The sequence below is a fragment of the Rutilus rutilus genome (assembly GCF_951802725.1).
Source record: "Rutilus rutilus genome assembly, chromosome: 4".
Taxonomy (NCBI): domain Eukaryota; kingdom Metazoa; phylum Chordata; class Actinopteri; order Cypriniformes; family Leuciscidae; genus Rutilus; species Rutilus rutilus.
Genome location: NC_140212.1, coordinates 18713978 through 18858156, shown reverse-complemented (window position 1 = coordinate 18858156; position 144179 = coordinate 18713978). Strand labels below are relative to the sequence as shown.

General features: G+C 37.3%; 8 protein-coding genes across 10 annotated transcripts in view; 5 read left to right on the top strand and 3 right to left on the bottom strand.

The window, feature by feature from the left end:
- sfmbt2 (Scm like with four mbt domains 2) overlaps positions 1-12016 on the bottom strand; it is a 47074-nt gene extending 35058 nt beyond the window's left edge. For both annotated transcript variants that reach the window (XM_084406461.1, XM_084406462.1), the window contains exons 1-3: positions 11893-12016; positions 3975-4069; positions 1945-2185 (exon numbers count right to left, since the gene is read on the bottom strand). In XM_084406461.1, the coding sequence (XP_084262587.1) occupies positions 1945-2185; positions 3975-4067 (334 nt within the window). In that variant the 5' untranslated portion in view covers positions 4068-4069; positions 11893-12016. The remainder of the gene's footprint in view (positions 1-1944; positions 2186-3974; positions 4070-11892) is intronic.
- Positions 12017-17913: 5897 nt separating this feature from the next.
- On the top strand, positions 17914-32298 carry tmem110l (transmembrane protein 110, like). Its single transcript, XM_084407163.1, has 8 exons — positions 17914-18346; positions 22375-22423; positions 22499-22594; positions 22679-22800; positions 23934-24046; positions 27431-27514; positions 28989-29117; positions 30947-32298. The coding sequence occupies exons 1-8, from the start codon at positions 18202-18204 to the stop codon at positions 31046-31048; spliced, it is 840 nt and encodes a 279-aa protein (XP_084263289.1). The 5' UTR covers positions 17914-18201; the 3' UTR covers positions 31049-32298.
- Positions 32299-33525: 1227 nt separating this feature from the next.
- On the bottom strand, positions 33526-46610 carry itih5 (inter-alpha-trypsin inhibitor heavy chain 5). The gene is made up of 14 exons (XM_084407162.1): positions 46398-46610; positions 46244-46288; positions 44732-44895; positions 44193-44300; positions 43424-43683; positions 43020-43189; positions 41803-41919; positions 41380-41551; positions 40802-41114; positions 37775-38397; positions 37575-37625; positions 36641-36757; positions 35210-35587; positions 33526-34089 (listed from the first exon to the last, which is right to left on the bottom strand). Exons 1-14 carry the CDS (start codon positions 46521-46523, stop codon positions 33782-33784), a joined length of 2952 nt encoding a protein of 983 aa, XP_084263288.1. The 5' UTR covers positions 46524-46610; the 3' UTR covers positions 33526-33781.
- A 3001-nt stretch (positions 46611-49611) lies between these two features.
- On the top strand, positions 49612-65027 carry itih2 (inter-alpha-trypsin inhibitor heavy chain 2). Its single transcript, XM_084406675.1, has 20 exons — positions 49612-49817; positions 49923-49955; positions 50671-50706; positions 52278-52450; positions 52526-52630; positions 53932-54094; positions 54167-54406; positions 54945-55061; positions 55930-56098; positions 56251-56376; positions 56496-56677; positions 57786-57971; positions 58059-58198; positions 59550-59728; positions 59858-59998; positions 60412-60525; positions 60615-60813; positions 62949-63121; positions 63210-63321; positions 64543-65027. The coding sequence occupies exons 1-20, from the start codon at positions 49728-49730 to the stop codon at positions 64688-64690; spliced, it is 2826 nt and encodes a 941-aa protein (XP_084262801.1). The 5' UTR covers positions 49612-49727; the 3' UTR covers positions 64691-65027.
- Positions 64797-69092, bottom strand: kin (Kin17 DNA and RNA binding protein). The gene is made up of 11 exons (XM_084406676.1): positions 68829-69092; positions 68017-68111; positions 67894-67937; positions 67661-67783; positions 66873-67057; positions 66704-66798; positions 66495-66612; positions 65833-65952; positions 65639-65738; positions 65425-65525; positions 64797-65222 (listed from the first exon to the last, which is right to left on the bottom strand). Exons 1-11 carry the CDS (start codon positions 68940-68942, stop codon positions 65160-65162), a joined length of 1158 nt encoding a protein of 385 aa, XP_084262802.1. The 5' UTR covers positions 68943-69092; the 3' UTR covers positions 64797-65159.
- Positions 69072-72918, top strand: atp5f1c (ATP synthase F1 subunit gamma; the record flags this gene model as incomplete). Of its 2 annotated transcripts, XM_084406677.1 has the most annotated exons (9): positions 69072-69221; positions 69656-69690; positions 69876-70007; positions 70125-70329; positions 70432-70575; positions 70662-70726; positions 70903-71058; positions 71197-71293; positions 72778-72918. In XM_084406677.1, the coding sequence occupies exons 1-9, from the start codon at positions 69181-69183 to the stop codon at positions 72779-72781; spliced, it is 879 nt and encodes a 292-aa protein (XP_084262803.1). In that variant the 5' UTR covers positions 69072-69180. The 2 variants fall into 2 exon arrangements, with proteins under 2 accessions (XP_084262803.1, XP_084262804.1); XM_084406678.1 differs by lacking the exon at positions 72778-72918 and having other exon boundaries at positions 69127-69221; positions 71197-71297.
- A 2271-nt stretch (positions 72919-75189) lies between these two features.
- Positions 75190-123410, top strand: taf3 (TAF3 RNA polymerase II, TATA box binding protein (TBP)-associated facto). Its single transcript, XM_084406566.1, has 7 exons — positions 75190-75558; positions 78095-78355; positions 110944-112658; positions 119646-119725; positions 121091-121346; positions 122032-122138; positions 122822-123410. The coding sequence occupies exons 1-7, from the start codon at positions 75393-75395 to the stop codon at positions 122934-122936; spliced, it is 2700 nt and encodes an 899-aa protein (XP_084262692.1). The 5' UTR covers positions 75190-75392; the 3' UTR covers positions 122937-123410.
- A 15945-nt stretch (positions 123411-139355) lies between these two features.
- gata3 (GATA binding protein 3) overlaps positions 139356-144179 on the top strand; it is a 16468-nt gene continuing 11644 nt past the window's right edge. Inside the window, exon 1 of the mRNA XM_084406215.1 lies at positions 139356-139509. The gene's annotated coding sequence lies outside the window, so the exon portion shown is untranslated. The remainder of the gene's footprint in view (positions 139510-144179) is intronic.

The following is a 144179-nucleotide window of genomic DNA, read 5'->3' as shown; positions in this document are numbered from 1 at the left end:
CAGCAAAGTTCCGCATTACCACAGTACCTCAATGAATGTCTAAAATCCTGAAATGGTCATGACGGGCCAATGGCCTTAGAACAGTTACACTTGTGTTAAGGTCCCCCCCCCACCTTTGACCTATCAATGGAATTTTTTCCACTCTTTTGTGATATTTGAAAATGATTTTCTAGAAAGAGCTGAGCTGGTCACGTGTTTTTACATTCCACTGAGATACTTTTCCTTTGTTTTTCAATGTAAACACGCTAGTCAGACAAGTTTGACCATTGTTCTTGCGTCTTGCGCATGGTACTGCGTCTTTTAGAGCAAGTGCTACTTTTAGAAAACGCGTCTCAAAGCAAAAACACATTCTGTGTATTCAGGCCCTTAACTAGAAAGAAATGATATGGAAATTTCCTTGACTTTTTTATTTATTTATTTATTTTATAATTCATTTATATGACTTCTACAAACATGAAAATCACAATTTTAAAGTTCTGATCCAAATCTCCATTCAATTATCAGTTTTTTTTTTTGTTTTTTTTTTAATATTTAACATTATACATAAATATTTTTCATTTCTTACATTATTACTACTATTACCTGTGGTAGAAAACCAAACATATTATTCTTTATAGCAACTGCATTTATAGCAATTGAACAATATTTAAAAAACGAAAACTTTTATTTTTATAATTAATTTCTCCCCCTTGTAGATATTTATTCCAATACACCCATACCTGTCCTGTAAAAACAAGTTGCTGCCTTAAATGTTTAAGTACAAGCAACTTGGATGTTTAAGTAATTTCAACTTAAATTACATTAAACTGACTTAAAAAATGAGTTGAATCTTGAATAACTTTTAAAGTTATGAAAATTGCTTATTTTGATGAGTTAAAGCAATGTAAAAACACGTTGTCATAACATATTGGTCATATCATTTTTTACAGTATACTACTTATCGCACAGCATATTAACTCCACAGACAGACATTTCCAAGAATTTCAATTCTAATTCTATTTTATTCTACTGTTCCTGTTCAGGATGGTGAACGTCTTCAACAAATGAGTAACTTGTCCGTGTGTTCTTAACTAAACATTTACCTGACCAGTTTCGATTTGAAAAGAACATTTTGCGTACCTTAACCCTTCTCTAACTAAATTTGGGCCTCTATCCTGCCATGGACTGTCTATAGCAAGGGTGCCCAATCCTGTTCCTGCAGATCCAACCCTGATCAAACACACCTTAAGCAGCTAATTAAGATCTTCAGGAGCACTTGATAATTGCAGACAGGTGAGTTTGATCAGGGTTGGATCTGAACCTCTCCAGGAACAGGATTGGGTATCCCTGGTCTATAGCAAACAAACAATTTCACGACAAAATAAACATTGTGTGAAGCATTCAACTATACTTCCGAGACTACAGTAAGAACTTCACCAAAAGCAGCAAGTGACACACATATAAACGCGCGTATAATAGCAAGCGCTGCATTAATATAAAGAATTGTGACTGATCACCAGTGCTGTGTTTGCATGAACATTGATATCAGGGTTAAAGTTCATGAAGAAATTATATGGTCCAATGGATAACATTGATAACCAGAATCCAGTTCCAAAGAATCAATCCAACCGTTGGGAGAAGATAATCCATTTAAACCTAAATACTTTCCAGCTGTTACAGAAGCTACAGTACATGAAATCTCATGGTGCTCACAATGGAGGACAATGCGTGTATTTTCATACAACTTTGCATTGTTTGTTTATTAGTATTTAAACCCTTTCTGCCGTTGATTACCAGAATAAACAAGGTGGGCCGCTCTAGTGCCAGAAATGCGTGTGTGTGTGTGTGTTTGAATGTCATTTGTTTAGACGGGAGGGACTGTTTTAAATGAACTTAATCTGTGTTTAAATAGACAAGTATCTCTGAATGCCTGTTGGACTTAGTTTGAGTGCATTTGCGCCTTACCTTCAGGTGGCTGAAGCGTTTTGTTGTTCAGAGCGCACCAGCCGACAGGATGAAGTTCGGCTGTCATGACGTCACACCAGAAATCAGCCTTGCGGTCGTCTCCATAGCCACAGTAGCGTAACAATAGCAACTGACCACATGTGGTTATGATGGTGGCCACCCAATATGTATCCAGACTGCCCTTATTAGCTACTTCAAGCTTCATTCCAGGCTGAAAACTGCTCTGAAGACTGAGCTCCACCTGTGAGGTTCAATCAGAATGGGTATGACGAATAAGTATTCCTCCATGAAAAAAAGTATGGGTTTATTGACGGCTTTAAAAAGTAAAAAACAAATCTAAGTCAAGTCAAGTATATTTGTATAGCGCTTTTCACAATACAGATTGCATCAAAGCAGCTTCACAGTATTAAATTAAAATAATACAACAAGGTTTGTTTCTAGTGGAATTTATTGATTGATCAAATTAAATTAAATATCCCCAAAATAACCCCAACTGAGCAAGCCAAAGGCAACAGTGGCAAGGAACCGGAAAATAACCGTTGTAATGGGTGTGATTCTCAACTGGTTTTGCTTCAGGGCTCAAATTTGGCATCAAGTAGCAACCCAACACAGCACCAAATCTAACCTGTATTTCATGTTGTCTGGGTTGTATTTGTAAAGTTGCTCACTTTTTAAAGTGAAAAAATGTTCTACGTCAACTCATGTATAGTATATATATATACAGTAGTCAACATTTGAAGTGGATCAAAACCTTGCATTTAAGTTATACATGAATTTTGAACAATACACGTTCTTGTCTTAGGACAACTTTGATGAACTTGTTTGATCCACGTCAAATGTTGACTACTGTATACACTACCCAACCAAAAAAAGTTGATGTTTGGATTTAAATAGGGAAATGCTTAAGAATCTATGATTGGATCGTTATTGCAGTGATTATTATGTTTCTAGCAGGTTAATATGTTTGGCCACAGTTCTTCTAACCCTAATTAATGGAGTGTGTAGCTTTTCAAGTAGGAAGACACATCATGGCCATATTCTAGGATGACAAAGCCAAGATGCATCAGGCTCAAATTGTGAAAGAATGATTGGGAGGGAGCATGAAGAATCATTTTCACACATGAATTAGCACCTCTGAGTCCAGACCTTAAATGCATTGAAAGTCTTTGGGATGTCCTGGAAGAGACTTTACAGAGTGCTCGACTCTTGCATTGCCAATACAAGATCTTGACCAAAAATCCTTTAAAAAAATAACCTCACAACCATTAGCGGAGGGTGAACCAACTCTAGGGTAAGGCTAGATGTGATTCCTCCTTAAAAACACATTTAAACAGAATGTCATGAAATAGATACGTGTCGCCTTTCAACAACCTATACATCTCAGCATAAACGCTCTTGTTATTTAAGTGGTTATGTTCACAAACTGCTATAATTTCAACAGGCAAGCATATGCATGATTTGGCATGACAACCAGTTCGAACAATAAATAGCCTAACCATTGCCTTAACTAATGCAGCAAAACATAGTCTACGTTTTCTTCAAATTCTGAATGGATTATCGCCTGGAAAGCGCACAGAAAAGCGCTCCCTTTAATCACTAAGCTGTCACTCATCTCAATTCATTGCAATCTCACAAAGTTCTGCTAATCAATTAAGCTGACTGTACAATGGATATCTTATTTAGCCTACATAATGTCATAATGCCTTGGCCATTGCATTCCTAATCTCAACACACTAGATTTTATTACTAGATTTAGTTTAAATGTGCAGGTGCATATTTGGCCCAAGCCCCCGTTAATTTCTTACCCATGGCATGCTCCGCTTATGATCACATCATTTATTTTCATCAAGAGGTGCATCAATTTTTGGTATAATTTATGCATCAATGCTAGAAATAAACAATAATCACTGCAATAATGATCCAATCATTGACTCTAAAGCATTTAATGCCATATTTAATGCGTCCTTGCTGACTTAAAAATTTAGTTCAATGAATAAATATATTGAGACATTCTCTCTGTGTGTTCTCACATGTCTGAATGAAGTGTGAGGTGCGGCAGTGGCTCCAGTCTCTTCGAGGAACTCCTCCCAGTTAAAATCCACCTCCTCCTCTGCACAATCCATGCCTGTTAGGAGACAAAGAAAGAGAGTTTGTATATGCATGCATGTTAGAGTTTGTTGTTGGTACTGTTGGTATTGGTGTGGTATGGCTGGAAATAGGACAAAACATATTATATAATATGCACGAATTACATGAACGCAAACGTTTCTAACTAGCTCAATTTCATGTGTTATTGTGTTCCAAAACGTCCCAATGCAATTCTTAAAATACCCAGCAGTCATTAATTGTATCCCTTCAAACCCAAAATGACATATTGAAACGGTTTTTCCTTGAAAAACAAAAAAACGTCATGCCTTAAAATAGCTTGAATTGAACTCTACAACCTTGCTTCATTTAGTATACGCGATTCTATGAATATGCAAAATAGCCCCGCCTCCACTCACTCACACCAGCTCAGAGATCCACTTGATCACACATTGTCGTAATTGGTTACAAGGTAGTTTGTGACGTCAGAAACACCAGCGATTTCAGTCTTTGGTTCACTGCAGTTTTAAGGAGAAAATCCTCAGCAATGGTGTCGACTTATGATTTTGCACATGGTTTGTCTTAAAGCATATTAAAAACACCACATAGACATATAAACCACATTAAAATCTTGATTTTCACCACAGGGGGACTTTAACTCATTGCAAGAGGTTGATGAGGTTTGTTGTTTGATAATTCACATTTGCGTACAAGTTTGCATATCATTTTTTTCTGGTCTTAAAGAAAATGGTCAGTGATCCACTATCACTAATCTTACAAGATTGTAGAATGATGTAAATGCAATGATGCGTTTTGTTGAGAAAATGCGAAAATTTGCAAGTGTGGCATTCCTATCACTGCCACATCTCTTCTGCTAACTATAGCTTGACCAAAGGGGTAATCTCATAACATAATTATAATAAATACACAAAACAAATGACTTAAGGTTTTAAATTAAGCCATTTATGAGTCATCACATGTTTCAAAAAATAAAACAAGTGGGATAGTCTAGTGTTTTCCCAGCAGTCAATGCTGAGCATGCATTGTTCATTAAAAATCCTCTAAAAGATTCAACATAAACCCCTCATTCATCTAATACAAAGGATACAATATGGTAAACTTCCATATTGCAATACTTTTCTAGCATTCTGACTAACAATTTTCACCTGGCAGACAATAAAAGTAAAAAAAAAAAAATCTCATAGATTTACATTGACAAATGTTTTTTTCTCTCAGATATTTATAGATGGCAAACTGTTTTTAATTCTTTCATTTGGAAAGATCAGATCTATTTTTATATACTGCTTACTCCCAAAACAAATGGACGTTTCATTGCTCAACAGGTGTTAAGACATCCACTCATAATATTTTATCATGCTAACTAAGACTAGCCACAAAGGTTAGAAAGCAGTGAAGCATATCTAGCAAGATAAATGATTGTGCAGCATAGTTAAACATAAATAAACATAAAATAAATGTTAGATTAAACCTAAAATAAGATCACAATTCAACATCAATACTAAACCTTCTCAAAAAGACAAACTTATAACACAAGTTACACCTTGTTGCCTTCATATATCAAATCTTACATATTGTTCACTCCATTGTTCATACACATTAAATATACAGTTTCTATCCTGACTATAACCTATAGAAATGCTGGATTATTAACTATGTTAACAAAGATCATTTCATATCTTACAATCTTGCAGTTATTTCAGATCATCTATAAGCACTGTTGGTGAGACAGTCTATGGTTTAGATCTCCTGCACTGATGATGTCATTACAATCTCTAGTATGTGAAAAGCTGATGATTGCATCCTTCAAACATACTGAAGTCTACAAAAAAATAGCAAGTTGTGATTGCTTCCACTTTTATTGGCTCTAAAACTGAAACATGATTGAGGTAATGCTACTTTGACACTTTTAACCCATTTATTATTTCTTTTAATTCAGACTCTCTTAACAAAATAATGACCAAACACGCCTTGTTTGCAGATTTTTTTGCTTTGCTTATGCTAGGGCCTACACTTGGATTCAATTCCCAATACACCATTCTTTAAAGTAAAGCTTCCAATTGGGGCTGAAAAAACAAAAAGGTTTTATGATGTCAAAGAACGTTTTATTCTCTAGTTCTTTAGAAAACCATCTGTACTGGTGCCCAAAACCAGTGCAAAAAACACATGCAAAAAAAGCAGAAACGAGATAAAAACATTGCTTCTGTAGTCTGTAAAAAAAACCAGACAACTTCCGGCAAATTTAGATTTGCTCTGCAAGTAGTCTGGCAAAGAGCTCATTCAAGCCCATTTCTAATCTGTCGAAATCGAGGCACCAATCAGAAACGTTGGGGCGGGCTTTACACAATGACGATCGCTCTGATTGGTTTTAGGTCTATCCAATTGCGCCCAGAGGCATTTGCGCGACGTCCGTTGGTGAAGCGCACCAACTTTTAAATGCATTATTATATTCAAATTGCAAACACATGAGGACAGTCTCCATGAAAGACCCACTGGCAGATGAACGTGCTACTACATTTCTCTCCGAAACGGTGGGAAATTAAATTAGATTTAATAGAGGATTTTAACTGTGACAAGATGATTGACAGGGCAGTTTACGTGACAGGATGCACGCGACAGATCCGTCCGATAAAGGTGAGTAGTATGTTCCAAAGCTTGCCTACTTTTTTGCTACACATTCAAAAGTAAATACCTTTTCTTCACAAAAAGAGTACATACTTTTATGGCGTAGTGTAACTTAGGCGAATTGGGACGCAGCATATGGCTTTACACGATGACGATCGCTCTGATTGGTTTCAGGTCTATCCAATTGCGCCCAGAGGCATTTGAGCGACATCCGTTGGTGACGCCCCTTTGGAAATGAGTTATTAATGAAGCTTTGCCAGACCATAACTCAGTTACTACTGAGAATGGTCTGGTTTTAACCAGGCTATGATTTCCTTAGCTTTTTGTTCAAAATGTTGCTTTTTTATTAAACTTACCCACTTTCAAGTAAAAATGTTTAGTTTGTTTGTTTTGTTTTGTTTAAAAGAAGAGGCTCTGTTTCTTTCTTCTGATATATTGCAAGTTTAGATATCCATACAACAAAATATTCTGGGGGCCATGAAATTTTTGTGAAAATGATAAAAAATGCTGCTTTTTTTTTTTTTTTTTTTTTTTCGCAGGTGGGGAAAGAGTTAAAGAACCCAGAAACCAATATGCTGATCTGAAGAACCTATAATGTAACATCAAGAACTTTTCGCACTTTAAGAACACCTTTGGTTCATCATAAGAAAAAAAGTAAACCTAAGGTGCTCCAAATAACCATTAAGGAACCTTTATTTTTAGTGAAAAGCAATGAATAATGCATACATTGTGACACTAATGTATTTTTCTTCTATTGAAGTCCTGGTTTCAGATGGAACTATGAACAAGAAGTGCACTTTAACACCGAAACCACTTCCTTGCAAATGACTCACTCAATATTTGCCATGATGACAGTGTATCGTTATGTGTGTGTGTGTATGTGTGTATGTGTGTGTGTTGTGTTATAAACACAGCAGATGAAAAATATTATGGTTCTGTCACTCATTTCTGAGATATTTCTGGCGGTGTTCTGCACAACCCCGGTCGAGAAAAACGAGAATCAAAGAGGAAATTGACATGACAAGGATTCACTGTGACTTGAGTGGGCTTTAAATGAGGAAAAAAAGTGTTTTGTTCCAGTTGACCAGAATCCGCATCCAAAATTCTGTCATAAAGAAATGCGATCCGTTTCTAATAAACTGGGCAAACAAAAAATCTACAGGGGTAAATATAATACTATGACCATAATAAATATAAGCAAAAATTTACATTATTAGTATCAAAAAGAAGGTTTGCTTTTTGGCGATGAGTAGGCTAATTTTCAAATGACGAACAAATATATTCATTGCTGCTGTCATTTGGATGTCTTGATTTGTGTGGGTTCTTTGTGGTTCAGCCAGCACAGTTGGGCCTGTGGGTGGAAAGACACCTCCGGATTGAAGATGCGGGATTAAAGTGAATTATCAACCCTAATCTATGATGTGGGCTGTTTCAGAATAAATCCAGATTTTAGGCAAGGCCGTGCTATCGATTAGCTCATATTGAGCCAGATGCCCCCTCTCGCTCTAATCCAGGACTTGTTCAATTGTGGAAGGGGGAATTAAAGGATTATTGGAACACAATGTAGTGCTGCGTTTCTTATTAAAATAAACGTCTCTGGCCTTTTTCAGTCTCAGACGCATTTAATAATCCATTTTAATCATGCAACTCGGAGAGAGGAATTGTTAAGTTTTGCTGGGTGTTCATCTGTCTATTGTTTAGTTTAGCAGGTTATAATACTTTTTTTTCCTGGTTATATTACACATCAACTTGAAACCTTGAGGTCTCAGCACACAAATTGCTTTTATTCACGATTTGACTATGTGCCTCATTTGCCTGATGTTTTCCAGGAAGTTCCATGCAATTAGGAATGTAGGAAAATGCGTATGGCAAGAGCCCTGAAATAGCCCTATTAAAATGATTTGAACGGACCAAGAAATCTATAAATTACAGTATTCAATTACACATGTATATCAGAACTTAAAAGCACAAACTTCAATAATAAAAAAGAGCTCTGCACTACTACAAAAGCTGTCACTGGGACAGAACCCTTTAAAAAGGTTGAATATGTACCTTTAAGGTACTAATATGTATGCTTTTGGTACCAATATGTTCCTTTTAAGGTAGTAAAATGCACTCTTTAGGCACAAAGGTGTACATTTTGAAAGGGTACCATATTTTGTACACATTTTCTAAGAGTGTGCACATAACTGAGAGTGACAACAACAGCACAAATAAAAGCAGCAAACAATAAAACAAACAGTAATCTGTATAATAATTAAAGCTGCAGTGCATGTTGGGAACTCAAGCAGGCATCTATCACAGCTATATGGTCAGTCCTCTGTTGGTGCTTTCTTATAGGCTATATTAAATGCAAGTCTTCAATCGTTGCCATCTTTAAAATGTGGAAATGAGTGTAAAATAGCAAGTTTTATTTCTCTCTTTTTACACAATGTGCCACACTCTGTGTTAAGTTCATTATATCTTTCTTTCTTCCAATCCAATCCAATCCAATCCAATCACTCTGAATTTACTTCAGTCAAGTTGAAAAAATCAAGTTGAAACTCATAGCATCAAGTGTGAATGTCAAAAATGATTGTGATAAGTCAAATAGATAACAAGTTGGTATAATAACATACTACGATTCTACAAAAGCATTAGAGCATCTTAAAGGCCACTGAAATATGATGGCATCACTTCTCAAAAACACAACATGATGGCATCACCAGGTTATTCAGTTATTTATGCTTTACCGCACAAAGAAAAATACCCATGACATCATTCTCTGTAAAAACACCTTTTTGACCTTATAAAGGGAAATTCATGCTGTTGGCCTATACACTGAGAAGTGATGCTAATGCTATAAAATGTAGGATGTAGGATAGTACACATAACTATATTTCCCAAATAAACATTAATTCATTCCTGCAAGTCAATGTGTTTACCTCGCAACATAAAGTTCCCTTTAAAGTTTAAAGTTTCCCCAAACCTACTTAAATGTGTAATTCTGTCTAATTAGTATTGGAGGCCACGTATATTTGTTTTCATGCTCACGTCGTGACGTCCAATGACATTACGTCACAACGGCGTGAATGTAAATGACATTATTCAATCCACAACGAACGGTCACCCGATCTCTGCGACCCGAGGCTAAACTATCTGATTACCTTATGACATAGGCTATCGCATATCTCAACTAACTCACACTGCACATCTAGAAGTGTTTTTGCGTTAACGATGCTTTAATATGGATTACCAGTCATTTACAAGTTACATAATTCACGACGTATGCGAATTATATAGCCTAGCCTGCAATGACTTCCAGAGACCTGAAAGCAATTCAGCCTATTCACTGCAACCCAAAAATCCTCCACTGCTACATTTGTGTGGTATGTAAATCCATATTGTCACATATTTTGTAATAAATCAGCCTATAGGTAGGCAGGTTACTTACTGTCCGATACTGAACGTACTCAAGCTGCGTACTGTTGCTATGGTTACCTCCTCAGAGGAGAGCAACTTCTGTTTACTAGCTTCTATTTGGCCGCAACGATCTATATTACTCGTATAGCCTAAACTTTTGTGGCCCCTAAAAAAGTTGTAGCCTATATAACGCTGGTATACTTGTTTACTTGTCTAAATATATAATATTTGGACCACCCATCCATCTGTTTTGACTTACTTTTGGGGGTTCATGCCCTCATTAGCGGCTCAACCTCTTCTCCTCAGGTGTAGTAGTAACGTTAGCCTATATGAACTCGTATTGTTCTTCTGCACTTATTTTTACCTTCATGAAAAGATGTGTTCGGTCTCAACTATGAAGGCACAATCTATGTCAAGCTTTATTGAAGCGTACGTCAGACTGCTTCAACACATCGAAGATTTGATGAATTTCATGAAGGCTATTGTTGAATTGTCTTATAGGTTACTAGCCATACGCTTTTATTAAACAAATGCTTCTTTAATGGGCCTGTTATCTATATATGATGATTTATATGTCTAAAAAAAGGCTATAAAGAGACTTATTCGAGCTCATCTTTTCCAGGTCAGACAGAGAATTAACGGGAAAAATAATTTCATATCAATTCATCTCGTCGTCATCAAATGCGTGACTCCATTTCCCCTTTATTACTGCTGCGAGTTTAATCCGCCCGTATGAATTCACGGATAAAACCCTCAAGGATTTAAGGAGACATCCACTAACGTAAAGGCTAATCAAATAAATAACTCGTATTTTGAAGAATATTGATCGCCTTTAATTCAAATTCACCATAATCGATTTTATACATTAAAAAATATGGTTTAGGCTATTCATTCGTCACGTAAATAGCTTATTGAAACTGTGTGGCTCATGCACTGTTTGATTAAGGAATAATATGCGAATAAAATGTTATCTCCCGCATTCAGCACAGCACAAAGCGAAACAGGAAATATTGTATGAGCATGTGAGATACTACTGTACTTTACACACTCTAAAAGTATTGCAGCGGAAAAAAATGACACCGACGTCGGCAAACGACAACTTTAAATTTAATTCATTAAACCACGTCCAGGTGCAGCGAAAGAAACGAAAACTGGATGCGTAAACAACGCGGTTTTATTTTTTCCTTCTTCAAAGATTTTGCATGGCAGTTTTAACACACCTTAACCCGCCATGTTGAAAGTGGATTTGACACATGAGGAACGAGGATTTCGGACCATATTCCGCGCACCTGAATCGCACGTACACCGACCGGTTCGTGACGTTCAAAAACATTTCTATGAACACCACCCGAATGTGTAAACTTAAGTGTTGATATTCACGCGTGAACATTGTGTCCTTTGAAATCGAAAGGAGGTCAAATGGCAGTTAGAAAATAAAGTCAATAGTAACAGGGCGAGAGTATCTTTGAGGAAGAACGCGACACGAAAATATCGCTTGTTACATAAACGTTATTTTTCAACGACATTTTCAGCGCGCGTCTCTTCAGATCGTAAATATTAATATCGACATAATCGAAAGTGCGGTCGCTCGACATTCGTGTTATATATAAATAAGGTTACTTTATTGTTCGGACCGTTTTATCAACTCTTGCGCAGAAGCTTGTGTAGCCTATATTTCTGACTGTTACAAACAACCTCCAAATGTTTTTAACGAGGAAAAAGCGTCTGTACGCGGAAATTCGCGCATAGAAGCACGAGTCCGTGTCAGACAAGATTACTATTACAGAATGAAGTTCATGCGGATAATGTAGTTTTTACCTTATGCGAGTTTTTTTCCGTCTATCCGAATTGAGTGATCCGGTGTTCTGGTTGAAGCAGGAGCGGTGTCGGTGTGTGTGTGTGTATGTGTGTCCAATATGGCATCATCCCGCATCTGCGCATGTCTCAACATCTACAGATTATTTTCAAGCCGACTCCTTCATTGACCTTTACAGTTGCAAAATTTGTTCTGCCCATTATAAATAGAAATAGGCCCGAGCCCCCGCCTCCCTCGTGTGGGGAAACTCATGGCTGTGTCTAAAATCTTGCGAGCCGTCTGAGTGGACAGCATTTGGGCATTCATAGGCGCGTGCAGCACTTTTGGGCATCAGTGACGCATGCATCGTTTTTTGGAGCTATTGTAAATTTGATGGCCAAAAAGAGGCTGTCCAAGTACGTGCAAATAAGGCTGATAAAATGCTTTCTATGTAGGTAACACAATAGGTTTTGAGACACTGACAGTGTAAACAAGAGGGGGCTGCTGTTGCAATCTCACTTGTTTTTACTTAACGCAAAAACAATTTGACAGCTTTACATTTTCAAGCGTCTTACTGACATATTTTAACGTATGGTTCAAAGTGATATTTTATGCTGAAACCACTCAAAAAAAAGAAAAAAAAAGGAAGAAATAACAATACTCTTCTGTTTCCATAGCCTATAAGACAATAAAAATAAAAATAAAAAAAAAACTTCACAAATAAAAGTAGAAAAATGATTTAAAGTCATGTGTTCAGTTCATTAGAGTCATGTTAAGTAATTAAAACAAAATAAGTTTTGTCATTAGAAAAAAAAAAAGAAAAAAAAAAACTGAAGTAAGTTTCACAGAAAATGAAATGGTTATCATCATTCATCACTTCACTTTTAAAAATAAAGGTGCCAATTTTTCTATTTGAATGCCATTTTCCAAGAACCATTTTTGGTTCCCCAAAGATCCTTTCAGTGGAACTTTTTTTTTTTTAAGTGTAAAAAACCAAATCTTTCCCACTAAAAATAACTTTTTTGTGCAAAGGAGAGGTTCCATGGAGGTTCCTCATGGAACCATCAATGCCTAAAGAACCTTTGTTTTTAAGATAGGAATATGACAATAATATTATGTAGACTACACTGTAAAAAAGCTATAACATGCAATCCTATATGGTTTAAAAGTTTGTTGTGTAACCAATGAGGTTTAATATAACATGATTGATGTTTTTACTTTAATGAAAGCTTTTAATTTAGATGTTACGACATGCAGGTTTTTTTAGGGTTAACTAGTTAACACAGCTTATTCTAATAAACATTACAGTATATCTTTAAAAATGTAAATTAACCCATGTATAAATAATAACATATTATTTTTATTAATACATAAAGCATTCATTTATTATTGCAATAATTCTGTTTAGAAATGACCTATCTCAGGCATATAAATTCAGTTCTCATATTGTCCTCCGTTGCCCTCCTGTGGTAACCATATTTATTGCTGTACTAAATTTAAAGTCACATCAATATAGTTGACACTATAAATAAGTGCACTTTAATGACTTTCAATAGGACTGGTGCAGAAGTAGGGGGTTAGTTTATCAGGCAAAACCATCAACACTCACTCACACATATAAACACTCTCCTGTACACATTCTGTACAAGATGAAATTCCTTGTTCAGTAAAAAAAAAAACTGATCTGATCTAATAAGCACCTCTTAGTGATGTTACAGTAACAGATGGTTCATGCCTTGAGCTTAATCTACAAGAGGAGACTTTGACAAGCTCGTCCAGGGACAGATTACCATGAGACCTTGTGAGAGGAGATAGACAATGTGGGTCAATGCTTTATCCTCTCCATGCTGTGGTGTAGTACTAAAAAGTTTTGACTAGGAAATTAGCTCTGGATATTATCTGGTTAGCCCAGTTGTTACCTTAAAGAGCTAATTCTACACTCTTAAAGAAACAGGGTTCATTTGGGGTTATGACCTCTTGACTGAATTTTAAAGAATCATTTATGCCAAAAATGTCTTAATGATTGTATAATACTTTCATGTTTAATGAGTTATTAATTTTTTTTCTAGTGATAAAGTATGTTCACAAGCTATTTAATTCAGAAAATTCGATCAAAATAAATTAAATGAATTGAAACAAAAAATAATTCATTCATTAAAGCTAAATCCATAAAATGATCCCATGGGAATATACTGTATGAAGTGGCTGACAGAACTGTTAGAACCTTTTCTTCTGAGTGATACCTGATAAAACCCTTAAAATGACTTCCATCTGTGTAACCTAATCAGTTTGATTGTTATATTACAGTAAATCATTTTTGGCTTGAATAAAACAGTTAATTTAGATGTTAACACATGAAACAAATGAACAAATATTTTTACTGTGTATATTTGCAGCCACTTTTCTTTTATGATCACCTCCATCAAAATCTCTAGTTTTACTTTGCATGTTTCATGTCCAGTCTACAAAATGTTCAAAAATTGGGTCATTAAGATAAAAAAAAAAAATAGTTAAATTGATCAAAATTTACAGTAAATACCTGTACTATTATAATGTTACAAATGATTAGCGTATCAAATAAGCAGCACGACTGTTTTCAACATTGATAACAATAAGAAATGTTTCTTGACCACCAAATCAGCATATTAAAATGATTTCTGAAGGATAATGTGCTGTTTTGGGGTAATGCGAGTTACGTAATCAGATTACTTTTTCAAGTAACTGGTAAAGTAAACGCATTACTTTTAAGTTTACAACAAGGTACTTTTTCAAATTATTAATGCAAGTTACTTTGTTTTCCCATTAATTGACTGACAGGTCTTCTGACCCCTTGTTGAAAGAAAGTTAAGTGCCCTGTGTGCGCTGTGTGTCAACATGATGGTTATTGTAGTTTTAGACTAAATGTGAGCACGCATTTACTCATCTCACTTGTACAAAAACAGATTCAGAATAAAAACAGTAAAATGCCAACTCTGAATATTACGTAATCCTGCCATGATGTTAAAGCACCCCTATTATTCTATTTTAAAGGGTCATACTTTTTTTTTTTTTGAGGCCGCATCAAAGGTCAAAAAACACTTCAATCTTCTCATAATATACATTGCACGTCACCTAATTTCTTAGGGTCTAAAAATGGTTAGTTTGAAGATTCAGTCTTTCTCAACCCCTCCTTTCCGCGATCCTACTCTGCTCGGATTGGTCAAATGACCCGATCTGTTCACTGTAAAAAATATATAAAATAAAAAATAAGATCAATAAGTTATGACAACATATGTTTTTACATTACTTCAGTTTAATGTAATTTAAGTTGAAATTACTTATACAGCTTAGTCGGTTGCATTTAAAAATTCTTGTCATAATCTTCAGTTAATCATAATTTTCAGTTGGATCCCGCTCTTCCTCATCTCTGAGTCACCAAACGTTACAGGATACCTGACCAATACCCATGGATCCAGCAGATTAGCTTGTGTGCCTTCAGTGGAGGAGGGACACCACTGAAGGCTATACAGAGCTCTTTTGTGCTCTTGCCAGCTGTGTGGACTGGGAAGATAAAGTCCTTCAGGGCTTGTATCCCTTTGGACTCAACAAGCCTGTTAAATCATGTCTGCCAAAAGGCAGATGTGACTTAACATTGGAAAAGTTAATTAATTATGCTCTAAGACTCTGCCTCTCTTCCTACAGTGTGGGATACATTGCTTCTCCCACATTAGGCCTCAGCACTTCCCAGCCTGTGGTGGCATCCTGTGCTACCTCATGCTCAAAGAGGAGAGGGAGAAAGCTCCCTAGCCCGGTGGTCTCAGTTTTCCCAAGTCCTGTGGTCCCAGCACACCCTAGCCCAGTGGTCCAAGCATTCCCTAGCCCAGTGGTCCCAAGACCGGTGGTCCCAGCACTCCCTAGCCTGTTGGTCCCAATTTAGGTGGTCCCAGCACTCCCTAGCCTGTTGGTCGCAATTTAGGTGGTCCCAGCATTCCCTAGCCTGTTGGTCCCAATGCTCCCTAGTCTGGTGGTACCAGCACTCCCTTGCCCAGTGGTCCCAATTCAGATGGTCCCAGCACTTTCTAGCCCAGTGGTCCCAAGTCCGGTGGTCCCAGTGCTCCCTAGCCTGGTGGTCCCAAGCCTGATGGTCCCAGCCCCCTAACTCCAGTGGAACCAGTGCTACCAAGCCTGGTGGTCCCAGCACTCCCTAGCCCAGTGGCCACATAGGTCTCAAGCCCTGCAGACTTTGCTTCAGTGGTCCCAGAGTTCCCAAGTCTGGCGGTCCCTGCTTCGGTGGTCCCAAAGAGCCCAAACCCAGTGGTCCCTGCTCCAGTGGTCCTAAAAGTGCTACCCCGGTCATTACTGATTCATGTGATGGCTACTATCATTTTGTTTGTCTGCGCCGCACACACCTCCTCATGTGAAGTGGCTGACTCCGCTGCAGCTCCCCCAGAGCTCACTTCAGCCCTGGAGCCACACAAGCACAGTTCTGTCATGGCCATGAGTACCATCTCTGAGTTCCCTGTATTGCCTGCTTGTACTGCCATGGACAGGAATGCAGTCTCCAAGTTCCCTGTGTTCCCTGCCTGTATTGCCATGGCCAGGAGTACCATCCCTGAGTTTCGTGAGTTCCCTATTATGGCCATGAAGGCTGTCTCCGAGTTCACCCTTGAGTGGTCTTCAGCTACACCATGGCCTTCAGTTTTTCCTTCCTGCTCCAGCTCGGTTTTCTGCTCTGTCGGCTCTGCCCTGGCCTCCTGATTCCCTGTGGTCTTCTGATCCGCCATGGCACCCGTTTCTGCCGAATCCATCTTGGTCTCCATCTCCGCAGGCTTCACCATGGAAGGCAAAAAACAGTATGCAAAAGAATATGTCCAGTATTCATGAAACAGTTAGCAAAAAGTAACCAGATGACTTACTACACTTCTGTCGAGATTCTGAGGTGCAGCTGATCTATGAGGCCATGAAGCGACACAACTGGCACTGGTACGTCACTTGACAATGACAACATGTAGATTTCATTCATACTACACATTCATACTATATATAGAACATTCTTTTTTAACAGTCACAAAGTAATTATTCAAAACAAGAGAGTATGCGATTTCAGACACGGCAAAAGACTATGAACTTGATTAAATAATCAAAATAAAATGTTTATGATTAAACTTCAAAATAAAAGATATGAACTCAGAACATCAAACATAATTTAACAAAATCTACACAGACATGACAACAGCTCCTAAAATGCACATGGTCTTCTACGCCACATTGTAAATAAAGTCAACCTTAGTGAAAAATATGCCACACAACTGATTACACCTCATTGTCCTAAACTGTCCTATGAAACGGTTTAATGTCTTTTAAGTGAAATCTATTTATCTGATTTTGAACCATATGTATTTTTTTCTGTTTATTTACATGCTTCAGTTGTACTCCTATGCTCATTTATCATGTTGCATGACTTAATATCTTTAGAGTTACGGATCAGTGAAGCTGAAACAACCAAGCAGTCCCACCCCATTACACTCCTTTTACTGTGCGTCACGGCTGAGAAGAGGCTTTATAAAAAAGAAAAGAAAAAAGGAACATTGAATTTATATACCTGACATGCAGAAAATGTTTTTATGAGAGGTTAGTTGGCATGATAACTTCTGATAAACAACTATTTTCCAGTGTTTCATGAATGGTTTACTCATGAAGATGGATTTTTATAAGGTTCAAGAGTTGACCTGAACTGATGCGTCACACAGGTATGCTAACATACAGTGGATTTGATTAGAACAACTGACTCTCTATTTCCTCCTATTATGTCCAATATACTTCCGTCAATAACTTTTATTTGTAGCTATGGATAAATATACAATATTCATAAGTAGGCGATATGATGAAACTGTCAATTCCATTTAAATTCCATTCCAAACATTCATATGACTAATATCAATTTATATTGTCTACAGTCAATCAATTGTGAAGGCAAATTATCTAAAATAAAAGTAACTTGTCCTGCAATATGCATTCACATCAGCACATGTGTGTTAGGGGGACAAAGGGCTCCAGGAAATTTCAGCTGCAGGAGGTGACGTCAGCAGAGCCGCTTTCCCCGTTGTTGACTCAATAACAAGAAAGAAACTGACCTGAGTGAAATGCTTTATGTTATGCCACATCGCTCAACTTCAATACGACTTTAACAGCTCGAGCGGTGTATATGCGATCTTTGTTCATCAGTCTGCCGTGCGAATTTCTTTGTCTTCTGGCTAGTGAAGTTATATGGAAAACCCGTTTAAGTCGAATTCCCGAGGATTTCGGTTCCACAAAGGATCCCATGACTCTTGTTCTGGTTTTAAAACGCAAACATGTTAGTTTTTATGAAGAGCAGAAGAAATATGAGTGCTTTGGTGAACCCGGAGTATCAGGGCTGTGTGGACGGATCTCTGATGGACGGATTCAGTGTTTTTATTCAGGGTCTGTTGGCTGTTCTGGCTTTCAGCACTTTAATGTGTAAGTTTTCCGCATTTTAAATTAAACTAATGTTTCCGCGTGATGACGTTTTCTATTGTTTCCTTTTAAGAATATGATGCAGCGCGTGGCTATAGTGGTTGGTTTGTTTACAGTTATGTTGTAGCTATTATATAGGCTACTATATCGCGGTATGGGGTAAAGTGATGTGTGAAGTGGTACTTATAGTAATTCAGACCTTTTTTTACTGTAGACCTACTGTCTAGTGTATATTGTAAAATAAATAACTGCATGTAGTTACCTTAAGCACTTGATTTGACTTTTAAAATGACGTTCGTTGATTTGAACAAAACAAAAATATTTACCAAAAAAATACTGTGCAGAGAAATTTTGGGTTTAGTTATTCTGGTTCAATAGCTTATGTCTGTAGGCTATTATCTTTTTTTTATCTTCATGGTAATCTTTTGATCCGTTTACTCTTCTCATTGTGTGCTAATTCAGGGTCTGAAGTGTTTAATCCTCGAGCAATAAAGAAACGTCATGACATTTAATCAATAGCGCTGCGCGTTACAATATCATTCACCATATTTCAGTTCTTTTCTCATAGCCTACACATCATTATTTTCAACATGACTCATGTTCCTTTAAAATGAGGAACATGAGTTATGCAATTTAAGATTTAATCTATAATCTGTGCTGTCAGGATGATGGTGACCAGCATCTAATATTACAGTCACCTGGCAACAAATTGTATTTGCAGCTCAAACAATAATGGAAAACGTGCAAATATTTTAATGAATTAAATATAGTTAATGAAGACTTGAAAAAGTATAAATATTTCATTAAAAAAGTAGTTTTATATCTATTGAATCTTTAATATCTATTATGTCTGTACAATATTATCTATTAATCACAAACTACTGGAAAAGTCATGGAAATTAGTTGGTAAAAAAACATTTTATTTCATAAAATGTAGTTTCTAGTGCATCTAGTCCAACAGAAATAATTGCCTAGACTTTGTCACTCAAGGTAAACATGAATTTTGACATGAATAAAAACTTTAGTATGAGTGCAACAGGACATTCAATGAAAAAATATGCAGGGAAGGAGTTGATTTTATCAACTGGGAATTGATTGGATCATGAACAAACCAGAGTTTGCTGGTAAAGAGCTGTTTGATTATTGATTGATATTATCCAATAGTTAAGAGACATCAGCAGAAAAGGAGGAAGATTAGGAGGAAGTTGTTACAACCTTTTTTTTGTTAAATAACATTCACCAATCATTCATTCAGAATAAGACCAGAAATGTGAATTAAAGGTGTGTTCACATTAGAGAAATTTTGTGGGCAAAAAAAACAAAAAACGGATCCGTTGCCTATTGACAATAGTTTAGCGAATCACAGATTACACTTTCAAACCAAGCAGCTTTCTAGTTCAGCTTGACCCTGTTGTGAAATCTGTGTGAGGAAATATTTCACACATCATTCCCGATGTACTCGAGCATTCGCCAAACAACAGTAAATGAATGCACCTTAAAAAGAAAGCATGCATTTCACTTTCCACACACAAACAAAATCTGTTCTTCTGAGGTATACAAGCTTTATTCAAAGATAAGATTCCTCAGCTGTGTGATAGCACATGATAACAGCACTCACTTCTGTAGCTCATGTGATGGCCCCAAACCTCATATATTTTCCATTTCAGCTGGAGGGCCCGAGTCATGTGACCTGCCTTACTAATTTGAACCCTAAGGTCCAGTTCAGAGTTGTTTCTTTCCCAATATTTAACTTTGTCATGTGCTCATGCAGTCCAAAGATACAGTATAGGTTAATAGTTGGTAATTGTGAGCTAAGCTGCTATGCTAATCAGTGAATGTGGTGGTTGTAAACAAAGCCTTTTTGCGAAGAATGTTATTTACAAAGGTGCTAATTTGTGGTGATGCTGTTGCTGTAAGATGTGAATAAAACCTTAAACTTTAGCAAGTAACTTGTCCCGCATTTGTAGTATGGACATGAATGATAATTCAATGCGACAGTGTAGCATTGACTACACAGTGTATTCAGAGACCAAAATGTAATAAAGACGTGCTCTTTTGACTTAGACCACCTAGCAACATACTAAATACCATAGTGGTGATGAGTTTGGTATCGTTCACATTTTCGTTAGAGGATGTAAAAATTAACGTTTTCTAATTATACTTCCCAAAAGCAGTTTGTTTGTTTTGTGGTCATGCACTGAATAACCCCAAAAACATGGTAAATTACCTTTCTAGAGTTACACATTACAATGAATCTGTGCTGTTCTTGTTTATTATTAAACTTTTTGCAGTGTACAGAGAAAAATACCCTGATCATGAGTTAGCCTATTATCAGAGGAAAATACCCTTGAGCGTGAGTTATTATCACGGGACTGATTTGCATTCATTTGTTTATTGAATAGCGAAGTTACGTTTTATTTGTGTTTTCAGGAAAGGCGAAGAGAAAACGGTCTTAAAAACAAAGGGAGAATTTGTGACATTTGTACTTTTTCAACTCTTGGCCTGTGCTTATGCTTGTGTTTTTACTGTATGCACTTCCTCTTTGTTATTCTGGGCATTTCCTGGCTTCTTTTCTTTTCTTTTTTCTTTTTGGCTGCTTATCTTTGCTGACGTCATCGCTGTTAGTTTCCTCAGACGTTCAATAATCATCCTGCTTCTGTTTGGCTGTTGATTACAGACTAACCGTTTGCATATGTGAAAACGTCCCTTAGATATGTCGTTCAGCTTCGGGTGTGTAGGTTTGTGAGCTGGTTTGAGACGGAATTTGTGTTAAACACAATTATCCACTCCCTTGAAAGTCATTTAATGACTAATTTTGTGTCTATTTAGTTCAATTTCTTTGATTCGCGTGTTGGCATGTGTGCTAGACTATTACAAAGGCAGTGATGGAGTTAGTCTCAACAGAACTTTATCCTGAGTTCGCCCAAAGTGTTGGCATTTCCATTTTTGATATTCAGCATATGTGACCCAGGATTTTTGAGCCCGATCTCACGGGAAAACGCACAAATTCTACGAGGTGGCTTATTCGTACGAATTCATACGACCTGACTCGTACTAATTAGTACGTTTTTTGCAAAATCGTACATATTTTACGAATTGGCCAATTCGTATGAATTCATACGAATGACCTACCCCTGACCCCGCCCCTAAACCTACCCATCACGTGGGTTTAGACAAATCGTACAAATTCGTACGAGTGAGGTCGTACGAATTAGCCAACTTTTTATCATTCGTACGAATTGGTCGTGAGATAGCGTTGAATTTTTTCTGAACGCTTAATAAATAAGCTTTCCATTGATGTATGGTTTGTTAGGATAGGACAATATTTGGCCGAGATACAATTTGAAAATCTGGAATCTGAGGGTGCAAAAAAATCTAAATATTGAGAAAATCGCCTTTAAAGTTATCCATTTATGTTCACGACTGTGCTGCATCCACTCACAAAAATACATTTTTTATATATTTAAGGTAGGAAATGTACAAAATGTCGTCATGGATCATGATCTTTACTTAATATCCTAATGATTTTTGGCATAAAAGGAAAATCGATAATTTTGACCCATACAATGGCTATTGCCACAAATATACCCGTGCGACTTATGACTGGTTTTGTGATCCAGGGTCACATATATATTCAAATGAGCACAATTGAATCATGTGACACTGAAGACTGAAGCAATGATGCTGAAAATTCAGCTTTGATCACAGGAATCAAATAGGCCTACATTTTAAAATATATTCACATAGAAAACAGTTTCACAATATTACTGTTTTACTGCATGCAGCCTTGGTGAGCATAAGAGACTTCTTTCAAAAACATCCATGTTAGTTTCACTCTAAATATGGTTTAATATAGCATGATAACTTAAATCAAAACAAAAATGTGAATATCATTGCATCATCAGTGATTGCACCATTCAAACGTTTGCGGTTAAGTTATCATGCTATATGAAACCATATTTAGAGTGAAACTCACATGGATGTTTATAACTTAAACATTATTCATGCTAACAATATCTTTGTCTTCACAGTGAAGAGGTTTCGTGAACCTGTTGGAATTAGAAGACCTTGGAGGATCTGGTAATTAACATTAAACAATAGTAAAGAATTATGATATTATGATAATATAATCTCATTCTTTCGTTTTGCCTGCAGGATCTTTGATACGTCTAAGCAAGCCATTGGTGCTCTTTTCATGCATTTTGCCAACATATTCCTGTCCACACTCACCAATGAAGATCCCTGCTCTCTGTGAGTCGGTTATTACTTGTTTGTCAAGTTTTATTGCTTTAGCCCGCAATTACACTAACCGTATTACCCTTTTCTGTTTTACAGGTATCTTTTGAACTTCCTGTTGGATGCCACATTGGGAATGCTGGTGATCTGGGTGGGGGTGAAGGTTGTTTCCAAGATAGTGGAACATAAACACCTAACACTGCTAATGTTCGGAGAATATGGTGAGATGGTTAGATTAATTGAAGCTAGTCGTACACTTTAAAAAAAAAAGTTCTTTACTGATATCTATGGTTCCATTCCCCTTTCGATTGCACAAGAGGGTCTTAATAGCGGAAAAAGGTCCTTCAAAATGTCCTTCACACTAGAAAAAAATGGCTCTTTAAAGAACTGTTCGTTTAAACGGTCTTTGGGAAATCAATTGCTGCAGAAAATAACAAACATTTGTAACCTTTATTTTTTGAGTGTTTTGGTTGAACTGAAGTTTAAAGGGGTCTTTTTAAAGTTCAAGTCTGACCAGAAAACATAAACCTCATGTCATGTCACCACCAGAGGGCGCTGTATGTTATATTTTTCAAATGTGTTTTGGTAGTTTCCCCACACTTGCTTTTTTCCCTCTCTGGGATTTCCTTGGCAAAAACACCATAGAAAAAGAAAATTACACACACACACACACACACACACATATATATATATATATATTCACATGCACATTCTGTGCACATGCACATAAAGCAGATGGAATACGCCCATCGTTTCACATGATTTTGGACAAACAATTGTTCATGAATGCTTTTCTGCTTAGGTCAGCTTTTGAATCCCTGTTTTGACACTTTGCCATTTTTAAATTGACCAGAACTTTTGGAAGCTGACCACTTAAAAGGGCTTGCATGCTAAAAGAAATACTGCGTGGATAAAAATACCAACATTGTTACATTCATTAATGTTAAATAAAATTACTTTTTACATATGGAAGAAAAGGAGTTCCTTATAAATAATAATTCATTAAAAGCATCAATATATTTGCCAATCTATCTTTCAATTAATAATCATTATAATTTGTCAATAAATAAATATATATATAGCCTATATATATACATGTTAATAGTGTTAATTAAAATGCAGCTTGCGATCTTCTACTTTGTTTACATTTGCATTGTTTACCGTGCTATGGTGTTCTTTTATTTTTTTGATGTTTTTTTCTTGTATTGTTATTTGATGTCTTTTTTTTTATGTGCTTTTGCTATTGATGCCTTAGCAACTACATAGCAATGGTGTCCATTTTTGCAAAGACAAGCACTTTAGAAAACGTAAATGAATCATAATTCACTTTTGAATGTCTCTTTCATTGGTTTAGGTGATCCTCCTCGGGTAGCGGCTTGGTTGTCACAGTGCTCAGTGTATTTACTCATCGTTGCTCTGGAGAAAAGTGTGGTCACTCTGGTGCTGCTCGTTCCCGGGTGGACCAATGTAAGATAAACATTCACACACTCAAAGTTTCTATTATTGTTACACAGACTCACCCCATGGGCATCATTTCCCTCTACAGTATTTAGTAATACCAGGATGGACAGAACTAAAATCTGTTTTTGTTTTATTTTGAAATATATACACTGAACAAAATTATAAACGCAACACTTTTGTGTTTGCCCCCATTTTTCATGAGCTGAATTCAAAGATCTGAGACTTTTTCTATGTACACAAAAGGCCTATTTCTCTCAAATATTGTTCACAAATCTGTCTAAATCTGTGTTAGTGAGCACTTCTCCTTTGCCGAGATAATCCATCCACCTCACAGGTGTGGCATATCAAGATGCTGATTAGACAGCATGATTATTGCACAGGTGTGCCTTAGGCTGGCCACAATAAAAGGCCACTCTAAAATGTGCAGTTTTATCACACAATGCCACAGATGTCGCAAGTTTTGAGGGAGCGTGCAATTGGCATGCTGACTGCAGGAATGTCCACCAGAGCTGTTGCCCGTGAATTGAATGTTCATTTCTCTACCATAAGCCGTCTAGTACAGTATATAGTACTGGTGAAAAGTTTGGAAACATTGCTATTTTTTATGTTTTTGAAAAAAAGTCTCTTATGCTCATCAAGCTTACATTTACAGTGCTATGCATAAGTTTAGACACCCATGCTAAAGTTGACTAAAAAGAGGAATAAAAAATCATCTTTTGGAAATTGAACTTAATGCCTTAATTAAAAAAATTAGGAAAAATCCAACATTTAAGGACACCAATTTTCTTTGTGAATGAATAATGTATCGTAAATAAATAAATGTTCTTCCTTAAAATACAGGGTGCATAAGTGTGTACACCCCTATGTTAAATTCCCATAGAGGCAGGCAGATTTTTATTTTTAAGTATTTTTAAGTATTTTTTTTTTAGGATACTATGCATCCTGATAAAGTTCCCTTGGCCTTTGGAATTAAAATAGCCCCACATCATCACATAGCCTTCACCATACCTAGAGATTGGCATGGTTTTATTTCAGTTAGCCTAATAGCTAGTTTGATTTGCATTGAAAGATGATCTTATGGAAAGTACCCCATGCCAATCTCTAGGTATGGTGAAGGCTATGTGATGATGTGGGGCTATTTTAATTCCAAAGGCCAAGGGAACTTTATCAGGATGCATAGTATCCTAAAAAAAATTTTTTTTTAAATACTTAAAAATAAAAATCTGCCTGCCTCTATGGGAATTTAACATAGGGGTGTACACACTTATGCACCCTGTATTTTAAGGAAGAACATTTATTTATTTACGATACATTATTCATTCACAAAGAAAATTGGTGTCCTTAAAGGTTGGATTTTTCCTAATTTTTTTAATTAAGGCATTAAGTTCAATTTCCAAAAGATGATTTTTTATTCCTCTTTTTAGTCAACTTTAGCATGGGTGTCTAAACTTATGCATAGCACTGTATTTGATCAAAAATACAGAAAAAAATAGTAATATTGTGAAATATTATTACAATTTAAAATAATGGTTTTCTATTTGAATATAAAATATTATTTATTTCTGTGATGCAAAGCTTCATTTTTAGGATCATTAATCCAGTCTTCAGTGTCACATGACCTGTGACATTTTTTTCATTGATGAATAAAAAGTTAAAAAGAACAGCATTGATTAAAAATAAAACAATTCTAACAATATAAATCTTTACTATCACTTTTTTTTTTTCAGATTAACACATCCTTGCTGAATAAAAGTATTAGTTTCTTTAAAAAAAAAAAAAAAAAAAATACAGACCCTAAACCTTTGAACGGGAGTGTATATTGTTACAAAAGATTTCTATTTTAAATAAATGCTGTTCTTTTTTAAACTTTTTATTCATCAATAAATTCTGAAATTTAATGTGTTTCCAACATTGATAACAAATCAGCATATTAGAATGATTTCTGAAGGATCATGTTGAAAATTCAGCTTTGCATTACAGAAATGAATTATATTTGAAAGTATATTCAAATAGAAAACCATTATTTTAAATTGTAATAATATTTCACAATATTACTGTTTTTTCTGTATTTTTGATCAAATAAATGCAGGCTTGATGAGCATAAGACTTCTTTCAAAAACATAAAAAATAGTAATGTTTCCAAACTACATTTCTTGATACATTTGACGAACAGAAATGGTATGGATATATTCCTGTCTAATACAATGACATTCGTAAGCATGACTTAAGTGCCAAATATTGTGTGACCATCGAATGTTTCAGTGCTTGTGCTTTTCCTGCTAAGACAGAACACGAGGTCAAACACCCTGCAATAAAACAATAAAACTCACAAATCTGAAGTGGAGATCTCAAAGAAAGAGCATAGGCCTTGCCCAAACTTCTCTCCTTGCGTATCTATGCATACCCCTCTTCCCACTCCGTCACCTTTCGCCCTGACTCAGGTCACTGAAAGTTCACGAAGAATGTCTACATACCACATATTATGCGTCTTGTGACACTATTGTTTTATCCCTTTCATGTTTGGTATCATTTTAAATGTCTCAGTGGACCAATGAAGGGAGCATCATCTGGGACCTTTTGTTAACCGTCTATCACTGACTAAGAATGCTGTATAAACGTGACTATGAAAATTACACTTTTTTGTGTGAGCATGCATATAGTCGCTGACTTAATGGAAATAGTTAACCCTGCACCCTCTGACTAAGATAAGAACTGGCGAGTTTGTGTCCGTGAGAGCCGTCCCGGCTGGTTTGAGACGAATAATTGAAAAGTATTGGATACCCAGAATAATCAAATATCTAAATGAATACAAAATTGATGATTAGTTCCTAATTAGAAACACAGTCTAAGTTTAATAATCTTTTGAAATCAGAGTCAGCACAGAGTTAAGCACAGAGCTTGAGTCAAATTGAAACTAAACTTTAACAAATTAAGAGGTCTTTGCAGAAATGCAAGTAAAAGTAAAAGTAAAATGCCATTGGATTCTGTCGTTGGGCCTATGGGTGGCCCTTTAACGTGTGTGAAAAAATAAGTCATTAAGAGACAGTCCCATCTGTCTCTTTTGTTCCCTCTCTTTGTTTATGAATGAAAGCAAATAGACAAATTACATACTGTTTTGACGTCCTAGTGTGGAAGGGTGAAATAAGGACAGTGTGGGAATAATGAATAGATAATCTGTGTTCTATTTCTTCTATAGAATTGTTTTAATTTCAGTGAAAAAAATTATTTACTTGCTTCCTTAATACATGCAACTTCAGACTTTTATAAATTATAAATATAAAGTGTGTATATGTAAACCAGATTTCATATTATTATTATTATTATTATTTATTTATTAGATGGCTATGCATGTTTCTAAGTGCTGACCACTGGTGTTTGTGTGTGTTGTAGCTGGAGGAGGTGGTGCTGGACTACATCCCAAACCCACAGCTGGAGTTAGCCATCGTCATGCTGATCGTGCCTTTCATTGTGAATGTGAGTCATTCAAGAATAATGTATGACATCTGTCCATCCATCCATCTGTCCATCAGTCCATCCATCCATCCATCCACTTATCCATCCATCCATCCATCCATCCAGCCACTTATCCATCCATCCACTTATCCATCCATCCATCCATCCATCCATCCATCCATCCACCATTCATCCATCCATCCATCCATCCATCCATCCATCCATCCATCCATCCATCCATCCATCCATCCATCCATCCACCATTCATCCACTTATCCATCCATCCACTTATCCACCCATCTATCCACTTATCCATCCATCCATCCACTTATCCATCCATCCATCCACTTATCCATCCATCCACTTATCCACCCATCCACCATTCATCCACTTATCCATCCATCCACTTATCCACCCATCCATCCATCCACCAGTCCATCCATCCACCCATCCATCCATCCACCAGTCCATCCATCCACCCACCCATTCATCCACCCATCCATCCATCCATCCACCCATTCATCCACTTATCCACCCATTCATCCACTTATCCATCCATCCATCCACCAGTCCATCCATCAATCCACCCATTCATCCACTTATCCATCTATCTATCCACCCATCCATTCATCCACTTATCCATCCATCCATCCATCCATCCATCCATCCATCCACCAGTCCATCCATCTGTCCACCCACCCACCCATCCATTCATCCACCCATCCATCCATCTATCCACCCAACCACTCATCCATCCATCCACTCACCCACCCACCCATCCATCCACCCATTCATCCACTTATCCACTTATCCACCCATTCATCTACTTATCCATCCATCCATCCATCCACCAGTCCATCCACCCATTCATCCACTTATCCATCTATCTATCCACCCATCCATTCATCCACTTATCCATCCATCCACCAGTCCATCCATCCATCCACCCACTTATCCATCTGTCCACCCACCCATCCATTCATCCACCCACCCATCCATTCATCCACCCACCCATTCATCCACTTATCCACCCACCCATCCATCCATCCATCCATCCATCCATCCATTCACCTATTCATCCACTTATCCATCCACCAGTCCATCCATCCACCCACCCATCCATCCATCCATCTATCCACCCACCCATCCATCCATCCATCTATCCATCTATCCACCCACACATCCATCCATCCACCCATTCATCCACTTATCCACCCATCCATCCATCCACCCATCCATCCATCCATCCACCCATCCATCCATCCATCCACTTATCCATCCATCCATCTATCCACCCACCCACCCATCCACCCACCCATCCATCCACCCACCCACCCACCCATCCATCCACCCACCCACCCACCCATCCATCCACCCATCCATCCACCCGCCCACCCATCCATCCATCCATCCATCCATCCAGTCATCCATCCCTCCCTCCCTCCCTCCCTCCCTATATATTTCTTTATATAATATATTGCAACTTGTGTTTCAGTCTATTATGTTCTGGTTGGTGGACAGTTTAACAATGCGGAAATATAAGAAGATGACATCTCTGGAAAGCTCACATGACTGTCCAAAGCAAGTAGAGGTGTTGCCACATGAAAGCAATGATGAAGCTGAGGTGAGAATATTCATATGACGTCTCAATAAATGCACATAAAAAAATCGGTCTCATTCACTAATAATTGTGTGGATACTTAGTATTTATAAGCACAGGAGAGTGCTCACAATAGCATGATGTAAAAAAAAAAGTTGAATTTACTCATTTGATTGAAGCTGAAAATGTTTTTTAATTTGACAGATTCAACCTGGAAACTGTACATTACATTACACCAATGAAAGTTGTTTTTAATGGTAAGACTAAGATCAGGTATAAATAGTTCTTTAAGGTAACAAATGCACATTGTCAGCCCCTCACGGGCAACTGCCACTTAAACTAAAACAAAACAACAACATCAATTTAATTTAATTGAAAATGCTGTCATAATATCATCACTCATGTGCATTTTTTTTATGCTGGGTTTAGCAATCAGTATGGAGATCCAGGAAAAAATGAGTCAGTAACAATTCCTCATGACCTTGTTCCCCATATCTGTCCCTCTGGACATTTCATCCAAGTTAAGTTTAATTCAGTGGTTCTCAGCTGGTTTGTTTTTGGTCTGTTTTGACTGCATAAAACAGGAAAAAACTAAGCTAAATGCAAATAATAAAAAGCAACCATCCATACAACATAATAAATTGATTTACCTACTTTTAAAAGGGAGGAGAGTCAAATCTAAGGTTATTGACCTGAAAGAGCATGCGTTCAGTCAAACTCCTATGGTATTTTTGTGCAAATTCATCATGGATTGGTAAAAACTGTCCAAATTAGACCGATGACAAATTTGGAACATGCACTTATGCTCAAAAATCATTAAAAATAAATAAATACACAAAACAAAAGGAAACATGACTACATTAAATACAGATTAAAAATTATTAAATAAAATAATAAATAAAAAATATATTGTTTTCTGCAGTGAAATGTTTTCTGTGGAGATTTCTAATTCATACATTTTCCAATTCCAAATTCAGCCTATTTTAGAATAATAATTTTGCATATTGCAGTTTTATGGTAATATTAGTCAATCAAAATGTTTTATTTTACAGATATTATTGTTTCTTTTTTACAATAAACCATTTTGGTTATTGTGTTGGTCACCACTTGATGTCCAATTTAAAATCTGTGTCCCGAGCAAAACAATTTGAGAACCACTGGAAAATTTTTGTTTGTTTGGTTTCTTGTATTAGTTTGGCTTTATTCTTGCGTTTAATTTAAAATGAAGTCGCTCAGCTGAAATGAATGTTTTGTTTATGGGGCTGTATATGAATAGTTTGATTGTGTGTTGTATTCTTCTTCTTGAATGGTGGGATTGTGCTATATGAATGTGATTACAGGACAACCTTTTTTTCCTTTTTTTCGCCGTTCGACCAAAGACCTTTCCAAAGGCCGCTAGCCTCTAGGGTCAAATTATCTCCATTTGTTGAGCAATATGGGGTCTTTCCAATCTCTTTTACTTTGTTTTTCTCCTCTCAGCTTTTCTTTTTTTCTCATCCCTTTTTCCTTCACTCCTCCAGTACTGGTAGAGTGCCAGCTGCTCACAAATCATTCATTTGTTCAGCGATAGCAGTGACATTTGGAACATGTTTCCATAAGCTCATGCTATAGAGAATGAATTCAAATCTGTGGAAAAGTATGTTTGATGAGTCCCAATATGAACGAGAATGTATAAAACTGGTCTACTGTCAATCTTCTGCTGTATTCTTCCATCTGTGCTTATGGTTTTATAGTCAGTAGATTTATGCTATACCTATAAAATGATCCAACTCACATGAACGGGAAAACAATCATTTGTAAGATCTGGCCAGGCTGTTCAGTTGACCTCAAACTGTGTTTATATGTTTGTGTAGGTGCTGCTAAAGGAAGATGAAGATGATAAAACAGTATGTTCTGAAGAGGAAGAACACGACTCAACAGAAGAAGCATTAATACGAGTCTGTATGGAAGTTTAAAAAACACAATATACCCAATACCCTATATCTCTGTTCCTAAACCTAGAGAGCTGCCTTGGTGTTTACTACCTACCTTCTAAGGCAGCTTCCTAATTGAAATGGAACTCAAGTGACTGATTTGGAACCTTCTAATAGGTAGAAACTCCACAATAGAACTTTTCACGTGAAGTACACTGGAGACTGGACTCAAATGATTCCAATAAAGTGTGGCGTTAGCATGGTGCTAAGCTAGCAACACAACACTCAATACTTGACACAAGACTAAGTATGAAAATTCACGGCACACATAAAATGTTGAGTAAAATTCTCTTGTTGAGAGAGTGCCTTAAGAGCTTTTCATAAGAAGTACACTTAGAAGAGAGGAGTATTACAATTGATCCCAATAGAATGTGACATTAGCATGTTGCTAAGCTAACAACACAATGCTTTAATAAGTATACAAATTCCTTTAGTTTTAGTTAGATTTAACTTTTAAATTGGTATTGAATGAAATATAAGTATATATATTGTCAACATTTCTCTCAGATCATTTGCCATCTTAAACATTAATTTAAAAAAATTAAGGAAGTCTTTGTTTTAGGGCGCGTATCTATGATACCTTAACCCAGCAAATACATGGTATGGTTCCTAATTGGTTAAGATAATTAATAGCATATGAGTTATTAAAGGGTAACATTATCCTCCCTCCACGTCCTTTAGAGTTCACACTTCTAAGTTAATTAAAAGTAGAGAAACAGAGACAGATGAGAGAGGAGGTCTAGTGTTTCTTCTGATTACAGACATTCAGACTTTTAATTTGAAGTCGAAACAGCTCATGTCAGTACCTGTGATGAACACCTCACTGTAAGCACACTGTCTACAACCACTTTCCAGCTCTTGACACACATGCTAGAATGTTTCAAATCTGCAAGACTAAGTCTTAAAACCATTTGTAAATAAGTGAAAGACCAGGTGATCTTTGTGTTTTAACCCTGTAAAGGTTAAACAATGTACAGTATTCATTTTTTTTTTAATTGTGTTTTTGTACTTTTACGCATGCAACATCATGCATTAGTTCTGATTATCAATTTTGTACAAAATAATGATGTACAGACTAGTAACTGTAAATTTTTAGCTGTTAAATTATATTGATTCTTCAAAATATTTGCAATGTCAATATGCACATGCAGTCAAGTCTTTTATTACGAGCTTGAAACTAAGTTGTGAAATGCAAAGAAATACTGCTTGTAATAAAAAGAAAATCTAGTACAAAATTTTTAGCAGATGTATGTCACTTGAAGTAGATTAATGATTTTTTTTTAAAGTAAGATTTGTGTTTTTTTTTTATGTACTAATTGTTTAATTTAAAAAATAAGGCACTTAATGCCATTCTTTTTTGCTTAATTTGACCTGTGGGGTCAGTGATTGGTAATTTTAAGGTTTGCACATATCTTTTTGTATTGTGTGTGGATGCATTTGCAAATTTTTTCGTTATCAGTAAGTTAGTCACGTCTCCAGAGCACTTTTAAGAGCAACTACTTTGCACCTGCCAACAAAGTCCTGTGTGACAAAAGGGCTCTAAGAGTTAAGCAAACTTAGGGAAGAACACCTGGAAGGGGTGGGTCCAGCAACCATTTGACCCCAGTCTGATGACAGGGGCGAAACAGGTCATACTCAACCAGAAATTAGAAAAAAAGGTTTCTCAGCTGTTATGGGTAAGCACCACTTGGGCTATTGTGGTTTGTTTAACATTTCTTTCTCTTTAATAGAGTGGCACAATTACCCACTTTTTATGTAGTCATGGTTCTGGAAGTATTCATCCCATTAGTTTTCTCTACACTGTAAAACAAAAGTTGCTGCCTTAACTTTTTAAGTACAATCAACTTGGATGTTTAAGTCATTTCAACTTAAATTACATTAAACTTACTTTAATGAAAGAAAGTTGAATTTAAATTAAAATTTGAAAATTGCATTACTTATTTTGATGAGTTAAAGCAATGTAAAACATATGTTGTCATAACTGATGATGTAATTTTCACAGTGTAGGCAACATATTTCAAGAGATTTAATATACAGTATATCGAGAGAGAGAGAGAGTAGAATTAAAACAATTATTTATGAAGAAGTTTTAAGAATGTATTATTGAACTTTCGTTTATTTTTCATTAATAAGGATGTACTTTTTTTTTTATAACATCAGTAAATCAAAAGACAAAAGTTGACCTAAGTTTCCTTACTTTTTTTGTTGTTGTTGTTGCTGTGATTGCCGCTTTTATAACAGTGTTGTCTCTGATTGGTGGATCTCACTTAAGGATTATGGGTAGTGTAGTACTTCAAAGAGAATTCAACAATAAAATGCTTTGTTATATGACGTTAAAATTAGAAACATATTTCATAATCTCAGAGGTAGTTTTTTCTTGTCAGTAAAAATCAGTTTCTCTATAGAGATTCTCACTTCTGCAACCTAGCTCTTTACCTAAAAGAAGACAGTCTATTGTTAAAATTGTATTTATTAGTACAAAATTAACTGTCTTATTATATTAACTAAAAATATACAGTATATATTTGTAGATGACTACAATATAAATAGTGAAGTAGTATGCCCACACATCACTGAATATAAATCATGTACTTAAAATACTGCTTTTGGATCTTTGTGATGGTTTTTAAAGTGTTTGTGTAAGTATATTCCAGTCATATATATCATATTCTTTCTTTCTCTCTCTCTCTCTCTCTCTCTTTGTGTGTGTGTGTCTCAGTGTGTGTTGGTTCCATTAACCCAGTCTCCTATGTCAAACAGATGTGACACAACATAATCGGCGTATTGTCCATCGATCAGTTTGGCCGCATTGTTTTTGGCAAACCAGCAGTCTACGGTCTGCTTTCCAGAGTAGATTCGTCTGCTCTTCTTTATGACGGCAACAGTACGATCCTTCACCTTTAGTGCCGGGTAATTGTGTAGAGTGATATTTTCCCCTAGTGTTTCCCGTGTGATGTTTTCTCCGGCCATGCTGACATTTCCAGGAAGCTGTGTCAATCCAATCTCTTCATACAGGAACTGGCCTGTAAGTACAGAAATATTTCTCTCTTTTAGTATGTATACAATCTCTTTGCATTTGTAGCTCTGTTCCAAAACCTAGTGTCACATTAGCAAAATTTCAGCGAGAAAGTTTTGCAGGCAAACAAGGTCCATCATCAATAGTGTAGCAATGTTTGAAACTCAGCTCACACAGAAGTCACTTTCAAGCCAAGTAGCTTTCACATGACCAACTTGAACGTAGCGAAATCTGACGTTCACCCTCATGCAAAACTTCAGATCGCAAGGTTTCCTATTGAAATGACTGGATTTCGGCCACAAGATTTTGCCGAGCAACGGTAAACATGAGCGCACCTTAAGGCAGCAACACATGTTACTGCTACAAACTCAATGAGAAAGTTAATCCAAGATGGCCGACAAAGTGAGAGAAATGTGGCCTGTAAATATACTTTTTTTTAATTCAGTGCTAAAAAGTAGCAATTAAAAAGGTTGACTCATTCCAATTGACTATTTTATTTGGTATACTATGTCTTTAGAGTATATCAATGTTAGCTTAGCAACAAGCTAACACCAAACTTTAATGGAATCAATAGTGCAACAGAAGTAAAAATCCCATCAATTTTCTCCCTAGAGAAGACTTAAAGACAGACCTATTGTGAGCTACGAGGTTAATTGATGGTATATGCTTTTGTTGAATCCATCAGCCTGCATTATTGCAAATAATTCGTTTTAAATAATCATATAACAGCAGAATTGCCCATGATCCTGCAAAGAAATCTTCAACAATTAGAGAATCAAAGCAAAATGTGGCAAAATCACACTTTAGCGCTCGCCCACTCCCATGAAGCACTGCAAATTTAAAATCCCAATGGGAAAAATACTTCCAGCTCCAAGGCCACTGAAAACTACACAGTGAATCGAGTCTCCGTTATGCTGGTCTTAACTGTTTTAGCTGGTTTCTCAAATTATCAAACTGGCGTTTAGCTGATTGAGCTAACTGGTCTTCAAGTCTGATCAGTTGACAAGTCCTAAAACCCCCTTTAAAACCAGTTTAACAGCATGGCCAGGCTGAGACACCAGTTAACCACCTTGCCTAGGCAGAAAGATAGCTCACTAAGTTTGACAACAATGTGTATTCGTGCTTACCTAACAACCCGTGTGTATCCTTGCTCAATCCTTTGCTGTTAGCGATGTAAAATCCCAGGTGATCTCGCTGATAGGGCGCTGGATTTTTGTAATGATGGAATAAGATGACAAACTGGATATTTCCTTGGATGGTTACAGTCAGGTTTGCGTTGGCAATAAGGACCACAGCCAGGTTGGTGGTTTCAACTGAAATGCTGGAGCTGGATGGAAGGATCATCCGGTCACGGTCGTCCAGTATGACCTTTTGTGGGGTCACTTCAATATAGGAGCGCCTCGGCTTATTGGCTACTATAGTTATGCTGTTGAAATATGTCCTCTGTTCTTTATGACTGCCGGCTGGGGCTGGAGCACCAATCAGCGCACCGTTCACAGTCACGCCTATTAGAGACAAAATATGTAAATTTTTATGGATATGTAAATTTTAAACTTCATAAGCACTAAATAAGAAACACTGGCTTTGGTGAGTGAGTAAGCTAGATAGTTAATGAGCAATAATTTATAAAATAATACATGTTTTAAGGGTAGCCTACGTTTACACAACGACAATGTAATAAAAACTGAACGTTTTTCCTTTGTCTTTTTCGCATACAGACGACAATGTTGTCAAAACAATCCCTGTTCACACAGATCCATGTAAACGACTAAAAGCGCTGTAGTATTCATGCCAGGCCAGTAGTTGGCGATGTCACTTTGTAATGAAACTACGCGCCTATAGATTGAACACGTAATACACACATGTGCATGACGTCACCATTTTCACAAATTCTTGTTTTTGTAGTTTACATGGAGACCATAATGGTATTGTTTCCAAAACCCGCTTTCAAAAGTTTGCTTTTCAGGCCCCCAAAAGCCATTGTCGTGCAAATGAACGGCCAAAATGCATAAAAAGTTCTAAGTTGAAAACAGTGTAGTGTAAATCATCCCTGAATCTTTATAAAATATATATTTTTGTTTAAATCTAACACAAGCAACATGAACAAATCAAATCACAGTGATATATGGCCCACTGAAGTAATTAAGCGAAATTAAATAATTGAATTGGATATTGTTATTGTACTGAAGCCAAAGAAAATTATTAATAATAACAATTATTATTTCTACCCTAGCCAATTTAATTTATTTTATAAAAATATTTTTATTTTTATCTATTTTTATGCATGTATGGGTTACACCATTTTTAAACAATAACTATAATTATTACATATAAATAAAAATAATAACTATAATTATTACATATTAATACATATAAAATATAAATTACATTTATAAAATCTGCAGTTTATAAAATGTTTTAATTATAACTATAGATATTAAATATTGAATCTTTATTTGGCCAAGAATTGGCAATAATGCAAAGCTCACATAAACAAATACTTGCAATACTTAAAAAAAAAAAAAAGAAACAACTCTTTGTATAGTTTTGTTGTTTACCTGAGTGTTTATGGTCAGTCACCAGTCGCAGGATGTGTCCTGGCTCCCCATTAATGTTGAAACACACAGTCAGTTTACTTTGAGGAATCTCCACCACAAAATGAGGGTCGCCATCAGCTAAAGACAGATAAGAAGATGATGTAGGAGGGTCACCGTAATTTTCACCGTAACATGTTTTGTTGATCCTGGAACAACATTCCTGTCTGACAATGTAGTCCTAACCCTATCCCTAAACCTAACCCTACCCATAAGTTATCCCTAAAATCAGAGAGGAATGATATGTGAATAACACTGATGTAGAAGAACCTCACCCTGGTTCTAACCCTAATCTTGATATAAACAGTAAACTTGTCCCTCAAATTTGATTGGTTACTGAAATGCTGTTCCAGGATCAACAAAGATGTTTATCCAGGAACATTAATCATGTTTACAAGAAAACATTTTGACTTGAATATGGACCATTTGTAAATAAATGAAAATAAATCAAATTATGCAAGCTTGTTGGTAATGTGCAACCCAAACAACCCCTGTGAATTCTCTCATTTAAGTATGCAATATTTTATATGAGATCACAAATCATGGCAATAAAAAAAAAGTGGCTTTTCAAAGCTTTCAGATTTAACTGGAATGGAGGGCAGTTTTACTCATCTTATAAATGCATGTATCCATAGTACAAAGAGTGAAGAACGAGTTACACCCTAATACTTAGGGGTTTGTTGAGGTATTGCATTTTTTCCCATCAGCCCCTCAAACACAGGCATGTGAATTAGAGCCCGTACACAACTCTCAGTAGCAATTAAATGCGCTTTGATGAGGCCACTTTACCTGAACGCAACAAATTACAAGCCGCACAGTCCATGTGAAGAGACTTTCAACTACACTCACACACATTCACCCTGAAATGCAAAGCAGATGTAGAAAAATGGAGAAATACCGGATGTTTTGGATAAGGTGACAGACTTTTTGGCGGGTTTGCTGACGCCACCTGGAGATAAATGGAAAACATTGAAATCGTCATGGAGTGTTTGAGTCACCTTAATATTTGCAAGACCGATTGTGTAATGGCAATCATAATGACCCTAAATCTGATCTAAAACAAATGTTTTGCTTGCGGTCCAATTTAAATAAACACACTTGTTGCTTTGGCGACTGCAGGAGTCGACTTGGGCGGTTCATTCCTGTGCAGGCTCTGAGGTGTTAGACTGTTGTCGTCGTCTGACAGCTGATTGGATGACTCAGGAGGGGGCGGAGCCTCTGTGGCCTCTGGCTCTGTCTGTGCTAAAGTTCCATCGGCCAGCACTTGTGGTTTCTCCACTATCATTTGCGTGAGTGGCGTGAGGAAATTATACGTTAACGAAAGATTTGTAGCATGTTGCGTGTAGTTTTCACGCTCTCCGCTCGTCTGGCTTCGCAGTCGTCCTTTTAGCCCGTCTTTAACACTCAGATATCCCCACAGTCGCTCCACGTAACCTTCCGCGTTCGGACCCACCTCTGCTTCCGCTAGCCGCCGTTCGGTTTCCTGTTCTCGCTCGTGTAGTGACACGTCTTTCTCCAGCACGATGCTCTTCTCGCTGTTGCTGGCGGTCACCTGAACGTGCAGCGAGTCTGCGCTGCGATTGGCCAGTCTTCCGGCTACAACGAGCTCAGAGCCGTTGAAGTAGTTTGTGAAAAGGTTCTGGGTGATGTATTCCACAGCATCCTCGGAATATTCCACCCGGATGTCGGATAACAGCGGAGTGCCAATCTCATCGTAGAAGCTATAGAGAGTTAGTAGATGAAAGAAAGGAGAGGAGGAAAGGAATAATAGGGTCAAAATGCCATAGTGTTGCTTCAGATTGTGGGTTAATAAGTCACGCATTCTTTACGTTAAACTTGTTAAGCTTTTAGAGTGGGGCCCATTGTTAAGCCTTGTGTAAAGATTTCTGACTCCTAATGGCATCTCATGTAACTTTTGACCTTTAACCTGGACTTTAAGTGGGGCTTTTTGTCACAAAACACCACACAACATACTTGACCCATAATATTAATGGTTGCAAGCAGGGCCTAAAACTAACTTCACATGCCAATGGCAAGAGGCCAATGCGCCCATAAATATTTTTTACCAGCCATGAAACTGTAATGGCAGTTATGAAAACAAAATGTTCAATTACAGAAATGTAATAAAGTAATCCGATGTAAAATAACACTGTATAAATTAAACTTAGATTCATCTTTATTAAGTAACATCTTTAAAAGTTCAGTCAAGAGCAGTGAGTGTTTTTCTTTGTCTTTAGCTGTTTAATTAACATTATGGACAGACGGCAGCAGGCTTATATTAGGCTGCTGTCACTTTAAGACCTAATGTATGGGTCCAATATACTGATACACGTGTTTTCTCTCACAACTTTTTGTTCACTTAAAGGGTTAGTTCACCCAAAAATGAAAATTCTGTCATTAATTTCTCACCCTCATGTTGTTCCAAACCCTTAAGACATTCGTTCATTTTCATTTTTATTTTCGGAACACAAATGAAGATTTTTTTAATGAAATCTGAGAGCTCTCTGTCCCTCCATTGACAGTCTACGCAACTACCACTTTCAAGCCCCAGAAAGGTAGTAAAGACATCATTAAATAATCCATGTGACTCCAGTGGTTTAACTTCAATTTCATGAAACGACGCAAGTACTTTGTTTGCGGAAAAAAAACACACTTTACCACGTTATTTACAAGATATTAATCTCCAACGCACATTCCCGAAAGCACCACGACGGATGCGCGTTGTGTTGGCACGAAAGCAGACGTTGTGTGAATGCCCGTTGGAGATTAATATTTTGTAAATAAAGTGGTAAATGGTTTTTTTTTTTTTTTTTTTTTTTTTAACGACATGAGGTTGAGTAATTGATGACAGAATTTTCATTCTTGGGTGAACTATCCCTTTAAGACATAACTGACTATGCTTACGAGGATACTTGCCAATACGGGGATTTTCAAGCACAAGAAGATGTGAAAGATAGTTCAATTCAGTATTCGCACTGTCTTAGACACAGAAAACGTCCCACTCAGCGAGTAACGAATTGAGTTCCCTTTTGCGTCTTCTTGCACTAAAATATTTCAATTGGCAAGGCTTAAACTTTCATAATAATGCAGCGCTGGCCCGTCAACTATCCCACGCGGCGTTATTCATGTTTGTTCACATTCATGTTCTCACAACACTGCATTGCTAGAATTCATAAAAATATTACCGGCCAGTTGGCGATTGACACCTTTTCATATACACGCCAACGCTTGTAATAATATATATAATAATTTACTCGCATTTGGCGCTTGGCGAGAGTGATCATTTTAAAGTTGTTTTGAGTTTTTTCGTTTTGTTCTGAGAGGTTGATAGGGTGTTGCTAGATGGTTTCTAGGGTGGTTATTTACTTGCCCATGTTAAAAAAAAGTTTTGTTTTATTTTATTTTGTTAGCATTACTGGCACTTTTTACTTCTATGCACCATTGTGTTGAACTATGTACCGTTGTATTGCCTTGTGCATAGCAAAGATTTTAAGATTCCTTTAGGCTTTAATCAAATCATCTGTTATTAACACTTTAAAATAAGGTTGAATTTTTACCAACAGTTAATGCATTAGGAATTAACAAAAGCATTCACAGCATTTATAAATCGTCTATGTTAATAATGTTAATGAAATAGATTGTTCATTGTTTAATCATGTTCATTCATAATCCATTAACTTATAAGTTAAACCAATTGAAATGTGCATTAATGTAGTAATTAACATGAACCAAGATTTATAAATGCTGTAAAAGTTTTGTTTACTGTTTGTTCATGTTAGCTACTGCAAAGTAAGGGATGATGTGAAGTCAGCTGGTCATTATCACAAAATAAATCTGGATCCTGATGCGGAGGGGGTTATTTTACATGCATTTTTATTTCTCAAATCTCATTTGCGCTTGCGCAATGAGAATTGCGTATGTATTCAAATAGGGTGCGCCAAGTTTGATGTCATGGGTGGAATCAATTGTTGTGTGTCACAACTGATCCTAACAGTCGTATGGGTTTAGAACAACATGAGGGTGAGTAGTGATGACATTTGTATTTTTGCCTGAACTTACGCTTTAATTAGATTAGTTCACAAACACACAAAAATATGTTGTTAATGGTGACCACATGTTCCTCACCCTTTGAGCATGACGCTGGCGTCTGCGTCCTCTGGGATTCTCCTCATGGTTCCACAGTTCTCCAGGGACATCCTCTCCAGGAGCCTGTAGTCCACATCATCCCCCATCCCAATAGTGAAGAGGCAGAACTTCTCCTGCACTGCTGCTTTGGTGTTGCCAATGATGGTTGGACTCTGAACTATGCCCACTGTGGGCCGCCCATCAGTCAGGAAGATGATGAGCGACACGCTGTTGTGATGGGACTCTTCTTTGCTGGACAAGTAGTCCCTGAGCAATGCAGAGCCTGTCTGAATTCCACCATTGATGTCAGTGCCTGAGGAGTTTTAAATAAAAGAGAAAGTTTTATCTTTAATTTATTTGTAAGTTTGAGTCATTTTAGTATTTCAACTTAAACATATTCATATCAACATTTTCCTTTAGTTTAAGTTTTTAATTGAAATTTATATTCTAGTTAACAAAAACAACATAATGATAATGTCAGATTTTTTAGGTGGACTGTTCCTTTAAATTATTTAAATGAGATCAGTGTTTTTGAAATGTGTAACAGGGAGTGTTTAGGAGTGTGTAAGGTTTTCTACCTCCAGTGGGTGAGATCATGTAGATGAACTTCTTGGCATCACGTATATTGTTGGGTGTGACGGGCACCAGTTTGCCCGGCTGCCACACACGGATGCGATTGGAAAAAGTGACAAAATTGAAGTGATCGTTGGGCCGCAACTCGCGTAGGATGGTGAACAGAGCTTCTTTGGTCTGCGTGAGAGATATTAAAAAGAGAACTGTTGAACTCTGTCATTTTGCTATGAGATGGGTGTGTGTATCTGTGTGTCCAACAATGAGATCACAAGAACCAGCTGGGGGAAAGAAAAAAAAAGTGGCACAATATCATTCCCTCTTTGAGGGAACGGCACACTACAACTCTGAAAACTGAAATGCTGAATATAAATTCTTCTCAGTGTGGAGAACTGATTGCTTCAATCTGTGTTGACGACAGAGTATGTTACCTGTTTGATTTTGGTTCCAACCATGGAGGCGCTGGTATCAATCACAAATACAACATTTTTTGGCACGACAGGCAGGTCTCTGGGGGCAAAATAGTGCACAAAATGTCCATCTAGCACCTGAAAGAAAGCAGATACTTTTACAGGCTTTCGATCTTTGTAATGTGTGTGTGTGTGTAGACAAGCAAGCAATGAGCTCAGTGAACGGGAGGAGTTTAAAGTTTTTAGTGACCTCTGAATTAAAAAATGTTGGGAGAGAAGAAAAGGCGACATAAAATAAAAGGAAAAGGAAGGCAAAAAAAATACTTAAAATACTGTACTACAATACTAATGGAAATCACTGACACTGCATGGATAAAGAAAACAAATTATACAATAAAAGTACACTCGCTGGCAACTTATTAGGTTCACTTATTCAACTGCTGGTTAACCCAAATCCATGATCAGCAAATCGCATGGCAGCAACTCGATGTTTACACGACAAAATTTTCAACTAAGAACGGAAAACTTTGGTTGGAGTTTTGGCTCTTCATTTACATGACAACATCGTTTTGGGGGCCTGAAAAAGCAACTTATGAAAACGGGTTTTAAATTCTCTGTGTAAACTACAAAAAACCCCGCAAATTTGTGAAAATAGTGATGTGTTTAGTCTATAGGTGCGTCATTTTTCTTTACAAAGTGACATCGCCAACTACTGGCCTGGCATGAGTAATACAGCGTTTTAAATGTTTTCACGGATCAGTGTGAACTGGGCTCATTTTGACAAATTTGTTGTCTGTATGCGAAATGCAAAGGAAAAACGTTCCAGTTTTTAGTACATCGTCGTTGTGTAACGCCAACTGTGTGATGCTATCATGTCAATATGGATCAAAATCTCTGAGGAATGTTTCCAGCACCTTGTTGAATCTATGCCATGAAGAATTAAGGCAGTTCTGAAGGCAAAAAGGGGTCCAACTAAATCGGTCGGTGAGTGTATATTTTTTGTAATGTTTATTATTATACATATTAATATAATATAATCACATTTAATGTTTTTTGTTTTATATTATTTTATTTTAATCCATCAGAATGTACAGCATAATGCGTTTTTTTATGCACTGCAGCTTATCTATAGGTAAAATAGCAAGAAAAAAATACTATTTCTAATTTAAGTAATGCCTTTCCATGTAACTGCGTGTAAATATCTGTTACTAATATAGAAATATTGTGAGTGTGTGTACCTGTATATCGCCGATGCCATTTTCTCTCTCTACATCAAAGCGCACCACAAATTCTCCCAGCATGCCATTGGTGGCGATTTTGGCTTGCTGGGCGATGTTGGGAGTGAAGCTGATCTTGCAACTGGATTCATTTTGCTTGACTACTGTGGAAACTGGTGGTCCTACTTTACCTGGGGCAGAACAAGATGTAAACAGTGGTAAATCATGCACTATTTTACATTAACAACCTGTCATAAAATCTTTATTAAAGATTTAACGCTGAAAAGTGGAAAAACTGGAACTTGTGCCATCTATCTTGCAGTTCTTGAGGCTAAATTTTGCAATGTTGTCAAATATTTTAATCCATACCAGTGACAGCACATCTAAATACAAACTCAAGAATCAAATTGGATGCAGCTGTTTACCATTTAGTTTCCCAATGCCATTGGAAGATGGAGTTTTGCCATTTCGTAGGGGTAAGACTTCAAGATAAGTGATACGGGAGTGCTCTACAATAGTAACGCCCACGCTGAGTTTGCTGACCAATTGCATTGGCCTAACACTGGTCACATGCTCGTAGCGGCCCAATCGTCTCTGCAGCAGCTCTTCGTAGATCAGGAAGAACACAGCACGGTTGCGTCCAGGAATAGTGACCTCCATTCGAAACAACTCCATCTCACCCTCACTAACAGGGAGAGAGGAAAATATTACTCTGGAAATGTGAACTACTTTCCAAAGGAATCTGTCACGAGGTTTGCCAAACCACATTATGATTTTTTGGGGGGGAATATCAGATTTCTCAGCCATATTTCTCATTCACTCACAAGCAAGTGCAAGAACTTGAATAATAAACATCGCATTGCTTCTTGTACATATTGTACGATTAATAGTGCAATGAAAGTACACGTTGCATTCTCAGGCTTGCCACAAGGGGTCCTATAGCAAGCAAGCATACTGTCTTGCCACATTACTCTTTTTAGTACAACTTTTGTCATGGAGCCACAGTTTAAAGAGAATCTTTCAGAACAGGGCTGCACTTTGTTGATCATAGAACAATTGCCACCATTGGTCTCTACAGTCAACTTAGGCTTACAATGCTTTTGGGAAACGCAGCCCTGGTTCAACACCAGGCTGAATCACAACACATCCAGAGTTTAATGGCACAGACATTTGAAGTTTGCGTGCTATCTTCACCTCTGCTCTGGTGTGTCCTTGTTTTTCTTCCCATTATTTTCTCCTTCCTTCTTCACCTTCTTCTCCTTTGCCTTCACCTGGCTGGGAAAGACTCGTCCTCCCACAATCCTTTTGCCACCATACCAACAGCATGAAATGAGAATTTTTATTAGTGCCATGGAACGAGAAGTTGCAGCAAGAGGCATTTAAATCTTTCTTGTGGTTAATCATAGTCTAAACTCTCTCAGGCCCTTCAATAACCTCTATGGACTTTCTTTGGAGACTGGGGTCAATGACCACCAATTAACAGCCCACTTCAAATAGCAAAATTTAGTGTATTATACATAAAGTGGATAGACCTTCAAGATAACCAGAGTCATTCTCAGGGTCATAATCAAGAATAATTTTTATGGTTAAAGCAATTTTTTAAATAATGTCAGATCAAACCAGAATGGGGACACACATAGTGGTGCCATTTTCTTTGAGTGACCCACAAGAGACATTTCAATTACTAGAAATCAAATGGTATTTTCCAATGATATATGTATTTCCACACTTACATGGTAAAGTTGGAGATGTATGCAGCAGTGGGGATGTGGAACTGAAAGACGCCCTGAGTGGCAGCCGAGTGTCTGTTAAGCATGCTACAGGACACCGCAGTGAAGGCATAGCGGGAAATGATGGTGGTCTGGACCGACAGCTCCTGAATGTGAGGTTTAGTTTCCTGGCAGACAACAGCAAGTTATGAGCATCATTAAAATATAGCCTAGATGAATATTTAAAATAGTTGCTCTGAAAACATGAGTGATGTAGCCAAGAGATTTGCCTAAAGATCTGGGCTGATCACCAAATAATTGTTGGGTTATGTCCTTAAAAAACATGTCCCATATAGGTTCTGCCAAAATACCAATTATTGTTGATAAAACGGAAGTAAACTGTGGTTCAGAAAACAGTGAAGCATGTAATCACACTAGTAAGTTATCACAATATAAACTTTCATTGAACAGTTTAGGCTTTTCAACCAAATTTAAACATCGGTCAAAGAACTGACGAAACAGCAAAATGTAAAAGGTAAGATACATAAACATTAAATCATTGTTTGGGCCAACAAATATTGTAATTTATTTCATTTGTATACATTTATAACATTTAAAAACTCATGTAACAACTTCCCCCAATAAAAAATGTAACAATTTGCCCTGATTTTTTTATCATCATGTTAAAAGACAGAACTGGTATCATCCGAATCACCATTTTGTTTAATTTGATAGGCGTATGTACATTTTTATCTAGCCAATACCTGATAAAATAGTAATATCACACGCTAAAAAAAATGCTGGGTTGTTTCAATCCATGTTTGGGTCAAATATGGACAAACCTAACCGTTAGGTTTAACATTTTTATTTAAAATTTTAAAACAAAGGTTGGGTTTTGTCCAAATTTGACCCAAACATGGGTTGAAACAACCCAGTATTTTTTGTTTAGCGTGTGATATTACTATTGATACGTGGGATAGACAACACACTTTTCTTTTTTTCTTCTTTTTTTAGAGTGCATGCGTAGGATTGTAACACTTTCAATGTGCATAATGGAAAGATTGAACAGAATGGGACAATGTATAGGGCAGGCCCACACAATTGTGAGAGTGATAATATTGTATTTTCTTTTTTGAACAAATGAAACTGTCCTTGTTTTCCAATGGTGTTACAGCTTCACCACCTGTTACATTTCACTCCAGTTGTAGTTTGTAACAACAGCACTTTTTGAAGATGACAATTTAGTTCACCATACAGATAAGTTGTAGATTCTGACCAACTCAACTTCATAACAGACAAATATGGGAATACAATATCAAAGTCTGAAACAGATACTAGGGTGAGAATGAAAACTACAAAGTTACAGATGTTGAAGTGTTACAACACGGCCAGCCTCTAAAGCAAGCAAACAGCGCGTTTAGCGCGAGTTGCTGCCTTTAATATATTAAAGAAAGACGTAAATTCAATATTTCCTAATACAAAATGACTGTTTAACAGTCTCACAAAGCTTTAAAAACAGGTGTCGCGCGCATTTACCTTAGATAGTAGCATTTTCACCTGCCGCGGGATTCTGAGAGGAGCCTGAAGACAAACATAAGACTGGTGAGATCCGATAAAGACTTTTTTACAGTGTAGATATGATATGACCGACGATATTTTCATATATGAAATGCAAGAAAAAACATCCTACAGCATTTGAATCCATGTCAGAAGTCATGTAATCTTCTTCAAAGTCAACATCCTCTGAAAATTCAGTATCCTCAGTTTGGCACTGAAAAACCGGACACAAATACAAGACGAGGACTATGAGCAGCATCTTATTCTCCTGCACTGGCTGGTCTCTGGAGTGGGTCGAGTGTGTTCCTCAGTGGTCGTGTAGTGTGATCAGGGCGGTTATTGCGACCCACCCATCCGACAGTAGTGAAGGGTTTGGGAGGGAGCTCCAGTGTTTTTGGTGTCTAGACACTTGCGACATTCTCACTCATTTGTCTCTCAAACATGAGATTGGCCTCTATACTATAGTTGTAAGGCTTTTCTGGGCACATTGAGCAATATAGCCTAAACTGGGTAGAGTTTAAAAGAGCTGGCAAGGGTATCGATGATTTTAATGCGCTTTAAATTTTGCAGTTCCACATTGGTCTTTATTGGGTATAATCAATACTTTCATGTCATAGGCTAACAATGAACAAAAAAGACTTCTGACTTGAGTGTTAATGCAATTAACCCTTATGCTCTCCTCCCGAAGCACAAAAATAATAGGCTACTTATTAATTTTTTATATAATTTGATTTGAATATTTTCCCTATTTTTAATGCAGTTTTTGGGAGATATTTTGTAGGGTTGTTTTAATCTAATTTAAGTATACAATGAATTATATAACACATTCTTAACATTCTTTCACTTAAATACAAAATAATTTTTATTAAATACAAAAAATTATTACATGCACGAAATTGTTAAAACAGATCAAAAAGTTTCACATTGGGTGTCTCTCCCGACCTCTTGTGGAAAAAAATATATATAACATGATATTTCATGACTTGCCACTAGATGACTTTATAATCATCAATATAGTCATCAATATAGTTACAATGCAGAACGAATATTGTTCTGCATTGTAAATGTGTTAAAATCTAAGTCATGATTGATTTTTATTTGAAAACAAAAACAAAAACAACATCGTTATATTCCTAAGTATATGTGCCCGATAAAAACTGTGCCCGATTTTTTTTTTATATATATATTCTTTTGACAAATGTAAAAAAAAATCCCCATTTTCCCCCATTTCCCATTCATTCCTATGAGGGTCAAATTGACCCGCAAGGGAAGGATGTGTCACTATTTTTATTACAACCACATAAAGTCCTCGAATCCAGTAAAAAATTCCAAGTTCAAGTGCGACAAAAGCCCTTTGGTATTGGACCATTCCGATGAACACTCAATTTTTAAAAATGAAAAGAAAATGAATTTCGGGTCAAAATGACCCGAAGAAAGCATAAGGGGCTATTACTTTTACAATAATTTTTTCTTTCTCTTTGTAGGATTTAGGTAGGCTTAGTGCCTCAAAATATTATATAAGCTTGCATATTTGAATGAATGTATAATTGATCATGTTTTACTCATTTGCTGGTATTTCATACTAATTCGATTCGATGACAATTCGAAAAGATTTGATCATAATAATAAAATCGCTTTAACATTGGCAGTCCTAAGCTTCATTGCCAATGTTCAAAGTCAAGTGAGGCTGTTTGCTAAATGGATAATGAAAATTTCTTTCTTCTCAACATAGATAATATGGAGCTAAGACTGAAAAACTACGCTGACCCAGTGACCTCAGCCTTTTCTTGTAGGGTTTTTTGTAGAGCAAAGGACACCAAAGCTATTCAAATGTGAGACCACAAGATAATGGCTAAAGGTAAAATCAACTTTCCTAATGTATTAAACAATTAAAATTATTAGTGTAGCCTATATCAAACATAGATGACAAATGAGCAAAGTGTAAACACAGCAGGACGCCCATAACAATAAATATTCATGGGCATCCAGAGAATGACACAATATCAAAAATGCAGTGTATTCAGAAACAAATGCAAAAAATTATATCACTTTACAATATTGTTTTTAAGGAGCTTCTCTCATCTGTTTCCTGGTGCAAATATTGGTCAGTATCCACAGTATTAAATCTCAGACTTCCAGTAGATGGTAAACAATCAGGGATTATGAATAATTTTGTTTTATGCAACATCATCACATTAACTAGGGCAACGTGTCTAAAAATGTTTTCTTTCATTTCGAACATATTGGTTGGTCAGTTTAAATTTAACAAGCTTCTTTTGCTTAAAAAGTGTGCTTGTTCTGTCTTTCTTTACAATAAATACCACTTTGTTTAGTATGTTGTATATGATACAGACATTTTTAACAGTGGCTTATAAGTGTCCAAATATACTTATTGAGGTCACAGATGACCATATGAATGCAAATATGGTGTAGGAATGTGGGAACACACAGAAATATCAGAATGAAAGGGAATAACCCTTAGCCTAGAGCAACCACAGAGTTGCTGGGGCAAGAGATTGGGCAATAATCTGGGTAATATTAACTAATTAACCCTTGAATTGACCCGTATTCCTTTGATCATTTTTTTTATCTGACGGAGTTATGGGGGTCACTCTCACATAAACATATATCCTGGTCATCTTTCATCATAAATTCAAAGAAAAAGACAGAAAAAAGAATCCTATATTTTAAAGAGTATCAATTGATTGATTGACCGATTGATTTTAATCATTCATTTGATTTGAAAATGCACATACTCATTCATAATAGTCATTGACACAATATTATTATTCACATACACAGACAATATTTAAAAAAATGTAAACATACTACATTGATGTTTTTTATTTATTTAAATATATGTGCTGTATATATAAGTGCTGTCAAATCGATTAATCATGATTAGTCAAATCGATTAATCGCGATTAATCGCACATATATATTACAATATATTATAAAAACGACATCTGACATACAGTGACCTCAATAAGTATATTTGGACACTTATGAGCCACAGTTAAAAATGTTTGAATGTCGCATCATACAAAATACTAACAAAGTGGTATTTATTGTATACTCACATATTATATATTTACAAACTTTTATGTTAGATGCAATCAATCGATTTGACAGCACATTTATATATATATATATAAACTAAACTTATATAAGAAACTAAAATAATGTCAATGTCCAAAATAACAATAATTCTCTCACAACATATGAACAAAAGGGTGTGAAATGTGCCATTCCATTCCAGGGATTGTGTTTCTGCTGGTCAGGTTTCAAAGGTTCCTGCCTTCAGTATTTTTTTTAGATATTTGGGCCACAACAAATATTGACGAGGCTCAGAGGTCTCAGAGACTGCAGAGGCTGATCATTGAGCCTCAGTCAGTGTGTGTGTGTGTGTGTGGCTTGTGCTGGACATTTTGTTGTGCCGTTAAGAGGACTTTTCTCTGGTTCCATGAAGACTCCAGTTCTTCTGTGCGTCTTGCTCTTTTCTCAGAGCTGGGCTTTCGAGTTTATCATCGATGGGGAGTGGGAAAGTGAAACGGTAAGACGGAAAGAGAAAAGTGTGAGAAAAAGAGGCATGCGTGTTTATGCCAGTAGATTGAATGTGTATCTAAACTGAAAGCTTTATTGTGTGTTATTTTGTTAGTCAGGTCCTCTGGAACAGTCTGGGAGATACAGGGTAAGTTTTCATATTCAGCTTCAATATGAAATTGAAAATGTTAAAAGGAGGATTCGGAAACAAAAATGCACTCTAATATACTGCAGATATTTACTTGTTTTCAAGATGTTTAAGCAATTTTTGAGATGTTTTAATGTGATGATAGTGTCATTGAGGCCTTCATTGATTACCATTGATCAAAGAGTCAGGTGTAAGTCCACCAGTCCATGCGCTTGTGTCAGATGTCACGTTTTTTTTTTTTTTTTTTTATATAATATATATAAAAAATTAAGTTAGATTTTATTTGGAAAATGTTTAAAAAAAAATCTAATTAAAGTGAATTAACTTATATAAATATTTACATTTACACATGCCTCAAATGTCAGTAACACAGTTGCAAAAATTGCAAAAGTTATATACATTTATATACAATGTTATAATAATAAACCCTTCTCATACTGTATAAATTAATGACCCACTGAGCCTGACAATTAACATTCTTTTTAATTTTATTTTAATATTTTCCGCTCATTGGCCATTTGTTGGAAAAAATTTTTTTTTCAAATCCTATAGTTTATAGTCTATATTGAATTTACATCTGCCCTATTTTTGTCCTGGTATAACATAGGAGTTAATTTTACAGTTTTATCAACGTATCATCATTTGAATACTGTAAATTGTTTTTTTAAACATTTATACAACATGCTCCCATTTTTCTCTTTGTGTGTGTGTGTAGAGAAACGTTTTGACCAGTGAAGAAGAGGATTTTGAGGTAATCATGCTCTTGTTGTTGCACTTTAATCTTATCTACTAATCGATTTGTTCAAAGACACTACGGTTATTGACTTCCCCTCTGCTGCTGTTCTACTTAGAGACATTTTTTTTCTCTCTCCTGATTAGTTTGAGTTTCTAAGTTTCTATATATATTATTTCTTTAGTTTCTATCGGTGTTGGTTCAGGTTACTCTAAAAAAGTAATTAATTACTAGCTACTAATCTTCAACAGTGTAATTAGATTACTGTACTATAGGCTAATTAAACTCTCTAAAAAAGTATTTAATTACTTCCTAAATCCCATATCAAAACCTTTACAAAAAAAGCATTTTTTCAAATAAACAATATACAATTGCATAAATTATTCTTGAACTGACCAAAGTATTTAAAGGGAGAAGGTTTCATTAAAACATATTAAAAACATGACATTTTGATGTTACATCCAGTAATGTTTTATTTAGAATTGTTCTATAGACAGAAGTAACTGTAATTAGGCCTAAATAACAGAAAACTGAAGAGTAATCCCTTACTTTACTTTTTCAAAGGAAAAGTAATTCAATTACAGTAATTAATTACTTAGTAATGCATTACACCCACTGGTTTCTATCTATCTATCTATCTATCTATCTATCTATCTATCTATCTATCTATCTATCTATCTATCTATCTATCTATCTATCTATCTATCTATCTATCTATCTATCTATCCATCTATCCATCTATCCATCCATCCACCCACCCACCCATCCACCCATCCACCCATCCACCCATCCATCCATCCACCCACCCACCCACCCATCCATCCATCCACCCACCCAACCACCCACCCACCCATCCATCCATCCATCCATCCATCCACCCACCCACCCACCCACCCATCCATCCATCCATCCATCCATCCATCCATCCATCCATCCATCCATCCATCCATCCATCCATAATGCTGGAGCTTTTTAAATTAGGATGGATTCTGATTGGCTGTCAATGTTTTTACCATTCTTTAGCTGGAAATAATCATTTTGAAAGTGACTCCAATGATATTGTTTCTCTGTGACGGTATTGTTATAGTGGTTTGGACTCTACTATTCTTTTACATATTTAGAACGATTTTTAGAAATATATCTTTATTGGAATATTATATTTACCGTCCTTGACGTGAACGGGCCTTTAAAATGAATAAATGTAATGCAAAAAGTTTACATTTGGCAAGTTTTGATAGTCTACAGTAGGCAATTCACTACTTTTACACAAGCCTAATGTCACAAAAATCGCAGTTCAAAATAGAAAAGGAAAATGACAAAATGTTACAGAACTAAGGTTTTGCGACACTGTAAAAAAATTATATGATCAATAAGTTATGACAACATGTGCTTTTACATTGCTTTAACTCATCAAAAAAAAGTTAAGCAATTTTAAACTTTTTTTATAAGTTATACAAGAGTCAGCTGTAATTTAAGTTGAACTGACTTAAACATCCAAGTTTATTGTACTTAAAAATTTAAGGCAGCAATTTTTTTAACAGTGTAGGTGCTCAAATGGTTGCTCAAACATGGTTTGTGTTTGTATGCAGGCAATTCAGGGCAATGACATCACAGTTAAGAGCTATAAGGTGGAGAGCAGAATCACGTCGCGGTTCGCTCACACCACAGTCAAGAGCTCTGTGGTCAACTCAGGCCCCAAAGCCCAGAGCATCGGCTTCAACGTGCAGATTCCCAAACGGGCCTTCATTAACAACTTCACCATGTGAGAGCATTAACACTGACACACATACGCACACAAACACATGAAATGCCTGAGTGACAGGTGGCTGCTTTTCAGGAATGTCAACGGGATCACATTCGTCGGCTCAGTGAAGGAGAAGACAGTGGCACGAAACCTTTACGCTCAATCAAGAGCTCGTGGGAAAGCAGCCGGCATCGTCAGGTACGGCTTTTCCATCAATCCATTCATACGGCAATGGTGGAAGTTTTACTGTATTGGCTATATATATTAAAATGTGCAAATATACATTCAGTATATATTGTATATTCTGTTCTATATTGTATATTTATATTGCTCTTTTAATTCATATTCAGATTTATAACAATATTTTTTAGTTATAATTTTTTTTTAATTTACAGTTATATATTTTTATAAATAGTCTGTATAGTATATAAAAGCAATTATATATATATATATATATATATATATATAATTGCTTTTACGTATGACATGCCAATGACAACATGACACTTTTTTTAATCCACATCAAGATTTTAGAATCAGATTTATATAAATAAATGTCAATTGTCAATTGTACATTTTTCACTATAGCTTAAAAACCTTTATGCCTTTGGTAGTTTATTTTAAATGGTTCTGCTGTGTAACTAAATAATTTTAAAAATGCCAAATTTTCCATTTAATCATACTTAATTACAACTAATTTTCTAATCTTTAAATACAAATCGCCTATATCTAACACGGATGGATGTCTACCTGTCGTGATAATATAAAACTCTCCTGATATTAGAATAACAATTACAGAAGAATCAAATAAATCATATTTTGTTACCTTTTGGAGCTTGGAAGGATTTAGTTTGAGCAGATGTTTTATACATATCATCATCACTCTCCTCATCAAAGCTAATTTCCCATACATTCAGCATCTGCTCATATTCGCAATCTCAAACATATTCTCAAAACTATAATTTTCAACATCTTCGGAATCAATATTTCACCAGATCCCCCTCCAAGTGACAGTGACACTATTTGATTGCGTTGCTCTGCAGTGAATCACTGAGCCATTTCAAGTTTTGCTGATGATTCTTCCTATTCTTTTGTTTTCTGCCTGCGGTAACTATGAGTGTAACATCATTTCATCATTGTGTATCAGACATTGACACCTTGTGGAATAAAGGTGAATTTCACTTATTCAGGCATCAAAGATTCAATTATTGTTGTGCAGAACAAAATATACCACTGTTACACACCTCAGCTCCTTTTTTTATGTATTGTTACAGTATATGTTATATTGTTTATAATGAATTGATTGAGGAATACTAAGAAGGTTGATGTCTAACTTGAATAAATTAGTGAATGACGTCCCAGGTCACTAGTAACCCGAGGTATGCGTTTAAGGCATTTGGTTAAATCAAATGTAGTACCTAATATAGTGTGTGATTGCAGATGCAGCGATACATTTATATATGTCAATGTTTATATATCTTAGACTTTTTGTCTCTCAGGACTAACTCTCAAGCAATGGAGACCTTTAGGACAGAGGTGCATGTTCCTACAGGCAGCAAAGTGGAGTTTGAGCTACACTATCAGGAAATGATGCAGAGGAAACTGGGCTTCTACCAGCACACTTTACACATTCAACCTGGACGCCTCGTTCCACTGCTGCAGGTCAGTTACACACACACACACATATATATTGTGTCATGACCAGTGTAATGTATTTTGTTTTTATGTCCTCAGGTTGACGTGTATATATTTGAGCCCAAAGGTATCAAGTTTGTCACGGCCCCTAACACACTGGGAGAGCAATTTTCAGATTTGACTAAAATCACCCACACGAAAGAAAAAGCCCACATCGTGTTCAAACCGACTCTGCAGCAGCAGCGAAGGAAGTGTGAAAACTGCACGGAAAGTGCGGTGGATGGCGTGTTCACTGTGAAATATGATGTGGAGAGAGACAGCAATGCTGGAGAACTTCAGGTGTGGATCTACATTGACTTTTACAGATAATATTTGACATATTCAAGCACAATCAGGTGTCAGTTCACCAGTTGCTTGTCTCAGATATCACTCAAATGTTTTTTTTTTTTTGTTTTTTTCAAATTGATATTTTTTTAATCAATCTATTTTTATATATTCAATTATATTTTATTACATTAGAAAAGGGATTTTGTTTTTTTCGTAAAGATTTAATTAAAATGAATTAAATTAAATTATATACACCATCCATTAAAAGTCACTCACAAATGTTCTGCATTTTCTTATATCAAAAAACAGTAAAAACATATATTTTTTAAAAATATTATTACAATTTAAAAGAGCTGTCTTCTATTTTTATATATTGTAAAATGTAATTTATTCCTGTGATGACAAAGCTGAATTTTCAGCATCATTACTCCAGTCTTCAGTGTCACATGATCCTTCAGAGATATTCAAATATGCTGAACGAACGAATGAAAAACAGTATGCTTTATTTCATTAGGTGCCATTGTTGATGCACTCTATTTCTATTTCTCAGGTGTCTGACGGTCATTTCATTCAATTCTATGCTCCGTCTGATCTCTCACCTCTCTCCAAAAACATAGTTTTTGTCATTGATGTGAGTGGAAGCATGTGGGGGCTGAAGATGAAACAGGTATGGATTTGTTTACCAGAGTAACCTGCAGATATCAGGAGACATATAATCTAATCTTTCATCAGCATGTGGTTTTTGTTGAATACAGTTGTGATGAATGAGCCATTACTGAAAAAATCTTGGTATGGATGTGCCTTCTTGTGGAATGAGTGGAGAACTGCATTTTTAATTGTATTGAAACTCCCATGTTGCCACCATGTGGCCATCAAGTAAATTGTAGGGCACTTTTTTAACGGGATAGTTCACCCAAAAATGAATATTCTGTCATAATTTACTCCCCCTTAAGTTGTTCCAAAGCTGTAGGAGTTTCTTTCTGCTGCTGAACACATAGGAAGATATTTTGAAGAATGTTGGTAACCAAACAGTTGATGGCCCTCATTGACTTCCATAGTGGAGAAAAAAAGACTATGGAAGTCAATGAGGGCAACTATTCTTCAAAATATCTTCTTATGTGTTCAGCAGAAGAAAGAAACTCATAGAGGTTTGGAAGAACTTGAGGGTGACTAAATTATGATAGAATTTTCATTTTTGGGTGAACTGTCCCTTTAAAGTGATTATGAAACTAGATTAGCTATATAAACTAGATTTGCTTTGTGAAAACTCATTTCTGTTTGGTATTGCAAAAAAAAAGAGGTACATTTGGATTTCATGGTGACAAATTTTTTTTTGTGGTTTCAGTTAGCTCTCAGTTAGCAATCTAACAGCTTAGCCTATTAGCTTAGCATAATTCCAACTGCTTATGAAAAGGTCTTTTGATTATCATGATAACGCACTACGCTTTTGAGCAGGAATTTTGCTGTTTTATGTTACTTTAACCCTTAAAAGAGAGAGAGAGAGAGATACCTAACAGCCCTTTTTTGTTTTGTAGACAGTGGAGGCGATGAAGGCTATTCTGAACGACCTGTCGATGGATGACTACTTCAGCGTCATAGATTTCAATCACAATGTCCGTTGCTGGAGGGAAGATCTGGTCCAAGCTTCCTCCATCCAGGTGGACGAAGCAAAGAAGTACATCCAAAGCATCAAGCCCAATGGAGGCGAGGGAGACTTTCCATTATAGTTTCTGCTTTGTTTCACTGCTTATAATTTGAAGAACATTTGAATACGAGATAATAATTTGAGAATTTACTTCTTAATAATTTGAATTTCTTAAACATTAGTGACTGACCCGTGTAACATTTGTCCTCAGGCACCAACATCAATGAAGCTTTACTGAGAGCAGTGCAGATGCTGGTGAGAGCGTCCAATCAGGGACTGATCGACCCTCGTTCTGTGTCAATGATCATCCTGGTCTCAGATGGAGACCCAACAGTGGGTAAGACCAAATAACATTTACACCATGCAACAGATCATTTCTGTTTGTCCACCTTTATTAACTGGAGTTTCCTGTAGTCCTTTATTGATCTACTGTTTCTCTCTTCACGTCTTGTTTAGGAGAAATAAAGCTGAGCACTATTCAGAAAAATGTGAAACGCGTGATGAGGGAGGATTTTTCTCTGTTCTCTCTTGGTATTGGCTTTGACGTTGACTTCGACTTCCTAGAGCGAATTGCATTGGAAAACAGGGGTGTCGCCCAGAGGATTTTTGCCAATCATGATGCTGCGGAGCAGTTAAAGGTTCAGTTTGACATAGATAAATCCCATGGCCCTGTCCCAAATGGCACCCTAAGCCCTCGCTATCTTCCTCCGAGTCCACACTTTTGTGAAGTAATGCTGCTTTGACTGTCGGGTAGAAAAAAATGGCGAACTATCTGCAAAAATGTGCATCGAGGGCGCATATCAGCTGCAAAGGGGGTGATATGCGCCCTTCTGAAACCTTAAAAGACAAATGGGACACCCTACATGGTAAGTCCACTAGACCGCAAGTGCATATGAAGTGTGCCATTTGGGACGGAGCCCATCTCATCCATTTTAATGCTTTTTTATAACAGCGACAGGACATTTTAATGGATTGCTTGGTTTCTATATCTGACGTTTTGCACTTGCTAACCCCCGCCCACAGCGAAATCTCATTGGTTTAAAATGACGTAACTATACGTTAAACATCAAATTCATCAAAGTTGTGCCGCCTTGTACAACATTTTCACTTATATTATTTATATTAATTTATATTTCATGTATTAAGAAACATTTACATTGTTAGAAAAAATAATAATCATTATATTGTAGCGACATGTCTTTATATATTATGTGATATTACAAAACATACAAAAATATATGCAATTTGTTTTGTTTTTTCTTACAATTACAAACTAGGTCCGTCAATATAATTAAATATTATATTGACTGAAAATGATTAATCACATGAATTTTAAAGCAGAATGAGACATTTATAATATCAAATCAATTAAATGTGTCAAAACATATTGCAATAAACATATTTAATTAAAATTTTATTTTGTAAAATTCACTCCAATTTTCCATAAACCCCAGTTTAAAAAACCCAATAAATAAATGGTCTGCAATAAAAAGGGATTTTTGAGTAAGAACTCATCAAATTCTTCCAAGTCCAAATTTTCTGAGATATCCAAACTCACTTTGTAGCTCTATATTATCACAATATGTCTTAGTTTTTTAAAAAAAATTATGCTGGGTGTTTTATATGCTCTCCTTTAAGTCTATTGTTATTTCTCTGAAATCTTATAAGAAGCATTTGAGTCAAAGCTGATGTGAAGTCTTTTGAGCTTTGAAAAATAATTTTTTGTTCACTCATTTTTCCTTCCAGACGTTCTACAGTCAGGTCTCCTCTCCTCTCCTGAGGACCATCACCATTGATTTCCTTGCGAACACTGTGAATAACGTCACTCAGAATCGTTTTGACAAGTTCTTCAGTGGTTCTGAGCTGATAGTGGCTGGAAAACTCCAACCGATGGACCTCACCACGCTGCAAAGCATCACCACCGCCTCTGCTGTGAGCCCCATGTCACATTTTTCTCAGTTCAGATTTTAAAATTCGGGTTTCATGACTGGCTTTAGCAATGATGTTATTCTTCTCTAGGCCAACATGGACCTGAACATTCAAACAGAGGCAGATATTCTAGAGTTGGACTCTGAGCTCAGCACACATCAACATTCCTTCCCCGGCTTTGCTCGGCAAATGTGGGCCTACATTACTGTCAATCAGCTATTGGCCGAACGGTGAGAGAAACAGATTTGAGGCCATCTATATGTATGCATTTAATGTGTTTCTCATGGATCAAAACAGGAAATTGGACCAAATTCTAAGTATTCTGATTTTCATTTATTATACGTATATTAGTATTAGTAACTTACATTTCACTGCATCATTCGTGCACATGCTCAAGCTTGGAGGATCTCCCAATTCTTGGCTCATTTTGAGTCAGACATGAAGACAATTGAATCAGTGAGTTGTTGAATTGAGATCGCTCTAAATCGCAAATGAAACCTTCAGTGTGATATGTAAACCGTTTCAACAGGTTAATTGAAAAGAACCAGCTCGTTCATATTTCATGAAATTATTTCCCAAAAGGGGAACGAATTAAGGCTTGTTTTGCAAGGCTGTGATGTAAACTAAAGGCGAATGGCTTTTATAATTAAAGTCCCCCTGTCAATCATTTTATCCCTTAATCTTTAATCACCAAAATGAAATATTTAAAAGTTTTTTCCTTGAAAAAATATTGTCATGCCTTAAAATAGCTTGAATGTAACTCTACACCCTTGCTTTATTTAGTATACGCGGTTCTATGAATATGCAAATTAGCCCCGCCTCCACTCACTCACACCAGCTCAGAGATCCACTCATTGATGATATATGTGACCCTGGACCACAAAACCAGTCACATGGGTACATTTTTTGACATTGAGATTTATACATCATATGAAACCATACCAGTGATGTATGGTTTGTTAGGATAGGACAATATTTGGGCGAGTTTGGCGGTTAACCTATTTTGATTCAGATATGATTTCCTCTTTTTTATTTTTCAAACCATTTAATATGAATTATTCTACAAAAGGTAAACTGCACACCCAAAGTACAACACATTCCAAATATTTAGCATATGCTATGCTAAATATAAATTTCTCCCTGTGATTTCCATTAATGAACCCTTTTCACAGGGTTCTCAGAAGCGGAAGCCGTCATAGTTGGGCAAACTTTATAATGGTGAACGAAATTCACTATAGCATTTCTATGACTTGTATCCAAAAGATACAAAAATGTAGAGATTAATTACATTGGTCAGAAGAGCGAAAGATGTCAAATTTGCATGCAAATCTCATGCAGCAGCGTTAACCAGTTTTCTGTCATTTAATACCAAGGCAAGAAAACACCAAGTATAGTGTTATAAATGTACATTTATTTTTTCGTTTTATTAGCAATGTGTATAACATCCCAGACAGCAATATACTGTAGTGTCGGCCCAGATGTGGGCCGGATCTGGGCCGACACTATTTTGCTGTCTGGGATCAGTCTTTGAAAAGAGTCCATCGTGCTCATCGTTGCCTCTGTGGAATTGCTTTCATGTAGCTCTCTAGCTCCTTCTGCGAGCAAGAAGCGTAAGATCACTCAGCGGATTGTGGCCCTGGCTTTGGAGCATCAGTTTGTGACCCCTTTCACTGCCATGCTGGTGGAGGGTGAAGACGAGGGGAGGACAGAACGACTGATCGCAGACTCGCCCAGAGACTCCAAACACGGCTGCTGCTCAGGTACCAAATCCAAACGGTTTGTCTTGAAATATAATATCCATATTGCAAATAGCATTATTAAATAGAGTATGGAAAATTTGTTTTGTTCTATTTATTATTATAAGGGTTATTTCTCTTCCCTTTTCTCAGCCACTGCTCCTTTATCGGGATCAATTCCAGTGCAACGGCTAGTCTATCAGAATCCTCCGTGGGTTCTGCCTACTAATGTTCCAGATCTCGTAGAAGCAACCGGAACACATGCAACTATCCTTGCCGGGCACATCACTTCTGGTAATGCAGCACAGTCAAATGATATTTAGGGTGTTTTCACACTTGGGGTGAGTTTTACTAAATTAGTGTGAGACCACAAACCCATAAATCTGATCTACTGCACATTAAAGAACACAGACGCAGCCAGATCATTTGCATTATGACCAACGCAATCTAGAGAAGAGAAGCACAACTATCGCAGCCCTGTTGAAGCGCAAAATGGGTTAAGACATGCTTGTTTCAGCATTAAATAATGCAAGCAAATACCACCGCAAACCTTTGTAAATCATGTTCATGATTTATTTCTTTTGCGTCTGAAAGGGACTGGGGAAGTATGGTGATATCTATCAGTTTACATTTTCACCCTATTCACCTAGGGTGTTTTGCTTTAAGTTTTTGCTGTGATCTCTCTCATCCTTTCGATTTTACTGCAGTGGACAGTGACCCACACTTCATCATTAACTTACCTAGAAGCAACATGGACATCTGCTTCAACATTGACTCCCAACCTGGACACATCCTTAACCTGGTTTCAGATCCTGGGACAGGTAACTTCTACAGGCGTCTTCCATCACATGAAATTTTTTTTGCCATTTTATTTGTTTCATTTATTTGTGTTTTTTTCTTTTCTTTCCAGGAGTAACAATCAACGGTCAGTTGGTCGGGTCTAAGAAGATGAAGAACAACAAAATGAACACATATTTCGGCACCATCTCCATATACTCTAAAACAGACGGTGTGCAGGTTATAGTAAGAACCAACAGAATCGACCTGATGGAAGACAGGAACAATCACTCCTTCTCTTGGGGAGTCACAACTGAACTGATACTTAACAGGTATAACAATACAAACCTTCAATGAATGCGAAGTAAATTCATTTTTAATTTAATTTTTAAGATGACAAGATACATTGATTTGGATAAAAGCAATTGGCAAATTAATAAATATATATATATATATATATATATATATATATCAGACCCCCTTAAATTTTTCACTCTTTGTTATATTGCAGCCATTTGCTAAAATCATTTAAGTTCATTTTTTTTTCCTCATTATTGTACACACAGCACCCCATATTGACAGAAAAACACAGAATTGTTGACATTTTTACACATTTATTAAAAAAGAAAAACTGAAATATCACATGGTCCTAAGTATTCAGACCCTTTGCTGTGACACTCATATATTTAACTCAGGTGCTGTCCATTTCTTCTGATCATCCTTGAGATGGTTCTACACCTTCATTTGAGTCCAGCTGTGTTTGATTATACTGATTGGACTTGATTAGGAAAGCCACACACCTGTCTATATAAGACCTTACAGCTCACAGTGCATGTCAGAGCAAATGAGAATCATGAGGTCAAAGGAACTGCCTGAAGAGCTCAGAGACAGAATTGTGGCAAGGCACAGATCTGGCCAAGGTTACAAAAAAAATCTCCTGCACTTAAGGTTCCTAAGAGCACAGTGGCCTCCATAATCCTTAAATGGAAGACGTTTGGGACGACCAGAACCCTTCCTAGAGCTGGCCGTCCGGCCAAACTGAGCTATCGGGGGGAGAAGAGCCTTGGTGAGAGAGGTAAAGAAGAACCCAAAGATCACTGTGGCTGAGCTCCAGAGATGCAGTCGGGAGATGGGAGAAAGTTGTAGTAAGTCAACCATCACTGCAGCCATCCACCAGTCGGGGCTTTATGGCAGAGTGGCCCGACGGAAGCCTCTCCTCAGTGCAAGACACATTAAAGCACACCTGAAGGACTCCAAGATGGTGATAAATAAGATTCTCTGGTCTGATGAGATCAAGATAGAACTTTTTGGCCTTAATTCTAAGCGGTATGTGTGGAGAAAACCAGGCACTGCTCATCACCTGTCCAATACAGTCTCAACAGTGAAGCATGGTGGTGGCAGCATCATGCTGTGGGGGTGTTTTTCAACTGTAGGGACAGGACGACTGGTTGCAATCGAGGGAAAGATGAATGCGGCCAAGCACAGGGATATCCTGGACGAAAACCTTCTCCAGAGTGCTCTGGACCTCAGACTGGGCCGAAGGTTCACCTTCCAACAAGACAGTGACCCTAAGCACACAGCTAAAATAACGAAGGAGTGGCTTCACAACAACTCCGTGACTGTTCTTGAATGGCCCAGCCAGAGCCCTGACTTAAACCCAATTGAGCATCTCTGGAGAGACCTGAAAATGGCTGTCCACCAACGTTTACCATCCAACCTGACAGAACTGGAGAGGATCTGCAAGGAGGAATGGCAGAGGATACCCAAATCCAGGTGTGAAAAACTTGTTGCATCTTTCCCAAAAAGACTCATGGCTGTATTAGATCAAAAGGGTGCTTCTACTAAATACTGAGCAAAGGGTCTGAATACTTAGGACCATGTGATATTTCAGTTTTTCTTTTTTAATAAATGTGCAAAAATGTCAACAATTCTGTGTTTTTCTGTCAATATGGGGTGCTGTGTGTACAATAATGAGGAAAAAAATGAACTTAAATGATTTTAGCAAATGGCTGCAATATAACAAAGAGTGAAAAATGTAAGGGGGTCTGAATACTTTCCGTACCCACTGTATATACTTCACCAATAAATATATTAGGAACAAAATTCTAGTTTTGTCAAATTAAGGTTCTGTCCACATATCATATGTCCAGACTTTTTTTTTTAAAGAAGACAAGAACATTCATAACGCATTTACCTTTAATTATCTGATATATTTCAAAATGAAATTGAATATTCAAGTAGGGCGGGACTTGATTGTATCCATTTACCTGGATTATGTGATATGATTGGCTGATATTGTTCTTGTCTATGCGGTCTTGCTTATGTCAGCAGGAAAAAAAATTTATTATAAAAAGCTTTTTTATAGTAACATGGGACCAGATACATTTATTAAGGAAGCTAAATTTCATGTTTTATTTAATACAGATCTCTTTAAATTTGGTTATATATGCCTTCTCTTGTTTATCAGGATGAAGGTCACCATAATAAAGGAGCAACATGTTACTGTGATGATTGATGGGAGGATTTCAGTGATGGTGCTTTTGCATCGGGTGTGGAAGAAGCATCCTGTGCAGGTCGACTTCCTGGGAATTTACATGTCCAACGACAACAAATACTCTGCAAAGGTTCATGGTCTCATTGGTGAGTCACTCAACGTTTAAATGCACACAACTACTAAAACGCACCAATATATATTTTTCTCACAAATGTTTCTTTCGTCTCGGAACAGGTCAGTTTGCACAGGAACCAGAGGTGAAGGTTTACGGTGTGCATAAAGGAGCAGACCCAAAGAAGAAAGAGGCTATAATGGAAGTGAAAGGCAACAAACTAGCTGTTACCAGGTACTGTCACACACCATCACATACTAATATCTTTCCAAAACACGACCACAGGAAGACATTTCACAGACAGCTCACCAATACCAATTTGAGTTCTCTTTTGCACTTGAACAGACAAAAACACAAAATAATGTCAAAATGTCTGTTTTTGCCATGTATCCTCATAAGCACAGTCTTAAATGAGTTAAATGAAGTCTTAAATGAATGTAAAGAGTTGTGAGAAAATAGAATATGCTTCAGCTCTTAAAGTGACAGCAACCTAATAAACCTGCTGCTGTTTGTCATTAATGTTAATCAAAGAACAAAAGACAAAGAGAAAATCACTCACTACTCTTGACTGAATAACTTTTGTAGCTTTAATAAGGATTCATCTATATTTAATGTATACAGTGAAGACTGTGAAGTGTTATTTTACATTTGATTATTACATTTCTGTATATTTCCTACCCGACCTACCTGAAAATCAAAGTCACAAAGGTCAACAAAATAAAAAAAAGACCATTTAACAAATATTTAAAATATACCTTCTTTATATTGTTTCTACATTAATTTGGGGATTCAGTATACAATTTAAAACATTTAAATTGCGATTAATTACAGAAAAATGTGCGATTAGTTAATTATTTGAGCGATTAACTGCACTAATATTATATTTTATATATATATATATATATATATATATATATATACCAATTTCATCGCACAGCATCTCAAATGTTGTTTTAGTTATTCTGAAATGCCTGAGCCAAAGTCTGTCATCAAAACGATTTGGTTTAATTCTCTCTCAGAAGCATCTCACATGATTCTTAAAAACCAGGCATCCGAACGCAAGATAGATAACATGAGTGTTTATGTGTTTATTGCCCTTCGTCTATGATGGAGGGAGGGGGGGGATATATAGTTTATTACCCGATTGCAGCAACTTCCATTTTTATTACAGATATTTTGCGCTGGTTTCTCAGGAAGTGACAATTTTGTTCTCTTGAACACATGTGATGGAAACGCTGCTTTATTCGCAAATGTTTTATGCGATATTCCAATTTTGCGCATAAATTTAATGCGCAACTTTGGATGGAAACAGCTAATTTCATTGAAAAAAAACCTACAAAAGAATCTTAATACAAAATAATTTATTCTTGAGATCCACCCTATCCATCTTGAAAGAAGGCAACTACCTAGCACATATCATATTTTAAAGTTCTGTAATATGTGTTTCTCAACCAGGGGCTGGCAGAAGGACTACAGACGTGACAAGAAACGAGGTTCAGATATCTACTGCTGGTTTGTCCATAACAATGGGAAAGGCTTCGTTGATGGGAGTTACACCAGCTATATCCTCCCTCGGCTGGACAGCTTCCTGAACGCTCTCTGAGAGCACGAGTGTGCCTTACGCTAGTTGCTAAGAGAGAACAAGAGGCTGATGGGTAGAAATCTGTTATTTTATATAAGCCATAAGAACCACCAAAAAAACCTGAAAGTTGCAATTTAGAAAAACAGGTTTTTAATACTACAAGAAAATATATACAAAACATTGGGAAACAGTGCTGTACATCAACCAATTAAACTGTACTTAATTATAAATTAAGCCAATTAAACATAATTTTAATGTATTACACCACTTCTGACTTGATTGTTTGCAGTGAAACATTTAATCGAATCACTTAAACCTTTGAATTAAATATTTGAATCGTATGCAACCATTTCCATTGGACAACAAAGATTACAATGAAACAAGCAATAAAAACCATTGGTCGATTTGTTTCAGTATGTAAAAGAGGTAATTTAAGAGTCTTTATTATGCACTCTGACACAGTAGAGTCGCCCTGGAGAGAAGATGAACATCAGGCCAGTTTGGAGAAGTCCTCGTATGCAATTCCCTCCACGGTCTTTCCTTTCATCCGACCCTAAAGACAAACAACATGCTTTAGATGAGTCTTATAAATGCATTCACTGTCACTTTTGATACATTTAATGCATCATTGCTGAATAAAATCCCTAAAATCTAACACTGATTTCTTGATGAATTCTCAATGAATTAGAGCCAGCATCTTTACAGTGTTTTGGAACACTATAAAAACATTTGGACAGTATTCTGAGTGAACTTACCGAGTCTAACATGAGTGTGGCAGAGAATTTGTGCTCATCTATGCTTTCCAGGATGGCCTCCGTGTCTTTATATTGACCATTCAGGATCAAAACTCGCTTACCTGAGACAGAAAGAGAGATTAGATTGAGAACAGGTTTGGAAAACATGAAGGGTAAGTTATTATTTTGGGGCAAATATATCTTTAAGCGAAGTTTAACAACAGTAACGCAGTACCAGGAGCTGGAATGACTGTCTCCATATGACTCTGGTCCAGTTTGAGTTTGTCTCCAGAGTCGATCATCCTCACCATAGCTGTGTATTTATTCTGCACCTCCTATGAAATCACACACATACACACAGTATTACTGTAGGAAACATACTTCACTCTGTGTGGATCACAACAGAACAGTAATGAGCGCTTCAGTTACCCGAATGACTGCTTTCTTCTTGTAATACTTCTCTCCTAGTCTCTTCGTTATGACTTTCACTACAATGTTTGCTTGAATCCAGTGATCGGATCTTACAGATTTCTTCTTCTGTTCCTCCATCTGGAGAGACGCACAAGGGAAATGTAACAAAATGACATGCATTCAATCAAAATGGTTGCATGAATGAAATTCGATCTGGTTGTTCCGACTAGGGGTGTCATTGACAATAAGCGCAATTATTTAAAGAATAAAATATTGATATTGTGTTAATACTACACATATGATAATATTGTAAATAATCCAGCACCAGTAACCATCTGGTTAACACTCCAACATGATGATAGGTTGCTATATCGCAGTATTTGTTAAAATTTCTATAGATCACAATATTGTTATCATGAAATTTCATCCACAATGATCTTGTAGTGAAAATCTGATATTGTGTTTGTCAGACATTGCTTTGACACTATTCATATGCGTAATTTTCTGATCTAATCTAAGCTTTGGTTGCGTAACCGTTTGCGATTACCAATATTTGTGTACTAAAATGTAAAATGGCCGGTTATGAATAATTATTGTAAATTGAATGTCAGAGATAGTGGAAAGTCGGCTTAACACAGCATGAGTATCTAAAAAGAAAAACATTAAAGAAGAAAACGTGCCTCTATTATCTCATCCAGAGCAGATTTCTTTTTCTTGTCCTTGGAGTCTCCGCCGTGGGCAGACTCTTTCCTTTTCACGGAGGCTGCAGCTTTGAGGGCACTAGGACCCAAAGTGTTGCTATAGAAGTAAAAAAAAACATGGTTATTATCGCATCCAATTAGATTACTTCACCCAAACTACAGCTATAATGCTTCACAACACTTTTTACCTTGTTTTGGAGGGCCCCGCTAAAGCAGCGTCCATGTTAAAAGCTATTTTCTCATCTTCATTCTTTCGCTTCAGTTCGGTGAACACTGGTTCCTCCTGTGGATGCATGGACATTGAAAATCTGAGCAAGAAAACACTCTGAAAAGGCTTTTTTCAGCGCACACACACACCTCCGGCTCCTTGCCCTCACGACCACGGCGAACTTGGTCTTCGATGAACTTGGCGCTGCGTTCTTCGTCGTCCAAATCCTGTTTCTTCTTCCTCTCCAGCTCCTCCTGCCTGCGGATTGTCTCCGGATCACGATCTATCCACTGGATGTACCAGCCTTTGGGGGTCTCATCCACTTTGCAAAAACCTGGACACAGAATCTGAATGAGACATCTAACACTGCCGTTCAAGTTTGGGGTCATAAGAGTGTGTGTATATATAGTTCCTAGGACTACCCGGTGCGAAAGCCCCTAATAATGTTAGGTGCGATTAATCACAGAAAAATATGCAATTCATTTGTCAATTTATTAATCATTTGACAGCACTAGAAATAATATTAAAACAAAAAATAAGTGCTTTCTATTTAAATATATTTTAAAATGTAATTTATTTCTGTGATGCTAAGCGTAATTTTCAGCATCATTACTCAAGTCACATGATTCTTCAGAAATCTATCTAATATGCTGATTTGCTCATAATTATCATCAATGTGCAGCTTAATATTTTTGTGGAAACCATGATCTTTTTTTCAGGATTCTTTGATAAATAGAAAGTTTAAAACAGTATAGATTCAATTTTTTTGTAACAATTTAAAAGTCTTTTGATCAATTTAATGCGACATTGCTGAATAAAATAGCTAATTTCTTTAAAAAAAATTACATAGAAATCTTATAGACCCAAACCTCTGCACAGTAATGTATATAGTGCATATATGAGAAAGCTAACTCTGTCCAATGCATAGAACGCTTGCCTTCTCTCCCGAGCCATTTGGTGAAGTCGGTGAGAGTCTCCCACTGCGTAGAGTTCATGTGAATGTGTTCCCGATGACTGATGTACTCATTATACACAATGTTATTGTGAACTCGCTTGGTCCCTGCAAGAAACCACACAGACCATCTCAGCGTTCGATAATAGAACAATCTCAAAATAAACAAATTTATAGGATTTGCAATAAACTAATAAATCAAAACAGCAATGACTCACCAAAACGTCTTCGGAGCAGCTCTAAGAATTCACTTTTGAACTCCCTATAAATTAGATTTTCAAATACATTTGATCTCAGTGATGGATGGATGGATGTGGACAAAATAGTGTGTGCTGACTTACTCTGAGAAGTAGTTCATGAACTGGTTCGGGTTCTCTGAAGCCAACAGCAACTGTCTCTGATGAGACTCAGACATGCAGTGACATTTAAACCCGTTCTGCAGTCAAGAGAGATCATGTTAGCCGAGCTGCCAACTGAACATGCCTGAAATCCTGCCCAGGTAGATGGTACACTAGGTTTTGAAACACAACCTATAATGCTTAAAATCATGACTAGTGTCCATTTGAAGCCCCAAAATGCTGCCTGACGAAGACCTGATGATCAAACCGTTGCAATAAATACTTTTCTGTGGCAGTCATATCAGTGTGCGAACATAACGTTTGTTTTTTGCTTTAGTTTGTCTAAATAGACAGCTCATTAGGTTGAGACAAAAATAAAGTCCTAGTTTACTAGGTTTAACATTTACATATATTTACATTTATTCATTTGGCAGGTTAGACACAACCTATGATAATTAAACAAGCTAGGATTTCTAGAAAGCTTGTGACAGCCTATATGCTATCCAATAATGTTGTTTTGGTAGGTAGCTCACTAGGTTGTGAGACACAGTCAATGTAACCAACAATTCTGTCTAGGTAGGGAGCTCACTAGGCTCAGCCAGTGATGCCCAAAAATGCTGTCTAGGTAGGAAGTTAACAGTTTTTCCAGACTGTGCTGCAAGCCAACAGGACACTAAACAAAATATAGTAAAATCAATACAGACTAATCAGCACTTATGTTCATACCTAACATTAGATAACATTCAAATTATGATAATAAATACACACCAATTGAGTGTTACTGAAGAAAGAAAAACACGTTCACGTAAACTTACTTCATCTCGACACTGTTTCTGGCACATCTGACAATACCAGCGCAGTTTCTGAAGGCCTTTGGCTTTTATTCTGTTCCCAATCGCTTTAGGGCTCAGAAAATCTGCTTTCCCCATTTTAAACACAAAAAAATCACGGGAATTATTGAGAAAATAACACTTTCCAGTGTCTCAACGCTCCTCGCGCTTCCTGGCGTCGTGACGCGTATCCCTCGCCTTGATAACATGCGTGTTTCGTCACTGATCTGTGTGTACGTGTAATATCGCGAGATTATTGTGAGTACGCGTTTGGTTTCTGAGCTTTATTTGCGCCTGCGCAGACTGGCGGCTCCGACCGACCTTCAGTGAAGTGAACATGTTCGCCAGGACCAGCGCGGCGGTGTTCCTCCCACAATGGTGAGAATTTACGGATTTATATGATCTCTAAATTTGTGATAACATGCATTTAATTAGCATTTTTACTTAATATAGCAAAATTGTGTCATTTGGTCAATGAAATGCAGTTGAACTAGAGCAAGGACGTGCTGAACTTTAGGCCGCAGTGAGCTTAAGCCTATGACAGCGGCGCGCGACGTGACATTTCTATTTGTATTATGATTATATTGATGTTAATAATCTAAATAAATACGTGCGTATATACCAATGAGTTGAATTATAAACTGTGTGTGTGTATCTTGTCGTGTAAGGGCATAATAGCAGTGTTGTTCTGCAGAGTTCGCACTGCATTCAATGTAACTCAATTGCTGTCATATTTATTGATGTATCATTGTTCATAGCGCTATTGTATTGTGTTTGTGGATGAAAGTAACCTTTATAAATGTCTCTTGCAGTGGGCAGGTCAGGAATATGGCTACCTTGAAGGACAGTGAGTAAAGTTTCCTTTTCCTTTTTAAAAGGTCAACCTTAATGTCTTTTATAAATGCAGTTTCTTGCTATATATAATCTGCTTGCCTTAATTTGTATTTTGCTAATATTTATGTTGCAGTAATGTTATCATACATAACTGACAGTTGTATGAAGTTTCTGACCAGTGTTTCGTCCTGTTACCAGTCACCCTGCGGTTGAAGTCCATCAAGAACATCCAGAAGATCACCAAGTCCATGAAGATGGTGGCAGCCGCAAAGTATGCCAGAGCTGAGAGATCCCTGAGGCCTGCCCGGGTCTATGGCACCGGCGCTATGGGTATGCAGTTTATAATCCACAAAAGTCAAGTTTATTATGCATAAACATTCTGAAAATCATTTTGAATGTCTTTGGATACTTTGTGGTAATGGTTTTTTTTTTCATATTTGTGTTTAGCACTCTATGAGAAGGCTGAGATCAAGGCTCCAGAAGAAAAGAATAAGCACTTGATCATCGGCGTGTCATCTGACCGTGGTCTTTGCGGTGCCATCCACACCAGTGTGGCCAAAGCCATGAAGAGTGAGATCGCCAAGCTCACTGGTTCCGGCAAAGAGGTCATGGTTGTCAATGTGGGTGACAAACTCAGAGGTCTGCTCTACAGGTATCTCTCTTTCTCAGTCTTGCCTCTGTAATTCTCATTCAGTCATTTAAGGTTTTTAGGCACATCGCTTTAATCGCCTCCTTTCCTTCTGTAATCCCTCAGGACCCATGGCAAACACATCCTGATCAACTGCAAGGAGGTGGGCCGCAGGCCTCCCACTTTTGTGGATGCTTCCATCATTGCCACAGAGCTGCTGGACTCTGGTTATGAGTTTGACCAGGGAACCATTGTATTTAACAGATTCAGGTTTGTCACGTAATGCACTTAAAATAAACCCAAAGCAGTGCAAAGTTTTTTTTCTTGGTTTTGATGTGGATTTGTGTCCTTTGCAGGTCTGTGATTTCATACAAGACAGATGAGAAGCCTCTGTATTCCGTTGACACTGTTGCAAGCTCAGGTATTGTTTCATTGTCAGTATTTCAATACTCAAATGATCTGTAAGGCAGTATATATGGCAGTTTTCCCTGACTTTAACTGTCATGCTCTTGTTAGCCATCACTACCAGCTCTAAAATGTAATCAATTGACACTGAAACCCGAATAAAATCCATTATTTGTTGTGTGTGTTGTTCAGAGAACATGGGTATCTATGATGACATTGATGCTGATGTGCTGAGGAACTATCAGGAGTTTTCTCTGGTCAACATCATTTACTACGGGATGAAGGAGTCCACCACCAGTGAACAGAGCGCCAGGATGACCGCTATGGACAACGCCAGCAAGAATGCTTGTGAGACATTTTATATGTCATCGTCTTTTCAGTGGCCCTATATCCCTACATGATCACTATTATAAACAGGAATTTGTGCTCTCTTTAACCTTTTTCAGTCTTTCTCATTTGCAATCTTTTATTTTTCCTATTCATCAGCTGATATTATTGAAAAGCTGACCCTGACCTTCAACCGAACCCGCCAGGCCGTCATCACCAAGGAGCTCATTGAGATCATTTCTGGAGCTGCTGCGCTGTAAGAAGTTTTTTTTTCTCTCTCTCTTTATCCTATTAATAACACATGCATGCCATCTCTCCTCCTTCATTCATTTTATTGATAGAAGCGTCCAATGTGTAACCAGTTCTGTTACAGTCACAACATTGTCACTGTTTAAATTTCTTTACTTCAAAAACTTTTTTTTAACATTTTAAGTTTTTATTAACCCACATTAATCAAATTTCCATCTTCCCCTCACTAACTTTCCATGATTTGCATGCATTCATCATTCACAGGAACTGAGGCATGACTGAGGTAACATCCTGCAGCAGACTATAGGATATATTGAGAAATTGCATAGATATTAGATTTTTGTTTTCCTGTTTCCTGTATAAGTTTTTTTTGTTGTTGCATGCGGTAGGTTCTTTTAGTGGGTTTTGGTGGCTCCTTCAATTGCGTAAAATAGCCTGTTAGACAATTACACACTGACCTATAGTCTTATCGATTAGGCCCGAAACACATTCTAAGCAAATACGTGACTTCAAGTGATTCTATGCATACTTGATTTTTATGTGCCGTTTTTCTAAAATGTTGACATTTATTTATTTTCAAATAGAGTATGTTTCTGGCCTTGACATGACATATTGAAGGCCTGTTCACACACATATGAATGTTCATCACAAAAACTCAAAACTAAATTTTTCTGTTCAGACCAGTGTAAAAAAAAAAAAAAGTATGGCAGAAGGGCTGAATGGATGCAGATTCACTCTCTGCCAGTGGGTGGCGCTTTTGTAACCGCTTAAATACAGCGATAAACAAGGGCTGCATCCGAAATCAAGTTCTTCCATTCTATGTAGTCGGAAGTATGTCTGAATTCAGTACTTACAAGTACCCGGATGACCTACTACTTCCAACGAGATTGTCAAGTGAAGCCACGGGAGAGGATTTGTGAATAGGCGTGTTCTTGACGGATTGGTGTATGACATCAAAGTACCGTAGGAGCGATTCTAAAGCATGCGGAGACGTCGGCTCCGCGAAGCGTCGCAACTGACGCTGGTGGGTCATATGATGACTACGGCTTTTTTAGCGCTCTCAAAGTACGTACTCGTTCAAAATAAGCACCTACTAGAGATCATGCGATTTCTGACTGAGCCAAGGACTGCTGTGTGCAAGTTTCTCTATTCACTGTCGCTTAGCACAGTTGTCTGTTCGTGAGCGCCACCAAGTTGTAGTTCTATGTAACCGCATCGACCCTGTGCAAGTGACCACTAGCGCAAATCTTATTGGTTGGCCATTAAAAAAAAGTCACATTGATGGCATGCAGATGTTCATATTGGTCTTATAAGACGCATAGACAGCTGTTCATTCAAATGAAAAACGTTTATCTCACCGAACATTGTCTGTGTGTGAACAGTGTTTGGTTTGGTTTGGTTTTATTCTTTACACTTTTACTTTCCTCAAGGTTCATATGTCTACAGTTTGTGTTTGAAATGTACTAAATATAATTATTTTTCTCGTTACAGATAAAGTGGAGCCCTGTAAACTTCCGGTGTGGTTCTGGCGCTCATGCTCTTCAATTCAGTCACCTGGTGTAAAATTTAGTTATAAATGTGCTTCTGTTTGTACACTATCAGTGAAAATAAACCTCTTACAGAGAAACGCCATGCATTTGATTTCTCCAGTCTGTTTCTAGTGCGTGTACTGATCAGCTTTGATGTCCTCTTAAGAAAATAAATACGTTTCCCGACTCGTGCTTGCTTTCCATTGGAATTAAAGCTTGTGAACTCTTCTTTGAAGCCACTGGCTTGGCTACGCTCCGAGGTTATCAATACACAGAGCATTTGAAGTGAAGACGTCTGCCAAAACAGAACGCTAGGTCAATCCTTCCAATAAACCCTCTCTGGCGTTTACGTACTTTGCTTAAAACCGTATTAAGTTACTCTGAACTGATTACTGATAAACCCAATTGACTTAACGGCATCCTTATTGTTCTCTCTTATAATTGCCAATCAAAACAAGTTTAGCCTCCTTGTTATCCATTTGAAACTCAAGCCCGGCCAGCCACCACAGTATCAGATTAAATGATCGAGCCGCGGTGTTGTGTGTCTGGATCCATGAAAGGGTGAATTTGGGGGTCACTGATTGCAGAAGAGGGTCTGATCTATTAAAGTAATGGGACAAGTTGAAAGTTTGACCATATGGGTCACTCATGTATTATTTAATCAGCTGCCACAGGAGCTCAGATTCTGATGGTTATCATCTGAAAACTGATGCGCATCACCATACCCAGACACTTTTCTTTTTTTTTTCTGAGGACATTTTTATTGAGTCATCTGAGTTCAGTGGTAATTGTTTAAAAAATAGTGGAATATAAGTACCGGTACGTAGATGTTTTAGTGCACATTTTTTTTAAAATGATTTTTAGGCATGATTATTTGGGAGAAAACAGTTCTAAATAATTACATTTATGGCGTTCCAGCTATACCTCACTGGTAATTAGCATCATAATATGCTTGAAATATACATACAGTAGATTTACTTTTATCATAAATTCACAGAGGTGAGTGGTGACATGGATCTGTTTTAAAATATTAAATCCTCATACAGCCTTTTCTGAGAAAAAAATATAAATTAATATGAACTTTTACTCTAAAGTTATAAAAAATACCATAATTCTTCTGTAAACTGCCATAGCAGTGTTAGTACTATAGTAGAAGTAGGAAAAAAAATACATTTGTGTCAAATATATGGATGATGATATATACTAAACCACAATATTTTTTTAAATACAAGATCATGTACAATTATTTTTTGGGTAAATCCTACTACAATCAAAAATACACTAAGATACAATAATAAATATGCATTCAAGAAAAATAAAGTAAGAAAAACAAAAAGAAAGAATAAACCAGTGCCAAAGTACAATACAATAATAGAAATGTAATATATGCAATAAAATACAAATCAGTTACACTTTAAGGTGTCCTTGTTACAGTGTAATTATACATTTAAGTACTAAGTAATTGTAATTAACTATATGTACTTACTATAGGGTTAGGGTTTGCATGGTTTAGGGTTAGTTGCATGCAATTAGGCATAATTTAAAGTTATTACATGTAACGTAAAATGGACACTGTAAAATAAAGTGTTACCAAAGAAAAAAATCTACTTCAAAAATCATACTTGCTCACAATGTACACAGTGATGGTGTGATGACGTAAAAGACGTTTCCCTACTGATTATATTATTGTTATATGTTAACCCAGATAAGTGCTCTTAAGAATGATATTAATACCCTCTGTTCTTTCTGTTTAGAGAAACCTGAAACAACATTTATTTTGGAAGTGCTCTCTCACTCATTTTGGTGTGACATTTCTGATTTTATCAAATGTCATGGGAATCCTATCTTTAAATTTACATATGGAAATGTAATTTTTGGTTTTCATGAATGTGAAAAGAAAAGTGATATTTATTCTATAAACCTTATTTTTCTGTTAGCTAAATTTCACATTCACAAATGTAAATTTTCTAAATGCAATCCTTTTTTTTAAAAAAGATTTAAACTTGAAATGAAAATGTATTTTGAATCTATTGAGTTGTCTAAAAACTTAAAAGCTAAAAGAACAGTGGCTGTGTTTAAGGACTTGGCACTAAATCTGGATTGAAAGACTGAAGGAACTTAATCTGGATTGAAGGACTCTGGAGTATTGTATTATGTTATGACAATGACAATAATTGTTAAGGTTTTTGTGTTTGTTGTTTTCTTCTACAAGCATTTACAAAAAAATATATTATATTACATTACAAAGTCTAGTCGAGAACAACGAAGGAAAAAAATTATCATTTTATTTTACATAGTAGTAAATAAAAGGAATATTTTCAAAAAAGAAAGATTCAAGGCCTTACAAACCACTATCTGCTTTCCCCCACTGCCTAACAGTAGGTGGTCTAATCGAGCAAGCCATAATCGATCAGACTCTCGGCTCTTCTGCGCATGCGCGATCGATTGCTCCACAATGTTTCGCTTGGGAAGTAAAAGATGGCGGCTCCTATGGAAGCGCCAATGTCCCTATTCATGTGAATGATCAAAACAAAGCCTTTACAGGCGCCGTGAGACCGGGCTTTCGGGAGCGGAGAGATGTGTGAGAGTTACGCGCGCTCGTTGCTGCGGGTGTCCGTGGCGCAGATGTGTCAGGCGGTGGGCTGGGACGCGGTGCAGCTGAGCGCCTGTGATCTGCTGTCCGATGTGCTGGAGAGATACGTGCAGCAGCTGGCCCGGAGCTGCCACCGATACTCCGAGCTCTGTGAGTCCTTTAACACTCCTTTCTGACCCTTACAACAGCCTGTGTTTATAACCGTATGTGTTGGAGTAGTGTGCACTATAGTGGGTTTGTTGTTAAGCCCCGCCCACTACTAATGTTGTTAGCGTGCTAAGCTAACTAGCCCCTCAAATGGGGTTTTTGCTCTTGTGGCGATAAAACTTTCTTAACGAACTGCTGTTAGTCAGTTTCCTTGGATTCTTAACACATGTTTTGTTGTTGCAAGACGTTAGTTCTGAAGCTATGCACCAAACGTCTTAGTTTGTATGTTTTGACAGCTGACTAGAGGCTAGTTAGCTGTTATTTAGGCTAACAGATGTCAGCTTTTGCTTTAAAAGGCTATATGCTGCTTACAATGAAGTGAAATGTTTGATTGTATCCCTTTTGGAGCCTGAAATGTTTAAACCAGATCATGTGGAATAGTTTGCAAACGCAGTGTATGGATTCCCACTTGTTGCCATAGTGATGATGTAAGCCAGCATCATCTGTGCATATGTGCAGATCATGTGTCCAAAACAGTGTTGTTTTAGTATCATTGAGATGCTGTTATTGTTTTTTTTTATCGATATTTTGAAGTAGTTTTGATATTTTCCGTTTTTTAAAGTTTTAGTAATTGTGTTGTTTATGTCATTTCTAATAGGCCTATGTCTTCATCTGAACCTGCTAGTTGTCAAAGTGAGAGTCTGAAAAAACATTGTTTTTGTGCATTTAAATGGCCATGTTTGGAAAGTTTTTGAAAATATTTGTTTAGAAAAAGTTGGTTTGTTTACATGCAATAGTAGGAATTGAAAATGAAAACTTGGTTGACACATTAAGGCATTTGATTTTGGGTTCAGGAAGTCAAGTCGAGAAACAGACTATAACTTATAAACCTTTAAAGACAGCCATGCTGTGAGCTCGAGGCTGTTAATTTATGGTATTTGCTTCCGTTGAAGCCGTTATCCCGTGTTTAACAGTGGAATTCGTGGCGAAAACTACATTTCCCATGATGCTGCAAAGAAAATTCCAGCAGAGAGTCGAAACAAATAAAACATGGCAAAATATCTCTTTAGCTCCGCCCACTCCCATGAAGCAGTGCGAGTGATGTAATCGAGTCTATCTATCTTTGCTCTCAAAATGCTTATATGTTTGTATCTATATGCATATTTTGCAATAAACTTAAAATCTTTTTTAATTCAATTATGCTGTTCGCAATGCTTCATGGGATTGTAGTTCTTTCTGTCACTAAAGCCGTTAAGCACACACTCTTGTAACTTTGTTTTGTCCGGTTTTCAAATACATTTTTGGTTCAAATCAATGTTTGTAATGTTGTGATTCACCTCGTAGGTGATTGGCTTGGTTCATTCAGCGGAAGTATTTTTTCCATTAATTTTTTCCATGGGGATTTAAAAAAAAAATTTTTTTTTTGTTAAAGAGTTTTAAGCCAATCAGCTTGAATCACGACATTACAAACTTTGATTTGAAGCAAAAAAAGTTTTTGAAAATCAGACTTAACAGCTTTATTGAGGGAAAGAACTACAATCCCATGAAGCATTGCGCATTGAAAACCGATGGAGAAATATTAAACTATTCATGCACACATTATTTATTATATATTATATAAAAACAATATTTTAAGTATTTTGAGTGCATAGAATGATCAACTCGATGACATAATTTGCAGTTTTTCATGGGAGTGGGCGGAGCTAAATAGCTATTTTTGCTTTTTTTCAACTCTGATTGGTGTAATTTTCTATACAGCATCATTCAGGGCAATGTAGTTTTTCACTTATCAAATATCAATTTGATATTTCAAATATCACGGGTTGACAACCTCGTAGCTCACAGTAGGTCTGTCTTTAAAGGTTTATAAGTTATCATTCAAAATCAATTTCCCTATGGAGAAAATGAATGGAGCTTTTACTTCCAGAGCCCGATAGATGCGCACTATAAGTAATATGTGACCCTGGACCACAAAAACAGTCACATGGGTCAAATTTTTTAAATTGAGGTTTATACAAATAGCCTAAGCTTATAAATAAGCTTTCCATTGATGTACGGTTTGTTAGGATAGGACAATATTTATCCGAGATACAACTATTTGAAAATCTGGATTCTGAGGGTGCAAAAAAAATCGAAACATTGAGAAAATCACCTTTAAAGTTGTCCATTGATGTTCACGACTGTGCTGCATCCACTCACAAAAATATATTTTTTTAATATTTACGGTTGGACATTTACAAAATATCTTCATGGAACATGATCTTTACTTAATATGCACATGATTTTTGGCATAAAAGAAAAATCGATAATTTTGACCCATATAATGTATTGTTGGCTATTGCCACAAATATACCCGTGCGACTTGTGATTAGTTTTGTGATCCAGGGTCACATGTGGCTGATGATGTGCCTTTCATTGTACTTGAATACTTGATTCTGATTGGTTAATCGTTGCATTCCGCAAACAACTATGCTTTTTCTTTATTCTTCATTTTTTCCCCATAAATTGCACAGCATAATCTCTCTCTCTTTTCTTTCAGATGGACGTACAGACCCTGGACTGAGCGATGTGGACCAGGCTTTTGGATTTTTGGGAGTCAGTATAGCTGAACTTGAGGACTATGTGAATAACTTGGAGCCTGTTGGCTACCCACAAACTATCCCTCAGTTTCCCATCAGCAAGAGCAGCGTTCTGCAGTTTCCTGCTGCCGGCTTTGAAACGGACGCCCGTGAAGCCCTGAGGGGAGAAAGGAGAGACTATATCCCAGAGTACTTCCCTCCGCTCGTCTCACTGCAGGAAGGTACGTACCAACATCGCTGTAGACGCCGAACTGAATATATTCACGCAACAAGTTATAAGAAGATAATTCAATGGACTTGTAAATAAATAAAGCCGGGCGTACATTGTGCGAGTTTACGAGTTACGGCTTAGTGGGTGATTCCTCTCACATGATGTGAGACACAACCATACGAGCATCGACGATTGACACATGATTTTTCCAGAGAGCAAAAATCATGTTTGTGACAGTTTGCTGATTAAAGTTACACTATGTAACACTTATAATAGTCTTACCATAGTGAATCAGGGTAAGACAAAAACATATTTTGGAAGAAGGAGTGATGATGTAGGGACAGCTGTGAATAAAAAAAAAAAAAATTATTATTTATTTATTTTTATACAAAAAAACAAAAGTTACATATATTTGCAACTATATTTGATTGGCTGAACAAAAGTGGTATTCCGTTTGTGTTTTAACTTCTTGGTATCTTACAAAAATACAATTTAATGACAGCACAAAATAAATACACACACACAACAATGCTGAAATTAAGAGAACAGTCACTTATTTATTATACATTAGATATTTTGTGTTATTTAGTTGTTTAATTTACACAACCTGTGGTGTGTTTCTGTAAACACCGAAAGAAAAGAATCTTAAAAAAATGCATCATATTTTCATGTGATCATTGAAACGTTCCAGTAGAAAAAGAAAAAGAAAAAAAATTGATATATATGATTAATTACTTGACATTAGTTCCAAATGTTTTCCTTTGGTCACAGCACACACATACAATCTGTAAATCAACCGTGCTATTTAAAAAAAAAAAAAGCTGACTATTGATCTATTATGCACTTTTTTATCTATTTACTTTTTTTACTTTTATTCAGCAAGGATGCATTAAATTGATCAAAAATGACAGTAGACATTTATAATGTTACAAAAAAAAATTATATTCATAAATACTGTTCTTCTGAACTCTCTATTCATTATAGAATCCTGAAAAAGTGTATCACCGTTTCAACAACAAAACGTTTTTTAACATTACTATGATTGGAAATATTTTAAATCATGATTTCTGAAGGATCATGTGACACAGAAGACTGAAATAATGATGCTGAAAATTCAGCTTTGCATCACAGGAATAAATAATATATTTAAAAATCTTAAAACAGAAAACAGTTCTTATAAATTGTAATAATATTTCACAATATTACTGTTTTTATTGTATTTTTGATCAAATAAATGCAGCCTTGGTGAGCAGAAGAGACTTTCATAAACATTTGAAAATCTTACCGAACGGCAATGTATATTAGCAATGTGGTAATGTCTGTTTTTGGCTCTTTTTTTGGGATTTCATTTTTTATTTGGAACTTAATGGAGTCATCTGGCATAATGCAGATTTGTTAAATTGTTACGTAGGTATTCAGACATTTTACATTCACAAACTGCGTGAAAGGTAATATCGAAAAAGCACAATGGGGCACTTTAACATAACTTGTTGTGAGGATGACTAACATAACATTCACACGAATATATCTACCGTACGATAAATAATATAACAAAATCTGTACCAGCTGACCCATTTCTACTGTCACGCGATATCGTGCCGTACTCATGCCCATCTTGCCAAAATGCATTGACATGTGGCCGTATTGGCTGAGTTCAGTCCCATACAGTCGCACACACAGGGACCTACGTATCCCATGATCCCCCAGCGCTGTAGTCTTTCACTCACTCCATCCGGCTCACACACACACTCTCGCCTTCTCATCACACCCAGCGGAGGCAGTGCCAGTGGGTGGTGGAGGGGCGGACATGATCAGGGTTGTTTCGGGTCGGACAGGAAGCTCTCTGGCTGTGAGGTGTGTTTGCGGGTGTCGGTGTGTGTGTGAAACAGGAAGTCGGCGGGCTGTAGGCTTTCAGCCATGTGTGTGTGAGAAGCTGGCGGAGGTCCGGCCCGGATGGCAGACATCCCAGGTGAGTGTGTGTGTGTGTGTGAGAGTCCAGCCAGGGTAGGGGGTCTAACCGGGCCTGGAGCCAGCACTCAGCTGGATGCCCCTCTGCCAGAAGAAAGACTCAGGGTCTCTTTTTCTCCCTCTCCTCCATTTCCATTTTCTTTTCTTTCTTTTTTTTTTCTGTCTCCCGTTTCTTCCTCATAGATCAGTCAGAGGCCATATTACACCACAACACACTCATGCCACAAATCTACATGAGCATGTATAGGCAAAACAGACAAAAGTTTAAACATACAGTGCATTCTTCTATAATATAGAATATATATTATATGTATTTCTCTCCAAACCACAAAGGTTTCGGAGCCCCGCTGTGTTTGAGTGTTACGAACACAAATGGGTTTTTGTGTGGTTTGTATTTTTTAGTGCTACTTGCTTAAGCAAACTTCTATTTTACATTGATTTGAACAAAGTATTAAATGTTTATGTAACTTATCCTGCACTATTACAAAATGGGCCAACAAAAATAAAAAATACCATAGATTTACATTGAAGAAATGACCCGAGATATATTTAGAGACCAGAATTTTATAGACTTTGAGTTGGGTTATGAGATTTGTGCCAAAACACCCTATGGCAAACATTAAGTATTATTTATATAAGCTACTATAGTGTGTGTGTGTGTGTATATATATATAATTAGTGTATTTTTATATTTTCACTTTTTATTTGAAAGTGTTAGTAATTTTATGTGCTTCTGCCATTAGTTTTTTAAATATTTATATTCTATTTACCATTCTTTTTTTCTTTTTTTTGCTGTTTTAGTACTGAAATTTATTTTATTTTAGTCAGTTGCCATTGCAACATTTTCGTCTAATATTTATATTTTATTTCAGCTTTTTTCCATTTAACAAAAAACGATTTTTAATAATAAAAACAAGCACCTTGTGCATTGCAACCTCATTGTAACAGTTTATTTGTAAGTAATATGTTAGTCTGTTAGTTAGATTCACTTCTGCAGTAGCATATTCAGCCACAGGTTGGCGCTATCCGACCACATTTGTGCTCTTAACTTCGTCTGAATGTCTGTTTCTGATCTTCTTCATTTCTCTTATGCTGTGTGATACTCTGTGAATCAAGATGTGTGTGTGTGTGTGTGTTTTATCATCCGCCAAAAGAAATATCTTAGAAAATATAATAGCACATCTCTCCTTCACAAGCCACAAAATTTGAGGTACCATTTATGCCTGTATTACAATTAAACACTGACCCCGAGATCAAACAGGTTCACACAACACAATAAAAATGTGTTTTTAGAGCATTCCAGTTTTGGAATACTGATTTTATTGCAATTACAATTTCATTACATTAACATATTCCACAGAGTCGTTGTCATTGGTTCGGTGGTGGGTTTTCTCCCAGTCAACAGGCTCTTGTTTGTCTATTGTGTGGGAGCGTATTGTTGTTCAGTCCTGAGGGAAGAAGGTAATGGGAGGTAGAGAGAGAGCGATTGCATCTGTACACTGAAATTACCAGTGATCACACAGGCTGATAAAGTCTCTCCGTCTATGCAGAGAGAGAACAAGATTAAGATGACTGCTCTGGAAATTTACAGCTGCAAAATCAAGCTATACACGAACGGATTTCAGTTTGTCGTTGATCCCAGTGTGTAGAGCAAGAACGTGGTTCTGTTTGAGTTTATGCCGTTGAGTCAAGACGGATCTAACATAGTATCCTTACCAGGCACAATTTGACAATTTTCCTGCATCAAATAATTTGTCCCTCTATTCTGACATGCTGTGCAGTGCGACATAATCACAATCTGACTTTATTAGAAACCTGTGTGGAATGGAAATTTGGACCAGTAAGATTTGGATGGGTGGGCCTACCCAGCATAACCCCCACAAATTGAGGAACCAAGCAACAGGATGTCCCATCGCTTATTACTTATCGCCCGTCGTGACTCTTTAACCCCTTAACTGTCACCTCCGTTTTTGAGAATGGACTTGAGAATGCACTATTCAAACTTTAATGGTTGTAATTCAAGAATGCTTTGGAATATAGACCTAGGTTTGGTCTTGTTTTAAAAATTATTGCTGAAGTGAAAGCACTTCAAAAAATTAAAGTATGAAAAAGTTATGGAAGTTTAAATTTACAGTAAATACTGCACTTTTATATAAAATATATATTTTACTAAATATTTTTTACTATAAAATCAAAGCCATATATCTAACCAAGTTGTGTTCCAAATTTGAAGTTGATATCACAAAAATTGAAGTTCCCATGAGATTTTGTTTAGGCGTAATACCAAAAATAGCCACCGGGTGACATACATTCCAATGAATTTAATTGTATGCATTCTGCCGTAACAAATTAATACATTTCTGTCCAAATATCACTTCTGTCACAAAATATGGAACCTTGAGACTCAGATCTTTCTGACAATATGTGTTTTGTCAAGATTAGAAAAGGTTTTGATCATAAATTATGACACACAATGACGCCCAAAAGGGGAGGAGCCAGATCAAATAATTAAGAGTACCGTTTCTATGGTAACGCAACGTCCAATTTCAAAATGGTTTTCACAGGATGAGTTCATAAGCTTTCAAATGATACCTAATTTATAATAACTACTAAAATATGTGATGTAATAAAAAAAGGCGATAAAAAAGATAATATTATATTTTAGGGGATAATATTATTTTATAAAAAAAATTATTGACAAATACTAGATTATATGTTTTAGTATGAACTTTTAGCATGAAAACCAAAGTTTCAATTATTAAAAGTGTGTGCGTCGACTTTTTGTGACAAACGCCAGATTTTTTGAGGTGCACTCTTGTCATAAATTCATCTATTACTGTTCAAAAAACAATGCTTAAATATCTATTGTTAGATAAATATCATGATTAGTTTAGGATTTAATTGTAATATAGTGAAGTAAACTTGACAGTCAAGGGGTTACGATAGAATCTGAGATTGTTTCACATTCTCACGCATGGTGATCGCATCTAACAAACCTGTCAACTCTGCATGCTTGCTTTGTAGACAGCTTCTGGTTTTAAGTGTGTTGCATATACACCACTTGGAGAATAGACAGTTTCTCTTTATTATAATGGTAGATTCTAGTTTTTATTGCTTCACATGCTTGTTTTAGTCGCATAAAGACGGCTTTTTTGTTAGTTAGTTTAGTTGCATTGCATGCAGCTTAGTTGAGTCTAATGGTGCTGCTGGTTTTGCATGCATACACCAACCAGTTCTATTGATTTTTAGTGGATATTGCTAGTTTTGTTGAATTGCATGCATGCAATTGACAGCTTTGGTCATTCATTTGGTCATGCGTGATGCATCATTGACAGTTTTATTGGTTATTCTGGGAGCTGCTCGTTCTGTCTGGTTACGTCATAGCAGACGCGCAGTGCAGAAAACTTTTTCCGATTCTAACTTGAGCTTTGTAATTTTGCAAGCCTTGTTTAAGTCCCTTTCCGTCATTAACACAATCATCCCGTCGACAGAGCCGGTTTTCTTGCATCTCATCGCGCTGCTCTCTCTCGAAGTGTTAGACACTGCGAATCTCCTTGTCCAGAGGTGCTGATTATTACCTCAGTCTCTGCTGGCGTTCGCGCCGCGCTTCTGTTAACTTATGAATTGAGCGAGCTCTGTATTTGACTCGCTTCGTTATCGGCTCTTTTCAAAGCTTCACAAGGGCGTAAAATGATTAGAGGAGAGCCTGACAATGCATGAAGAGATTTGCACAGTTTCCGTAGATGTCAGGTGCAGCCGTTACACTCTAAAAAGAGAAAAGGATGAATATTAAAGGCCTCCGTCTTTTCTCCTTTTCTTCCGCCGCGACATGCACATCTTCTTTAGAGAGAATAAGGCCCAGGGCCCGCTCTGATTGGTGAGGGTACGCTCCCGTAGCCAGGAGACTCCGACCTGATGAAAAGAATTTTGTCTTTTAAGTATAATAGTCATTACTGTCTCACTTTCTGTCATTCCCAGGTCAGTTTCTACCGATATGGTGCTGGTTCACGTGCCAGAGCCGATGTCTGGTCCGCGGATCCTCAGAAAATCCTGAACGTGTTTTCAGGAACATATTTTAGCAAAGTATTTTGATTTAGCATCTTATCCATTTTTACTGTCATTTTTTTATTATCAATGGACAGGGAAATCTCGCCCTTTGGCCCTGATGTTAGCGGTTCCTGGTTTAAGGGGCCAATGCTGGACTATTTTAACATCCAAAACGGTCTTTCTGCCATTGAAACATGTGGAACGGTTCCAGATTGGGCACCGGTACCCTATCGGTAGAAAAAGAGCTTCGGTGTGCTGTTTATGTCTGTCTGTGACACTCTCGCTGATGTAGTAACTCCTGTATTATCTCTCTCCCCTCCTCTTATCTCAATGTATTTCCCTTCCTCGTCCCCCTTTTGCTCATGGAGAGAGAGGGCTATCTGCTCTTTGTAGTTTTCTGACTATTTATGTCGGACAAGGTCAGAATCGTTTAAACTTGCCTGGCTCCCTCAGACCCGAAGATAAGATGAGAGCAGAAAGGATTGGGATCGATGGAGGAGTGCAGATTTATTCTCCTCTCTCTCTCCTCCTCCTCTCTCTCTCTTTGTCTCTCGTCCATCCCTCTTGCTCTTTTTACAGAGGTTTGGCGCCTTTGGATCCATTTGTCTTTTTTACTTTCCGTTCGTCGGGCCCTTTAAAATACTGTACCTAAACGGGCCACTTTGCTCATCCAGATCAAATCAAAGAGCAAATTAAAACGCTATCAAATAAATCTGACGGACATCTTGTTCTTGCGGGACCAAAAGCTGCGGTTATATGCCTTAAATAAATAGCTTTTCAAATGCCGTATGATTGAATAGCTCACCCAAAAATTAATATTCTGTCGTTATTTAATCACCCTCATGTTGTTCTAAACTTTTTTTTTTTTTTTTTATGGAACACTAGAAGAACTCAAAAGTGACATTTAGATATATTTAGGCTTCATATTGTTTAATGAGGTTTGGAAGTGGTATGAATGCATTTAAATTCACAATTACATAATGTTATGAGATTAATCTTGAATATAGAAATATTAAGTGATTTAAAAAAAAAACTGAAATGAACTGCCAGTAGGTGGCGGCATGCTACTGTCTTTGTCACTGAATCGTTCATTCAATCCATTCGTTTAAAACGGCTGATTCATTCAGGAATGAAGCAAGTGACTGTCTTTATGAATGGGTCATTGAATCAATGACTCACCCGATTCATTCAAAAACGCAGACTCATTCATCAGAGATGCGCAGTGGCTCAGCTGTGACTTTGTTTGGAACTGTTTTCGTTGACAAAATAGAGCAAAATCAGACAATATTGTGCCTAAAATGTAAGTCACTTAAAGGTATAATGGAGGATTTTTTACTTCCGGGTGGATCACCTATACTATTGGTCCTCCTAATTGTCAATCATTCTGGTGAATCAATCAAACTTATTCAAAAAGTGGAGAGGGCGGGTCTTATCTAAAATTCGGAAAGATCCTCCACTATACCTTCTTGTTTATTAAACTGTTGTGTAAAATCAACATCACATATGCAGTCGTGCTGATATTTGGGGAAAACCGCAGTCTTTCTCCTGTGATATTGCTTAACTACATCATATATTGTGAATATTAAAAACAACTCAAACAGGGGCATTTTTTTGCACCCATATCTCACATTTTGGTAGCATTCTTCTGATAATCCGATATCTGATAATGATATTTACAAGATTATTTGATTTACAAGTTTATTTATATATCGCCTAGTAAGCGTGCAAAGAACCTTCACTTCATAATCATGAAGCTGTCACTCATCTCTTCACTTTTGTTATAATGGAAGGATTCAAGAGCGTACAGAACTCAGCACTGGACAAAAACTGAGTGGATTCTGATTAACTTAAACACCTTTAATTCACCATTGCATTCAATGGATTGAAATGAATTTGGAAAATGCACTGTATAAGTAAACAGTCTCGCATACCATTTCATTCAACACAAATCCAAATGTGTGCACTTTGCCCATGTTTTGCTTGCTTGGATTATACAAGTCGCTTTGGAATATGTTTCAGATGACCAAAAAACACAACTTATAGTAAGGAAAATCTTGCAGCCCTACTTTAGGTCATTTTTGGAGCTCAAAAGTCCCCATTTACTTTCATTGTATAGAAGAGCAGGTGGGACATTCTTCAGAATATCTCCTTTCATTCTTCACAGAAGAAATTCATATGGGTTTTATCAACAAAAGATGACAGAATTTTCTTTTTTTGTGCGAACTATCCTTTTAGATGTGTTTGTTAGGTGCTGTCGAGTGAGCTCTGTGTGTGTGTGGAGGGAAGCCTCTGGTCTTATGTTACTCTGTCGTGGCTTTATGATAGATGGCTCAACCCAACCCTACTGCCCCCTGTCACAACCGTTTACCTCCCCCCGTCAGCCGACTGCGTGGATGAGAGTGTGTGTGTGTGTGTGTGTTAGGGAGACAGAGAGGTCCGTGTTTGCTCGTTGCCACTGTCTGACTGACAGGTCTGGGATGACCCCCTGCTGCACTGGGCCAGGTACCGCGAGCCCATCGAGAGTGTGTGTGAACGGTAGACAGACAGGAGCCGGCTATTGGGCTCGGTGGAGAGGTCACCTGACCCAGGATCAGTCCTGGAGAGCGCGCTGCCCTCCTCTGCCCAGGTGTGTGCTAACACAAAACGTGTGTGTGTGTGTGTGTGTGTGTGTGTGTGTGCCTGCCATGGATTTCCACTTCTATCTTTTATTCCCAGTCCAAACTCTCACATTCTCTCAGGTTTCTCTCATAATTAGGCGACTTGAAAGCGCATTCGCGACCGCCTCGGTGAGATCTTCATAAAACACATAATCCACTCCATTTTTATGTCTCCCAAAGAATCGTTTGATTCTTTTGTCACACGCTTCCCGTTTTCCAGCACGTCCTATTCTTTTCGTCCTTACCGTCGCTCTCTTTTCATTCTCTCTCTGTGGCGGTTTTTGTGTCCTTCGTACTAAACTTGATCCTCTTCGAAGCTGAAGCGTGTGTGCAAGTGTAAAGTCTTCAAATTCAGGTATGAGCAAAGTCAAGCTTATTTTATCTCTATGAAGTTTCATGTCACGGCATGATGTGATCAAGTTAGAACTTTACAGGTGGATCAAGATATTTTTTGTCTGTTTTATACAAAAGTATTGCCTAATTTTTTTTTGCACCAATTGAGAAATTGTTGCAATTACGAATTATTCTGTATTGTGGTCGACATAAGATATGGTGACTGATATTATAAATCTGTAGCTGATTATGTCTCAACAATAAGAATGTCCTGATTCCCCAGGGTCAGAATGAGAGTTTCACGCTAGTTGATGGTCCTATTGGATCGGCGTTTGTGTTTGTTGATGATGTCCATGAACCAAACTTAAAACTTCAGTTTCTGTGATATATTGAATGGTCTTGTTAGAATTAAAGTTAAATGCGTCACCAAAGTAAATTTATCTAGCTGATTAACAGATAAAAAATTGTTGAAATTGCACGAATGGCTTGTGACTATCTTAAAAGCATCCACAAAAATAAATGAGAAAATGAAGACACTAATTAAGTCACAATATTTATTTATTTACTTGCTTATTACCATGTAGTTTTGGTTTTTCAGCACAAATCTGTTAGATTTTTTTATTTTTATAACCAACATAGAGTTGCATTACAGTTTTTTTAATAAAAAATAAAATAAAAAATGTGCATACATAATTATTGCATTGTACATATTGTGTCTTTGGATAAAAGCGTCTGCTAAATTCAGAAATGTAAATAAATGAAGTAATAGATATATACTATTAATATAATCTGGCCTTCTTTCATGAATTTTTCATACCTCATAACAGTATAACATCACTGATTTGTTTTTTAGATATATTAAGAAACATAAATAAAGCACATAATACGTGGAGAGGGCAATGAAATGGTTGGGGTTGTAATTATGAGAGTAAATAAAAAAAATTCCAGTAACATTAAAGTTTTCCCTCATTCCCTCATTCCCTCATTCCTATCCTCTGTTACAGTGGATATGTGGATTTCATGTGATCGGGTGGGATTTGTCTAGCTAAGCTTTTAAGATGTCAACTATACCAGCTACTAATTTGGCTGTTGTACTTCTAGAAACTATTATTTTCTCAGTACTTTATTCTGTCATTTTACTGTTATATCATAAATCATGCAGTAATTATTTCATCTGAAATACACAAATCTTTAACTTTTAAGTGCATTGCATTATTTAGTACAGATTCATTATGGAGTATTTCACGAGTAAATATTTAAACCTCTAGTGAAGATACTTATTTTTTGCACATTGCAGATTTTTCCGGCATAAATAACTATTCCTTATTTTTCAAGACATTATTATAAAATTAATATATTATTAATTTCCTAATTTAATTTGAAGTACAAATACGTTTTCATGTTTTAATAAAATAAAAAAAAGTAGTCACCTTTAGATGAATTTAGTCTTTTCTCAGTTAATATTCTGTATGTTTTATGTAGGTTCCCTTCAGAGGGAGTTTGTCATGAAATTTGTGACTTTAAAGTTCAACATCTTCCCCCATCAAACCTCTTGCAGTACCTCTGCTTCCTTTAGATGGCACTCTTGCACCAGCCAACCTCTTTCCTCCTTTCTGTCTTTCTGTGTCTGTCTCGCCTTTGCTGTCCCTCTGTCTCTAGCGCACAAACATATTCCACGTGTTTTCTCCGGAATCTCTCTCTCTTTTTTCTTTTTTCTTTTTTTTTTTAATGCTGTGTTTGTTTATATAGAAACGTACTGTACAATATGTGTATACACAGTCTGCAGCGGGTATTGACCTGGTCTGTTGTCCTCGCTGTAAGCGTAGGTGTCATGTGATGATTAGCTTTGCCAGGCCACCATGTCTCTTTCTGGCATTATGATATGAAAGACAAGCTCTTCCAAGCCATGACTCTGGCAGGAAAAATGCTGTTCGTACACTTGATCGCCACCTACGAAATTCTCACCCACATGCACGTCCAATTCTGTGGGGTGATACCTCACAGTAACTGCCTTATTGCGTTTCATAGTGCATTTACGCTTATTTGGGCCTTTCTCAACCTGTCGTTCTTTATCTTTTAACAGACAGCGTTTCTAACAAGTGGCCGTGCTAGCTTTCCATAGCTTTTAAATTGCGCCCATTCACGTTGTAAATACGTTACATTAACATTGTGAATACACTTTCTTTCTCGATGTTAATGTTACATTCTCATCGTAATTACATTCTCTTCTTGTAAATGTTACATCTTTGTTGTAAATACGTTACATTCTCGTTCGGTTACATTTGCATTGTAAATACATTCTCAATGTAAATGTTACATTCTCATTGTAATTATGTTGTAAATGTTACATTTTCATTTGATACATTCTCATCGTAAATTTTACTTTGTAAATGCGTTACTTTTTTACTTTCTAGATTCTGAATGTAAATGTTACATCCTCTTTGTAAATGTTACATTCTCGTTGTAAATGCGTTACATTCGCGTTGTAAATACATTCTTATTCTCAATGTAAATGTTACATTGTCAGTTTAAATACGTTACATTCACATTGTAAAATACATTCTCAATGTGAATGTTACATTTTCGTAATTATTCTCATTCTCAATGTAAATGTTACGTTCTCATTGTCAATGTTACATTCTCATCGTAAATGTTACATTCTCATTAATACGTTTACATTCACATTGTATATCCAGTCTCATTCTAAATGAAAATGTCACATTCTTGTTGCAAATGTTACATTGTTGTGGTAAATGTTACATTCTGCAATGTTACATTGCTAGACTAACTGGGACTAGTCACAGCACTTGCATATTGTTGGCCTATTGTTCAGTCGATTGTAAGTCGCTTTGGATAAAAGCGTCTGCTAAATGATTAAATGTAATGTAGCATTCTCGTTGTAAATACATTTACGTTCACGTTGTAAATACAATCTCATTCTCAATGTAAATGTTACATTCTCGTTGTAACTACAATAACCTAGTTGTGAGGGATATGCAAAACTGCATATTTTTCAAAATAAAATGTATGCATATATTTACATGTGTATATGTATAGGCGAAAAAAACTTTTATTTTGTAAATCTACACAAAATCAGACATGATCTGAAGTGCAACCATAATAATTCTTCTAAATTTATTGAATTTGATTCATTAGTTTGTCGTTGGATAGCTATAGACAGATCAGATGCAAAATAAGCGTGAAATGTATATAAATTACATGTATATAAAATATTAGCCAAATAACCTTTTATTTCACATCCAGATCATTTGAAGTCCAACACAGGCGATGAATTTGTTTGTGATTTGATGGCTATAACGGCAGGAATAAAAAAAAAATATATATATATATAGTGTAGGGACAGAACTTATGCATAACTAAGTTATGCATCTAAATTCATCCACTTTAAAGCACCTCCACTAAAAATTAAGCAAGTAGAAATTTAATTAATCTAGAAAACGCTTAAATGAACTAGTCGGCTGTTGGACCGTCCTGACACATTCCTAGTAGCGGTTTGACTTCAGCCGAAGGTTCCCGTGATGTTCTTGTTTCCTGAAACAGAGATCTTTTTGACAGTTGTTTAGAAAATCATATGTATTAGCTTCTGTTACTATTGGGCTTGGTGAGTTTAGGTCAAAGTAGTTTTGTTTGTGTACTGAAATTCTTTTAACTGATGCTGTGTGTATTGGGCTTGGTTCGTCCGGTGGATGGGAGGGGTAGGAATGTAAATCCTTCCCCAGAGAGGGTGACAGGCTCACGCGCTCAACAGAACCTCTGCCCCTGGTCCCAGGGCGCCAGGGTGGGTCACTGTTAACCCGGGCTGAAATAGCCAGTTCCTTGTGTCTGTGTGTGTGTTTGCAGACAGAGCAAATATGCCTTTATTTGGCTGGTAACTACTTTCTGCTCCACCATAAGCCTTTGTGACTAATACTAAATGCATTTTAGTGGTGTAAAATGATTGATCTGACAAGTTAATGTATTGTTTAGAGAATTTCTTCAATCAGTTATATTTACTATACAGAATTGTATATGTTCATTTCTCAACCAAAATAAAACTGTTCTTTTTTTTTTTTCAGTAAAAAATCCATCAAATTCTTATTTCCAATTTATACCCTGCATGCATTTTCAATATTGCAGTATGATGTAAATTGTTTGTTCAGTTATAGCCTATTTGATTGGTGTAATCACATTTTCATGTTTCAATCACACAAATCAAACCATTTTTAAGCATGAATTTTAACAAAATCCAACTGAATTGATTCAAAGAATGGTCAAAGAAAATGGACTTACTGTTAGAGAAAATATTTGCATCTCTATTAATGTTTCTTAAAAAAAATTTGGTTTCAGTAAGAGAATAAATGCTGATGAAATAGATTTGTCTATGCGATTCATCAATAAAATGCCAGTTATAACATCCTGAATTAGCCAAATAGGCAATATGAGTAATTATAAACCTCCAGTCTAAAAATATATGTAAACATTTATTAAAAGCATTATTCATAGTGCTAGTGTCAACAATAGTTCACCCTCAAATAAAAGTGTTACGCTCTAAAAGTGTGTTACAGGGGTTCTATTGTGTGTGTGTGTGTGTGTGTTCAGTAATTGGGCACATACACACACACACACAGTGCTGCTGAAGCGTTTAGCGGTGCCAGGGAATTAGTGTGTGTTTATTGTCCTAGCAGAGAGGGAGTCTGGGTAAGCACTTAATGCCACCATAGGAAACAAGAGGTGGATGAGACCAGCATTCTGAAGGAGGGCGGAAAATCACTGCACGCTGCGAGTCAAGGGTGCTTTTACCGAAGCAGAAGAAACATTTACATTATTGATATAGTCTCATTTTCGCACAGTTCAACTTCCTGAATTAATGCGAATCATGATAGTTTATGACATGAGTTATGTCGCGTGATTCTCTGCAGATTATTTAGAATGACGAGCGATTTTTTTATTTATATGAAAATGTGTGTAGGTTTTGTATGGCATTTCAATTATCACTTAAAATTCGTTTGACACGACGTACTGCGGTAATCTCGAACCTATCTCATCTGTTTGAGGTTTTTGCTTTCGAGACGGTTGGTTCCCAGAGTCGTGGAAAACCTGGGAGTATCAGGGAGTTTTAAAATGATTTAGAAAAGTCATGGAAATCAATAACATGAAAAAAGTCGTTACATTTTTGTAGTCAATAAAATAAAATCTATATTTTATGTAACAATACAAATTTATGTATTTTTCATTTCAAAATCGTATTGATTAATCACAAATCAAAAAGTTATATATGATTTAAAGGTGTGGGAACCCTATACATACACACGTTACTAAGACCAAGTAGTTATGCATTCAGTTCAACATTAAAAACTTAACAAAAAAAGACATCATACCAAGTGAAATAATGATTGTGCAGTTTCTCTGTCACTCCATGTCTCATAGTACAGTACAGTAAGTGTCCTCCGCCACCAGCCCTAAAGCTTGTGTTGTGTGATGAGTGACCTACAAAAACTGCTGATGGACATTTTTCCCCATGATGTCACGAGCATCTAAAGACGACACACCTGCCTGTTATTTTGGGTTTCCTGATGTTATATGTCTGCTTGCATCTCTCTCTGGACATGCTCACTTCACATAGGGGTTATTTTTTGCTTGATACCCTTCAAAATAGCCCATATGCAGGACACGACAATACGTTTTTTTTTTTTTTTTGCTGGCCTAGTCGGAAATATGTTGACTGGTACTGCCACGTGCAAACACACACAAATTTTTTTTTAGTAACATTGATGTAGGGCTGTCAAAATGCCATCATTTCAGTTAGGGGGAAAAAAGCTTTTGGCTTGTCTTCTGAGGCCACAAGAGGGCGCAATGAGTGAAATAGCCTATTAGTTCACCGCATAAAATCCTTTATTCAAAGCAATGAAATAACAGAAAGAGGTGCATAACGTTTAAACTAATGTTTATAAATCAAATATAATTTTGTAAATTGCATAAACAGTTATGTACGTAACAACATCATGTATAGTTTAATACAAAGTGCCGAAGCGGCAATCACACAAAGTAGTTTTTTGCGTTTAAAAACACGGAATGCAGTTGAATGGAAAACAAGTAATAAAAACTTAGTGAGTGTTTTAGCGCAATTTTCTCACGTCATGGGATCACAACACTCAAAATTCAATTTTTGAAGCATAAAGGAAAGTTTTTTGATCAAATCTTTTTTTCTAATATTATTGTAAATTTTAGAAGCTATCGATTGCAATTTGTTTCAACTCGATAGCTATTATGGTTGCTGAGAAATTTGCAAAAAACTGAATTTTTTCTGGAATTTCCAGGAAATCCCAAATCTTTTCCTGGATTTTTTTTGTGCGTTCCCGAGATTAGACCTTCCTTAACATAATGCCGAAAACCCGAAGTCTCTAGGTGGTCTGGTTGAGGAGTAGATAGAAGTGCAAGATTGGTGCGCACAGACAGAACGAACAGAAATCATGAGTTAACAATCGCAATTTTGTCCGGTGGAAAATTGCGCTAAAAACTCCCAACAACTTTTTTTTTTTTTTAAGTTGAACTACTTTTTACTCTACAACGCTTTCTAAACGCGCGGCTCGCTGTTGCGAGACGTGAGTGCAACGTGTGTCCATTTAGCGCTTGTTTACATAGAAAACGATGGAAAAGCAGGTTTTGACGAAACAAAGATCTTCACCGCGTCGAGCTTCTTTATTTCTGCCTATATGTTTTGCATCTAGCGCCGCTAGATAGGGTTCAACTGGATAGGCTAACAAATACATTAAAACGCAACAACGACATCATCGCATCTCGTGCGCCAGAGATGCGTTTAAGCGTTAGAATGTGGATTTTTATTTTAAATTCGACGAATATTTTAAATTCGCATTTTAATTTGACAGCCCTACGTTGATGTGTCGGAATATAATGTACGAAATATATTTCTTACTGATGTTTTCTAGACTTTTTTTCTGTGATTTTTGAAAACCTTATCTATGTTAGCTAGCGATCAAGTTTAAGTTTAAATGACGTAATACCACATGACGGAAAAAACATATAACGTAATAATAACGTGTTGACCAGGTTGGGACAGTTCTGTCAACAGGTCTGAAACTCTCTCGTTATTGTCGAGTTTTTCACATATAATTACTCTTTATTAACCATCCAGAGCGTTTTCTTTTGTTAGATAGCTACCTGTTTTGATTTCGTAGCTTCACAAGGCAGTCATAAACTTTCAAATGCCAAGTGCCTCCGGTAGAAGCATCTAGCGATGAAGGAGGTCGACCCTGACCTCGAAATTATGTCTATTTTGAATTTGCACTCAACAAAGTATTGACTTTCACTGTGCCAATATAGGACTGTCATTCAGAATATTGGCAGACTGTAGCAAAAGATAATTACTGGCTAAGGTTTATGTGATATAAATGATCTGTCAGAAGGCAGAATGAGGTAGTTTCTGGTGAGGTGTGTCGGGGCTCCACCGACAGAAAGAACAGTAGCTAGATAACCGCTATCGTTTCTGTAGCGCCGCAGTTACGGCTTCGTCTGTACCTTCATGTGTTATCTTCATATGTAGTGAAATTCTGCATATGTATTATATCAGAGGCTATGATTCTGTTTATGTGAATGAATGTTTTGAGTACGACTATCTTTTTCATTGCAGGTAGTTTGACCTCAGTCATTTTCTAAGTGTAAGATTTGTGACAGACTCTATCTTAAATTGATCCTGTTAAACCTTGATTTAGGTCAGTATGAAACGGCGAACAATTTCACTTTTAATGTGCCGTATTTCTGCTTTATTTTAATCATTATTTACTTAGTTACTCTTAACAATATATTAGAAAGGCTGCATTACCAACAGAAGCAGAAAATGAGTGTTATTACATTTTAATAAATGCTTAGTAGGAGGATTTTCTTTGTTTTCCTGATTTTCAGAATTTTTGCTTTTTCATATCAAAGCTGATATGAAGAGGCTAAACTTTGATTTAAATCTGAATTTAAATGCAAAACTTAAACGGGCCATAAAAATTTTAGAAATATCATTTTTTTCTTATTGAAGTCTATGTGAACAGGTAAAATTTTGCTTTCATTCTTCATTGATCCACCAGTATTGAACATGAATTTAAGACGGCAATGTATATTACCGTACATAAAAACTGACAAATATTCCTGAACTTCTGAAATATTTTCTTTTATGTGAACTTTATTTCTTAATCGATCCGCAAATATTAAACGTGTTTAAGAACGCCTTCTACGTTACCTCACATGAGAGCAGGAGAAATATTTGTGGAATGTTTGTTTTTTAAAGCCAAAATGAATTACATTTATAAAGAAAGCAATGATTTAAAACGGAAGAGGCAGACAGACAGATGGAGAGCGTACAGTGGAGACGGCCGTGGACGGAGAGCGAAAGATTGGATAGGAAGATGGAGTGGAGGGTAAGACGGAGGGGTTGACGACGCGCCTGCAGAATACAAACAGGGTTTTTCCATCTGGAGCGTTTGCCCTCATGGCACCAGCAGAGGCAAGGAAACACAGCTTAGATTAATGCACTGATAGAGGGAGGGAGAGGAAGAGAGGTAGAGCGACTGGATGAGAGACGGGCAGAAAGAGGAGAGTCCAGGATTAATTGAATGACTTCTGGATTGAAACTCGTGATGGACGAGTCTTCGAAATGAAGAACTGAAGAAAAAAACTGAAGCGGCAACATCGAGTAAAATAGCCTCAGCGGTAAACGATTCATATTTGTACGGCCTAAACGCATTCCAAGCGGACCTTATCCCTCACACTTGCATCGACCGCTATGAGATATAAATAGTCAAACCTCATTCATCACTGAATTGGGCGAAACCTAATCCATGTACTCTGTATCTCGCAATGTTATTTAGCTCTGTTACTTACTTGGCTTGTAACAAATGTAGGGAGATGTGGCTAACAGACAGCAATATGCTCATGTGGCATTATCAGCTATCGCTGACTGGGTTTCTCTGCGGCCCGTAGCTCATCGCATTCCAGACACAACGTGATCGACTGCAGTTGAAACGCGAGAGAATCCGATAAACGTGTTCACATCTACTTGCGCTGTAACATACCCTAAGACGTAGCCACATGTGAATCCTAGTCAAGCGGTGCGGATAAATTCTGCATAGAAGATTGCAGTGGGGCTTTTCTCTTCATAGAGTTAGCGTCAACCGGCGTGTTTAGGGATTTAGAGGTCATATTTTATATGGCGTGACAAACCATAAAAAGTTAGCTTTTTTTTATGCAGGTATGCTTTGCATGGAGAAACAAAACTGCATACTTGCCCATCCCATAATGCACTGTGATTGACCCTCCTTTGGTCCACTGAGTTCATATTGAAGCCATGATATCAATTTGAACTCATCATCATTTCAAACAGCATTTTTGTGTTTTTATTTAGTTTTGTTTGTTCTTACCTGTTTGCATTCGTTTATTTGATTGTATTCACTCATTTGTTTGTAATACACATGCTTTTTTCTTTCCTTTTATTACTTGTTTTGCTCTTCTCTGCTTGCCTTTGGCTTTGTTTTTTTGTTTGCTTTACTTCAAGTGCATATTGAAGCTGTTATTTCAATTTCAACTCATTATTGAACTGATAAACATTTTTTGCAAAAATGCAAAAACGACCTAACTTTTGTTTATTCCAAGATAATAACTGGATGCCATTGATACTATCCATAATACGGTCATAACAACAATATGCCATATGACTTTTTAATAAATATTTATCTTGTAATAATACAAAAAAAGGTGCACAGTGCTGTATTTCTTTCAAACAGCTTTTTTTTTGTGTTCTTTCTTTTGTTCTTGCTTTCATTCAGTTGTTTGTTTGTTCGTTCACTCATTTGTTTGGTCCTGGTTTGTTATTGTTTTTTGCCCCCACATGCTTTTGTTTCTTTCCCTTTTTATATCTTGTTTAATTTTTGTCTGCTTGCTTTGTTTGTTTGCTTGCTAATTTTTTCGTTTGCTTGCTATTTTTTGTTTGCTTGTCCTTTCTTTCTTTCTTTCTTTCTTTCTTTCTTTCTTTCTTTCTTTCTTTCTTTCTTTCTTTCTTTCTTTCTTTCTTTCTTTCTTTCAGTGTTTTCTCTGTTACACTCTGCAGTATCAGGAGTATAGTTCTGTATCAGATGTTATATCACGCTGTAATTCTGTTGTTGATAAAGTGTTTGGCCCTGTGCGTGTTGTGCTGCTGTTATCATGAATCACACAAGCACTTGAGAGCGTGTGTGTGTGTGTGCGTGTGTGCGTGTGTGTGTGTGTGTGTGTGTGTGTGTTTTATCACTGATCAGAGTGAGGTCTTCTAGGCCATGTGTTGCTTTATATTTCATCATCTTAGGCTTCTTATCTTCTGTTGGCTCCACATAACCAAGCCCCTAATTCTGTTTTACCACTGACATACACACAAATACACCACCTGCAGAAGCGCACATGGATCCATGTTATGAGTGATGAGAGAAAAGGGATCGAATGATCACTGTCTTTGGCAAATATTTCATCTCAGTGTTAGAAGATGATTTTCACTGAAATGTCCACTGCTGTTATATTGATCAGCACTCAAATAGATGACATAACTGTGATGTTTCTCTCTGAGGAATACACTTGCATAGACACACAAACATGGACACAAAGTTCCCAGACACAGTCTGGCCCTGCGTTGACCTGTGTTGCGGCGTTTATCTAATAACATAATTTAAGGGATTTCCTGAGCGGGTTGAGGAGTGCAAATCCCTACACACACACACACACACACACACACACACACACACACACACACACACACACACACACACACACACACACACACACACACACACATGAATTTCTCTCTGTATATTGTACTTTGTCCTGAATGACATGTAGAAAGTGTTGGGCTGTAATCAAATTATCGGTGTGTGTTTATGGAGATCTATGTGTATGTGTCGGTTAATTTGAGTCAGTTAAAGAATTATAGCTAGTTCTGACCAAAAAACTCTATTTAAGTGTAACATTACACACACACACACACACACACACACACACACACAAACATGTTTTCTTAATTAATTATCTAAACGAGGGCGTACCATATACTTCTATCTATCTATCTATCTATCTATCTATCATCTGTCTATATAACTATCTGTTTTGTTATTAATTTATACACATTGAATCCCCAAATTTATGTAAGGCATTTAAAAAAAGATATCATTTTTAAGGGCACTCTTAAAGAAACACACTTATTCATTGTCATATTTTATATGCACTTTACTTACTGTATAGGTGCACTTTACACACCGACTTTACTCACAAATAAAACATAATTGAATCAGAACAAAACTTCATTTTCAGACTTTTCCCTTTGCTCCTTTCTTAACACACGCACAAGCACACAATACACCCTCACCAGTGCGCCGTCCTTCCCAAAGTTCCCATCTTTCTCCCTGGGAGTTTCCTGTGGTCGTCCTGAGCCTAGCAGCTGATTGGTCAGCTCCGGCGACGGTTTAATCACGGGGATGGGTGTTTTTTGGGAGTCTTGTAATGACTTCCGATTTTCTCAGGGAGGAAGCGAAATGTAAATTAAGCAATTATGTATCTTAACGAGGGTAACACGGTATTTATAGACCTTAATAACCTTAAGTGGGCCGGTTTGGAAGCTCGTCAAGGGAATTAATGCAGTCTAAACAGCCGGCTCTCCTGTTTGACTTGGAGTGGCTCCCTCCACATGTCTGCTGTCGCACAGAAAAATGAAAATGAGTTTTACAGTCAACCCTAGTGTTGGGTGCACAACACATACTAGAGCTCTTTGTGCTTATTTTTGTCTTTGTACTCCTAACTCTGTAAGAAATTGGTCAAAGTAATAAAACAAAGTTATAGTGTTGAGCCTTGGAGCACATGTGGGCTTCACAAGTTCAAGTCTGGATTGTTACATTTCTCTATCCTGTTCCCCCCGCTAAGCATTATTTTATTTTATTTTTTATAGTACATTATTAATATGTAAATAGGCTTGACAAAATGTCTTGTTTTGACCAATAACAGTGTAGGAAATATATTAAAATTTCTCAACATAGTAAACAATATCACAACAAATATTTATTGTAAAAAACAACAACAAATGAACTTGTCAAACTAATTGGGTTCTGGAAAACCACAGTGACCCATACTTGGTTATGACCTTGTTCTCACAAGGCCACCGCAAAATATCTGAGAATATATATATATTTTTTACTCAGTGTCACTGTTCTGCACCAAAAAGAAAAGTTCAGAAGGCTGATTTGACATTTGAAGTGAACTGGAACAGAGCAAGTGACTTCTGCGGTGAAATATTTGGACTGCACAATTGCAGACGGCAGCACAAACGTATTTTTGTAGGAGTAAGCACACAGTCTTTTTTTTAAGTCAGCCCCTCATCTTAAATGCACTTTTAATATATTGGGGTTTTTAGATTGAGTTGCGTGTGTCTCAAGTGGTAGGCAAGTTTGGGATTATATTCCTCCCATATTGAGAATGAGAAGCTTTATTTTACCGCCTGCCCAGCAGTTTCCGCAGTTTTAAAAAATAAAAACAAATTGGAAAAATTAAAGTAATCTTAATACGCCGAGATGAGACCAAGGCACATTTGAATATGTTTCCTGTTGTGTTTGGGGAAATAAGAGACCCTCTTGCTTTCTTCTTTTAGTATTATTATTGTTTTTATTTTTATGTAGTGAAAGTTTAAGTTTAAACCTCATGACTGTGTCAAGGTCAATAAGTTTCTTTAAATATCTGATCATTTGACCCACATTGTATTCGAGAAAATTTTGCTTGATAGTTAAACTATTAAAAATGTGTATAAAAATGTTATACATTTGACCAAAACCACATCAAACTAATATGAATACAGAGTGTATTTATAATAATTTGGGATTTGCCCATTTTGATTTATTTCGATATAGCCTTGGGCAATTTTCTTGGAAAATAGGCCTATAAGAGTTGAACTCCCATTTTAACGTCTCTCGCTTAGTTAAATGAGGCTTCAAGTTGCATATGAGAGAATTCACCTGAACGAGGACGTGAAGGTGTGTGTCCGGTTGTCGCTGTTGTGTGTGATTTGGTGTGTCCGTAATTCACCTGTGTGTGTCGAGACTGATACACTCCGGCACCAAGTGGAATTTGTCTTGGTGCCATTCTGTCGAATTTCTCCTCTCTTTTTTTTTTTTATTTGTATTTTTTTCGTACGGGCGTGAGGAATCCTGGCCCTCTCTATCACAAAGAGATGCAAATCTCTCTCTCTCTCTCTCACTCTCTCAGTCTTCTGCCGTCGTTCAGCCGTTACGGGAAGGGCAGACTGCTGGCGCCGAGCTGTTTGGGCTCTCTTCAGTACACACACACACTTGTACACGCACACTACGGCGTCACACAACATACCAACACACAACGTTATGCACATGCATGAACTTTGTGTGGCATTTCACCCGTTATTAATGAATTCAAATATATAAATATGCCACACACACACACACGCATAAATTCGACTACACATGCATTAGATGCATCCATTTAGTCTAAATGAGGCGTATTGTTGTGTTGCACTGGCCGTTTAAGAAACAGACGAATGTTCAAGACTTTGGTCCCACAACCCTCATGCGGGTCCCTTCCACTAGGCGGTCGACCCCCTCTGTCTTTCTTTCCTTTTCTCTGCTGTTTCTTCTTTTCCTTGTAGTTCACCGAAGGGTGAAAAGTTCATAGACTGAGAGGCGGTCAACTCAGGTAGACATCAGGGCGGTGTACTGTCTATGCAAACTCATCCTGAACCGGAAACATTTTCCCCTAAAATTTCCATCGTGCGTTGCGCTTAAAACCAGTTCGACCTAGCTGTGCATCAGAATGTGGTGGGGAAACTGGAGGTTACATTTTGTGACATCCTTCCTCATGTTCAAATTTCATGGTCAGTTTCTGAGAAGATAACTCTGTGTTGTATTTTTGTACCTTATTTCTCAAAAGCTCGAGAAACCGCACGTCCGCATTGCGTGTTTGGACGTCAATCACGGGTTGGATGTTCCGAGCAAAAGAAAAAGAGATGAGCGTAAATCGCCCGGTCACTTTTTAGCTCCTTTATTTACCTACCAGAAACTTTTGGAAAAGTTTATTTGACTGCTTCCATAAAAAAAGTAATGTACAGTGTTTATTGACTTGAAGTGCCGATTATTTATTCTGGCTAATTTGAAGCAGCGGTCTCCTCTCCCCGTTCCTCCGTCTCTCCCTTCGTGTTTTTCGGATAACCCCGGGCAGCGGTAAAGGAGTGGAGTCAGATGAAAGATTAAATAAATAAATAAAGCGCTTTGGATAACATTCCCCTCCGATTGACCTGACCCTGTGACCTGAGAGACACTCACAAAAAGGTCACGACCTGGCCACAGGAATGTTCATTTTGAATTGCACTTATAAATACCCTTGTCTAGCGACAACTTCAGAGTATGAATGTTTTATAATCCAGAATTATAATATAATATTAATATTTACATGATATATACAGTCAGTGCAAAGATTGTATTGACTTCTGGATGTTCAAACCTAAAACGTTTGTCAGATGCCATTTAAAGAATTATATAATTTTTTGTCAAAAACATGCTTATAAAAGTTCTTAAGTTCTTTGATCATACTATATATATATATATATATATATATATATATATATATATATATATATACAATTGACTTAAAGATATATATATATATATATATATATATATATATATATATATATGAACTATATTTGTATGTATGTGTATATATATGTGTGTGTGTGTGTGTGTGTATATATATATATATATATATATATATATATACAGTACTGTGCAAAAGTCTTAGGCATGTTAATATCCCCCCCCCCCCCCCCCCCAAATGGTTTTAAGTCAGTTATTTATATCTTTTGCTGTAGTGTGTCAGTAGGAAATATCAGTTTACATTTCCAAACATTCTTTTTGCCATTAATTGTAATAATCCAGTGAGATTTCTGTATGCAAAAGGAGTCTGACAACAGCCGGTATGATCTGATCTCATCATCGAGTCCGTCTCTGATTACATGAAGAAACAGAAATATATATAATTATTAAATATATATATTGAATGATCAAAGAACTTAACATATATTTAAGTTCTTAAGTTATCTTATAGCTTAAGTCAGTCGGATATACTTGTGTATATATGTATATATATATATGTGTATATGTATATGTATATGTATGTATGTGTGTGTATATATATATATATATATATGTATATGTATATGTATGTATGTGTGTGTATATATATATATATATATATATATATATATATATCTTATAACTTAAGTGTATATAATGTATATATGTATATATATATGTATATGTATATATATGTGTATATGTGTGTGTGTATATATATATATATATATATATATATATATATATATATATATATATAGCTGCCTGTTGCAAAATTAGATGGACAAATTAAAACAATAACTAAAAAAAAGAAATTTATATTTAATTGGTCATTTTTTTAGCCTCTGATATTATTCCTAGGTAGAATTTCATTTTTTTTTTATGATTTTCACAAAATTAGCATTCATTTTGAGCAGTTAAAACATAAGACATTATAAAAAGTAAACTATATAAAAAAAATGTTGGGCTATGTTTTGATGACCTTATCTAAGATTGCATGGCTTATTTCCTGTCAAACTAAACATCTGTAAGTGGGCATGATTTAAATGATAGTACAGATTTGAAACGGCACCGTAACAGTTTTACTTTTACCTTGTGCAGGAACTTGTGCTTTTGGTTGACCGTGCCGTGCCGTCTGAATGTGCTTTGCATGATGGCTCCGTCTCTCTATGTTGGAAATGTAGTGTATCTGGATTCTTTCCACATCACACTCACACAAATATAAGATAACTATTGTAGAACATTTTTGATGTGCGACAGATTAGCCCATTGTCATTCTCAAAGAATTTCAGTTGTTTATGAGGAAACTTGTACCCTACATGTTTTTAAATTTGCATAAATGTTTACATTTAAATAAAATGTCGATGTAACTTTATTGTAAGGAGTTTAAAAATAATGTTGTGCGAATTGGATTTTTATCCTAATCAACAAAAAATTTTTTTTTTTTTTTGATGCTATAGAATTACAGTAGCCAACATTTAAAGTGGATTAAAAAAGTTAATCAAAGTTGTCCTAAGACAAGAACGGGTATTGTTCAAAATTCATGTATAACTTTGAGGAAAGGTTTTGATCCACTTCAAATGTTGATTACTGTAGTTTTTTTTAATATGCATTTCGTTCACAATATACAGATTAACATCTAAATTTGTATGAATTGTTTATTTGATTAAACCGAGGATGCACTCAGTATGTGTAATAGTAATGTAAAATCAATGATAAATGTTAATTCAAAAATGCTACTGAAAGCAGTGATATTTTCTAGAAAAACTATTCACGATTTTTTTACTTCAAGCTGAATTTCAAAATATGTACATTTTACACCGTGTAGATTACAAACCATGCATCATAGCGAATGCAAATTCTAAACGTGCATTTTGGAAATATCTCTCTGTGGCAGTGGCGAGTTCACTGCGTTAATGTATGTATAAGCATATATCAGTTCTGCGGTAGCGAGAGTTCATCAGAACCAGCAGCAGGTCGCCGTTACTGATCTGCACGGGAACAAAGTCAACTCAGCTAGGCGCTGCACTGCAACGCTCCTTATCTGTTTATGTGATGGACTTTTTCAAACGCAAACATTTTCTTTAGATGCGCTGGGAACACACAGACCCCGATAGGCATCGGACGCAGTCTAATTGCTTCAGATAGCAGCGTGTTATTAGCATTAAAACCGAACACAGGAGCAAAAAAGCTTTCCTGACTTCAGCATCGCTGATGAACAGAGAGTCTCCCGTTTCTAACAGTATTAAACCTGGAAACAATTCAAATGCACTAAGATGCAGTTTTTTGTTAAATTCATACCCCCGATTTGACCGCCTAATAGTTTTCTTGTGTACAAAACCATTTATTGTGTGTGTCACACAAGTTTGTGTGTGTGGAAAGTACTTTTTAACCCTGCTTTTGACCCTTCTCTGACATGCTTTGCATGGGTGTGTGTGTGTGTGTGTGTGGAGTGCTGGTTTCAGATGTGCGTTCTTGCCAAGGCGTCTGAGTTGCTCAGACTCCCAGGACAATACCCAAAACACCCCCCTCCACCCCTCCGCGAGCTGGCTCGGGGGCATTCCTCCACCGGTTCACTGGCAAGGCTCAAGTGGGTTCCGTTTTTTCAAGCGCTCTAATTGCTGAAAGACATAATTGTCGAGGACTTTGAAGTAAAAGTCAATTTGCCATAAGTCCACCACTAAATGTTCAACTGGACTGTTTTTTCTTCTTCCCCTCAGCGCTGCCTGCTTGCCAGCGAACTTGTTCTGATGTATCGATAACGGCAACTTTAAGACCTGTTTATTTAACAAGGCCAAAATATCAAGCTCTTTTTGTTGTCGTTAGCCGAACGGCGCTACGCGTTTGCGATCGCGCTTAATAGAATAATGGCATCCGGCAAGGACGGGCGTTTGTTTTGCAAGTTTTCTGCACGCCGATGAGTTCAAGGCAGGTGACCCGGCGTCGTGCAGCCACTGTCTCGTGTTTTTCAATGACTAATATGGGTGATGACAGGGTTATGGGAAGTGTAACAGGTACTGACACAATACCTCCATGCTCTGCCTCTCAATACAACTCAAATTAGTCACCCCTCACACGTTAAACCTGTACACCTATGCGTGTGGTGTGCATGTGTGTGTACGTGCTCGCTTCCGTGTGTTGTGTGCGCGACAGGCTTCATCCGTCAGTGTTTATTGTTTACTGTACTCCTGGTGGCGCCAGGGCTAGGGAAAACAGAAGCCTTAAAAACACTTTGTTTTGGGGAACGGCGAAATTCTGCGGTTTTCTAATCGCAAAAGGCGATCAGGGCCCCTGATCTGTGTATCGGCTGAGGGAGGGGAGGGGAGCGTTGCTCAACTGAAGTTCCATGTATGGCAGTGAGAACATGTGGGCGCACCAGTCTGTCTGTCTCCAGCGCTCTCCTGAAAGAGAGAACGAAAGAAAGACTTTCAGTGAAAGACAGCGAGTCACAACGACGGACAAAAGACCTTACGCCACAATAAAGCGAGAGGTGGCTGTTGTTTGATTTCCCAGCAGGCCTATATTCCAAAATAGCACTCCAGTGTTGGGGGGGGGGGGGGATGCGTGTTAACAAATATACATCCTCTGTCAAATGATTTGTTGATGACCGTCATTGGATCCAAACTCAAAATATTTTTTTAAATAAGATTCACATTCAGAAATGTCTAGTAAATTTCACTAATGATTCTGAGAAACGGCAAGCAACATTTTGAATTAACCATGAAAATAGTTTTGAAATAGTATTTCTTAAAATGTACTCCAACAAATTTTTTTATTTTTTTTTTAAAATGATCTTTACAGGGTGAGGGTAGTATAAAAATATTCAGGGCATCTTTTCCACTTTGTTTTTCAGTGTGTATATATATATATATATATATTACTCACCCTCTTGTCGTTCAAATCTTAAAAGTCTCCGGTTTGGAACAACATGAGGGTGAATAAATTATGACTGAATTTTCATTTTTGAGTGAACTATAGCTTTAGGTAACTTTTAAGTGAGCGTTAGATGACGACAATGTAACGACAAATCACTGAATTGGCGTTTTCAAGTATTGATACAATAAAGCAGATAGTTTGAAAGAACTAACTAAGGGTGCAAGACTACCCTAGTGTTGCAGTCTTTAGGAACTTTATTGCCAAATCAAGTGTTTGAAAAACAAAGTATTCGATACCCTATTTTTTTTGTCCATGCAGGCGCAAAATATCATTACTGTGTATTTACCATTGATTGAAAGAGTTATTGTGTCAAATGAGACTTATATCACTACGGTAGAGACGGGTGCAGTCAGAGAAAAGAAATGTACAAATCAACCACTTCACTTTAATCATGCGTTGATGGACTCCTGTCCAAGTGTGTAAATTAATTCCAAATGAACCTTTTTTTTTTCTTTTTTTTTTACTCAAAGCACACAATGTACACTATTGGCATGAAAGCCCAATAAAACGTTCTTTTCTTATAGGAAAAGCAATAATTGATTTGACATTTCCTGCCACTTCAAAGGCTCTGAGCCCTGTAGGCATGGTACTAAATTACTGGAGAAAGAAGATTTGCTATTAGCCGAGTGTTAAGTGTTCACCACTGTCTTACTCTTTTCGCTTTACCATTTTTACCTCAACATGCTTGTGTGTCCATGAAAAGAAAGAGAATGTGGGTTTCGCATTGAAGATAGTTACATTTTGCTGCCACAAAGAACCTGTGTGTTTATCAGTAAACTTTTGTGTTTCTGTGTCTTTCTGCACACCTGTTTTGCATGGTTTTTTTTTTTTTTTTCTGGATGGAAAAACTGTTCTCTGTTTTTAGGCAAACCAGCATCAAGGATGAATTTTGATGTGTAAATACATTTTTACTGCCTTTATCATTGTATGTATGTGTGCATTTCCTAAAGTTAGTTTTCACTTTGAATTAAATTTTTTATTTGTAGTTACAACAGTAGATTATTGCTAGACAGAATGACAGTATAACGATAGAAATGTCGTCTTGTACAAGTTTTGCTATATTGTTTATATCGTAGCTTATATATTTTGTGGCTACATTTACACAAAAAAGTTTATTTTTAAATTATTTTTGCAGTTGCCAAACAATAACACAACTTCCGATTATTGTACAAATAAAATGATGCGAGCTCACGTGTGCGTATATCAGCTATTTTAGAACAGATTCCACTTAATCAGAAATTTGTTCAGAATTATTATGTCTATTAGTTTGACTTTTTTTAGGCTTTTGTTGGCTCAAGTGTTGTTTTTTGCTAAAGCCTGCCTTAATTCATGTATTTATTTATCATGAATAGTCATTATTTAAGTTTATGTATATCAGGTAAAAAAAAAAAAAAAAATTATTCACAGAATTATACAAAAATATATAACATAAATTATACTATAACAATAAATGATCATATAAAATGTGCATATTAAATAATCCTGTTCTTTATAATTCTATGAATGAAAATAAATGTGTATAGCCTACATATACATGCATACATTTATAAATATATATATAAAATATAATATAAATTTCAAATAAAATATAATTTAGGTGACACAACACACGATTATAAAATTGATCATATTGTGACTGGTTATACTGCCCTCTCCTACAGCAGATTCATGTACACTTTGATACATGCTATTATTGAAGTTCTCTTTATATTTTGCTCGAGTCTATGTTAGACCTACTCTTGCATGTTAACCCAAGCAAAGCTGGATCTCCACACTCACAGATAAACGGTGTGTGTTGTGATTAGGGTACTAGGCAGGGCCCTGCAGTGAGCGCGGCAGCCACAGAACGAGAGAGAAGCTGCTCTTATCTCAGGCAATTAATCAGAGAGACTCATATTGCGGGACAATTATTCAAAGCTTATTCTTGAATAACTTACAGCCGGAAGCGTGCAAGAAGTTTCCCCTGCTGGACGTGAAGGTCGTGAGAGCAAGGAGACGCTGCAGGACAGAAGCCCGGCGGTACATTTGTGTGTGTTTAAGATAGATACTGCAGACAAGGTCAAAGTCATGGCAAACTCTACTTCTGTTTCCATTTATTTCACACCAGGCCGGTTTTCCCTTTATTAAATCGCTCGTCTTACGCACCGTGTTTAGGGTTAATTAGGGATGCATCAATACAGAAAGTTACGCTGATTACAAATATGATGGCTGATATTATAAGTCAATACTGTTTTAATTTATTTAAAGAACCTTCACACTATACTTCAATCTGTAATTTCAACACTACAAATAAAATCAGCCATCAAATCAATATATTGTACAGTAGAAATAATTGATAACTGCCTAATAATGGTTGAAACCTGGCATATAAGAGTATATTGTTTGAAAAGCCCTGATTGTGCTTGATTAGAATTTTTTTTTTTTTTTTTATTATTATTTATAATATGATAACCTACCAGTATAAGATAAGCTGTTTTAGGAATCTTTGTGTGGTGTAGATGATTCCTCTATTAAACACTTCTACAGGTTGAATTTTTGTATTTATACGCTCTCAGATGTTAGTAATTGTCCCGCACAGAGGCTGTGTGGAATTGGAACATTAAACGCATCTTATCTCGTCTCGTTTAGCCCGCTTCTCGCGCTCTGCATTGATTGGAGCCCCCAATAAATGAGTTGCCTTTAATTGCAGTAGGCCTTAATCCAACTTTTCCTTTTTAAAGTACCACAGAGGGAGGGGTGGGGGAGATTTTAATGAAAGTGATATGAGTCAAACCCCCCCCCCCCATTACCATACCTAACTATTTGTGTGTATCAGTATGAGAAAGCTGGTTAGTTGCATCAGGCATTGGACTCAGTAAATTGACAGCTCTCTCTCTCTTCTCATTCACTCTCTTTCTTATCTATCCATTTTAATTACTTCACAATGTGTGTGTAAGCTTGTTTTCATTCCCATGTACCATTTTTGGCGCAGTGGCTTTCTCCCGTTATCACTCCCTGTCTTTAGTCTTATTCGCATTTGTAAGTGACACAATCAATTAAGCGCCGTGTGTTTATGTGTGCAAGTGTACAAATCCGTGCTTTTCTTCGGCAGTGCCAAATGAAATGGGAAGGAGTGGGGGGTTGATTTTTGATATCAGATGAAAGAGAAACTGGTTGCAAGTGAAAACGGAGCCGTTTCTCTGCTGGACGAACGAGTAGAGGCCTGACGTCTGAAAATTATCACACGCATTTTCAGATATCTCTCATTTCAATCCCTTCCATGAGCACTGGTTTCAAACACGCTGATTTTCATATGTAATGGTGTAATGATGTAATTTTCTTATTTGAAGCATTACAGGCACAAATGCAGGTGTACTGAGAACTATTAGATATATTAGATAAACTATTATTTAACTTATTATTGGCAAACAATGAAAAGTAGGTCGGTTTAAACACATCCAATTACTGTGTTCACTCTACCAAATTTGTCTGAGTTTAAAAAAAATTGCAATAAATGTAAAAAAAAAATTACCTGCCATACCGTTGTGACACCAGTAAATGACAATAGGAACTTTCTACAGAATGGCAAGAAGACACATGTATATAATTGTTTCACTTTCTCACTTTTCACTTGAAAATTCACAGCATTCGTCAAGCTATACCTTGTTAGTTATTGAAAATTTATTGAAAAAAAAAAAAGAGGCAAACCACTTTGGTCCTCCTAAGTGAGTGATGAGCTAAAGTCAAACTTAATTTTCAACACTGTCACTTTAGTTTTCGATTTTTTTCCATTTTTGACCTCATGAGGTGGACAACCAACATTTTCTGAAGGTTAAGCACCTATTTTCACCTGCCATTTGGTAAAAGAAAAATGACTTCATTTTTAAGAGTTTCAGTCCCCATTTTGTACCTTGTTCGTGGAAACGTCCAATTGTATGAGAGAAAAGAGAGAGTACTTCTATTCCAAGAAGAAAAGAAACGGAGGATAGAGCCATAAAATGCAAATATCACCCATGCTCCTTTTCCTTTTTTTCCATACAAATTAAATGTCAGCGTTGTGAAATACTGTCACTTTACTTCACGCTGAGGAGGTGATGACAAATCCATATTCTTCCTTTAAATAAAAATTCTTATTACGGCGCTGGCGCGGTAATCACGCCGGCACAAAGCCTTCCCGTGATTAACGATAGCAATTTATTGTGCAAAAGGGCCGAGAAGAGGGAGAGCGACCGACGCAGAAGAGACATCATCTTTATCATAATTCGTATCATAAATAACCGGCCACAGCCAATCAGAGAGCAGCCGGCGTGTCATTCCCAAATAACCTTTGATAACTATTACAATTCCACCGGCCGGAAGAAAGCCTAAAGTCACAATGTTATCTTATCCCCATTCTGCGCTTATAGAATACAACAATATTACCATATAGATTACACTATTTATAATAGAGGGTGTCAGAGGGCTCTGCCTGCACTTCCTGTCATCCATTGTGATGCAGAGAGTTGCAGTAGCCAGATTACCACTGGTTAACTGGTATCACACCACCCTAGTGTGTGTGTGTGTGTGTGTGTGTGTTTGGAGTGCTTGGAGACATTAAAAAAGTTTGATTTAACCAGAGATTGCTTCCGCACTTGGATGTGGGTCTGATTTTGTGTGTGTGTATCTTGTTCGCTGTGTTGATCTGCTGTGTAATCAGGTGTGGATTATTTTGATCTTTTGCTCTGATATCCGCCCTCTATTCCACCGTGAAATGTTCCCTCTCAGTTAATATTGCTCATTTTCACCTTTCTGACTTTGTCTTATTTTTTTCCCTCAATGTTCTTATTGAATAATTAAATAAGGTGTGCAATTTGTGCTGTGTTGATTGTGGTGCATGTGAGCTTTCAGTCTGATTTTCATCATATCTTGGTCCTGTTTCTCAGCTCTTGATTCTTGCATTTTGGATATACTGGTTGCATTTGATTTATTTTAAACTTGTGATATTGATTTTTTTTTATATTTCTCTCTGGCAGATGAGGAAGAGGAGGAACCGGTTCCTGCAGATATGGGCACCTCTGCCGAGGCCATGCAGGTCTCCTTGGGTGAGGAAGAGGATGGTGAGGAAGAGGAGAATGATGAGAACTGGCTTAGTCGACATGGCGGACAGAGTCCCAGACCTGAGGGTTTATTGCCTGCCGCCAAGAGACCCCGCCTAAGCACCAAACCTGGCGTCAGCCCTGAATGGAGTTACGAACCACGGGAACCCCTCAGTTCCCTCAACTCCCAACACATGCCCCATTCTCCCTCCCCTCCCCTCTCCCCCGAATTACCCAGACCTCCCGTGGCACCTCCTACACCTGGACACAAGCCCAAACTGCCCTCGCCCTCTCCTGCACGGCAGAAGAACAAATCACCCAAAAGAGGGGGTTGCTCTGCACCCACTGGTATATTGGGCCGAGCGCTTGCGTTGACCCCACCCAAGACCAATCAGAAGGCTGGGAAGAGATCACCCGGTAGGCCCAAAAGCCCCCGTAGCCCACGGCCAAGTCCTGCCCATGTGGGTGCAGCTGGGCGTGGTTGGCCCGTACCTCTCGGAGATGATAGTTCTCGCGATGGCCAGTTCAGAGGTCTTGATACAGGAGACGAGGATATTGAGAACTCTATTGCTGCTGTGATTGCTCGCGCTTGTGCGGGTGGAGATGGCACATCAGACCCATTTGCTTATGACTCGGACTCAGACAGTGAGGGGACAAATCCTCCAAAACCTGCACCCAAACCTGCACTTACACTTAGCTATGTCAAACCTCCACAAGTTCTCCCCGGAAAACATCCGCTTCCGCCAGTTCCCCTACATCTCAATCCACCCAACCGCTGGACGATGGATGACTCTATAGACGAGGTCATTCGAAAGGCCAATCAGGGTCAAAAGCCAATTCAAGTCCCAAGTCCTTCACCTCCAGAGCCCACTTACCTGTCGTCCCCACCTGACTCGCCTCCTACACCGCCACCACCTCTCAAACCACCCCAGGAACGAAAAGACCCAGTTACCGCTACTCTTCTGAAGAAAAAACTCAAGAAGGACATCAGGGCCAAGTTGAAGAAGAAAGACAAGGAGCGACTCAAGGAGAAGGGCAAGGAGAAAGGAAAGAACAAGGACAAAAATAAGGAGAAGAAGAGGGAAAAGGAGCGAGGGCAGGTAGAGGAGAACAAGATCGCCTGGCCGGAGCTATCGCTCGTAGTTGGAGGTGAAGAGCGGAGAGACGGCCTTGGCGGGAAGAAAGAAAAGGACAAACACAAGGACAAGAAGAAAGATAAAGAGAAAAGTAAGAAAGAGAAAGAGAAACGAGACAAGGGTAAGGAGCGAGGCAAGGAGGAGAAGAGGATATCTCAAGGAACCAAAGACGTCGCCGCTGCCGCTACCGCCACCAGCCCACTGTTCAGCCCCCAGTCCTGCTTACGAATCCCATCAATGTTGCCCCCTTTGCCACCAATACTTCCTGATAAATTGTTCCTGAACACCAAGGATACCAAGAGCAAAGACAAAGACAAGAAGAAGGACAAGAAAGAGAAGAAGAAGAAAAAAGAGAAAGAGAAAGATAGAGAGAAGGAGCGTGAAAAAGAACGGGAGAAGGAACGGGCAAGGGAGAAGGAGCGAGATAAAGAGGAGAAGAAGAAAGACAAAGAGAAGAAAGAAAAGACGAAGGAAAAGGAAAAAGACAAGCCAAAACTTGAGAAACAAAGTTTAATGGTAAGATGGTCTCATACTGTGTTGGGAAAGCTACTTTTGAACAGTCAAGCTGCCCTCTTACAGTTACACTACTTATACTAAAAGCTACACTACAATCTTTTAAAAATAGCGTGCTACATTACAACATTTATTAATTATAAGACTAGAAAACGCCCCAGTTGATATAACGGAAAGTAAAAGCCTACCCAAACTAATTGGTTCACTTAAAATGAATCTGACTTTTCGATGCTGAATATGACAGAGGGTAAATTTTATGAGAACATGTTTGTTTGTTTGTTTGTTGCATGAAATATGTGACACAAAACTTTAAAAAGCATACTATACTTTTTGTTGGTAAAAAAGCTAATCATTCTACTGAAAACTATAGTCAACATGAAATGATCTTGATGAAAAAAGTGACAAAATATTCAACGAGAACAAGGGGTACGTGTACACAACTTTGCGTCATGTTCTCAGTTTTTCATACTCAACTGTGATGTAATTATCATTGAACACCATACACCAACTACATAAGGCTGCATGGACCATTCATAAATTTCCAAATGAATTCAATATGACTATCAGGTACAACATCAATAATGCAAGACACATGGGAATCATACAGATAGATTTACTAGCAGGCCTCATTGTGTGTGTGTGTATCTTTCTGTCTCCTTGTGTGTGTACCTTTGAGATCAGAGGTAGATCGCTGAGCTACATTTACATTTCCGTCTTTTCCGGTCGATTTGTCCCTGGAATCCTGCTCCTTGCATGGAGCCCCTGTGCACACACACATACACATACACAATAGACTATCAATCTGTGTGCAAATCAAACAAGGGATAAAACACCTCAAAGCCTCTGTTTACCCAATTCATATCCCATTTTAGAGTGTGTATATGTATGTGTGTCTGCAAAAGAGCTTGAACGAAAGAGTGTGTTAGTTCTTCTTTATCAAACTCATCCTCCAATCGCTTTTCACTGTCCAATGACAGTGATAATGTATGTACACCACATCAGAGCAGCTTGAATTGATTTGGACTGCTGCAGAATTCCATTTTTCCTGCTTTCTGTCTCTTTTTCTTGCGTTACCTGAATCCCTGACCCCCGCTCTCTCTTTTTCTCTCCATCTTTTTCTCTGTCTCCTGCTGCCACTGGGAGATGGGATTGAGAAAGTGATTTCTGTCGTTCTCCACCTGCTTAAATCTTTCCATCACTTTAATTTTTTGCAAGGCTGCTTTGCTGCCATCCAGGAGAAAAGAAAAAGAGACAAGAGAGTGAGAGGAAAGAGGAAAAAGAGAGAGGGAGAGAGCTGAGGGGGTGGGGGGGAGGGGGGTTATCAGTCGTTGGCCTGAGGTATGTGTGCAAGGGACTTAAATCCGTAGAGATTAGCAGAAAAATGCCGTCGGTAGCAGTAAGGGGCTTTACGCCACTGGTTGTATTAGTTCAGGTGAAAAGAGTATTGCGTTTACATAAAACCGGACAAATCCAGACACAATGCCAATGCTGTGGGACCACAATGCAATCTGCTATCTCTGGACCTTAACCACAACATCCAGCGCTGTTTCCTGAGAACTGCTGCGGAACTACTGCCACCGAACACTGAAATACAGAAATTGAGAGAGAATGATGGTGGAGAGAGAGAAGAGATGGGGGGAAAAAGAGGAGACAAATGATACAATAGAGAGAGATGGAAAAAAGCAAAAGAGATTATGCCATTTTTTTCTTGCAGTCTTTACTTAGTCCTTAGTTGCTCACTTGAAAACAAGAAGTCAAAATGAAATGGTTTTTGCAGCCTACTTCAGATGTGTTTCTGATTGAAACAGCATATTCAGTTGAATGAAAAACACAGTAAAAGAAAACATAGGGCAGGACTTCTATTTACTGTAAATTATTGGATCATTGAAAATAGTCTCTATATGACACGTGGTTAGTGAAAGCGATGCCAGCCAAAAAGTAAAGGTGTTCAGAGGTACAATATGTTATTGTTATATGAACAACCAGTCAGCTGATTTCAGTCTCAAAAGCCTTAGGCCCTGTTTACACCTGGTATTAAGATGTGTTTTGGTCGAACGGATCACAAGTGGACAACGTTAAATACAGGTGTAAACGGAGTCTAATATGTTTTGAGCTTGTCCACTTTCGAGCACTTTCGACCGGATTGCAAGACGGGATTTAAACTTTGTTGGCTGGAGACCCAAGTTTGATTTTAAGACGAAAAATGTACCAAGCGCAATGTTCTCTCACCGTTCCTGATTCCCAACACTCACAGCGTTCGGCATTCTCTTGCTGCTATCAGAGCAGAAACAAAAGCTGCTGCTTACCGTATGTTTATCCGTTGTCTCTGGGCGCGTTCATATGTAAATTGCGCAAGCTTATATTGTCCATTAGATCGAAAGATCTGAAAAAAAAATGATACATTTATCCGCACATAGACCCTCCCCTTGAAGACATCAGAACAGAAGTGGTTAAAAATGGACAAAAGAGAAGGGTTAAAATACCAGGTGTAAATGTGTCTTCCTCTGCTTGTGATCCGATCGACTAAAATGCATCTTAATACCAGGTGTAAACAGGGCCTTAGACTGTGTGTCTACACCACAGAGGTGTAAAGACTGCTTGAAAACCATACTCGACAAGTCACAGACAGTAAACTTGTGCCCCGGTCTATTTCTGATCTCTTTCTGATTATAAATGGATTTGTACTGTTCAATTTGGCATGTCCAGTGTAGACGGTGTCAAGCTGTGTTGGCATGGCAAAATATTATGCAATAACATTCGCCCCCCCCCAATGTAAACACGGTATTAAGGTACACATTAATAATAAAAAGCCAACATGTCACTAATTTCATCTAGTCTAATTCGAAATGATCCAAGTACCAACAAGTCAAGAACTTCTCTAATCAATTCATTTAAAAAATAACCTGCTCAACTGTTTAAGGAACCAAATGTTGTAAATAAGAACTAGTTCCCAACCCTATCAGTAAGGAAGGGTATTCCGTGATTGCCAAGATATACTCCGTGCTTCTGCGTTTGCCCTTGGCCAGTTGCATAAACGTAGCCATAATGTGTCTAAAGAACTAATATGACCAACTAGCAGTTAGCCAAGGGGAAATCAGTCTTACTTTCTGGTATCAGATTAGACCAATCTATGTTTTTATGTAACTGATTAAAAAACGTTATGAACAGTCTTAAAAAAAAAAAAAAAAAAAAGACTAGTTAACTTGCAAGACTAGTTTTAGCAGTTTTTGCAACTGCCCCCTGATCTTGAAGACATTCCAAGGATAACATGAATGCCATAACTACATAAAATATTTTTGAAATGCAGTGATTGAGGTCATTGGTATGAACAGTAAAGGTAAGTGGTGAACACTGGCCTTACATTTACCTCTTGGTTTAGACAGTTTACTTTAAATATTGTCAATGAAATCTATGAATTTTGATTTAGGTTCCTCTCTGTAACCTGAGCAGTATCTCTAAACTCCACCCCTATTGAACACTGACTCTTACTGACTCTTTGCTAAACGACACAAAAAGGACCTTTGTATCCTATTTAATTGTATTGTGCTTAATAATATTATACTCTTGTAAAATTTCAAGAGTTCCTTTTTCACTTTTTCGTTATCGCTTCCTTAGCTCATAGCGCTTTTTAAAGAGCTACGCTGATCTCCGGGTCACGCTAGCTACAGCACTTTACATCCATTTAGAAGCTGATTAATCAATTTGCGCGATCCCGCAGCCATTTATGTCGGGTGCGCGTGCGGTGCGTGTTTGAATGAGCGGGCCTAATCGTGATAGGAGTAGGTTAAGTAGGACGGGGCACTTTTAGGGAGAAAGACATTGCTGCCACCTCCTCAACCACTTAAAGACTAATTAACATAAGCAGATAGTACTATCTCGTCCTGCTATTGTGGGTCACCCTGAGTGTGCACACACGTTTGCTCTTACAGACGCACACACACACACACACATACATGGGCCTTATCGTCAAGACACACGGCCTTGGCTCCTTCCTTAGGGAGGTTGAGAGGTCTGTACTTGCTTCTGTTTTGGATGGCGGTTCCCCCTTTGCCCTACTGTGGTTAGAAAACACAGGTACCATTTTTCCAAGTGGGAGATATTGTTATCTGAAGTTATTTGCATTTTAAAACTACAGCTATAATGACCGTTAACAATCTAAAATCATTGTTAATGCTGTAACCGTTCTGACAGATTCAGCAAGCAATTTGTAAGACTCATTTCAACTTTTAACTAAGATTCAAAATTTATTAACGGTACTGTCAGTTTTTCCATGCGTATTACTCGACAAAATTAAACCATTTGCTCTGCCTTTTCGGATAACATCACAAATCCCTTACTTCTCACTGCCCTGTAACCCATCTCATCTCCCTTCATTCTGGCTGTGGTCAGTTCCTAATGGATCAAATCAGTCCTGCCCTTTATTTACTGAGTTGGATCACCATTTGATTCTACAGTAAAATCTGGGTCCTGAAGCAAAACCAATTTCTACAAGTCTGTTTATTGTCTTTGTTTTATTTGGTGCTACCCACAATCTTTCTATTTCACCACATTCAATTCAGACTGCAAAGTCACAACTCGGGTAAAAAATTATTTTGCCGTGGAATTGTAGTTTATGCAGCGGCATTGTTGAATAGCAGAGCAGGAAACGCTGGTACAAGGTGAAACAAGTTTGTTTTGCCCGATTCTCTCAGAGGAGTTTTCCATAGATTAACACGGGAGTCTAAAGTTCATTGTGCCAAGTCCAGCGTTAACTCAAGAGCTCCTCTAATCAACTGAAGTACAAACTGCTGATAAATCTTTTATGGCAGTTTAGAGTTGCAGCCCTTGTATATCCCCAGTATAGTGTAACCCGCATATAGGAGCAATCGGGGTTGGCGGTTCTTTCCCAAGCACGTATTGCTAGAAGAGACTTGCGATAGTCATGGTCATAAAGCTTCATAAAAGCCGTCCATTTGGGACGATCGGATCTGAAAGCGAATCTGAGAACGAGAATTGCTCGTGCAGGCATACCTCCAGAGCTTTTTTTGTTTTTTTTGGCGTCGCTCGCCAGGTTTGTTCATGCATATATGCTAATGCAGCGGCTAACACAGCCTCTCACGCTCCTATTCTCTCCAAATGATGCAACCTGCCAGCCATCCTCTCAATTCTGCTGATACTTACGTTCCCCTCTTTCCATAGAAGAAAGGAAGTGAAAAACCGAGAGAAAGCGAGAGGATGGGGTGGTAGACAGACAGAGAGAGCGAGACACAGGGAGGAGTCTCCAAATCCACAAAGGTTTTGTAATGAATGCGCGGAGCAACAATAAAAACAAAAACATTAAAGAGAGAAAAGACGTGTTTCTGTGTTAAACAATTAGTGCAGCGGCATTATGGGGGATCTGGGCGGACAAAAGCGATACAGCGGCAGGGGTTCTCCCCAACACAAACACACAAAGAGCACCTCACTCCCGTTAAGCCTCGGGAAAAACCCCCGAGACACACTCTACACCGGTCTCCTCAGCCAACGCCGCGTTATCCGTCCCTATGCTATCATCTCCTCCATCTCTCATGCGCTCTGTTCTGTGCATCATCCCATTCTGCTGTTTTTATCTCTGTACTGGGGACTGTTTGTACCCCTCTCCAATACCCCTCCATGGCCCCGGACAGGACACACTCCTGCCAGCATCAGAGGTGTGTGTACATAAAGGGCTTTTCAGGAGGACTGACCCTGGTGCTAGCTAAACTGGATTAGCAGGACACTATGTTGTCCGTGTTGCCGTGTTAAGTGCGAGCGTCTGAGGTGAGGCCATGTGGTCTTGTCCCTATTAGTAGCTGATTTGTAGTTTGGGAAAGATAACCTCAGTTTTAAGTATTCGTTCCGCGTGTATGAGGAATACGCTGTCCATCCCACTACCCCAAACCACTGGTTGATAACCTTAGTACCGTTCTGTCGTCTTGCAGCTGTGCATAAAACATGTATTCCAACAGTTTAACCTGTTTGGTGGGTGTTTAGACAAAAGTGATATTAATATCCGCCAATTTTTGTCTGTCGTAACCTGAGACACCATGTTTTGTGCATGTAGAACTGATCTTGAAGTAGTTGTTTGGTTCTATACACACTCTATTTTAGAATGCAGTTGCCTATTGTGTAAACGATCCTGTAAGAACGGTTAGAAGGCACTCAAAAGAGGAGTGACGACTGCATTTAGCTGCACAAACTGGCTTGAAAACTGACAATTATAAACCGTTATATATAATCATGAAGGACCGTTCACACCAAGAACGCTAACTGTAAAGATAACTATATTAGCATCCACACCAGCGGACGATATCGTTCTGTTTATTCCAAGCATGTGCTTGTCTGTCGCTCGTTACAGCAGGATGGATTCTGATTGGCTGTCAATGTTTTTATCGTTCATCAGCTGGATAAAATCGTTCTGAAAGTGATTCCAACGATATCGTTTCTTTGTGCCGTTATCGTTATAGCTGTGGTGTGAACTCGGCTATTTTTTAATATTGAGAGCTATATCTTTATGGTTATCTTTATAGTTATTGTCCTTGGTGTAAACAGGCCTAAAGGCCATTGTTTTGAATTTTATATTATAAAATATTATTATTTTAAAATTCAGTATTAAAGAAAAATAGATTATATACATTAATATATTTATAATTAATGCGATTGTTTCGAAATACAGGCAAAGTGGAATAGATTTATTACATTGAATATATCGGTTATCGTGAGATTATCGGTAATTAGTATAACATTTGTGAATTCCTATTGGATAGACAACAGCATTAAAGGAAGCTAAAAGAGGGCAGGGCAATAAATCAGAATTAACATTTATAATATATATATATACTTTTTCAAATAAATTGCCTTTTAGAGGATTACATTTGCAATGTTTTATACATTTATTTGATTAGATTCCGTTTTTGATCCTAAATCATAAAATTTGGGAAAAAATAAAATGGGAATTGCTATATATTTCAAATGATTTCTGTCTCTGTTCAGGCTGATATTTCTCCCGCTGTCCCACCGTCTCCTGTCATTCCCCGACTGACCCTCAGAGTGGGCGCTGGACAAGACAAGATGTAAGTACCCCCCACACACACACACACACATACTCACACACACATGAAGAGTTGAGACTATCAGGCAGCTCTCTGTGTGGTCAGAGTCTCTGAGTCTGTGTACAGGTGTGAGTTTCAGGCTTTGGGTCTTGTGACCAGTCCCAGACGGCCCATGAGGTCTTTGAGGGGGGCAAACACACACACACACACACCCACATCATGGCCCCCTCCTGCACACTCCTATCAATAGCGCTAGTGTTCACACCACTTAACCCCCTCACACACACACACAGCGCCATACTACAGGTAAGGCGATTACTGATTCCTGAACGTCTACACGTGACTGATGTCGCTTTAACGGCCAGTGCGAGTTCGACTCAGAAAGTATAGTGTCTACACAGTGTTTTGACTGTGCTTTTGAATTTCTTTCTCACTTCTTCAGTTCCACCTGCATGCAGGACAGGAAGCATTAGTGTTTACGTCTGAGCGCGTGTCTGTTTGTACAGCATGGCCTTTATTCTCAGTGCGTCGCGCCTCTGATGTTGCCTGTGTTCGTGCACCTGTAGTCTGCTGTGTGGAAAAACACAATCAGCAGTCCTTTCAAGAGGAAAATGTGTTTTTATGTCCGTCCTTGTGTTTTATTTCATTTACATAAGCACAAAGCTTTAGGTGTTGTTTATGTTTAACTTTTAGTTTAGGTTGAAAGACTTGTGGGATGCTCTGTATATTAGTGATGAAAGTAAGAGATAAAAGAGTACTGATTTGTATCAGCAATAACAAAATAAAGTGTAAATTTTTCCGAGATCTCAACTGAAGCTCCTATGATGCACGTGAAAACATGGACACGGGTCAACTTTGGCCTCTGAAAGGTTTTGAGGTCACATCCTGGACAGGGCATACCCCACACCATCTTTGCCCCGAGAGGGAGCTGTGTGCATGGTTGTGTTGTGTGTGTGTGTGTGTGTGTGTGTGTGTCAGTCAGATGAAGCATAAATAATGAGTGCCTGTGTGTGTAATCGGAGCTGACCGTTTGACACGCCCTTCTCAGGGTCAATACCACAGCAAGCGCCGCTGTCCACTCTCTCCGAGCCTGTCAATCAACCTGTTACTCGGCAACAGCAGGGTTTAATCAGGATGTCTGGTAGCATTTAAAAGATTAACTGCATGTGACACAAACTGCATTAAGTTCTTCTCTATTGCCAGATAATAATTATTAAGGATCTTGGAATATATTGGTGTGTGTGTGTATGTATATATATATACACATAAGCGACATATCATTATTAATTATATTTAACAAACAGTAGTAGAATAAACGATCAATTCATGTAAATAAATGAGATGATACGGTATGTAACCCTTTCTCCTTCTCTCTTTCTTCTCCAGTGTGATCAGTAAAGTGGTCCCAGAGTCGGAACCCATCCCTCCTCCACCACGGACCCCAGTGGCCAGGTCGGGTCCAGGAGCTCGGATGCGTTCCCCTCCAGCTCCTCCCCCACCTGCCCCGGCACCTGTAGCACCTCCACCCCGCCCTCCTCCCGTCCTGCCCCCTGCGCCCCCAGCCGCCCCCATTCAGACGCCACCCAGCCAGGCCAAGGCACGGGGGTGCAGCGTCGTCACAGAGACCGTCAGTGCATACGTGGTGAGTCTCAAATATACACACGAGAATGAATGACTGTATTGTATTCATTTTAAAAATTAATCATATTTATATCATTTTTATTCATAAAAAATTATATTAATATTTGTTTATATTTATGTTTATATCTTAATAAATAATAACACAATAAATAATTCTACTTTTATGTTTCTTACAGTTGTCATGCAATTATACAATACGGCAATACAGTTCTAAAGATGTGTATCAGGTTTTGTGTGGCTCTTCCACTCAGAATTTAAAGATGAAACTTTCCATTTTATAACTAAGCTAAAGGTACAAGAAGTTATTCGTTTTATATAAATATCATGTGTGACTTCCTTCATCAGTTTGACCTTTGCTTTGACCAAGAAACACATTTTGAATTGTATGCACGGAATTACAAATTGTTGTCGTTAATTATTTGTAGGCATTATTTGATTTAATTAGATTTATTCAAACATACATTTCATAATTGAGAATTAATGCATTGAAAACATAATGCATATCTAACACATATTGCTTACATTTAATTTAAAAGAACGGTTTATTCTGACCTTAAACTCGAAATGATAGAGGATTTGACATACATATAACACTTGTTTTTACTTTCCTTTTTGACCCTTGCCAGATGTAACACTTCCAAATTCGTTTGATTTAGTATATTGATTCTTGTGTTTGTTCATCACAGATTCGAGATGAATGGGGTAATCAGATCTGGATTTGTCCAGGATGTAATAAACCTGATGACGGCAGTCCCATGATCGGATGTGACGAGTGTGACGACTGGTATCACTGGTAAAAGCTCTTTCCAGCTTCTCTTACATTACACACTCACCAAACAATGATTTTATTTATTTATTTCTAGAATGTGACATAAATTCCAAGTAAACCTGATTGTGTTCTACAGAAAGAACTGTAGATGGGACGTTTTATCTATAAGGAAGTTGTCTCCGTTTCGATTTCATCTTGACTTCAGGAGAAGTCATACAATTGTCTTTATTCATCTTGTGTGGTGCACAAGACACTTTTTTTTAAGCTCAAAATGCAGTATGTTTTGATTAAATAAAGTTACAGAGTTGTTTTATTTTACACTAATTCTCTTTCATGCCATTTCAAGAGCCACATACACTTCAACACAAAGTAAATCAGAGGAAGTGCCAATCAAAAAAAAAGAGCCTAGATTGCCTGGCATTACTGTAAAGCTTTTTGGGAATCATCTTTTTGATGCGTTTCGCTTACAGATCAAAAATACACACACATAGAGAGAACAAATTGTGTCTCTTTCATGATGAAAGCAGATATTTTGATGCTGAGAATGATCAAGTAGTTTTATATGTAAAATGCATGCTTTTTTGAATCCCCATTTTGAATTTATGTACCAATATATGAAATTGGCACGTAAACTTGAATGATATAGATCAGTATCATGACAAACAACTTGTAAGTGAGACTCATCGATCTCTTTCTCTCTCCTTCAGGCCATGTGTGGGTATTTTAGCCGCCCCTCCGGAGGACCAGTCGTGGTTCTGTGTGAAATGCGCTGGCAAGAAGAAAGACAAGAAGACAAAAAAAAGGAAACGCAAAGCGCACTGACCCACATTTCTTTTCTTTTCTTTTTTTTTTCCTCCCGTCTCCGTGCTCATCTGTTTTCGCCTTAACTCTATTTTGCTGCATTTGTTTTGTTTTTTTTTGTTTTCACCCAGCCCTTCTTTTAACTTGGTTAACTTAACTCAGTGTCCGGTATCATAATGTATTTTTTAAAAATGAAAATTTCAAATGTTGTATATGTTACTTTTTTATGTGGAGGATCGTACAGTATGTCTATATGATCTTTGTACCGAGCTCATGATTGTTCAGTAGATGTGTGTTGAAATGAACCTCTCAGTTCGCCCTCATTTAAAGGTTGTTCCATGTTATGTGCTCATTCATCAAATCACCCAGGAGAAGAAAAAAAAAACATTCTGTACTATAATCTGCCTTTTAATAACGTTCTTCTGATTGATTTTGACTGGAGGTGCAGTTTCATTTTACTATGGATTTAATTAAAAGTTGCTTTTTCACATCTTATTGTTTGGTTGTCTTGTCGTTCGTTTGGGTGGGAGTGTACAGATAGGTAGTCCACTCATTCCGAAAAAAACAAACAAATGCTAAATCAGTGACTGTAATCTTAACATAAGATTTTCAATAAGCACTGTCAAAATAATAAATAAAAGGTTAAATGTATTTTATTATTTGACCTAATTGATATTTCTGTATATTCTGCTTTTTGTCATTTCTCTCAAATGATCTTTGGGAACCGTAGTGAAAATGTTTTTATATTGCCATAAAAAGGTTGCAATGAGTTCAATATGATAAATGAAGTGTCAGTTATGCAATGAAATGTTTTTTCAAGAACACATTGAATAAATAAAAAAAACATAACCAGAGAGATGGGCATTGTTTATTGAAAAATGATATGTTGCGTGTACAACATCCTCAATCCTTGCAAGGTAAGTGCCATGTCATTCTTCTCCTAGCAAAAAATGTAATGGTTTCAGCTTACAGTGGCCCCAAAACTTGTGTCTGGTGTTACATAAAGTGTCAAAGCAATGCCATTTATTTCAAAGAAAAATGAACAAGTGAACTTTTCACATGTAAACACTAAAATGATAAAAAAAAAATATATATATAGAATTTGAAGCATTTGTTTATAGATACCATGGGCTTAATGTCGAACGTCACATGAACAAACCGCATCCAATCCGCTTGATATCTACGAACTTGTATGGTAAGCTAACGTATCTAGTTATTTATTTTTGTTGGCGTTTTTACAAATGTTAGAGAGAAGATTTTTTATATATATATATAGATTAATCTGCATATGCGATGGACATCGGTTATGCTCATTGGTAGCTCCTTTGAAAGCATCTTAAAATAGCGGGCTACCAACGCTAACGAATTCAGCATCAGGCATTTGACATTGTTCTCACGCCATACTATCCACATTAAACAAACATCGCGGTTCGCTGATCAAAGAGGACACGGACAACGAGCGAACAGACAAGACAGAGCAGGTTACTTTTTATATGAAACAAAGTCTCAGCTTTCAAATTTTTAATACGAAAAAGTTTTATTACGAAATTCAAACAACAAATACCGTTTTGGCGCACTAATGTGGCGTGACCGGGCGTGACGCATCGTATTTTCAAGCGAAGTTGTAGTGCACGTGAATGATCATCTCTTCCTCTACTACTACTAGTTACAGTACAAAATAATCATGATTTAACATCAAAGGGGATGTTTAAAGAACCATTTAATGTATCATGTCTCTTGTAATCGCTCAATCAGTTTTTCAACCAAGTATAAAACAGATTAACAATATGCCACGTAAGGCTACATTTACCTCAGAAAAGCCATTCAATGTCCATTAACTATAGCGAGAAAAATGTAGGCCTACTCCAGAGAGGAGTAAAAAAAAAGCACTATATTACATATTAATTATAATTTTACTCTTATACAATTAACAGTTGTTATTATTATAACTTTTTATGATCGTAAAAACTTCCTTATATGCAATTGTATTCAAATTTGTTGCTTGTTAAGTTACCTTTAATAATAGTGTAGCCTACCAGCTGACAGGGTTCCCTGTATAAGTATATTAGTTGGGAGAGATTTTTTTCCTTGAGAAAAATGAACACATACTAGGCCTATATCCATAAATTATTCGATATTGAATCAAGATGAAAATAGAATCCCAAGCTCATGAATCGAATCATGAAATTTGTGTCAATACCTCTCACTCCTGAACTCAAAAGTTGGCAGCCCTGGCTTGAAATTTAATGAAGCATGTACAAAAAAAACCTGAACCGGAAACGCTGCAACCTGTTTTACAGAATACGGAAGTTTGTTTGGCATAACTGGGTAAATATTTTTCTGCCTGGTACCATTGAAATTTTAAAGTATAGCCTACAACAGTTACAGTAGTTTCGGGGGCCTATACCATGAAATAGTTTTAGGTAGACAGCCAGGTATGTTTCAGGTTAGTTTGACTTTGAGCCAACCTTGGGTTTTTGCTTAGCTTTTAGCTGTGTTCATCGCCATATATATAGGCTAACTTTCACTCCATGTCTAACCTGCTCCGTATTAAAAGTCACTAAAAGATTTTTAAATACAAAATCGTCTGGCTTTTAGCGATTATTTTATATGATTTATATATTGTTTGTAATTATTATTATACCCCTAATCCATTACACGTGAGCGATTTTAGTGTAACAATTAAACATTTAGTAAGTGAACATAAATATGTAGGCTACAGATAATATGTAATATAAATATGATTAGAAATCGGTAGATAGGCTAAGGTTTTAAAAATGACTACATGTGAGCTTACATGTCCAAGTCTCTGTATATCTATATTATCAACTAGGCCTATATAAACTAACTTCACAACTTTCATTTGCACTGATATAGCAAGATATTTAGCTATATCAAAGCCTCAGTTGACAGAGAAAGTTGATGATCCACGTCATGGTACCAACAAAGCCTGATTTAATTGGTTTGGTTTTGTCAACTTGACATCATGGTATAGGCTCCTGGTCTTTGAACCAGATTTCTGCCATATAAAGAAATAGTAAAAAAAAATAGTTATAATAGTTATATTAAAAAATGTCCTGGCTCTTCCAAGCTTTATAATGGGAGTGAATGGGTGTATGTCTTTGGAAGTCCATCAAAGCGCATCTATTCATGATTAAAGTGATCCACGTGTCTCCGGGGGTTAATAAAGGCCTTCGGAAGTCAAGTTCGTGTAAGAAAAATATCCATATTTAAAACTTGATCAACTAAAATAACTAGCTTCCGGCAGATGGCCATACGCACCGATTTACACCAAAAGCACAACGTAATGACGAACGCAAGTTGCCCAGCCCTGTTTGTTTGAACGGCAAAAGACGTCAATTGCCATCATTACGTTGTGCGTGGAGCACTTTAATCATGAATGTATGCGCTTTGATGGACTTCCAAAGACATACACCCATTCACTCCCATTATAAAGTTTGGAGGAGCCAGGACATTTTTTTAATATAACTCCGGTGGGGGGTACCATTAGTGACGAGTGGAGCATGAACTTTGTTTGAAAACAGGTTTATGTTAAATGTTCCATATTGCTTTTTTCATTCAGCAATTGCTATGTAATGCTAATGCTTTCAAAAGCATTATGTTAGCAGTTAGCAAGTTAGCATTTATTGAATTAGTTTCAACTACTAGTTGAAGTTGAGATTACATGATAATTTTAAGTTAGCTTACTCACATATTTCAAGTTAAGAGCAATTAAAATGCATGAGTACAAAAGAAAAATCTGCCAGTTCTGCTTACTTAAACTTGGAATTTCTTAAATTTTAATATATATATATATATATGTGTGTGTGTGTGTGTGTGTGTGTGTGTGTGTGTGTGTGTGTGTGTGTGTTAGTGATTACCTCTTTGCTAGTCTTCTTCAAAATAGTCTAAACGTTACATGGTTGTTATTTTTTTCTATAGGCCTAAAGAAAACATTAAGACATTTTTTAAAGCGTCAAAATACATTTTTGGGCCACTATACTTTGAACAATGGATCTAAATGTAAGAATGCAACAAATATTTCACGCTTCTTTTTTAAAAATTAGCAAGATAAGAAATAATGAGGACAAATTTTGAATATTTATTAATATTTTAAGAAAGTATTTTCATCATCTACACATATGAAGGCTACAACAGGGTAAAATACTTGTCTTATCAGTCTGTCCCTTTGTAGTTCTGCCAATATGACTATTTAGCTCCCACACAGCAGCTTTGAAGTGTTCCACCTGATGCGGACTCTCCGCCACTGAACTCATTTAAAATCTCCTCAAATATCCCCTCACTACCTGTCATTTCCGCTAATCGCACAGATACGGCTGACTAAATGAGCCTTTGCCGTAGCGAGATCATTTCTTTATGTTAGCGCTTATCACAGAAAACTGAGGCCTTTATTGTTGCATTGTTATTCGTTTCAAAGCAGAAATGACTATTCTGCTGCAGCAGGGAGCAGTTAGCAGTGGACTGGATGGTGATAAGAAATGCGTTCCACATGTAGACTGGTATCCAGCACTGCTTCTTAAAGGACGGTGTATCTACAGACAAAAGCTATGAGCTCTGAGCACCTTCTATAACAAAACACCCATGAAATGTTTGCAACGCAGCAAAGATGAGCGGTAAGGTCATGACTATAAATGTAAAAGCGACACAACAACCATGTGGATTTGTCATGATGTATCAAAAATGAATGGCTAAATTCGTGCAATGGCTTCAAAACGGTTTTGGTTATATGCCCGTCCACACCTGAAACCAGAACTATTATAGCGTACACTCCAATAGACTATTCTAAGTGTGTGTGTGTCAGTTAGGCTGTGTTTTGAACAAATAGCAACATGCCCTTTAAAGTCACCATGAAATCAAAAAAAAAAAATGTGTTTATGGAATATTGCAGTACTCATAATATTTTACCCCCCAAAAATGTGTACATATGTATATATATATATGTGTGTGTGTGTGTGTGTGTGTGTGTGTGTGTGTGTGTGTGTGTGTGTGTGTGTGTGTGTGTGTGTGTGTGTGTGTGAAAATAATAAATAAATAAATAAATAAATAATAAATAAATGGCTTTAGTGATGGAAAGAACTATAATCCCATGAAGCATTGCTAACAGCATAATTGAATTAAAAAACTAATTTAAAAATGTATGTTAAGTTTATTGCAAAATATGCATATATATATATGAACATTCAAATATTTAAGTATTTACTGTGCTTCATGGGAGTGGGCGGAGCTAAAGAGTAAAGTTTTGTTTCAACGCTCTGATTGGTGAAATAATCTGCACAGCATCATGGGAAATGTAGTTTTTCCACCACTGTTTCACACGATTATTTTAAAACTGAGTTAAAATAATGCGGGCTAACGGCTTCAACAGAAGCAAATACTTTCGATTAATAACCTCGTAGCTCACAGCAAGGCTGTCTTTAAAGGTTTATAAATTATCACTAATAATAATTCAGTTTTTACTTCTGGAGCCCGACTGTTGCACTAGATATCCTTTATTTTTAAAACTTTATGGTTACATTTAATTTAAAAAAATGCCGCCATGTCATAAACGTAGATGATGAAATCATTGTATCAGGTCGTTTTTGATGATCAAGGAAAACAATTCATCAAGCCATTCATCAAGCACTTTAATTACATTCACATATATACATGCATGTAGTGAAGGCTCTTCTGGGTGATGTTAGTTTTTGCAGATTAGAAGATAAACGTCACTCACAGCTTCCACAAAGGTCAGAGGTCGCGTGAAGAGGTCAGAGGAGAGACACAAGTTTCCTCTAAAGGTGAGAAGAGAAAGAAAAAAAACAAGGCATTTCATGGCAGATTGATTATTACACCCATATACACAGATGTCTAATGATAATATTAAAATAAGAGCAAGCAGCAGTTTGGTTTAACATTAACAAGTTATGTTATGAATGTGCAATGAAATGGTACTTCCTTGTCTGTGCTTTATTGATATTATATCTGTAGCTTTCCGAGAAAACAGGCAAAATATTAATGAGTATCTTTGCCCCCCAACCCCCATCCCCCCTCCCCCCCCCCAGTACAAATCTACACCTTTCCATAATTGACATAAGATATTAAGACTTTTTTAAGACAATGTAGCCTATGTAGTTTCTTCCTTGCAATTTTTGTATATATTTTTAATTTTTTTGGCCATGTGGGTTGTAAAAATGTATAGGCCTACTTATATGTTTGAGTGCTGTAATCGACTTATGTAACCTACAAATAACTTTGAATGAGCAAACACTGGCAGAAAATACATCTTCATGAAGAAATCAAGCAATCTAAAAGGATTGTTTCCCTAGCATTTCCTTCTTGATCCCTAACATGTTAACCTTTTATTTGACACATTTAGACTCTACACCTGAAACCTGCCTAAACTGTTCATTTGCAAGTAAAATTTATCCACGCAAATTGACTCAGTCCAAGATTATGGTACGCCTGGAACAAGTTATTTTAAACAGACTTCAAAATAACATATGCAAACACAAAGACAACAAATAGTCTACACAAAAATAAATAGCTATGAACTAATATAGCCTACTACAAAAACTAATATACAAGGATGACGAAGATGATGATGATAATGATGATGAAGAAATCAAATCACGACGCCCCCTGTTGGTGAACTTTATAATACAAGACACTGGTGTTTGTAAGTCAATAAACATCAACACATTGACTTTAATATGAACCTTATTTATCCATAAACTGAAAAGCAAAGTTAATGCAAACAGACTTAGGAAGCCACTCTGCCTATCAAAATCATATGGAATATATTTTCTATGATTTACCGATTTTTTTTTTGCCTTGAATTTTTTAAGAACTAACCATGAAAAAATATTACAAGTTAAATATGTCGTAAAATTACTACTTAGTTAAAAAGGTATTATTATGTAAAACAAGCTGCAGTTTAGTGGATCTTTAAGGTTAAGCATATTCCACATCAATTGACCCGCAACTATGGGTGTAATCTCATTTGCTTTCATTAAAGCATGCAGCAGGCCATCAATGCTATCAAGACACAATGTTAAAAGGATTTTATCAGCCTGTTTGAAGAAACATTTAACATTCGGACAATGAAAAAGGATGTGGTAGAGTCTCACAGATAGCCCACTCATCACGGGATCAAGTACAGTTGTGCATCAAAGTTCCTTTCATTTCATATATTTTTCCCTATATTGCACACTTTGGTCATTAACCCCTCTTATAATTCACATTGGACCATTTAAAGGCATACACAATGGTTTTACCCTTGCGATCTGTAAGATTGTGAACAGGCCTTCTTCTTAGGTGAACGGCCCATATTTCCCTTTTTGAATTCAGAAAGAGTTTTTCTTTTGTAGGCTATGTGTTTGCTGCATACTTTTTGTGAGAGTGAAATTGTGATTTATCGGAGGCACTGTAAGCTACTCTCGGAGCTTATCTTCCTTTTACGCAAAGGTAGCGCGTTTCTTTATCAATTGTTTTGAAACGACAAGCTTCAAAAGCAATTAAGGACGTGATATGACACCAACGCAGATGAATTTCGAATACATTTTAATTAGAATATTTATTTATTTCGCGTTTCTTCTCAGCCCGAAGCTCCTTGTGCAATTAAAGAGGGTGCGCGCGTGATGTTTGAATAGCCTGATCAATAGCCTGAATGCTGGCGCGCGCACGCGTGGATTTAACATAATCAGCCTCGTGGGCGTCACGCGAACTTCCAGCGTGAAGGTGCAGCGCGGAGATAGGTAATTATTTCACCAAAGGCACTAATGAACGCTCTATCTGCCTTCCACAACTCGCATCGCGTTCTGCCCTTACGACATTTGCTATAAACTTTCTCCTTCTGATGAGGAAAGAAGAGAAAGAATAAACAAAACGAATTTGGGAGGGGGGGGGGGGGGGTTCTTAGTGTAGCTACATCGCAAAGGGGGTGTATGGCATATCATTTGTCGTCATAACTGCCGAGTTTAACAGGCTATTTTCTATGAACATTCCGAGAAAAATGTCTGAACAGTTGAATGGAGTCTGAACCCTAACTGTGAATGAAGACCGGGGCTAGTTGTCACACGGTTTACTCCATTGATTATTCCTCACGGTTTGTTCTGTCAATTGCTCTACGCATTTTAAACAGTAAAACGTTTTCGAACATTTTCACCGTTTTCGCAGAGGAAACTTTTGAACTGTCATAGTAAGTTGGGGTAAGTTGTCACAATGAGAACCTCCCATTTAAAAGCCTGTTGTTGCCTTTTTAGTATAGGCCCACTACTACTACTACTACTACTACTACTACACACACACACACACACACACACACACACACACACACACACACACACACACACACACATACGTTGGGTTTTCATGTTTTATGGAGACTTTCCATAGACATAATGATTCTTATACTGAACCCCTTACACTAACCCTACCCCTAAACCTAGCTACCCATCACAGAAAACTTTCTGCATTTTTACATTAAAAAACAAAAACAAAAAAAAACATCACTTAATATGATTTATAAGCTGTTTTCCTCATGGGGACCAAAAAATGTCCCCACAAGGAAAAGGATTTCGTATACTGCCATCTTTGTGGGGACATCCCCATAATGTAGGGTTTACCAAGCCACACACACACAATATAAAAGGTAACACAAAATATCATACCATTGTTTTGACAAACAAATATTGTAATAAATTGCCCTGATCTGACAGCACACTTCAACCTTTCGAGTAAAATGATTTAGTTGCCTGAATGCATGCTAGTGTGGTTTCATTGCGTTCACTTGTTTGCCCAAAAGCTGTAACAAAAATATTATGCTATTGGGGTGTTAATTTTCGAGAAAAAAAAATCACAATATTTTAACTTGAACAAAATAGTTCAGATATAGCATACATTTTCTCAATGTGACAACTAGCCCCGATCTTCCCTGTATGCGAACAGACAATCAAGCCACTTGAAACAATGAATGAATGTAATTATCATACGTGCAAACCATAAGTAAACCCTGCTCCCTTGCTAGTGCACTACGGAGTTGTGTCGCATGACACCGAAGCACATCTTTTCAGCCTATTCAGTTTTCCCGGCATGCTTCCCAGCCATGCAATATGCATCCTTCTCCCTGAAAGGGTGGAATAGATTGTCGATACAAAATGTCAAAATAAAACGGTAGCGCGCCTCGCGCTCTCTGTAGTAGGCCTATTTAGACTGAAAGTAAAGGCATTTTTCTCCTTGCGCATTAGAGAGGGAGGGAGTGATAGAAAGGGGGGAGTGCAGAATAAAGACACCTACACGAGGCCATGCATCTCCTTTGATCAGAAAGGGCAGTTGCGTCATCAGATGCTGATGTTGGGCAGCGCGCGCACGCGCTCCGTGAGGAAAAAAGAACGGGAAAGTGTCATCATAAACGCGCGCTGTGTCGGGGAATGACTTTGTGACGACCTTTGTTGCAAATGGGCTGCAGACATGGAAATGGCTTAGCGCTATCGCCGTCTCCCAGGCAACCATCAGGGTCCCCATCTCTCGCGGAGAAATGAGTTATGAAAAGACTGGAGTGAAGCAGGGATTAAACATGATCCTGGGGACAGGGTGTCAATCAAAAAAGCCAACTCACAAACCGCGCTCCTTTTTTCCCCACTACAAAATTGTATTTTGAAACGCAGCATATATTTACTGCCAAAGGTGCCACTGTCTATTTTATATTTATTTAAGGCCGATAATGAATTGGTGCTTTAGTGCGCCTATAAAGATGGGGAAGGTTGTGCTTTTAAAATCCGTTATCGGAGAGGATTTAGCTCGGCGCAGTGCTCACAGGCAATGGGTATTTTTTCAATTACCCAGATTAATTGCACTGCATAAATTAGAATACAAGTAAAGTGAATGGAGATCAAAGTTGTTGATGAATCTGAGACATGGTGGAAGCTCGAACTGGCGCACATTGTTGCTGCACTGAGAGTGTATTATGTCAGCTTGTCCGATCTGTTTTTATCGCGAAAAATTGGAAATGAAATGCGATGCCATAGTGAGCTGCTAGGCTGGACCCCGTTCATGGTAGACGCCATTTTTAATTTGACGCAACTGAAAACGAGGCATTTGGACCAAGTTGGTCTGGATATATATAGTGTGTGTGTGTGTGTGTGTGTGTGTATATATATATATATTACACACACACACACACACACATATATTAGTGCTGTCAAATTGTCAAATCAATTAATCACGATTAATCCCATCTAACATAAAAGTTTGTTTATATATGTGCATATAGCCTATATATATATATATATATATATATATATGTATATGTGTCTGTGTACACACATATTATACAAAAAACTTTTATGTATCGATTAATCGATTTGTGTGTGTGTGTATATATATATATATTATGTATGTATATGTATATATAGCCTACAAATCGATTAACAAATCGATATATATATATTATATGTATGTTGTCAAATCGATTATATATATATATATATATATATATATATATATATATATATCCGCACCACAACAGGCCTACGAAATATTGAACAGGCTGAATATATATCACGTTTATTTTTCATTTTCCAGAATATATCATTCATATCCAGAATCTGGAAATGAAAAATAAACGTTATCTAAGGCCTATTAAACTCTGTCAGTGTACGTCCATCCCAGCCTCGTTCTCATTCACGTCAAATGATGTCGCGTCTACATCGAATAAAGGTACCAAATCAACACAATCTTAATTGTATTTATATCGTTTTTCTGTCGCGAATATAAGAGAAAGAGCCGTTGTTTGTCTAACCTAATTTCACTGGCTGGAGCTAAGCTGGACCGTTTAGAGTGGAGATGAGGGAGGGGGCGTTCTTCAAATTGGCTTGACCCGATGCTATTTGATATTTGGCTCTTTGACACTCATTTAAAGGCGCGCGGCAGCAAAGCAGAACGCGGACAAGCCCGGCCTGAAACCGGATCCGCGCGCGCGCGGGGGGATCTGGAGAACACGATAGCCGGGGGCTCGCGCTCTCCAAAGGCTCTCTGGTCATCTTAGACCGGCTCGCTCGAGCCTGCAGCGCCAGCGCGTCGCCAGGCGGCGTGTAAACGGTAAATGTTCGCTATTTGTTCCAAAGATTGCAATGAAAATCAAGTCTGCCTCCTCTTCTCTCAGGCTCTCTATTCTCCGCTTTCTCTCACACACTCGAGATACCAACAAATAGCCATTGAGTAAGAGGCTTAAAGACCCCTTCTCCCCCCCCACACACAATACTTAAATGAATTCATCAAGCGAGTAAAGGCGACATTAAAAGAAGAGAGACGGAGAAAAGGAGAAATATTGGTATTTATTGAATCGTTAAAGGCAAAGATACCGGACACCTTTCGACAAAAGCCTTCTCTGAGTGGCCTCTAACTGCTTACATTAACCCCAAAAAACAGAGATTCCAGGTGAAACCGGGGCGATTGTGGCCATGTCTGATGTCACGTGTAAAGAGAAGGCAAATCATAAATCCATTTCACATGGGAGTAAGTCAGGACACTTTTAATAAACGTCTCGTTAGAGCAGGTTTAGTGCAGATAAAGCGATGCTATTGTGCGCGCGCCCCTGGAGAGCAGGCAATGATGTAACGCGCGCATTTGTGTCCAATTCCCCTGTCATCCATTTCATTAGTTAATCTACTCATCTCACTCTCTCCATCTCTGTTACCCTCTCTTCTCTCCTGCCAATCTGCGCATCTCTACCAACAAACAGTTCTACAAATAAAAGATTTCTTATTATGACTGTAGGCTGAATGATGTGCTTTGATAAATGCTGGTTTGTCACCAGAAGGCCTATCCTAAAGGAACCCATTGAGAAATCCAAATATCTGGGTTGTCTGAAAAAATAAATCAAGAAAAAATGCTTTGGCCTAACTTAAAAAAATGAAGTTTCATTTGCATATTACGTAGGCCCATACAATAAAAATAAAACAGTGCGTGAGATATCGCCCATTTCTCTTTCGAAGTCTTTCCGCGTCCTTTTCTAATATCTTTTCGCTCTTTTCGTTTCAGCCCCCTCTTCTTTCTCTCTGACGTGCCCCGAGATGCTGGATATAGGGGAAATAAATAAAGCGATAACATCTCTGCAGCAGAAAATGACGGATCAAGCTAAAACCACAGAACTAAATAAATATTATATATAGACCCAGACAGAGCATAATGTGGTGCTATAATATAGTGAGAAAATATTCTTAAAAATGAAAAATAAATAAAAATAATAATAATAATAATTAGGCTACACCAAGAAATACTCAAATTAAAAAATTGACAGAAAATTACAGAAAATTTTATAACAAAGGGTCCGGGTAAATATGTATACATTGAATAATTATAATAATTATTTAATGGTTTTTTTTTTATTTCTTTCTTTTTTTTTACATTGCTTTGTTATTTTTGCGGTTTGATTTGCTTCCCTGTGTCATCAAACGGCTGATAAGATGTAGATAGGAAAAGCCACAACCACAAGATGTATCTAGTGTTGTATCTTTTATCTTATTTTGATATCAAGGTTTTGGTATCATAATGATATCCTTTATCGCAGCTTTTCGTTAAAGCTCAGGTAGCCTGCAATATTTGCTGCCAAAAGCCACAAGCATGGAGCTCTGGAGAGGTGAACTGCACTCACACCAACCAAATCCCCCCCTGCTCGGTGATTAATGATATTTCACTAAGATTAATCATAGAAAATGAAAGATCTTGGAGGTTTTTCATTGGATAGGCGGGGGAGGCAGGGATGATGTAGAGGAGAATTAGCTCCATCGAATCTTTTTAGATGCAAATATTGCGTTATCTCCGCGTTACTGCACTGTTTTTTGGTGTTTATGATTAATTATCTCCTCATGGTGAAAAATAAATCATGCGAAATTAGGATCTCTCTGCCTCCACCAGCCTTGCAGTTGATGGCAGGTGGTTGTTGTTAATTTCTGGTCGAAATTGACACACTAATTATAGTGCGGCATAGGAACACTATAAGGCAAGATTACCTCTGCTTTTTTTATTTATTATTATTATTATTTATTTTTTTATCAGATACCCCCTTGTTTTTTTTTTACCAATTAAAAATCGCAAAGGCATTTCATTGCCCCGGGATGAGAAAAAAAGCATCCTCTTTCACAACATTGGCCATCACTTTTCCCCATCAGATTCATTGTGATGTATTAGATGCAATAAATTATCCCATGTAACAAAACATGGCGCGCTGAAAGGCAGATAATCTGGAGGCGCGAGATAAGGATTCATTATTCCTCATCATTATGGCTCTGCCTTCTTTCTTAATCAGACTCTCTGATCCTGCAGGATCTGGGCACGGAGCAGATAAGCGCCAGTCGTTTATAATTCTCCCCACCTTGGCCTAATATTTTCAAATCAAATCGGGAGGAAGAGGCAGCTGGAACAAAAAAAAAAAAAAAAAAAAAAAAAAAACAGGCTTATGGTTGTAGGGAGAGAAGCACACGGTTGGAGAATGGTAAAACAGAGAGAGAAAGAGAGAGAGAGAGAGAGAGAGAGAGACATTGGCAACATTGTGGCTATATGCCCTTATTTTAACATTACATTCTGAAAAAAAATATGAATTTTGATGACCACCACCCCCCCCCCCCCCACCCCCCCATTTATATATATTTATATAAATATATATATATAAATCGAATATATATATAAATATATATAAATTGAATATATATAGGCCTATATATATATTTATATAAATATATATATAAATTGAATATATATATAGAGAGAGAGAGAGAGAGAGAGAGAGAATAAACCGATGCCTCATTTCTAATTCTACCATTTAAATGTGTTTTTTTTTTTTTTTTTTTACTATATTGATAGTTTTGAGCACATAATGGTCAGAATGGCAATAATAAAATCTTCGGGTGGCTAACGCGAATACGATCAATAGCGACTGATAAACATGCGATAAATTAATACGGTTAGGCGCAAATGAACGCCGAATTGAGAGGCTGTCCAAACAACTCAACTGAGCGACACATTGGCTCAAAGTGTTTAAACAGACCACCCCGCTTTCTGCTGCTGAAAATTAATCGCTTTATAAACGTGATATCATAATCCCCTGCTCTATCTGCCGATAAGACTGAGAGAGTTATAAATACCAAAAGCATAAATAAATAAATTAGTGGAATAAACAAGCGCTGTGTGTTAGTATCAAACTCAAGGTTTACACTTGGCTGTTGTCAGCTGTGGTGTCACGCTGAGGTTCACGTCAACTATACGACATTAATCACTGATTTTCACGGCGCGAGAGGCAACTGTGTTTGTGTGACCGGCGTGTGTGTGTGTGTTTTTTTTTATTATTGCACTCAAAATTATGCTCACACAAAATAACCTTTTCACACAAACCTTAAAACAGGTTCAGAAATAATATTGTACATTTCCCTCCAAACCGACCGCGAAATGCAGGCCTTCGTTGTCGTTTTTCATTTTACAATATTTTATTTCACACACTCACACGCTAATTGTTATATTTGCAAAATGGATGATGTCGATAAGTCAGTATTTTCCCTTATTTATGCTATGCATTCAGAGATAAAAGATAATAAGAAAGGAGAGAAAATTGATTTTGAAAATTAATTGGCTCTCAAAAGAAATAGATTGAACTAATTAATTCAAAAGAAAAAAATGTTATACCGCCGTTGACGTTAATCTGTGTTTATCATATTTATAATGTGTTCTAATTATCTGTGCAATATTTCTTCATTTTACTTTTTTTGTTTTTATTACATCTCGCATTCATCATCGACGCATATTAAAAAACATTTTTACATAGATATTAGGGGTGCTGTGTATTTGACTAAGCACTTTATTTAAGACTGAAACAGATTATCAAATCATTATCTTCTGGATGTGCCTTAGCCTAATTCCATTATTAAATCAAATACATAACATTTGAGGTCTTCTTCTTGCTTTGGAAACATTGAATAATTCATTTTTTTAAAGAGCCTCGTTTTGGCTCGATGTTGCTGTAAGTTTATATTGCCGTTTCAGTCAATTATCTTTAATTTACGACCTTAATTGAATTTCTTCTCCAAAGACAGATATTGGTGTGATCAGTTTACTGGCCTCAACGCAATGTGAGCGCAATTCACACACACACACACACACACACACACACACACACACACACACACACACACACACACACACACACACACACGTCTTCTTTCTTTCTTTCTTTCTTTCTTTCTTTCTTTCTTTCTTTCTTTCTTTCTTTCTTTCTTTCTTTCTTTCTTTCGTTTTCTTTGTCACAGCCGTTTCACCGTCATATCTCCTTTTCTCTAATGCTCTCGCTCTCTTTGTTGCACATCATCCACCCCCCCCCCCCCCCCCCCGCCCCCCAGACCCCCCCATAAAGAGAACAGAAAGCCATTCCGTCAATAAACGGGCGTGTTAGCCGAAACAGCTGCTTGTCATCTGCAATCTGCACATCACAAGAAAGAAAAACACTATGGTTGTATTTCGAATAGGAAGTGTAGCTGAACCGCGATTACATTGCATGTGTTCTGATTTCTGACGTTCTCAAAGGAATCAAAGACCTTCTACGAGTTCCCAATGCAAACCTGCAACAGAGCATTCATCCATATCTACATTTTAATATTTCAATAAAGACAACGTCAAATATAAAAGAGCGATAGTAAAATAATAAAAACTTACTGATGATGTGATATAATCACATCTCGATTTACCTACCAACATATAGCATGGCCACAATAAAATATTTTGTTTAGGAATTGGCTGTTATCGACACATGCAGACACATCATGAATCTATGGTCTACATAGCAGCATCTGCTTTTAATTGCCTTTAAGAAGCTATAGCCTACAAATCACATATTTAAGTTAGAAAGACTTAATATTTCTAGTTAAATATCTGTGTTTAAGCCCGCGTGTTTTAGCTATTTCTTTCCGCGTACTTACAATTTTAAATGGGCTAAAACACTGGGAAAATACCTCATATATCATATTGTATTGTTAAAAATTATTTACAAAATATAGTTTAGCTTACGCAAGAGTTTGGTGAATAAAAACAGAAATTCAAACGGTCAAACCGCTATCAGTCATCTCATGCATTATAAAGCATCAGTCTGGCATCTAACGGACTGCGTTATTACGGCTCAAGGAGAAAAGCGTCGTGCCACCGAACGCACGCGGGCGGTACCTGTTCCCTCTCCGCGGCCCGTGCGTCCACGTCCCCCTCTCTCTCTCTGTGTTAAAAGGTTCGTTACGGACGCGTGTGATCGCTCCCATTCAGATTAAGTGTGTGTTTTTACTCCGCAGCCTGCACCGACCCGGAAGAGCTCGCGCTTGGTGTACAGTAAGTACGGTAAGTGTGTGTGTGTGTGTGTGCGCGCGCGCGTGAGTGAGAAAGAGAGAGAGAGAGAGAGACGGAGTGAGTGTGTGTGTAGGCTAGAAGAAAAAAGGAGCCTAGTTTTTTTTCTCTCCTGCTGTAAATGCCATCGGCACTTCCATCTGTGTGTCACTTCACATCTGAAGCCCATCAGAAAGAAAAAAAAAAAACGCCTGACCACGCGTCCACCACAATTCCGCAGGTCAGTAAATATTCGGATTTATATTTTTACGTCGATTATTTTAACTAATTCTGGCTGTTTTACAATTAGCCTAGCTCCCAAAAACTGTCGAATACATTGATTTGCTACCATAGCGTTATGCATGCCAGTTCTTCTGATGCTTTGTCCCTCCATTTCATGTTTTTGGTGCAGATACATATTTGGTTTGCGGCTGTCTCTGTTTAATATATATATATATATATATATATTCATCGACACTCATGCATGTTTTTGTTCTGTATGAGGGTGGTACAGTCATTTAACAATTTCAGACGTGTAGATGACAACTCTCATGAGCTTATTCATTTCACCCGACACATATATAGGCTATGCGTTTCACTAGCACCCACGTCCACTTTCCGACAATTGGGGTGGGATTTTATGGACGCCCTTGTATTTTAAGAGTCATTTTCCCGCCTACCGTCCTCTAGATGAAGGATTTTAATGATCTATTACCACCTGAGTGTGAGCAAGTATGCTTCCCTTAACCCGTGAAATTGATCTGATTAGCCCCGCAATGGGTCATAAAGAGAAGTGGATTTGCTGAAACTGCGCTTCCAGTGTGTGTGTGTGTGTGTGTGTGTGTGTAGAGAGAGAGAGAGAGAGAGAGAGAGGGAGAGAGAGAGAGTCAGAAAGAGAGAGGATGCATATGTGTTGCTGGTTTGAAGAGCATTGAAAACAGAAAGAATAGGACGCGACATTAAGGCACATCATAGGCCGTCTTTCATGGGCGCAAGCTCGTTTGGTTTGTATTTGCATGTAGAGAGCAGCGGCTTCCATTGATTTGGAGCTGAATGCGCGTAAAACAGCTGTTTCTCCCTGATAGCACGAGACCGGCCACTCCATTCAGCTGCACAGTGAAATGATCTGAAACCATGTCCTCAAATCAGCACTCGACCGAAAGGAAGAGATGCACTTTTTGTTTGAACGACAATATTCCTGCGATGCGCCTCTTTGTTTATGAAGTTGTTACATGCGACATCCCAAAAAGAGGCACCAGTGGAGATCAAATAAATGCATTAGGCCTAAAGCAGCCGACCACAGGGTGATGTTATACGAGCAGACGGATTTATATTTCGAAGGCTGATATATCGGAGATGGATTAATAAGAACGAATAACCAATGGAGACTAAATAACGAATATTTTTGGAAATGAATTGTTTGGCCTGTTGCAGATGTGTCATCATCAGCACCGAATGAAAACCGTTTAGTCTTTAGATGTTTCTCTCTTTCTAGCGATGATTTATCAAAAACAAAACCTGCACTCGAGGCTCTAGCGTTTTTCCCCTCTCACATTTTTGTCAGTTGTTCTTAGAAATAAGTCAAACTCTCATTATGAAGCAACTATCAGAATTTCACGTCCTCGAGTGGGTTCTAAGAATTTGCTGTATAACCTACATAGGCCACCATCACACAGCATACGAATTCAGAAAGTTCGTTCTTGAAAAGACGAAGTACATGAATTACAATCCGCCCAAGTCTGCCTTATAATGTTCAGTTGCCCTTTATCCGTTATTATTATGATGATTATTTAGCTTATGTTTAATTGTAATATTATTATTTTTTTATAAATTTTTTTTATAACATTAGCCTACTGGTATTACTATAAATACCACCGCAATTATTTTTTTTATTTATTTTTTTCAAATTGCGTTTTACAGTTAAGCTCCTTTGTGATTTTCCACAGATGGTAACTGAGAGGAGAAACGTTTTGTTGCTTAAAAATAAATGTGACGAACAAGCCCTTAAGTGCGTGAATATTGCAAGTGTAGCGCTCATGTTTCGCTATTGAACCCCCCTCCCCTGTCTTTATCATTCGGTAGCTGGGGTGAAGTGTGTGTCCTCTGGTTCACCCCGATCTGTTTGGACAGCTTTACCTGGGCAGTCTAGGGCGACCCTTTCATCAAATCTCCTCACATCTTCAACTGGTCACAGACGTCATGGAGGCTTGCATTAAAATCTCATTCATCCCCATACAACCTGTATTATATATATATATACATACATATATATTAAGTGTGTGTGTGTGTGTGTGTGTGTGTGTGTAGTCTACATATATGAGAAATGAGAAAATCAGTCAAGCTGAAGATAACAATCGAACTCGCCTCCACGATCAACCAAAAATGAAAGCGGATGAGAACGCTGCTGTTTTGATTATGTTTATTATGTAATTTAATTGTATATATATATTTTTTTTTTAAACGATAACAACAACTGTGCTGCTACTACTAACACTAATAATAAAAGTAGTTGCAGTTGCATGTTTGTTTTTATTATTATTATTATTATTATTATTAGGCTATTATTATTATTGTGCACCATGTTGTTTTTGATGGCCTCTGTCATGACTAGCTTTCGGATTTTACTATCTACACACCCGTTCGAAAACACACTTCGCCAAAATTATTACAAAAAGGTTTTATGTGTTTATAAATGGTGCTCGATAAAAACAAAGCGTCTTATCAGCGCACATCTTCTAACCCTTGTTATAGGATAGACTAAAATAAAACGGCCGGGTCTTAAGTTCTCACCCACAGTGAAAAGTGTGATGCCTCCTGATTTTAATCTGCCTTGCCTGACATAATCATTCACAAATTATCTACCCAATCTTCAACCTGACCCAGTATCGCTGTCTACCACCGATTTACAGTGCCGTCAATGAATCAGCCTGGTGGCCCGAGCTAAAAAAGAATAGGTCTGATTTAAAATCCTCCCACTCCTCAGTATATATAGACATAGGCTACCTATATATATATATATATATACCTATATATTGTATATATATATATATATATATAGATGTGTGTGTGTGTGTGTTTCACATCTTTCTAATTATCTAGGCCTATATGATTATATAGCCTATATACTATGCCTATATAATATAGCCTATGTGTCGAATTATTTTATTTAGCCTATATTTTCTGCTTTCTTTTTTCCTTGTGTAACACATTACAGCTGTAGGCCTATAATGGCATTGTAGTCCATATTTTGTTTTGACAGCCCGAAGTGTGATAAATTACAACATTTTCTTGTGAGGGCGCCTCAAATACTTCCCAAACTGTGTCTGTAGTGTTCGGAACGGCTTCCATCCTTGTCCCGCGCACTAAGCTTAAGACGTTCAGTCAAGAAACAAAACACATAATCAGGATTTCACTTTTTACCGTCGCGCGTTGTCTTCGAGTACCTCTAATGTACGCTCGCGCGCGGGATAATAGCTCGCGCGGATCATTGCTCGCGTCCGCTGACAGCTCGACAATGACAGTGAGCCAGTGCAACACTTTCCATCCAACTTCGGTCTTTACTAGCGAAAGAAGAGGCTTTCCTCTTCGTACGGGAGGGAGAGAAAATACACATTTCCTGAATCAGCATTTTCAACCATTTCTCTTCAAATATGTAGGTTTTTAATATATTTTTTTTAGATGAGGGAAGCTTCGTCGCGCGAAGGAATTGAAACGATTGTTAGGCTATTGTTATAGCCTGTTTATTAGCCTATATAAATATATGTTTCAGTTGAAATCACATTCGTTGAGTAGCAGGGGAATTTATCGATTTCTGGACACCTATGAATTGCTATCGCGAGATAAACACATCATATTTTAACTCCAATGCGTAGAGTCTATATTTCCTGCCTGTTTACTGACGTCACGTCCAGCAGCGTCGACAGGGCTGGCCATCATCTGCGCATTTCAAACCATCAAACGAGCAGCCCAATTATATTTAGTCAATCTGTGGGGACGGGACGGCCAAACCGGAGCATTACAGACAAAATACCACCCTAAGGGCCAAGCCCCCTTATTACAGTACAATAATAGCGAATAATCTACCTGACACTGCTCCCTAATGTGGTGATAAATACGTTCCCATTACACATTAAGGTTAAAGTTTTAATGTATTTGCATCGCAACATGTCATGGCACCTTGAATTAATAATGATGTTGATGTCGTTCACGGAATAGCCTAAAGAACACAGACTTCAGCAGCCGGGGAAAGCCCGTGTTTTAAAGTGCGGGAAGAGAGAAAGGACTATGTCGCAGTCAGGGTTTAAGAGCCTGTTTTGAACATGCATAGGGAACCATTAGAAAAACGTGCTTGTCACCGCGAGAGGACGCACTGTCACAATTTAAAAGAGAATACACTCCACACAAGCTGCCACTGATAACACACACACACACAGTCGTGTAGACCTGAGCAGACCACAGAACAACGATGGTTCCCTTTAGGACTATGCTGATAGTTCCGTATTTATATGTTTATTTATATATGTATTTTACTATGCAGCTAATAAATACTTCCCAAAAAAATCTGTTTAAGAAATCATTTTGGGAGAGATTGAGAAGACACATTTATTTGTTTGTAGACACATTGTTTCTATTTCAGACCCTGGCATGGTCCTGATTTAAATTTTTTACTTTTATCCTACAAAAAAAATATATATATATATTTTTATTTTTATTTTTATAATATGTACAGTACAATTTTGGTACCAATATGTAGGCTATCTTTTAGGTAGCCTACTAACATGGACTCTTTGGATACAAAGGTGTGCCTTTTGAAAAAACGCCCCTGTGACAGCTTTTGTACTTTTTTTGAGAGAGAATTGCTACTTTATTTATGAACCAATTTTTATTAATGTTTTTTAAAACCAAGCCTAA

Excerpts from the sequence above, each read along its gene's own strand:
- tmem110l (XM_084407163.1), top strand. The coding sequence starts at position 18,202 with ATGTTAGTTTTTATGAAGAGCAGAAGAAATATGAGTGCTTTGGTGAAC. Across the intron at positions 18,347-22,374 it reads GGCTTTCAGCACTTTAATGT|TGAAGAGGTTTCGTGAACCT; the intron begins GTAAGTTTTCCG and ends TTGTCTTCACAG. Across the intron at positions 22,801-23,933 it reads GCTAATGTTCGGAGAATATG|GTGATCCTCCTCGGGTAGCG; the intron begins GTGAGATGGTTA and ends TCATTGGTTTAG.
- itih5 (XM_084407162.1), bottom strand. The coding sequence starts at position 46,523 with ATGCTGCTCATAGTCCTCGTCTTGTATTTGTGTCCGGTTTTTCAGTGC. Across the intron at positions 43,190-43,423 it reads TGGCATTGGGAAACTAAATG|GTAAAGTAGGACCACCAGTT; the intron begins GTAAACAGCTGC and ends GTTCTGCCCCAG. Across the intron at positions 34,090-35,209 it reads GGATACACACGGGTTGTTAG|GCCAGTTCCTGTATGAAGAG; the intron begins GTAAGCACGAAT and ends CTGTACTTACAG.
- itih2 (XM_084406675.1), top strand. The coding sequence starts at position 49,728 with ATGAAGACTCCAGTTCTTCTGTGCGTCTTGCTCTTTTCTCAGAGCTGG. Across the intron at positions 50,707-52,277 it reads GTGAAGAAGAGGATTTTGAG|GCAATTCAGGGCAATGACAT; the intron begins GTAATCATGCTC and ends GTTTGTATGCAG. Across the intron at positions 56,377-56,495 it reads AGATGGAGACCCAACAGTGG|GAGAAATAAAGCTGAGCACT; the intron begins GTAAGACCAAAT and ends CGTCTTGTTTAG.
- kin (XM_084406676.1), bottom strand. The coding sequence starts at position 68,942 with ATGGGGAAAGCAGATTTTCTGAGCCCTAAAGCGATTGGGAACAGAATA. Across the intron at positions 67,784-67,893 it reads GCTGCTCCGAAGACGTTTTG|GGACCAAGCGAGTTCACAAT; the intron begins GTGAGTCATTGC and ends GGTTTCTTGCAG. Across the intron at positions 66,613-66,703 it reads GCGGGGCCCTCCAAAACAAG|CAACACTTTGGGTCCTAGTG; the intron begins GTAAAAAGTGTT and ends TTACTTCTATAG.
- taf3 (XM_084406566.1), top strand. The coding sequence starts at position 75,393 with ATGTGTGAGAGTTACGCGCGCTCGTTGCTGCGGGTGTCCGTGGCGCAG. Across the intron at positions 112,659-119,645 it reads TTGAGAAACAAAGTTTAATG|GCTGATATTTCTCCCGCTGT; the intron begins GTAAGATGGTCT and ends GTCTCTGTTCAG. Across the intron at positions 122,139-122,821 it reads TGTGACGACTGGTATCACTG|GCCATGTGTGGGTATTTTAG; the intron begins GTAAAAGCTCTT and ends TCTCTCCTTCAG.